A 125,439-nucleotide genomic window follows, 5' to 3' on the forward strand; every position below is an offset into this window, starting at 1 on the left:
AAAAAGTGCAGCGCAGAAGAGGATACGACTGAAGATTTCCCTAATAACCTAATTCAGCTGAAATGAGACATCGCCAGCAACTGTTAGATGTTTAATTTTCGTATCTTACCTTTTATCAGCAGCACAGAAGTCAACATTTCAACAAATACTGTATTTTACCATCTGAAATACGGCTTTAGATACAATTTCAGGGGAACGATGTTGTTTACTGCGTTCAGAGAGCAGATTTAGAACAACTGGTATTCCACAGAATCCTTGAAAGCATCTGGAATAAGTGGCTAATGACCATTTCAGCTCAAGGCTTTATAGAACATTTTAAAGCTTTCACATACTGCAGAGGAGAACTTGGACTCTGAAATGGACCGTGGTAGTATTTGTATATATCTGTGTAGGAGGGATTACCCTCTCTAAATATTTTCAATGAATTCTGAATGTCAACGCCTCTTAAATGCCAGCAGTCATCAGGTTCAGCTGATCAAAATTGAGTCCATTTATTTGCGAGATAAACAGCTAGAACAACCCTTCTTGTTTCAGATTGCTACTTTGATAAGAAAGCTGCCAACCTGCTCATACAACAAAAAAAATCTGCTCGTTTTCAGTATTTGCTCATTTTGTTGTCAGTCACTGAGGCTATTATCAGTGGCTTGTCACCCTGGCCTAGGATGGCAGGACAGTCAGTAAATTGACTCAGGGTCCTGTCTTTGTAATACGCTCATACCAAAGCAAACTTAAATGGGGGGAGGTCTGGTATGAAATGGTTACAGTATTTATGATAACTGAATGAAACGGCAGACTTCACAGTACCTTTTAAGAGGCCAAGGGTGGTGCCTTCTCCGCTTGTACGAGAACATTTTTACTTTCCGATCTGATAATTAAAAAAAAGACCAGCAGAATAAGATAGAGATCCGGGACCTAAGATTTTAAAGGATGGATCAGATAATCATAATAATTATTCTCTAGAACTAAACAATATGAAATATATTACTATAAACAGGTCTCTTTTTTTTTTTTTTTGCTTAACAGTAGAGATTAGAAACAAGTAAAAAAAAAAAAAGAAGAAAGGAAGAGAAGAAAGAGAAACCAAGAAGGGCAGCTAAGCACCAAAGTCCACTGACAGCCTGCAGGAGATAGACACCTCATTTTTCTTTGTATCCTTAAAAATTCCTCCTGCTGCCAAGGCTACAGGGCTGATCTGCCCAATTTACAGCCACTAGAAGCCAGAGATGAATACAATTGCAGTACTGCAAAATCTGGCATGCTAGGTGAAGGCTTTGCTTTATTAATGGCATTCCCATCCTTGAACCCTCAACAAAAGAAGAAAATCACCAATGGCAAGTAACTTTGAATAAACACAAAGCACATTCAAATGACCATGTGAAGCGCCCAAAGGAGACAGACATTAACCACCCTCACACTCATCCTCAGCACAGAGCTGAAACACCTTTGTGTCCAACATCCACCTTTGACACTTCTTCCCTTGAATGTTGTTTGTTTTGTTAAAAATCAGAAGCATAAAATGACAGTGCCTGGTGCAGTTACTGAACCTAAATATAGCCTTCTCACAATTGGTTAATTAATTTATTTCCCACTGCCATGCATGAATACTTTTATCTTAGGTCAGAACAAAAGAATTCCAGATTCGTGTCTGTGTTAGATACAGAGAGCTTTGGAAATGACGTAAGGACAGTAACTATTAATTATGTGTTGGAAGGTTATTTATGAAGAGCGGGGAGTTCAGAGGAGTGGGGCAGGGGGAGAGAAGTCAAATTGCTTTCCAAGAATAAAAAGGAAAACTTTTTTTAAAACAGTATACTTTGCCATTTTATCTTTGCTTCTCTCCCAAGACCAAAGGCCAAGATCTTGTATTGTGACTCTACCACAACAAAATTATTTTTATATCTATAAAATTAAAATGTAATTCTTCTCCAAAATAATAAAATCACAAAATCTAAAATAAAAAAAATGGCAAAGTCTCTGTCAATTCAACTGCAAGATACATAAAATGCTACCTGACCGCATCAGTTCAGTTGTTCTCCCAGGTTACGAAGGTTTGCAAACAAGAATGGCGTGCTTGAAAAATTCCTTTAATAGATTCACCACAGCTGAGAAGTTTAGCAGGACATGAGCAAGTACAGCAATCATCATTTCAGGAATCGGATAAAGAAACCAACTCCTTAAAAACTCCACATTACGGTTGCAATTAATTATCTACTAGAACAAGAAAATAAGGCAGATGTTTAAAAGAACCAGCACTGAGGTTTTCAGGGATGAGTCCTTTTACCTTCTATATGGGGTTGGAAATAATCATATATAAGTTTTTGTTGCTGTTGTTAAATTATAGTTCTAACTAATTTAGGAGCTTTAGATATTGTTTCATTACAAGCTATTTTTATTACATCTCTTCTACAATATAAAAACTGTTGTCTTTAAAATTAAGTTTAAAGCACTACTCCAATACAGAAGAAACTTTTTTTTAAAAGCACTTAATCCCCCAGAGCTCAAATAAGGTTTTGTAAACAAATATGCATTTGTTAGCCTACAAAAACTAGGAAGTCTTTTGTCTAGGTGCTTTTTTTTTTTTTAATAAAATGCTGACACATTTGTTAGGTACCAACAGGTTGAGCAACCTAAGAGTTCAGCTCTTTTTTCACTACCTATCATTACCTTCACGGTATCAAGACTGTCTTTTGTCAAAGACAAATGAGGCTATTCCATTTGACAACATGCTTTTCCCACTGCCTCCAACAGCTGCAGCCTGCTAACAGCAAAAAAATTTTAAAAATTAAATGTTAATTGCCAAGTCAACCCCACAAATTTTTATTCATTTAGAATTAAAAACAGCGACTGCACCGTATAATCTTGTTTCTTATGCTTTGCTATCTCTCCTTTTCTTGACAGTACAAAACACGTATCATGCATACTTAGAATCTAGTATATTCCTAGTTAAACTGTAGAATATGGCAGCATCCAAGCACCCATGGTTATCTGCATTGAGACATAAATGGATCATAATTTATCAGTCAGTTTGCTTATGCAAAGTAGGTATTACAAATCACACACATGGTAAGAGAGGAGCGTGTGCAGAAGGTATCTAGGAGATAAAAATCTATGTGAATCTAAAACAGAAAACATATGCTTTTAACCTGGGGGTGGGGGGAAAATCAAACCCACAGCTGTCTTCAAGAAACTACAGCCTGTCAAATTCAGCTTTGCTTCTGCTCAGATGATCTTTCTTGGAAGGGCTGTAGCTATTTTTTCTTTTTTTCCTTCCAGTTTAAGCTTTTTCTAAAGATGGGCTATAAAAGAACTAAGACTGCACATGTACATCTTTGACTAGCATTTCATAGAGAAAATAACTTCATCTGAGCAACTTGTGAGGAAGATATTCAAATCAGTGCCTTCTCTGCTACCCATGCTCTTTCTCCCCAGCGTGACTGCAGTTTGTTACTTGTATTAATGGCACAGATGAGAGCCAACCTAAGAAAAGGAATTTAAAAAGCTGTAATGTTTTATGTCCCATTACTCTAAGTGTCACATGCAAAACTAAGCTAGTATAAATAGCCTCCTACTACATGCTGGGCACTAAAATAAGATCTTGCATATTGGATGTCTAGTATGAGCGATCGTATTTGTGAAAACTACCATAAAATAGGTATTACATTACGAGCAGCAAAAATTCCTCCAAGGGGAGAATTCAGCAGAAATTCCTTCCAAGAGGAGAAGATTGCAGCAACTTGGATGAGGTTTTCAGGTACTGCGCGGTAAATTGGCCTCCGAACCAAGGGAAGAGCCCACGCAAGCAAGCGTAAGAGGAACCCCACATAAACACAGAAAATTTTCTATGTGACAAACACAAAGACAGAAGTCATTTGGGTATCTGAACTAGACAACTTTAGGTCTTGAATAAAATGCTTTAACAGTCAGATAACATCTAAAGCTGTATAGTTGTCTGTCTTGTCTGCTTATGTTTTTGGAATAGTAAAAAAAAAAAAAAAAGGCTCATTAACCAAGTCTTTAGCTGCCGCTGGGTACTGATTAGCTCAGCATTCCTTTAGCTGTATTTTGACATGTTTTGCGAAGCCGGTGATTGCGAGTGCGAAGGGGCTGCGTGGCAAACAGAACCTGACTCTGATTTTGTTCCTCTGCAGCTGTCTCAGCTGTGCTGCCAGGAGGGAGCGAACTGCAGACACCCTACACTTGATTAACTGCTAGTTAGCCATCTCTGTAACCCCAAAATCAGAAACCACAGACGTAAAAGTATATGCAAAGAGCTTGCATCGTAAAGAAAAAGACTCTTTTGAGCAATATTCTATTTCTTTTCTTAACAGGTAGGCTAAAGTGCTCAAAAGCAAGTGCTTAAAGACGTGCGTATGATTTGCAACATCTAAGCATGTAAACACATGGTCTGATTTGCGAAGGGACTCAGCGTTCAGCAGTGTATGCTCAGCAATAAAACAAAATTAGGCCTTTCATGGTTTTGGGGTTTGGTTTTTAGTTTTTTTTTGTTTGGGTTTTTGGGGGATTTTTAAGATGTATAGGGAAATTCTAGTGGCAAGCACTTTACATTATTAGAACAGACTAATTGTCTTATCACTGCATACAATGAAAAATTAATTTTATTTGGAATAAGAAAAGTTATTGGTGATTCAAGATGTGGCATTCTCTCTAAAGAACCAGGTTTTGAAATCACAATTACAGAAAGATCCCCGACTTTCAGCTGAAGTAAGAATACTAAAATTTTCTGTCTTTCAGTTGCAAGGAAAAAAAACACACCACCAAAAAATCTCAAAACCAATCCAAACCTGAAAGGCAGAAAATCTCATTTCAGCATTAAAAGTCTGCAACCCCATTGCATTAAGGTCTGATTAGTGGTTTCCTGCTACTTAGGTTTGTCAGTATTGAAGGAAAAGATAAGTTGTCTTCATGGAAGGCAAAATAATTCTTAATGAAGATAATTAAAATGTGGTTTAATCAACCTCCTACAAGATACACTTACGGAACTATACAAAGATGTAAAATCTTGACACAAAATAGATGAGGTTCTATGATCTCCTAATTTTTGTCTGACAACAAATGGCATATAACACATAACAGCACTAACACATACCATTTCTAAGGCTGACACTAACACAGTTAAGACATTTTTAGATGGCTAACAAACCTCCACTTACCCAATTCCTGCGGCTTGTGGAAATTTATCTTGACTGCAGTGGTAGAATTCACATCCTTTAACTGAGGTAAACAACTGAAGAGTGAAAATTCACTACCACAGTGATTCAAATACAGATTAGAGGCAGAAATTAAATAGTTAAAAATTAAACAGATTCTGCTGAACTATAAAGGATGGAAAGAAAGAAATAAAGAGGTTAACAGGAGCAAATGGGTTTAAAGCTTGATCTATCAAAGCTTATATCAAAGCTACTGTACAATGGTTTAATTTACCAGTCTTCACTCTCTTTTGCTATTGTCTTATACCACTAAGAGATTACCGATTTGTATTCCCATGATGCCTGTAAGACTACTTCCGTCAACATCAGTTTTCCAACACATCTGAGACACCGGTGTTACCAGGCTAGAATTATTTCATACTGACAGCCCAGAGTAGGGTGCAAGGAATATATCCTGACCTTCCTGATCTCTGTTGGAAAGAATCAGCACAGGTTCATGTGCTACTTATTTTCTTCTGTAACTACCATCTAGGCTGCAACAGACTTGCTCCACTAGCTTGCAAAGCTTAATAGGTCGTTAGCAAAGGACTGGAATAGTCAACACAACAAGCAGGTCTAAAGCGTATGGCATTTTTCTCTGGGGGTACTGTGGAGTTGTCTAGTATCTCCTCACAAGAGTTGAAACTAGACAGGGAGAGCACTAACTCCGCACATTTCATGGACTATGGTCTATCTACAAAATGACACCTTAATTTTCAGAATTTTGGTTTGGTTATTTGCAGAACAGTTATCTGTTTTCAATAATGAAAGCAACTGAGTCAGTCCTATTTCTCCCCCCACCCAATTACACTACAGCTTTGAGATTCTTGACAGACGTTCTTCTCTTGCCAAGAACAAATAGATAGAAGGAATGGCTAATTGGGCAATGATCTTTTCTGAACACCCAACTACCTACTGCACTTGCTAAAAAGCAAAGTGTCTTATCTTCAACCATGTACATGCCTTAGTAATACATATGGAAGTCAATGAAATATACACCAGTTAGAAGCGCAGACCCAAGAACCTACTACATCTACCAAAAAGAAAAACTATAATTAAAAGCTCATGAAATAGTACAGCATTCCATATTGCTGCTAGGCTAAAAAGCTAGTTTTAGAGGCTAAAACGCTAGTTTTAGAGGCTCGTTTCACTGTATGTTATTGAAAACGTACCACAGCAAATTTGCTTAACTCCCTCATGTACAGTTGTCATTACATGGCACCCAAAAGTGGTAACTATTTCATATCAAGGTCACTTTTCATTAACAGACTGCTGACTGGTTTATAAGCACCTGCATCTAGAACAGCTTCCTTTCTAGTCGTGTTCTGTGGCCTCGTACGCGATGCAGCATGCATCACATGTGGTTACATCTCCCCACTTGATCACTTCTTTTAAAATGCACTACACTGTGCCTTTCCACAGGAGGAAAATGCAGAGCATTCTTTACAAGTGTCATTCAGCGAGTGCTCAGCATATAGCCCATTTCCTGACTTGTCTTACGAGAACCGCAACAACATCAATAAAACTGGAGCCTTACAAAAGCAACATGCATGGACATTCAGGTGAAGAAACACCCCACAAATATTCTACTCATGAGAATGAAAGATAAGTTCAATATTTGCACACTTGTGCTTACAAAATCAAAAGAGCGCAAGACTAACTTTTAACTGATGATACTCCACATTCTTAAGCAAAAACCCAGAGTTATCGATGGACAGATTTAGTAGTGAGCATTCAAACAGAAAGTAAAGGCTTCACCTTTCTTCAGATAAGCACTGGAAACACCACATGTAATCTTTCAGTGAGTTTATTCTTTGGCAAGGGGGCTGCTCATTTCCCAAACATGCCACGTTCTGTTGTGTGATCACTGATGGGTGTCCTCAGCTACCTCCAAGCCTGGCAGCTGAGCAACGGGGTATCAGTTTTTGTCTTTGGGTAAGACAGCATTTTGAAAACAAATGCAAACAAGACTACGGAATATGAAATACCACAAAGCTAAATTCAGGGACTTGTCAGAAACAGCAGGTCAAGTTACTCAGCAGCACAAAGGGCCTCTGTGTTTAAGAGTCAGTCTTTTAAAGAGATACCGTATATATCTTCCCCGCAACTCAACTGCTGTTACTGTAGCTTGGAGTTTGCTACCAAAGCAAAGACGCTGCTTGCTACCAGATCGTCAAACAAACCTGGCAATTGGGCTGGAGCTGGAAGGAGGGATGAACAATTACTAATTTGCCTAGCAAATGAGAATTTAATTTAAGTAAAAGACTGCTTTTCCTCTGTGCCAAAACAGAGAGTAGTAGACAGGAGATTCAGAGATCCCTTTCTTCAGTATTTCTATTATCCAGTGCCTCCAGCTGTCTTAAATAGCTGGAAGGTGGGAGCGGAGTTCAGTTCCTCGGCACTACCTTTGCTAACTTGCATTAATTCTTAACCTCTCCCCTTCCCTTACCGTGCAAGGCTGCTTGCCAGTATCATCTGCGTTAGCTGCCCGGCCCCCTCCAGCTCAGTGGAGGAACTCACCGCTACGCTATGAGCGTTAACCACTTACCATTCAGTGGTCCTCAAGATGGTACGAGTTACTCTCTGCCGTGTGCACTAGCTTTCCAGTACTCCCTTTACTGTAGCCTTGTTAATCAAAATGGATGTTGGGAAACTGCAGTAAGCGCTAAGAAAATTTATTGGCTGTCTCCTAAGTCCTCTTGAAAAATGTGTACGCAGAAATTCAGGCATTTTACTCCACCGCACCGTGCAGCTGGCACTGCAGAGTAGTTTACAGAAAGGCAGAGGAAAATAAAATACAGAACCTTTTCCTGGCAGATATAGGTCACAACTAAACAGTTAAACAGATAAGACTTGGTTTAATGAAGTTCTATTGCACAAACCAGAGCGAAAGTTTCAGGACATCACCTTATGCCTGCAGTGGAGGAGGGGGATGAGGAAAGAGCGTATTAAAAATAAAAGCAGCGGAAGTGCTACAAATGCTTCCACTTTAGTTGACATCTCTGCCGGTTGGCTGGGAGAGCTGTTGCTAGACAAACTCTGCCTGCTCCTACCACGCATAATAAGCCCCGCTCTCTGTTATAACAGGCTTACTCAGCAGCATGGCAAGTTTTACTGGATTAGAATACCCAATGACCATCCCCCCTCAAGCTAAGAGGAAAAGCAACAAGTTTGCCCGAGAACGTACAACTCTCTGAAATTAAGCTGTGTACGGGCAGAAAGCCTGAGCCTATAGACGTTTCATGCAAAGCCATGCCAACTTCTGTTACGTTAGTTCTTGTTTCCGAAGCAACAGAACATGGTTCAAATTCCTGCTGGTGTATTGTCCGATAAAAATCTTTTAAAGCTGCGTGATCATTGTAAGAAGGAAAGCAGAGAGACCAAGGTGAGGCAATTTCAAAGGGTACTAAACTGAAAGCAGAAAGTAAATTAAACTCCTGCCTAAAAGAAAACGAGCCATGGGATTACAATTAAAATACCCTTAAAGGTTTTGGGGTTTTTTAAATTAAAAAACTTTTCCCTTTTTGTGTGACCTGTGTATTAAAATCAGCACTGACAAGACTGTACCTGAGGGTCTGAAAATCTCACCTGTCCCAGCATTAACTCTTTTTATTGGAAATCAAGGGTGTGCCCTAGCCCAGGGAAAAGTGATGCAAAAATACCTGCTGCTTAAGATATGAAATGGAAAAGCTAACATACTACCTCTTCAGCTCCTATACCATATGCAGAGCAATGTTGAATTTGGAACAAAACCCAGAAACTTAATAAAATGAATAACAATGTTCTGAGAACTGATATGCTTCAGCAAGCCCTGAGCGGGCCATGGGATTCAGTAGTACACTTTGATCATAAAAAAGTAATATTAAAGTGAATGATCCCAAGTAACTGGCCAAACTACTGAGAAAAGCTTCCATGTATAATTAAAGAGAATAAGTTAATAAGGTTGCCTGATTAATTTAGGTCCATCAATAGTATAATTGTTACAGCTTTAGGTGTCATCTTTAAAAACAGCATTAATGTGAAAGACCTTGCATGCAGATTTCAGCAGTAAGTGGGACTTAAATCTCCAACACTAAACCCTGATTCATTTGCAGTGAATGGGAAAATTCTTCTCCAATTACAAAAAGTAATTGACCAAGAAGTCACGAGCCCTTCGTCACGGGAGTCAGTTACACATGGAAATTATAAGATATGCACATTTGGGTTTTGCAACAATACCCATTAGGGCCATAAAATAAATAATCGCATGTACAAACACGTTACCAGTAAGCGGATTTCTGCAGTTCTGCCTAATGCAAAATATCCAACAGAATTTTATTTCCTTGGATGTTGTGTTGGTACATAAAGCGTGGTTTGAACTCCACCAATGCAAAAAAAAAAAAAAAATTTTAAAAAATCGGAAGGTGGTGACATACACAAACAGCAAATCGGTGAGGCAGGTACATCTAACCCTTCTGCTTCCTTACCGCACCCACGGGACAGCCAGAGAGAGGAATGCTGGCACATGCCTCAGCTGCTTCCACGTACAGTCAGGGGGCCGTGGCTGCGCAGGCAGGCGATTGCAGCGAACTCCCCTAGGACCGGGGAAATTCATGCACTTCTGAAGACGGAATCCAGTTATAAACATGCAACTGAACAACAGAGGCCAATGAGATCTTATTTCAACAATAATATAAAAAGTAATTTGTCCACCACCTAAAATGCAATGCTGCGATGACAGCGTTATTAATATTGTATTTAAACATATTAGCATTTCTTCAAATTATTTGTTTTGGATGAGAATTTTATATAAAGTTATTTGTTTTGACAGATGTACGAACGGTTATTTTCCTACTCTTTTGAACAAGTAACTTTACCTTGATTTCTTTGCAACAGGGGCTGTAGTATCTTAGCCCAGTATCTGCTTCTGTAAGGAGCACCGTGGATGAAGTCACAATTGTTTTCATGTCAATACCATCATTTAATTAAACAGCACAGTCACACCCTCTCATTTAAGCTGTGATTAAGAGCCCTGTGATTAGGGGTGGAGGTAGGATGAAATGTAAGAAGGAAGGGATATCTCCTCCAGGGAATGGGAGCCCAAGTTAACTTCACATATAAAAATTAAGCCTCAGCTGCCTTTAAAACCAAGAAAGTTGTCTTTAACTCAACAGGAACTTGTTTCCTTCGCAGAAGTATTTATGGGCTATTGCCTACTTTTGCCCAGAGGAGTATATCTCAGCAATAGGTATGTCCATCCCTTTATATACTGTCTAGGCAGTTAGTACAATGCTTAGCCTCATAAGAATTAGTTTTTGCAGAACAACCTTCATTCAGCTGCTTGCTGAGGTCTTTGCCTTGCTGCCGATTTTGAGCTTTCTAATGTAAAGTCTGTTTTAGCCTGTGACTCCTTATAGCTTACACTGAAAGGACTGGTTTATAACTTCTTAGTTCAAACTGCAAACAAAATAAATAGGCTACCTAATTAAACATTAACTTTAGGAAAGACTTACTTCAGTGTGTTCTGAACTGCCCTAATCAACAGTCATGTACCTTGCTTTAAAGCAATAGCCTACTAACCCACATTAACATCTTCACTGAAAATATACAGATTTTAAGTTAATTCAAATTATTTCATCTTACATGCCAGTTTCATCTCAAAGAAGCTAAAAAGTACTTCTAAGGGGAAAAATACTTTTAATTTATGTATAAGCAGAAATTAAAACAAATAGGGCATGAAAAACACTGTTAGATTTTATTTTTTTTAACTACATGGCATAACTGTCAGGGTTAAAAAGCCAAAGATTTAATCAGACAAACCCAAGCTCTAGACATGTATTCTAACATGGAGACCTCTTCAATCTTCTCATCAACCAATTCATGCACGTCTTAACATCATAATCCCTTTTTTTTTTAAGCATAAGAACATTTTCAAGCCTGCAACACCTTTGTTCTTCCTTCTTGAAACGAAACCACCCAAAAAAATGCCTTTGCTTTTTAAACTGACAATGTTCTTCAAGAACACTTACAAGGGACAGGCCCCAGTTTCTCCTTTTAAAGACTCATCATTTTCATGACGTTTTATACAATGAGGGAATAGATTATCTTCCACAGAAGATGAATACTATAGGATATCATTGCGGAAAGCAGCTGTATCATTCGGTTAGCTATATGGCATTTATATTTAACATAGCAAAGCATAAAATGAAAATAGTATTCTGAAAGTTAAATACAGTATGTTCTGGAGGTAGAAAAATAAAGACCGTAGGGGGTGTGTGCCCAGGTTTTCTTAAAGAGTATCATTTTGCAAAACCAAATTACATCAAAATAGGTGCATTTGAAATGAGCACTCAGGAGTGGAAAAGCAGAAATACTGTAATCACACATGTTCTAATAAAACTGATGTTGAAAAACTTGTAATTCCCAGTAGAGCTGTTTCAAACACTGTAAATACTGCTTCTAAAAACATGGGGAAAATTAAACTTCAATGGGAAAGATACTGACGAATATTGAGAAACTTCTCAAAGCATCAACTCATTCCTTTACAGAGATGAAAGCTGTGCATGAAACGTTTATTATCTGCCACTCCAGTTGCACTGGATCATAACTGCTAACAGAAAATGCCAGCCACACATATATGGAAGAGGAGAAGGCATGTAGTGCAGCTGGAAAGTTACAAAATTTTCCATGCCAAAGAACAGAGAGTCCTTTGAAGGCATCATTGGTTGGGAGAAATAAACCACTCCTTTGGCTTCTTTGCTTGGAAATCAATCGTTGGGTTCAAGCTACCCACTAGCAAGTTGCGCTTTCGGTTGTGCCAGCCTGGTTAACCTCGGCACAATTCTGCGCTCAACCCGACACTGGAGCTGGTTGAACACTGGGCAGTGCCAGCTGGGAGCCGGCACGGTGCGATCAGGCCCCGGGAGGGGACCCCAGCAGAGCCGGCTGGGCAAAAAGGAAGGGAATTCAGGAAGACAAACACAAGCGCGAAGCAGCGGGGCACGCAGTCACACTTCTTTGTTTATTTTTGTGGACACCGAGAAGTTGTAAATCATCGCTTCTCGCAGAGCCCAGTTTGTGTTTAGTTCCTTGGCGCTACTACAGGCAAACCGGAAGAGGGGGGAAATGAAATAAAAAAAGAAATCATCAGGGAGCTGGATCTTTGTCCCTCTGCCTGAATTCTAGCTGGCAAGCAGATTTTAAAACCAGCACAGGACACACCTGCCCCTCATGTAACTGCAACACTGGACCACAGATTAGCTGCTCCTCTTTCTCGCTACATAATACCCCTAAACTTTTAACACACTACAAAAGGCCCTTAGTTCCACAATTAGTTACATGCTTATTGCTTATCATCCATATTAGTTTTTAGTTTATGCTTTCATACATTTTCTCAAAACAAAACAACAAAAAAACCCCCCACCAATAGTGTTGGTCATATTAGCCAATGTGTCAAAATTTCCTGGATATAATGAGCAAATGCAGATTTAATATATTAACCTTGCCATAGTCGTCTCCCAGCTGATGCCATTTCCATGATCAGATGTTTAAAACAAGGACCTTCTACATGGCAATTACCTACACTGAGATTTTGGGCATGCTTGCATTCAGAAAGCACTTGATTGCTAGTGAAAATAAAGCCAAAGCCTCCTGGTAGGAATCTTTAGGAATTTGTATCAGACTGTGTTACATCTGAGTCTGAGACTACCATTCTCCAGGGCAAATGGGTCAAATACAAATCTGTTCATGCACAAGCAAACTGAACAAGAATGATGCTTCATTGTTGCTCAGCAATATCTTAAGTAAAACATGAAAACATAATGCCTGTAAGACAACTGCAAACGGCTTTTTCAGTGCAAGCTGCAGCACCAACAGTTTTTGCAGAGAGCAGACTGTTAACCACCATCCTAAGAAGTGTGTGCGTGTGTGTGGTTTGTTTTTTTTTTTTTTTTAAAGGTACTGCTCCACTCAAGTGTTTCAACACTTAACCCACCTTGGATGAAAACAAGGTCGCAAGTTATACAGAATTACCACTTCTCAGCTGAATCATGGAAACTGATGGTGCGATGTAAAATGAATTACCTTAAACCACTTTTGTGGTTAAGATTTACCACGTTATCTTGCCTTGGACCCAGGGTAACAACATGCATGTGCTCGCTACCATCTCTTCTGACAAGTGTCTGTTCTTTCAAATACAATAACGTTATCAGAAGCAGTTGGATAATACTTTTGTCTTTTCAAAGGTAATGTGCATACCAAGGGCTTGGACACAGGACAATATCACTACCATTAAAGTACAGCTACTTAACAGCTGCTCTGGATTAACAACAGCAAGTAGGCTGTTAGTCAGCAGCAAACATGGGCTAAAACCAAGTTCACGCTGCGGTCTTACACTAATGTATTTTACCCTTCTGTTTCCAAGGAAGTAATACTACATGCTGTTTCACTCAGTAACTACATTCAGCTACTGTGCTGAATACACAAATACACAAAAATTTAAGTAGCTCAGTTGCATGACCAAGCCCTCAAGAATTTATATCCTAATGATTTGAATGGTATTCTCACTCACCAGTCCCAGCAAAAAGTTACATTACTATGGGTCGGTGCAGTAAAACGACTGCAGCAGTCAGGCCAGGGCCAGCTATCACTGCTTCAAGTTTTAGAAGCCTCTTGGGAAGCCTGGCCGCTTGCTCAGCTAGCCAGCCCACACTGAACTCCGTGTTACTATTTGAGTCCTGTTGTACTGCGTCCAGCTGGGTTAAAGCTGACTAGTGATACGCCTTCTGAACACAGCACAGCCTCAGGCTCCTAGGACCTTTAGGGAGAATGTCCTCACACACAAGCTATTTTTGGATGATACAAAATGGATGTTAATACACCTGCGGTAACGAAACACTGGTTTAAAACAGCACCTGCCTTCAGCAAAGAGATGGCGAGTGATGGCTTCCACGGTTGTTCCTAAAACGCTGTGCTGTTCAAATCATTTTTCAAAGGTCCTTCATGCATCAAGCTGTCTGGAGAAGAGAAGGAGAGAGCATGCACATGGAAGAGTGACATTAGGTAGGGGAGGAGAAGAAAACAGTCAGCTGTTGCATAACAGAGAGCTGTTTTTTGCTTCTGGAAGCAACTGGTCTCTCCTTTTTCCTCCTTGTTTTGTCACCATCTTTTACACCCTACCCCCTACGCTGCAAGGTCTGAAGGCACACACAATATGCCATCAACGTAACAGCCGGAGCAAACAGTGGGGAAGGCAGCAGGAGTACCTCTTAGGCTCTGATGTATTTAGTATCAGACAGCTGACAGATACTGACTCAGGTTCAGAAAAACACAACCGTCGATCTAAACAAGTGAGTTCGTTGCCATGTGTGCATGCAGACCCAATGCCTACACAGTTTGCTGAAGGGCAGGCACATTGTTCCACCTACAAAATGGTGTGAGCAGACTGCAAGAGTGTAGAACTGGCTACCCTGAAATACACGCAGCAGAACCACCGGATGATGCAGAGGGGCTGCACCCCTTCTCTGGCTGCAACGCGGTGACACCCGGGCGGCTGGTGCCACCGTCAGGGAAAAACTGACCTGTCATTTACAGGACAGCTCGGGCAGAGAAACATGCTTTCAACTTACTGCATGCAATGTTGACATCTTGGTGCTGCTGACAGACCAAGTGTTTCCAGTGAAACGTTTCATATTTTCAATACATCAAGCCAGTAGCATAACTAGGTGTAATATTCCAAACATCTGACTTCAAACACCACAGGGGAAAGCATAGAATTGTAAGAAAAGAAAAGATACGTCAAAAGACAAAAGGTGATGAAAGGGAAGACTGAGTAAAGATACTAAACATTCATGTTTGCAATATCCTCAAATATGACAGATGAAACATTATTAGGAAAAAAAAACCCTACTAAATTTTAAGACATCAAAATGTGCCACCTTCATAATTTTGCAAATATGTAAAAATCTTTTAAAAAGCAGTCGGGTGTTCCTTTGGCCAGTCATGACAATTTAATAAAGTGATTTGATACACAAGTCTTTATTCTTAAAATATTCCAAGGACCTGAGTAATCAGAGTGATTAGATTCCAGGAAAGCACCGATTGTTAGCAAAACAAGCCAGCCATTTCGTGTAAGCATCAATGCTGATACAAGCATCAGTGCAGATTTACTAGAAAGAGGTTTTTCTAGGGTTGTGCTATGGCATAATATATTCTGTCCTGGCAAACTGGTACAAACATGTTCCTTGTTATGGTAAAAGTCAAAGAGAATTTAGCTTAGTGCTCCCTCACCTTCTTCAGCTATCCTACATGAAAAGCCGTGCAGGTTGAAATGTGCACCCGCACAAAGTCTAGTGGAGTCAGAAGGGCTGATCGCAGGTGCCCAGCACTTTTAGTCCTTTCTAATTTGGGGCTTTGATGTACCTGTTTCTTAGTTTAATGCCCATCAAAGTGGCTGGAAAAGATTAGTCTTGATTTAAACCATATAGTGCTGTAAATAATACATCGTTAGGTCTATTCATACGAGGATGCACTATGTCTGGCAGTTAACAGTTCTGAAGCTCTGGATCACAGGAAAGCAGCGCATTAGAACACCAATGCTACAGGAATTCTCAGGAGAAAATAAGAGCATGCAGAAGTAGTAAGGCAGTATACTGCAAAATGTGGCACTTAATACACCTAGCAGGACCTCCTAGACTCAGAAAGAGAAAAGATCATGCACCACAAAAACCAGTTCAAATGAAGATCTTCTCAAAGCAGCATGACACACCAACATATTTAAAAATTGAGCCTGATATCATGGCTTTCACAGATAAAGCCTGTTACCTGTAAACTTATCATTTCATGTTTGCCAAAGAATATGTGAAAGTAAGTAAAGAAATTTTTTTTATATTTGTTTTCAGTCTTCTATAATGCAAAATTAATTCTGACGACAGAAAAAAACCCAAACAGAATAAAATGACTTAGAGAAACTTCAGAAGGCATAAAGAAGCAACCAAAAAGAACAGAACTTCAGAAAAAAGGCAGTATTTAGTCTTCATCTACTAGGTAATTTGGCTATTTGCTTTTTGATGTTCTGTCCTCTAACTTGTCCCTCTCAAGACAAGACAGTATTCAGCTTTCTTGACTCAGCAGTGTTATTTCCCCAATCATTGACTTGTCATTAAAATGGTGGTTCACCTAAAATAAACAACAAGGGGTTATCAGTGGAAGAGACTTGCATAAGCCTCTCAATTGCTGACCATTCACAGTCACCTCCCAACAAACCTGAGCTTCCCATCCTTCTGCGAAGGAAAGATTCTGCAAAAGTCTAGGAAGGAGCAGGTAGGGTAGAGAATACTGAAACCTTCCCTTGCTAGCTGCCTTCTTGAAGGCCTACAAGGATGTCTCATGGAGAAAAAAAAACCCAGTGTGAGGGAAGGGTAGGGCAGAGGCCATTTACCCGCAAAAACTTACTGTACCTGGGCTAGCTACATGGCAGCCGAGGGAGCTGTTTCATCAGACCCTGGGGTCTTTGGCAATGGTGCTGCATTACAAGCTTTGATCCAGAGGCAGGAGGAGTCCCCGGGGTAAGGCAGCCCATGCTGCAGGCTCAGGTGAGCACCCAGGCAGCAGGGACATTTCCTCACCAAGCACCACTGAATCCACTACTGAACCTGCCAGGACAAAAACCAGACGGTATCTCAGGCGCCACTGGAGTAGGAAAAGAGGAATGCGAAATCCAGCATTGGAGAATCCAGGTCTGAAACGCAATTCAGGACTGAGAGAAACCTGAAAGCCCCAGAAGCCCTTCCACAATACTAGCTGGCCGACACTGCTGAGAGTGCCTAGAGGCTGCCCAGGCTGCCTCCTTCAGCTCCTGCTTTCAGAGTGTCCTCAGCCATCCTCTTCTACCAGCCACCTTGCAAGCCAAACTCTGCTGCTCAGGGTTTCCTTCTCAGCAGGCTTTCTGAGGTTTCGCTCGGCCTTCCTTTCGACGCCAGGGCGTTCCGTTCCAGAGCTCCGTTAGCGAGGTGCCCACAGAGGTGGCCGGTGCCAGGCAACAAGCACCTCCGTTCAGAGCGAGGCCGTGCGTGACCACAGCTCTTGGGCCAGCTCCATTCGAGCTCCGGTGCTCGGGAGTGCCTGGGAGCTCACGTCGCACTCCCCCTGAAGAGCCCTGCCTGTTCTGGCCGTGTCTAGACCTCACGTCTTCCCAATCACAGCAGTCAAGAACAGAAGGACAAAGTGCTGCCACCGAGTTCTCTTTGGGACCCTCGAGACCTCCTTTCCTTCCTCATTGCCTCTTTGCTGGCAGAAAAGCCCATCAGGTCTCCCAGGTTCCCCTGCCTTCCTCAGAGAGGACAGCTGCTGCCTCATGTAACGAATCCCCTTTCATGCTGCATTAAGGCCTGTCAGGAAGGCACACACCTTAAGACCACCTGTAGTTTGCCTGACGAGCAGAGGGTTGTTCAAATCTGCACGGCCACCCCACGGGATTTCCTTCGCGCTTTGCTCACCGGGATTCTATGCTTCAGCCTTCTAGCTCTCCGCCAACGCCACAGAGCCCTTCAGCAGTCACTCTGCAAGCGAATCTTTTCTCCTTCCTGCACTGGAAAGGTACTTGCTGGTCTCCAACAGGAGGGAAATCCTTTCGGATGACTGACATTTCCCAGGCCCCCCATTACCCTTCTGTAGAGCGCATGGGATGTTCTTGCTCTCAAGGGCGTACGAGGGGACTCAAGGCCTCAGTAGCAGGTACCGCTCTGACCCTCCTGAACTCTGTGGAGGAAATTCCTTACCAGGTGTTTGCAATGTCTGTGAAAAAAGGTTTTCTTGGCTTACACTGCAAGAAGGAAGCCTTCAGCTGTTCCAGCAGCAATCCTGTTGGGGAACAGGACCCGGCCCTGGGGAACGGGCAATGCCCTTTGGCTCCTGTAGAAACACAACCTGCAGAGATCTTCATGTCGCCAATACAGACATGACACTGAAGGGAACTTTTAAAGAAAAGCAGCTTTGCCACTTTGCCACAATTCTCACTACCCTAGGCAAGGAGGCTAGGAAATGGGGTGTAGCCTTGTCCAGAACGCAACGGAGTTGAAGCGTGTCAAAAGTCGCTGGGGCCGGGGCGTGTGATTTTGGGGGGGTGAGCCGCGAGGGCCATGCCGGGTGGGCGGGCGCGGCCCACATTGCCGGGAGCCAGGCGGCCAGCCCCGGTCCCGGGGGTGGGTGTGAACTTCCCGCGGGGAAACTGAGCAGGCTGCGGGGCCAGCGAGGCCCGAAGCACGCGGCCATGGCGCTGGGCAGCCGGCCAAGGCCAGCCCGCAAGGAGGGAGGTCTAGGGAAGGTGCTGCCAAGCCCCGGGGAGAGGACAACCCTCCGGGCCCTGCCCCTAACGCTGCCCCTCGAGAAAGGGAGAGGAGGAGGAAGCTGACAAATGAGCGTGGAATCTCCCAGTGCAGAGGTTAACGGCCAACTTTATTGTGCCGGTGGAGGGGGAGGAGGGCCAGCACTCGGGGATGGTGCACGGCTGGTCCTGTGGCGGCGCCCGGGCCGGCTGTATGGATTTTGGGCCCGACGCCGCAAGCGGGAGCGGTCTCGTGTCCGCACGGGCCCAGGGGGGCTGGAGCAGCTGCCGCTCTCGAGCGCTGGGAAGGCAGAGGAGGACCCCGATGGCAGCTGGCTGGCGGTGCTGGGGCTGCCGATGTCGGGTGCTGGGGAGCCGTGGGACGGCCCCAGTGCAGCCTGGCGAGGGGTCCTGCTCTCAGCGCTTGGTGCCGGGGCATGTCTGCTCTCACGGCGTCTTCTGGGCCGGCTGTAGGGAGTTTGGGCCCGACGTCGCAAGTGGGAGCGGTCTCGCACCCGCTCTGGCCCAGGAGGGCTGGAGCGGAGGCTGTCCTGAAGTGGCGGGGAGCCACAGGACGACCCCGATGGCGCCTGGCTGGCAATGCTGGGGCTGCTGGTCTCTGGTGCCGGAGATCCGAGAGATTGCCCCGATGCCACCTGGCTGCTGATGCTGGGGCTGCTGGTCACGGATGCCGGAGGGGCGTGGGAAGGCTCCGATCCTGACTGGCTGGCAGTGCTGGGGCTGGTGAGCTCCGAGCTGGCACTGGAGTCTGTAAGGGAAAGCGGGGAGGTCAAGGGCACGGCCCCCCAGGCCCAGGGCAGGATAGGCCAGTGCGGTGCGCCCAGCCGTCCGGGAGCAAAGAGGCTCTTCCAAGCCCACCCTGGGCACCCGCCGCCAGGCCTTGCCTGGCCCCTGGCCCCAGCCCAGGGGCACGCGGGTGCTTTGCCTCTTACCGGTGCCCAGGCCAGCACAGCTGTTGCACTCCCAGCTGGCCGTGCTGTTCCCCGAGTAGGCGCAGCGTCTGTGGGTGCCCTCGGCAGCACAGGAGCAGCACAGGAGCAGTTGCCAGGGCCTGGGGAAGCAAACAGGTTCGTGGCTGTGAGGACAGAGTGGCCGCAGCACAGGATTCTCCGGCAGAGCTCTTGTTCTTAGTCCTGCTTCGAGCCCTTTGCGAGACAGAGATCCCGTGCAGAGCCCCGGGGTGCAGCTTTGGCAACTTACCCCTCTTCCTCTGCCTGCTCCCTGCCTCCTGGACAAAGGCACTCGCTGGCATCGCAGCGGCCGTGCCTCTCATATAGCTCTTCGTACCCATGGCTGTTCTCCCATGATGGCACACTGATGAAGAAAGGAAACTTGATGAGCCCCTGCTGCCCCGGCATCAGGCAGATGCAGGACGTCCCTGCTCTTCCCCCCTGCCCTGTTTCCAAATCCTCCGTGAAGCTGACGCCCAGACTCACGGGACAGCGCAGGGCCAGGACTGCAGGGGCAGCCCCTGGCACGGCACAGCGCTTGCACCCTCGTGTCCTGTGAGCCAGGCAGGGCGACACCAACCTGAAGGGGATTCGGATCCCCATGGTGACCATTTCCGAGAGAAATACATCGCTATCTCTACAGAGCGGGCACTGGAAGCAAGAAATGCCAGCGCGCACAGCCTGTCCCTGCAGGAGAAACATAAGGAGCACGAGTGAGGCCCTGGTGCTGCTGAGCGCCTGCCGTGGCCCGGGGCCAAGGGAAGGGCTCCTACCTGGATGCAGCCCCTGTGGAACCAGGCGTGTTTGCACGCTGGGCACACCATGGTGCCGTAGGACTTTCTGTCCCCCACAGGGTCCAGGCAGATGAGGCAGGTGGTGTTCTCCTCCGGAGCCGCCTCCACTGCCTGCTCTGGGCGGTGCTCCCAGCAGAAGGACCTGGGGGAAGAGGAAAGGGATGGGCGAGGTGAGAACTGCTGGGTCCTTCCCCGGTGGTGGCGAGGAGGGGAGAGGAGGTACCTGTACTGAAAAAGGAACTGGGTGACACATCCACCCTCCACGGCACAGGGGAGATGGAAGCTGCGCTTGCAGCCCGTCTTGTGGCAGGTGATGGCGGCCCCGTTCTCGCCACAGACGAAGCAGTCCTGGAAAGGGCAGAGCAGCCCCCATCAGCGGCAGCCTCAGGGCCTCCACCGCCAGCCCCACACCTCCGGGCAGGGCACAGGATGCGGCCGCTGCTGGGACACAGCCCGCAGACGTGCCTGGTGGCCGAGGCACCTGTGCTGGGGCCTCTGTGGAGCTGCTGGAAGCAAGACTTTTGTCCCAGAGCTGGTTGGAAGGGCTGGGATTTCTTTCTCGGGGTCTGGGCTAAGCTGCCACAACCCTCTCCTGGCACAAATCTCCCTGTTCTTGTTGGGTCCTCACCTTCCGCGCTGCCTGCTTCATTGCACGTCTAATATCCTCAGGGAGAAATCCCGTGAGTCCTACTTTCCCGACCCGTTGCTGAAAACGCTTGCTGGCGAAAAACTGCAGAAGAGGAAAGACGAGGAGCCGATGAGGCGAGTGTGGCAGGGACTGCCTGTGGGAGAGCTGGAGGGAGCCCCGGAGAAACTCACCAAGCAATACTCATGGGCCCAGAGCCCTTCCTTCTCCAGTTTGCGCCCACAGATGTTCGGGTCAGCCTCTGCCCGGCGACACAGCATGCACGCTGGAGGGGAGAGAGCAAATGGCAGCGGGAATGAGCACCTCTGCGGGGCCGGGGGCAGCGTCCCTGCGGGATTGCCCCCGAGGGCCTGCTCTGTCCCTGCCTAGCTGGCTGATGGGCAGGGCCGGAGGCCTTGGAGAGGAAGGGGGCATTGCAGGCCCGGGTGTCCCAGCAGGCGCCCACTGCCCAGCCTGGGCCGGGCTTGCTGAGGCAAGGAGGGGCCCTGCCCCGGGGCGCTTGGGGAGCTCCTGCCTCCCTCGCCCTGCCACCGCTCTCGGCCCCACGCTGACCGCCCCGACAACCCCTCTGCCAGGCTGCGGGAGGGGTACGTTGCTCTCACCCTGCTCCGTCGAGGCGGGGGCCCTCTCCATCCTTGCGGACATGGCACACATCAACAGTGAGCGTTTGGAGAGTCTCTGTCCCAGCAGCGCCGGGGTGTCTCCTCCAGATGCTCCTCTGCTGACTCTGAGGGAGAAGCGAGGCGCGGGTGAGCTTGCAGCACAGGCCCAGAGCCCCGAGACGTGGGGCCCCCCTGCTCCCTCGGCAGCCCCGCGCAAGCCCCGTCCCTCCCCTCACCTCACCAGGTCGCACTGGCGCACGGCCTGAGCCCAGCGCTCCTTTTTGTGGGCTTGGCCCCGCGGGTCACAGTGCCCGCTGTGACATCAGCACCGCTGGCCTGCCTGCGCCCCAAATACGGGCAGGGACGGGCTCGGCCACCTGCCACCCGCTCCGAGACGGCCGCCGCCTCACAGGGGTGGCTGTGAAGTGCCCAGGCGGGGGCCCGAGCCCTCGGCACCCGCGTAACCGGGGCGGCTGCTCCTGCAGTACTGCCTCTGGTTCTGGGCTCCCCGGCAGAGGGGCCAGAAGCCACCGTTGAGCCGTGCCCACGCTCACACGTCCCATCCGCTCAGACGCGGTGGGTGGCCGGGGCACAGCACAGGGCCTCGGGACGGCACCTAAGTGTCGCAGGTGGCCCAACGTCTTTCCCCTGAGCTCCTCAGCGCTTTGGTGATGTGCTGCCTCCAGAACAAAAAGCAGCGGGTCCGCAAGCTGGGGAGTCACGGCGGAAATGGCCTTTTTCCATGGCAATAAACTGCCTTTCAGAGTCAGTGTGCGCCTTTCCTGGGTGGGGTAGGAAACTGCAAGCGGCTGTGGGGCAGCTGTGGAGGCGGTGGGTGGGAGCGTTGATCTGTTTGAGGGTAGAATGGCTCTACAGAGGGATCTGGACAGGCTGGATCGCTGGGCCGAGGGTTTGCAAGCGTTTCAGCAACAGGCTGCCCAGGGAAGTGGTTGAGTCACCTTCCCTGGAGGTATTTAAAAGACATGCAGACGGGGCGCTTAGGGACATGGTTTGGTGGTGGACTTGGCAGGGTTAGGTTAACGGTTGGACTCGATGCTTTTAAGGGTCTTTTCCAACCTGAATGACCCTATGATTCTAATTGCCATTCAATTATTGCTTAATCGCCATTTGATTACCATTTGATTGTCATTCCATCATCGATTACTTACCATTTGATCACCGCTTGATCATTAATAAAAGCCTTCTAGTTAACCCCACAACGAGGACTGCTCTGAATAATTCACCTGCGACACCAGGACAAAGACCAGACGGTGTCTCAGGCGCCACCGGAGTAGGAAAAGAGGAATGCGAAATCCAGCATTGGAGAATCCAGGTCTGAAACGCAATTCAGGACTGAGAGAAACCTGAAAGCCCCAGAAGCCCTTCCACAATACTAGCTGGCCGACACTGCTGAGAGTGCCTAGAGGCTGCCCAGGCTGCCTCCTTCAGCTCCTGCTTTCAGAGTGTCCTCAGCCATCCTCTTCTACCAGCCACCTTGCAAGCCAAACTCTGCTGCTCAGGGTTTCCTTCTCAGCAGGCTTTCTGAGGTTTCGCTCGGCCTTCCTTTCGACGCCAGGGCGTTCCAGAGCTCCGTTAGCGAGGTGCCCACAGAGGTGGCCGGTGCCAGGCAACAAGCACCTCCGTTCAGAGCGAGGCCGTGCGTGACCACAGCTCTTGGGCCAGCTCCATTCGAGCTCCGGTGCTCGGGAGTGCCTGGGAGCTCACGTCGCACTCCCCCTGAAGAGCCCTGCCTGTTCTGGCCGTGTCTAGACCTCACGTCTTCCCAATCACAGCAGTCAAGAACAGAAGGACAAAGTGCTGCCACCGAGTTCTCTTTGGGACCCTCGAGACCTCCTTTCCTTCCTCATTGCCTCTTTGCTGGCAGAAAAGCCCATCAGGTCTCCCAGGTTCCCCTGCCTTCCTCAGAGAGGACAGCTGCTGCCTCATGTAACGAATCCCCTTTCATGCTGCATTAAGGCCTGTCAGGAAGGCACACACCTTAAGACCACCTGTAGTTTGCCTGACGAGCAGAGGGTTGTTCAAATCTGCACGGCCACCCCACGGGATTTCCTTCGCGCTTTGCTCACCGGGATTCTATGCTTCAGCCTTCTAGCTCTCCGCCAACTCCACAGAGCCCTTCAGCAGTCACTCTGCAAGCGAATCTTTTCTCCTTCCTGCACTGGAAAGGTACTTGCTGGTCTCCAACAGGAGGGAAATCCTTTCGGATGACTGACATTTCCCAGGCCCCCCATTACCCTTCCGTAGAGCGTATGGGATGTTCTTGCTCTCAAGGGCGTACGAGGGGACTCAAGGCCTCAGTAGCAGGTACCGCTCTGACCCTCCTGAACTCTGTGGAGGAAATTCCTTACCAGGTGTTTGCAATGTCTGTGAAAAAAGGTTTTCTTGGCTTACACTGCAAGAAGGAAGCCTTCAGCTGTTCCAGCAGCAATCCTGTTGGGGAACAGGACCCGGCCCTGGGGAACGGGCAATGCCCTTTGGCTCCTGTAGAAACACAACCTGCAGAGATCTTCATGTCGCCAATACAGACGTGACACTGAAGGGAACTTTTAAAGAAAAGCAGCTTTGCCACTTTGCCACAATTCTCACTACCCTAGGCAAGGAGGCTAGGAAATGGGGTGTAGCCTTGTCCAGAACGCAACGGAGTTGAAGCGTGTCAAAAGTCGCTGGGGCCGGGGCGTGTGATTTTGGGGGGGTGAGCCGCGAGGGCCATGCCGGGTGGGCGGGCGCGGCCCACATTGCCGGGAGCCAGGCGGCCAGCCCCGGTCCCGGGGGTGGGTGTGAACTTCCCGCGGGGAAACTGAGCAGGGTGCGGGGCCAGCGAGGCCCGAAGCACGCGGCCATGGCGCTGGGCAGCCGGCCAAGGCCAGCCCGCAAGGAGGGAGGTCTAGGGAAGGTGCTGCCAAGCCCCGGGGAGAGGACAACCCTCCGGGCCCTGCCCCTAACGCTGCCCCTCGAGAAAGGGAGAGGAGGAGGAAGCTGACAAATGAGCGTGGAATCTCCCAGTGCAGAGGTTAACGGCCAACTTTATTGTGCCGGTGGAGGGGGAGGAGGGCCAGCACTCGGGGATGGTGCACGGCTGGTCCTGTGGCGGCGCCCGGGCCGGCTGTATGGATTTTGGGCCCGACGCCGCAAGCGGGAGCGGTCTCGTGTCCGCACGGGCCCAGGGGGGCTGGAGCAGCTGCCGCTCTCGAGCGCTGGGAAGGCAGAGGAGGACCCCGATGGCAGCTGGCTGGCGGTGCTGGGGCTGCTGATGTCGGGTGCTGGGGAGCCGTGGGACGGCCCCAGTGCAGCCTGGCGAGGGGTCCTGCTCTCAGCGCTTGGTGCCGGGGCATGTCTGCTCTCACGGCGTCTTCTGGGCCGGCTGTAGGGAGTTTGGGCCCGACGTCGCAAGTGGGAGCGGTCTCGCACCCGCTCTGGCCCAGGAGGGCTGGAGCGGAGGCTGTCCTGAAGTGGCGGGGAGCCACAGGACGACCCCGATGGCGCCTGGCTGGCAATGCTGGGGCTGCTGGTCTCTGGTGCCGGAGATCCGAGAGATTGCCCCGATGCCACCTGGCTGCTGATGCTGGGGCTGCTGGTCACGGATGCTGGAGGGGCGTGGGAAGGCTCCGATCCTGACTGGCTGGCAGTGCTGGGGCTGGTGAGCTCCGAGCTGGCACTGGAGTCTGTAAGGGAAAGCGGGGAGGTCAAGGGCACGGCCCCCCAGGCCCAGGGCAGGATAGGCCAGTGCGGTGCGCCCAGCCGTCCGGGAGCAAAGAGGCTCTTCCAAGCCCACCCTGGGCACCCGCCGCCAGGCCTTGCCTGGCCCCTGGCCCCAGCCCAGGGGCACGCGGGTGCTTTGCCTCTTACCGGTGCCCAGGCCAGCACAGCTGTTGCACTCCCAGCTGGCCGTGCTGTTCCCCGAGTAGGCGCAGCGTCTGTGGGTGCCCTCGGCAGCACAGGAGCAGCACAGGAGCAGTTGCCAGGGCCTGGGGAAGCAAACAGGTTCGTGGCTGTGAGGACAGAGTGGCCGCAGCACAGGATTCTCCGGCAGAGCTCTTGTTCTTAGTCCTGCTTCGAGCCCTTTGCGAGACAGAGATCCCGTGCAGAGCCCCGGGGTGCAGCTTTGGCAACTTACCCCTCTTCCTCTGCCTGCTCCCTGCCTCCTGGACAAAGGCACTCGCTGGCATCGCAGCGGCCGTGCCTCTCATATAGCTCTTCGTACCCATGGCTGTTCTCCCATGATGGCACACTGATGAAGAAAGGAAACTTGATGAGCCCCTGCTGCCCCGGCATCAGGCAGATGCAGGACGTCCCTGCTCTTCCCCCCTGCCCTGTTTCCAAATCCTCCGTGAAGCTGACGCCCAGACTCACGGGACAGCGCAGGGCCAGGACTGCAGGGGCAGCCCCTGGCACGGCACAGCGCTTGCACCCTCGTGTCCTGTGAGCCAGGCAGGGCGACACCAACCTGAAGGGGATTCGGATCCCCATGGTGACCATTTCCGAGAGAAATACATCGCTATCTCTACAGAGCGGGCACTGGAAGCAAGAAATGCCAGCGCGCACAGCCTGTCCCTGCAGGAGAAACATAAGGAGCACGAGTGAGGCCCTGGTGCTGCTGAGCGCCTGCCGTGGCCCGGGGCCAAGGGAAGGGCTCCTACCTGGATGCAGCCCCTGTGGAACCAGGCGTGTTTGCACGCTGGGCACACCATGGTGCCGTAGGACTTTCTGTCCCCCACAGGGTCCAGGCAGATGAGGCAGGTGGTGTTCTCCTCCGGAGCCGCCTCCACTGCCTGCTCTGGGCGGTGCTCCCAGCAGAAGGACCTGGGGGAAGAGGAAAGGGATGGGCGAGGTGAGAACTGCTGGGTCCTTCCCCGGTGGTGGCGAGGAGGGGAGAGGAGGTACCTGTACTGAAAAAGGAACTGGGTGACACATCCACCCTCCACGGCACAGGGGAGATGGAAGCTGCGCTTGCAGCCCGTCTTGTGGCAGGTGATGGCGGCCCCGTTCTCGCCACAGACGAAGCAGTCCTGGAAAGGGCAGAGCAGCCCCCATCAGCGGCAGCCTCAGGGCCTCCACCGCCAGCCCCACACCTCCGGGCAGGGCACAGGATGCGGCCGCTGCTGGGACACAGCCCGCAGACGTGCCTGGTGGCCGAGGCACCTGTGCTGGGGCCTCTGTGGAGCTGCTGGAAGCAAGACTTTTGTCCCAGAGCTGGTTGGAAGGGCTGGGATTTCTTTCTCGGGGTCTGGGCTAAGCTGCCACAACCCTCTCCTGGCACAAATCTCCCTGTTCTTGTTGGGTCCTCACCTTCCGCGCTGCCTGCTTCATTGCACGTCTAATATCCTCAGGGAGAAATCCCGTGAGTCCTACTTTCCCGACCCGTTGCTGAAAACGCTTGCTGGCGAAAAACTGCAGAAGAGGAAAGACGAGGAGCCGATGAGGCGAGTGTGGCAGGGACTGCCTGTGGGAGAGCTGGAGGGAGCCCCGGAGAAACTCACCAAGCAATACTCATGGGCCCAGAGCCCTTCCTTCTCCAGTTTGCGCCCACAGATGTTCGGGTCAGCCTCTGCCCGGCGACACAGCATGCACGCTGGAGGGGAGAGAGCAAATGGCAGCGGGAATGAGCACCTCTGCGGGGCCGGGGGCAGCGTCCCTGCGGGATTGCCCCCGAGGGCCTGCTCTGTCCCTGCCTAGCTGGCTGATGGGCAGGGCCGGAGGCCTTGGAGAGGAAGGGGGCATTGCAGGCCCGGGTGTCCCAGCAGGCGCCCACTGCCCAGCCTGGGCCGGGCTTGCTGAGGCAAGGAGGGGCCCTGCCCCGGGGCGCTTGGGGAGCTCCTGCCTCCCTCGCCCTGCCACCGCTCTCGGCCCCACGCTGACCGCCCCGACAACCCCTCTGCCAGGCTGCGGGAGGGGTACGTTGCTCTCACCCTGCTCCGTCGAGGCGGGGGCCCTCTCCATCCTTGCGGACATGGCACACATCAACAGTGAGCGTTTGGAGAGTCTCTGTCCCAGCAGCGCCGGGGTGTCTCCTCCAGATGCTCCTCTGCTGACTCTGAAGGAGAAGCGAGGCGCAGGTGAGCTTGCAGCACAGGCCCAGAGCCCCGAGACATGGGGCCCCCCTGCTCCCTCGGCAGCCCCGCGCAAGCCCCGTCCCTCCCCTCACCTCACCAGGTCGCACTGGCGCACGGCCTGAGCCCAGCGCTCCTTTTTGTGGGCTTGGCCCCGCGGGTCACAGTGCCCGCTGTGACATCAGCACCGCTGGCCTGCCTGCGCCCCAAATACGGGCAGGGACGGGCTCGGCCACCTGCCACCCGCTCCGAGACGGCCGCCGCCTCACAGGGGTGGCTGTGAAGTGCCCAGGCGGGGGCCCGAGCCCTCGGCACCCGCGTAACCGGGGCGGCTGCTCCTGCAGTACTGCCTCTGGTTCTGGGCTCCCCGGCAGAGGGGCCAGAAGCCACCGTTGAGCCGTGCCCACGCTCACACGTCCCATCCGCTCAGACGCGGTGGGTGGCCGGGGCACAGCACAGGGCCTCGGGACGGCACCTAAGTGTCGCAGGTGGCCCAACGTCTTTCCCCTGAGCTCCTCAGCGCTTTGGTGATGTGCTGCCTCCAGAACAAAAAGCAGCTGGTCCGCAAGCTGGGGAGTCACGGCGGAAATGGCCTTTTTCCATGGCAATAAACTGCCTTTCAGAAGCACTGTGCGCCTTTCCTGGGTGGGGTAGGAAACTGCAAGCGGCTGTGGGGCAGCTGTGGAGGCAGTGGGTGGGAGCGTTGATCTGTTTGAGGGTAGAATGGCTCTACAGAGGGATCTGGACAGGCTGGATCGCTGGGCTGTCAAGGGTGAAATGCAACAGGCTGCCCAGGGAAGTGGTTGAGTCACCTTCCCTGGAGGTATTTAAAAGACATGCAGACGGGGCGCTTAGGGACATGGTTTGGTGGTGGACTTGGCAGGGTTAGGTTAACGGTTGGACTCGATGCTTTTAAGGGTCTTTTCCAACCTGAATGACCCTATGATTCTAATTGCCATTCAATTATTGCTTAATCGCCATTTGATTACCATTTGATTGTCATTCCATCATCGATTACTTACCATTTGATCACCGCTTGATCATTAATAAAAGCCTTCTAGTTAACCCCACAACGAGGACCGCTCTGAATAATTCACCTGCGACACCAGGACAAAAGCCAGACAGTGTCTCAGGCGCCACCGGAGTAGGAAAAGAGGAATGCGAAATCCAGCATTGGAGAATCCAGGTCTGAAACGCAATTCAGGACTGAGAGAAACCTGAAAGCCCCAGAAGCCCTTCCACAATACTAGCTGGCCGACACTGCTGAGAGTGCCTAGAGGCTGCCCAGGCTGCCTCCTTCAGCTCCTGCTTTCAGAGTGTCCTCAGCCATCCTCTTCTACCAGCCACCTTGCAAGCCAAACTCTGCTGCTCAGGGTTTCCTTCTCAGCAGGCTTTCTGAGGTTTCGCTCGGCCTTCCTTTCGACGCCAGGGCGTTCCAGAGCTCCGTTAGCGAGGTGCCCACAGAGGTGGCCGGTGCCAGGCAACAAGCACCTCCGTTCAGAGCGAGGCCGTGCATGACCACAGCTCTTGGGCCAGCTCCATTCGAGCTCCGGTGCTCGGGAGTGCCTGGGAGCTCACGTCGCACTCCCCCTGAAGAGCCCTGCCTGTTCTGGCCGTGTCTAGACCTCACGTCTTCCCAATCACAGCAGTCAAGAACAGAAGGACAAAGTGCTGCCACCGAGTTCTCTTTGGGACCCTCGAGACCTCCTTTCCTTCCTCATTGCCTCTTTGCTGGCAGAAAAGCCCATCAGGTCTCCCAGGTTCCCCTGCCTTCCTCAGAGAGGACAGCTGCTGCCTCATGTAACGAATCCCCTTTCATGCTGCATTAAGGCCTGTCAGGAAGGCACACACCTTAAGACCACCTGTAGTTTGCCTGACGAGCAGAGGGTTGTTCAAATCTGCACGGCCACCCCACGGGATTTCCTTCGCGCTTTGCTCACCGGGATTCTATGCTTCAGCCTTCTAGCTCTCCGCCAACGCCACAGAGCCCTTCAGCAGTCACTCTGCAAGCGAATCTTTTCTCCTTCCTGCACTGGAAAGGTACTTGCTGGTCTCCAACAGGAGGGAAATCCTTTCGGATGACTGACATTTCCCAGGCCTCCCGTTACCCTTCCGTAGAGCGTATGGGATGTTCTTGCTCTCAAGGGCGTACGAGGGGACTCAAGGCCTCAGTAGCAGGTACCGCTCTGACCCTCCTGAACTCTGTGGAGGAAATTCCTTACCAGGTGTTTGCAATGTCTGTGAAAAAAGGATTTCTTGGCTTATACTGCCAGAAGGAAGCCTTCAGCTGGTCCAGCAGCAATCCTGTTGGGGAACAGGACCCGGCCCTGGGGAACGGGCGATGCCTTTTGGCTCTTGTAGAAACACAACCTGCAGAGATCTTCATGTCGCCAATACAGACGTGACACTGAAGGGAACTTTTAAAGAAAAGCAGCTTTGCCACTTTGCCACAATTCTCACTACCCTAGGCAAGGAGGCTAGGAAATGGGGTGTAGCCTTGTCCAGAACGCAACGGAGTTGAAGCGTGTCAAAAGTCGCTGGGGCCGGGGCGTGTGATTTTGGGGGGGTGAGCCGCGAGGGCCATGCCGGGTGGGCGGGCGCGGCCCACATTGCCGGGAGCCAGGCGGCCAGCCCCGGTCCCGGGGGTGGGTGTGAACTTCCCGCGGGGAAACTGAGCAGGCTGCGGGGCCAGCGAGGCCCGAAGCACGCGGCCATGGCGCTGGGCAGCCGGCCAAGGCCAGCCCGCAAGGAGGGAGGTCTAGGGAAGGTGCTGCCAAGCCCCGGGGAGAGGACAACCCTCCGGGCCCTGCCCCTAACGCTGCCCCTCGGGAAAGGGAGAGGAGGAGGAAGCCGACAAATGAGCGTGGAATCTCCCAGTGCAGAGGTTAACGGCCAACTTTATTGTGCCGGTGGAGGGGGAGGAGGGCCAGCACTCGGAGACGGCGTACGGCTGTATGGATTTTGGGCCCGACGCCGCAAGCGGGAGCGGTCTCGCGTCCGCACAGGCCCAGGGAGGCTGGAGCAGCTGCCGCTGTCGAGCGCTGGGAAGGCAGAGGACCCCGATGGCAGCTGGCTGGCGGTGCTGGGGCTGCCGATGTCGGGTGCCGGGGAGCCGTGGGACGGCCCCAGCGCAGCCTGGCGGGGGCTCCTGCTCTCAGCGCTTGGTGCTGGGGCGCGGCTGCTCTCAGGGCGTCTTCTGGGCCAGCTGTAGGGAGTTTGGGCCCGACGTCGCAAGCGGGAGCGGTCTCGCACCCGCTTGGGCCCAGGTGGGCTGGAGCGGCTGCTGCCCTCAAGCACTGGGGAGCCGTGGGATGGCCCTGGTGCCGCGCTGCCGGGGCTGCTGGTCTCTGGTGCCAGGGAGCCATGGGACGGCCTGAGTGCTGCGTGGCTACCGGCGCTGGAGCTGCTGGTGTCCAGTGCTGGGGAGCCGCAGGAGGACCCCGACGCTTCGTGGCTGCTGGTGCTGGGGCTGCTGGTCTCTGGTACCAGCGAGCTGTGGGACAGCCCCAGCACCGCCTGGCTGGGAGTGCTGCTCTCAGCACTCGGTGCTGGCGCACGGCTCCTGCCACCGTGTCTGCTGGGCCGGCTGTATGGTGTTTGGGCCCGACGTTGCAAGCGGGAGCATTCTCGCACCCGCTCGGGCCCAGGGGGGCTGGAGCGGAGGCTGTCCTGAAGTGGCGGGGAGCCGCAGGAGGACCCCGATGGCGCCTGGCTGGCGGTGCTGGGGCTGCTGATCTCGGGCACCACAGATGCGAGAGATTGCCCCGATGCCGCCTGGCTGCTGGTGCTGGGGCTGCTGGTCTCGGGTGCCGGAGAGTCGTGGGAAGGCCCCGATCCTGACTGGCTGGCAGTGCTGGGGCCGGCGAGCTCCGAGGCGGTACTGGAGTCTGTAAGGGGAAGCGGGAAGGTCAAGGGCACGGCCCCCCAGGCCCAGGGCAGGATAGGCCAGTGCGGTGCGCCCGGCCGTCCGGGAGCAAAGAGGCTCTTCCAAGCCCACCCTGGGCACCCGCCGCCAGGCCTTGCCTGGCCCCTGGCCCCAGCCCAGGGGCACGCGGGTGCTTTGCCTCTTACCGGTGCCCAGGCCAGCACAGCTGTTGCACTCCCAGCTGGCCGTGCTGTTCCCCGAGTAGGCACAGCGTCTGTGGGTGCCCTCGGCAGCACAGGAGCAGCACAGGAGCAGTTGCCAGGGCCTGGGGAAGCAAACGGGTTCATGGCTGTGAGGACAGAGTGGCCGCAGCTCAGGACTGTCCGGCAGAGCTCTTGTTCTTAGTCCTTCCGCTTCGAGCCCTTGGCGAGACAGAGATCCCGTGCAGAGCTCCGGGGTGCAGCTTTGGCAACTTACCCCTCTTCCTCTGCCTGCTCCCTGCCTCCTGGACAAAGGCACTCGCTGGCATCGCAGCGGCCGTGCCTCTCATATAGTGCTGCATATCCATGGCTGTTCTCCCATGATGGCAGCCTGATGGAGAAAGGAAACTTGATGAGCCCCTGCTGCCCCGGCATCAGGCAGATGCAGGACGTCCCTGCTCTTCCCCCCTGCCCTGTTTCCAACTCCTCCATGAAGCTGACGCCCAGACTCACGGGACAGCGCAGGGCCAGGACTGCAGGGGCAGCCCCTGGCACGGCACAGCGCTTGCACCCTCGTGTCCTGTGAGCCAGGCAGGACGACACCAACCTGAAGGGGATTCGGATCCCCATGGTGAGCATTTCCAGGAGAAACTCTTCCTTATCTCTACAGAGCGGGCACTGGAAGCAAGAAATGCCAGCGCGCGCAGCCTGTCCCTGCAGGAGAAACATAAGGAGCACGAGTGAGGCCCTGGTGCTGCTGAGCGCCTGCCGTGGCCCGGGGCCAAGGGAAGGGCTCCTACCTGGATGCAGCCCCTGTGGAACCAGGCGTGTTTGCACGCTGGGCACACCATGGTGCCGAAGGACTTTCTGTCCCCCACAGGGTCCAGGCAGATGAGGCAGGTGGTGTTCTCCTCCGGAGCCGCCTCCACTGCCTGCTCTGGGCGGTGCTCCCAGCAGAAGGACCTGGGGGAAGAGGAAAGGGATGGGTGAGGTGAGAACTGCTGGGTCCTTCCCCGGTGGTGGCGAGGAGGGGAGAGGAGGTACCTGTACTGAGGAAGGAATTGGGTGACGCATCCACCCTCCACGGCACAGGGGAGATGGAAGCTGCGGTCGCAGTCTGTCTCATGGCAGGTGATGGCGGCCCCATTCTCGCCACAGACGAAGCAGTCCTGGAAAGGGCAGAGCAGCCCCCATCAGTGGCAGCCTCAGGGTCTCCACCGCCAGCCCCACACCTCCGGGCAGGGCGCAGGATGCGGCCGCTGCTGGGACACAGCCCGCAGACATGCCTGGCGGCCGAGGCACCTGTGCTGGGGCCTCTGTGGAGCTGCTGGGAGCAAGACTTTTGTCCCAGAGCTGGTTGGAAGGGCTGGGATTTCTTTCTTGGGGCCTGGGCTAAGCTGCTGCAACCCTCTCCTGGCACAAATCTCCCTGTTCTTGTCGGGTCCTCACCTTCCGCGCTGCCCGCTGGATGGTGCGTCGAATATCCTCAGGGAGAAATCCCATGAGTCCTAATTCCTTGAGCCGTTGCTGGTAAAGCTCGTTGGCGAAAAACTGCAGAAGAGGAAAGACGAGGGAGGAGCTGATGAGGCGAGTGTGGCAGGGACTGCCTGTGGAAAAGCTGGAAGGAGCCCCGGAGAAACTCACCAGGCAAAACACGTGGGCACAGAGCCCTTCCTTCTCCAGTTTGCGCCCACAGATGTCCGGGTCAGCCTCTGCCCGGCGACACAGCATGCACGCTGGAGGGGAGAGAGCAAATGGCAGCGGGAATGAGCACCTCTGCGGGGCCGGGGGCAGCGTCCCTGCGGGATTGCCCCCGAGGGCCTGCTCTGTCCCTGCCTAGCTGGCTGATGGGCAGGGCCGGAGGCCTTGGAGAGGAAGGGGGCATTGCAGGCCCGGGTGTCCCAGCAGGCGCCCACTGCCCAGCCTGGGCCGGGCTTGCTGAGGCAAGGAGGGGCCCTGCCCCGGGGCGCTTGGGGAGCTCCTGCCTCCCTCGCCCTGCCACCGCTCTCGGCCCCACGCTGACCGCCCCGACAACCCCTCTGCCAGGCTGCGGGAGGGGTACGTTGCTCTCACCCTGCTCCGTCGAGGCGGGGGCCCTCTCCATCCTTGCGGACATGGCACACATCAACAGTGAGCGTTTGGAGAGTCTCTGTCCCAGCAGCGCTGGGGTGTCTCCTCCAGATGCTCCTCTGCTGACTCTGAAGGAGAAGCGAGGCGCAGGTGAGCTTGCAGCACAGGCCCAGAGCCCCGAGACATGGGGCCCCCCTGCTCCCTCGGCAGCCCCGCGCAAGCCCCGTCCCTCCCCTCACCTCACCAGGTCGCACTGGCGCACGGCCTGAGCCCAGCGCTCCTTTTTGTGGGCTTGGCCCCGCGGGTCACAGTGCCCGCTGTGACATCAGCACCGCTGGCCTGCCTGCGCCCCAAATACGGGCAGGGACGGGCTCGGCCACCTGCCACCCGCTCCGAGACGGCCGCCGCCTCACAGGGGTGGCTGTGAAGTGCCCAGGCGGGGGCCCGAGCCCTCGGCACCCGCGTAACCGGGGCGGCTGCTCCTGCAGTACTGCCTCTGGTTCTGGGCTCCCCGGCAGAGGGGCCAGAAGCCACCGTTGAGCCGTGCCCACGCTCACACGTCCCATCCGCTCAGACGCGGTGGGTGGCCGGGGCACAGCACAGGGCCTCGGGACGGCACCTAAGTGTCGCAGGTGGCCCAACGTCTTTCCCCTGAGCTCCTCAGTGCTTTGGTGATGTGCTGCCTCCAGAACAAAAAGCAGCTGGTCCGCAAGCTGGGGAGTCACGGCGGAAATGGCCTTTTTCCATGGCAATAAACTGCCTTTCAGAAGCACTGTGCGCCTTTCCTGGGTGGGGTAGGAAACTGCAAGCGGCTGTGGGGCAGCTGTGGAGGCGGTGGGTGGGAGCGTTGATCTGTTTGAGGGTAGAATGGCTCTACAGAGGGATCTGGACAGGCTGGATCGCTGGGCCGAGGGTTTGCAAGCGTTTCAGCAACAGGCTGCCCAGGGAAGTGGTTGAGTCACCTTCCCTGGAGGTATTTAAAAGACATGCAGACGGGGCGCTTAGGGACATGGTTTGGTGGTGGACTTGGCAGGGTTAGGTTAACGGTTGGACTCGATGATCTTAAGGGTCTTTTCCAACCTGAATGACCCTATGATTCTAATTGCCATTCAATTATTGCTTAATCGCCATTTGATTACCATTTGATTGTCATTCCATCATTGATTACTTACCATTTGATCACCGCTTGATCATTAATAAAAGCCTTCTAGTTAACCCCACAACGAGGACTGCTCTGAATAATTCACCTGCGACACCAGGACAAAAGCCAGACAGTGTCTCAGGCGCCACCGGAGTAGGAAAAGAGGAATGCGAAATCCAGCATTGGAGAATCCAGGTCTGAAACGCAATTCAGGACTGAGAGAAACCTGAAAGCCCCAGAAGCCCTTCCACAATACTAGCTGGCCGACACTGCTGAGAGTGCCTAGAGGCTGCCCAGGCTGCCTCCTTCAGCTCCTGCTTTCAGAGTGTCCTCAGCCATCCTCTTCTACCAGCCACCTTGCAAGCCAAACTCTGCTGCTCAGGGTTTCCTTCTCAGCAGGCTTTCTGAGGTTTCGCTCGGCCTTCCTTTCGACGCCAGGGCGTTCCAGAGCTCCGTTAGCGAGGTGCCCACAGAGGTGGCCGGTGCCAGGCAACAAGCACCTCCGTTCAGAGCGAGGCCGTGCGTGACCACAGCTCTTGGGCCAGCTCCATTCGAGCTCCGGTGCTCGGGAGTGCCTGGGAGCTCACGTCGCACTCCCCCTGAAGAGCCCTGCCTGTTCTGGCCGTGTCTAGACCTCACGTCTTCCCAATCACAGCAGTCAAGAACAGAAGGACAAAGTGCTGCCACCGAGTTCTCTTTGGGACCCTCGAGACCTCCTTTCCTTCCTCATTGCCTCTTTGCTGGCAGAAAAGCCCATCAGGTCTCCCAGGTTCCCCTGCCTTCCTCAGAGAGGACAGCTGCTGCCTCATGTAACGAATCCCCTTTCATGCTGCATTAAGGCCTGTCAGGAAGGCACACACCTTAAGACCACCTGTAGTTTGCCTGACGAGCAGAGGGTTGTTCAAATCTGCACGGCCACCCCACGGGATTTCCTTCGCGCTTGGATTTCCGTCGCGCTTTGCTCACCGGGATTCTATGCTTCAGCCTTCTAGCTCTCCGCCAACGCCACAGAGCCCTTCAGCAGTCACTCTGCAAGCGAATCTTTTCTCCTTCCTGCACTGGAAAGGTACTTGCTGGTCTCCAACAGGAGGGAAATCCTTTCGGATGACTGACATTTCCCAGGCCTCCGTTACCCTTCCGTAGAGCGTATGGGATGTTCTTGCTCTCAAGGGCGTACGAGGGGACTCAAGGCCTCAGTAGCAGGTACCGCTCTGACCCTCCTGAACTCTGTGGAGGAAATTCCTTACCAGGTGTTTGCAATGTCTGTGAAAAAAAGGATTTCTTGGCTTATACTGCCAGAAGGAAGCCTTCAGCTGGTCCAGCAGCAATCCTGTTGGGGAACAGGACCCGGCCCTGGGGAACGGGCGATGCCCTTTGGCTCCTGTAGAAACACAACCTGCAGAGATCTTCATGTCGCCAATACAGACGTGACACTGAAGGGAACTTTTAAAGAAAAGCAGCTTTGCCACTTTGCCACAATTCTCACTACCCTAGGCAAGGAGGCTAGGAAATGGGGTGTAGCCTTGTCCAGAACGCAACGGAGTTGAAGCGTGTCAAAAGTCGCTGGGCCGGGGCGTGTGATTTTGGGGGGGTGAGCCGCGAGGGCCATGCCGGGTGGGCGGGCGCGGCCCACATTGCCGGGAGCCAGGCGGCCAGCCCCGGTCCCGGGGGTGGGTGTGAACTTCCCGCGGGGAAACTGAGCAGGCTGCGGGGCCATCGAGGCCCGAAGCACGCGGCCATGGCGCTGGGCAGCCGCCAAGGCCAGCCCGCAAGGAGGGAGGTCTAGGGAAGGTGCTGCCAAGCCCCGGGAGAGGACAACCCTCCGGGCCCTGCCCCTAACGCTGCCCCTCGGAAAGGGAGAGGAGGAGGAAGCCGACAAATGAGCGTGGAATCTCCCAGTGCAGAGGTTAACGGCCAACTTTATTGTGCCGGTGGAGGGGGAGGAGGGCCAGCACTCGGAGACGGCGCACGGCTGTATGGATTTGGGCCCGACGCCGCAAGCGGGAGCGGTCTCGCGTCCGCACAGGCCCAGGGAGGCTGGAGCAGCTGCCGCTGTCGAGCGCTGGGAAGGCAGAGGACCCCGATGGCAGCTGGCTGGCGGTGCTGGGGCTGCCGATGTCGGGTGCCGGGGAGCCGTGGACGGCCCAGCGCAGCCTGGCGGGGGCTCCTGCTCTCAGCGCTTGGTGCTGGGGCGCGGCTGCTCTCAGGGCGTCTTCTGGGCCAGCTGTAGGGAGTTTGGGCCCGACGTCGCAAGCGGGAGCGGTCTCGCACCCGCTTGGGCCCAGGTGGGCTGGAGCGGCTGCTGCCCTCAAGCACTGGGGAGCCGTGGGATGGCCCTGTGCCGCGCTGCCGGGGCTGCTGGTCTCTGGTGCCAGGGAGCCATGGGACGGCCTGAGTGCTGCGTGGCTACCGGCGCTGGAGCTGCTGGTGTCCAGTGCTGGGGAGCCGCAGGAGGACCCCGACGCTTCGTGGCTGCTGGTGCTGGGGCTGCTGGTCTCTGGTACCAGCGAGCTGTGGGACAGCCCCAGCACCGCCTGGCTGGGAGTGCTGCTCTCAGCACTCGGTGCTGGCGCACGGCTCCTGCCACCGTGTCTGCTGGGCCGGCTGTATGGTGTTTGGGCCCGACGTTGCAAGCGGGAGCATTCTCGCACCCGCTCGGGCCCAGGGGGCTGGAGCGGAGGCTGTCCTGAAGTGGCGGGGAGCCGCAGGAGGACCCCGATGGCGCCTGGCTGGCGGTGCTGGGGCTGCTGATCTCGGGCACCACAGATGCGAGAGATTGCCCCGATGCCGCCTGGCTGCTGGTGCTGGGGCTGCTGGTCTCGGGTGCCGGAGAGTCGTGGGAAGGCCCCGATCCTGACTGGCTGGCAGTGCTGGGGCGGCGAGCTCCGAGGCGGTACTGGAGTCTGTAAGGGGAAGCGGGAAGGTCAAGGGCACGGCCCCCCAGGCCCAGGGCAGGATAGGCCAGTGCGGTGCGCCCGGCCGTCCGGGAGCAAAGAGGCTCTTCCAAGCCCACCCTGGGCACCCGCCGCCAGGCCTTGCCTGGCCCCTGGCCCCAGCCCAGGGGCACGCGGGTGCTTTGCCTCTTACCGGTGCCCAGGCCAGCACAGCTGTTGCACTCCCAGCTGGCCGTGCTGTTCCCCGAGTAGGCACAGCGTCTGTGGGTGCCCTCGGCAGCACAGGAGCAGCACAGGAGCAGTTGCCAGGGCCTGGGGAAGCAAACGGGTTCATGGCTGTGAGGACAGAGTGGCCGCAGCTCAGGACTGTCCGGCAGAGCTCTTGTTCTTAGTCCTTCCGCTTCGAGCCCTTGGCGAGACAGAGATCCCGTGCAGAGCTCCGGGGTGCAGCTTTGGCAACTTACCCCTCTTCCTCTTCCTGCTCCCTGCCTCCTGGACAAAGCACTCGCTGGCATCGCAGCGGCCGTGCTCTCATATAGTGCTGCATATCCATGGCTGTTCTCCCATGATGGCAGCCTGATGGAGAAAGGAAACTTGATGAGCCCTGCTGCCCCGGCATCAGGCAGATGCAGACGTCCCTGCTCTTCCCCCCTGCCCTGTTTCCAACTCCTCCATGAAGCTGACGCCCAGACTCACGGGACAGCGCAGGGCCAGGACTGCAGGGGCAGCCCCTGGCACGGCACAGCGCTTGCACCCTCGTGTCCTGTGAGCCAGGCAGGACGACACCAACCTGAAGGGGATTCGGATCCCCATGGTGAGCATTTCCAGGAGAAACTCTTCCTTATCTCTACAGAGCGGGCACTGGAAGCAAGAAATGCCAGCGCGCGCAGCCTGTCCCTGCAGGAGAAACATAAGGAGCACGAGTGAGGCCCTGGTGCTGCTGAGCGCCTGCCGTGGCCCGGGGCCAAGGGAAGGGCTCCTACCTGGATGCAGCCCCTGTGGAACCAGCGTGTTTGCACGCTGGGCACACCATGGTGCGAAGGACTTTCTGTCCCCCACAGGGTCCAGGCAGATGAGGCAGGTGGTGTTCTCCTCCGGAGCCGCCTCCACTGCCTGCTCTGGGCGGTGCTCCCAGCAGAAGGACCTGGGGGAAGAGGAAAGGGATGGGTGAGGTGAGAACTGCTGGGTCCTTCCCCGGTGGTGGCGAGGAGGGGAGAGGAGGTACCTGTACTGAGGAAGGAATTGGGTGACGCATCCACCCTCCACGGCACAGGGGAGATGGAAGCTGCGGTCGCAGTCTGTCTCGTGGCAGGTGATGGCGGCCCCATTCTCGCCACAGACGAAGCAGTCCTGGAAAGGGCAGAGCAGCCCCCATCAGCGGCAGCCTCAGGGTCTCCACCGCCAGCCCCACACCTCCGGGCAGGGCGCAGGATGCGGCCGCTGCTGGGACACAGCCCGCAGACATGCCTGGCGGCCGAGGCACCTGTGCTGGGGCCTCTGTGGAGCTGCTGGGAGCAAGACTTTTGTCCCAGAGCTGGTTGGAAGGGCTGGGATTTCTTTCTTGGGGCCTGGGCTAAGCTGCTGCAACCCTCTCCTGGCACAAATCTCCCTGTTCTTGTCGGGTCCTCACCTTCCGCGCTGCCCGCTGGATGGTGCGTCGAATATCCTCAGGGAGAAATCCCATGAGTCCTAATTCCTTGAGCCGTTGCTGGTAAAGCTCGTTGGCGAAAAACTGCAGAAGAGGAAAGACGAGGGAGGAGCTGATGAGGCGAGTGTGGCAGGGACTGCCTGTGGAAAAGCTGGAAGGAGCCCCGGAGAAACTCACCAGGCAAAACACGTGGGCACAGAGCCCTTCCTTCTCCAGTTTGCGCCCACAGATGTCCGGGTCAGCCTCTGCCCGGCGACACAGCATGCACGCTGGAGGGGAGAGAGCAAATGGCAGCGGGAATGAGCACCTCTGCGGGGCCGGGGGCAGCGTCCCTGCGGGATTGCCCCCGAGGGCCTGCTCTGTCCCTGCCTAGCTGGCTGATGGGCAGGGCCGGAGGCCTTGGAGAGGAAGGGGGCATTGCAGGCCCGGGTGTCCCAGCAGGCGCCCACTGCCCAGCCTGGGCCGGGCTTGCTGAGGCAAGGAGGGGCCCTGGCCCGGGGCGGTTGGGGAGCTCCTGCCTCCCTCGCCCTGCCACCGCTCTCGGCCCCACGCTGACCGCCCCGACAACCCCTCTGCCAGGCTGCGGGAGGGGTACGTTGCTCTCACCCTGCTCCGTCGAGGCGGGGGCCCTCTCCATCCTTGCGGACATGGCACACATCAACAGTGAGCGTTTGGAGAGTCTCTGTCCCAGCAGCGCTGGGGTGTCTCCTCCAGATGCTCCTCTGCTGACTCTGAAGGAGAAGCGAGGCGCAGGTGAGCTTGCAGCACAGGCCCAGAGCCCCGAGACGTGGGGCCCCCCTGCTCCCTCGGCAGCCCCGCGCAAGCCCCGTCCCTCCCCTCACCTCACCAGGTCGCACTGGCGCACGGCCTGAGCCCAGCGCTCCTTTTTGTGGGCTTGGCCCCGCGGGTCACAGTGCCCGCTGTGACATCAGCACCGCTGGCCTGCCTGCGCCCCAAATACGGGCAGGGACGGGCTCGGCCACCTGCCACCCGCTCCGAGACGGCCGCCGCCTCACAGGGGTGGCTGTGAAGTGCCCAGGCGGGGGCCCGAGCCCTCGGCACCTGCGTAACCGGGGCGGCTGCTCCTGCAGTACTGCCTCTGGTTCTGGGCTCCCCGGCAGAGGGGCCAGAAGCCACCGTTGAGCCGTGCCCACGCTCACACGTCCCATCCGCTCAGACGCGGTGGGTGGCCGGGGCACAGCACAGGGCCTCGGGACGGCACCTAAGTGTCGCAGGTGGCCCAACGTCTTTCCCCTGAGCTCCTCAGCGCTTTGGTGATGTGCTGCCTCCAGAACAAAAAGCAGCTGGTCCGCAAGCTGGGGAGTCACGGCGGAAATGGCCTTTTTCCATGGCAATAAACTGCCTTTCAGAAGCACTGTGCGCCTTTCCTGGGTGGGGTAGGAAACTGCAAGCGGCTGTGGGGCAGCTGTGGAGGCGGTGGGTGGGAGCGTTGATCTGTTTGAGGGTAGAATGGCTCTACAGAGGGATCTGGACAGGCTGGATCGCTGGGCCGAGGGTTTGCAAGCGTTTCAGCAACAGGCTGCCCAGGGAAGTGGTTGAGTCACCTTCCCTGGAGGTATTTAAAAGACATGCAGATGGGGCGCTTAGGGACATGGTTTGGTGGTGGACTTGGCAGGGTTAGGTTAACGGTTGGACTCGATGCTTTTAAGGGTCTTTTCCAACCTGAATGACCCTATGATTCTAATTGCCATTCAATTATTGCTTAATCACCATTTGATTACCATTTGATTGTCATTCCATCATCGATTACTTACCATTTGATCACCGCTTGATCATTAATAAAAGCCTTCTAGTTAACCCCACAACGAGGACTGCTCTGAATAATTCACCTGCGACACCAGGACAAAAGCCAGACAGTGTCTCAGGCGCCACCGGAGTAGGAAAAGAGGAATGCGAAATCCAGCATTGGAGAATCCAGGTCTGAAACGCAATTCAGGACTGAGAGAAACCTGAAAGCCCCAGAAGCCCTTCCACAATACTAGCTGGCCGACACTGCTGAGAGTGCCTAGAGGCTGCCCAGGCTGCCTCCTTCAGCTCCTGCTTTCAGAGTGTCCTCAGCCATCCTCTTCTACCAGCCACCTTGCAAGCCAAACTCTGCTGCTCAGGGTTTCCTTCTCAGCAGGCTTTCTGAGGTTTCGCTCGGCCTTCCTTTCGACGCCAGGGCGTTCCAGAGCTCCGTTAGCGAGGTGCCCACAGAGGTGGCCGGTGCCAGGCAACAAGCACCTCCGTTCAGAGCGAGGCCGTGCGTGACCACAGCTCTTGGGCCAGCTCCATTCGAGCTCCGGTGCTCGGGAGTGCCTGGGAGCTCACGTCGCACTCCCCCTGAAGAGCCCTGCCTGTTCTGGCCGTGTCTAGACCTCACGTCTTCCCAATCACAGCAGTCAAGAACAGAAGGACAAAGTGCTGCCACCGAGTTCTCTTTGGGACCCTCGAGACCTCCTTTCCTTCCTCATTGCCTCTTTGCTGGCAGAAAAGCCCATCAGGTCTCCCAGGTTCCCCTGCCTTCCTCAGAGAGGACAGCTGCTGCCTCATGTAACGAATCCCCTTTCATGCTGCATTAAGGCCTGTCAGGAAGGCACACACCTTAAGACCACCTGTAGTTTGCCTGACGAGCAGAGGGTTGTTCAAATCTGCACGGCCACCCCACGGGATTTCCTTCGCGCTTTGCTCACCGGGATTCTATGCTTCAGCCTTCTAGCTCTCCGCCAACGCCACAGAGCCCTTCAGCAGTCACTCTGCAAGCGAATCTTTTCTCCTTCCTGCACTGGAAAGGTACTTGCTGGTCTCCAACAGGAGGGAAATCCTTTCGGATGACTGACATTTCCCAGGCCTCCCGTTACCCTTCCGTAGAGCGTATGGGATGTTCTTGCTCTCAAGGGCGTACGAGGGGACTCAAGGCCTCAGTAGCAGGTACCGCTCTGACCCTCCTGAACTCTGTGGAGGAAATTCCTTACCAGGTGTTTGCAATGTCTGTGAAAAAAGGATTTCTTGGCTTATACTGCCAGAAGGAAGCCTTCAGCTGGTCCAGCAGCAATCCTGTTGGGGAACAGGACCCGGCCCTGGGGAACGGGCGATGCCCTTTGGCTCCTGTAGAAACACAACCTGCAGAGATCTTCATGTCGCCAATACAGACGTGACACTGAAGGGAACTTTTAAAGAAAAGCAGCTTTGCCACTTTGCCACAATTCTCACTACCCTAGGCAAGGAGGCTAGGAAATGGGGTGTAGCCTTGTCCAGAACGCAACGGAGTTGAAGCGTGTCAAAAGTCGCTGGGGCCGGGGCGTGTGATTTTGGGGGGGTGAGCCGCGAGGGCCATGCCGGGTGGGCGGGCGCGGCCCACATTGCCGGGAGCCAGGCGGCCAGCCCCGGTCCCGGGGGTGGGTGTGAACTTCCCGCGGGGAAACTGAGCAGGCTGCGGGGCCAGCGAGGCCCGAAGCACGCAGCCATGGCGCTGGGCAGCCGGCCAAGGCCAGCCCGCAAGGAGGGAGGTCTAGGGAAGGTGCTGCCAAGCCCCGGGGAGAGGACAACCCTCCGGGCCCTGCCCCTAACGCTGCCCCTCGGGAAAGGGAGAGGAGGAGGAAGCCGACAAATGAGCGTGGAATCTCCCAGTGCAGAGGTTAACGGCCAACTTTATTGTGCCGGTGGAGGGGGAGGAGGGCCAGCACTCGGAGACGGCGCACGGCTGTATGGATTTTGGGCCCGACGCCGCAAGCGGGAGCGGTCTCGCGTCCGCACAGGCCCAGGGAGGCTGGAGCAGCTGCCGCTGTCGAGCGCTGGGAAGGCAGAGGACCCCGATGGCAGCTGGCTGGCGGTGCTGGGGCTGCCGATGTCGGGTGCCGGGGAGCCGTGGGACGGCCCCAGCGCAGCCTGGCGGGGGCTCCTGCTCTCAGCGCTTGGTGCTGGGGCGCGGCTGCTCTCAGGGCGTCTTCTGGGCCAGCTGTAGGGAGTTTGGGCCCGACGTCGCAAGCGGGAGCGGTCTCGCACCCGCTTGGGCCCAGGTGGGCTGGAGCGGCTGCTGCCCTCAAGCACTGGGGAGCCGTGGGATGGCCCTGGTGCCGCGCTGCCGGGGCTGCTGGTCTCTGGTGCCAGGGAGCCATGGGACGGCCTGAGTGCTGCGTGGCTACCGGCGCTGGAGCTGCTGGTGTCCAGTGCTGGGGAGCCGCAGGAGGACCCCGACGCTTCGTGGCTGCTGGTGCTGGGGCTGCTGGTCTCTGGTACCAGCGAGCTGTGGGACAGCCCCAGCACCGCCTGGCTGGGAGTGCTGCTCTCAGCACTCGGTGCTGGCGCACGGCTCCTGCCACCGTGTCTGCTGGGCCGGCTGTATGGTGTTTGGGCCCGACGTTGCAAGCGGGAGCATTCTCGCACCCGCTCGGGCCCAGGGGGGCTGGAGCGGAGGCTGTCCTGAAGTGGCGGGGAGCCGCAGGAGGACCCCGATGGCGCCTGGCTGGCGGTGCTGGGGCTGCTGATCTCGGGCACCACAGATGCGAGAGATTGCCCCGATGCCGCCTGGCTGCTGGTGCTGGGGCTGCTGGTCTCGGGTGCCGGAGAGTCGTGGGAAGGCCCCGATCCTGACTGGCTGGCAGTGCTGGGGCCGGCGAGCTCCGAGGCGGTACTGGAGTCTGTAAGGGGAAGCGGGAAGGTCAAGGGCACGGCCCCCCAGGCCCAGGGCAGGATAGGCCAGTGCGGTGCGCCCGGCCGTCCGGGAGCAAAGAGGCTCTTCCAAGCCCACCCTGGGCACCCGCCGCCAGGCCTTGCCTGGCCCCTGGCCCCAGCCCAGGGGCACGCGGGTGCTTTGCCTCTTACCGGTGCCCAGGCCAGCACAGCTGTTGCACTCCCAGCTGGCCGTGCTGTTCCCCGAGTAGGCACAGCGTCTGTGGGTGCCCTCGGCAGCACAGGAGCAGCACAGGAGCAGTTGCCAGGGCCTGGGGAAGCAAACGGGTTCATGGCTGTGAGGACAGAGTGGCCGCAGCTCAGGACTGTCCGGCAGAGCTCTTGTTCTTAGTCCTTCCGCTTCGAGCCCTTGGCGAGACAGAGATCCCGTGCAGAGCTCCGGGGTGCAGCTTTGGCAACTTACCCCTCTTCCTCTGCCTGCTCCCTGCCTCCTGGACAAAGGCACTCGCTGGCATCGCAGCGGCCGTGCCTCTCATATAGTGCTGCATATCCATGGCTGTTCTCCCATGATGGCAGCCTGATGGAGAAAGGAAACTTGATGAGCCCCTGCTGCCCCGGCATCAGGCAGATGCAGGACGTCCCTGCTCTTCCCCCCTGCCCTGTTTCCAACTCCTCCATGAAGCTGACGCCCAGACTCACGGGACAGCGCAGGGCCAGGACTGCAGGGGCAGCCCCTGGCACGGCACAGCGCTTGCACCCTCGTGTCCTGTGAGCCAGGCAGGACGACACCAACCTGAAGGGGATTCGGATCCCCATGGTGAGCATTTCCAGGAGAAACTCTTCCTTATCTCTACAGAGCGGGCACTGGAAGCAAGAAATGCCAGCGCGCGCAGCCTGTCCCTGCAGGAGAAACATAAGGAGCACGAGTGAGGCCCTGGTGCTGCTGAGCGCCTGCCGTGGCCCGGGGCCAAGGGAAGGGCTCCTACCTGGATGCAGCCCCTGTGGAACCAGGCGTGTTTGCACGCTGGGCACACCATGGTGCCGAAGGACTTTCTGTCCCCCACAGGGTCCAGGCAGATGAGGCAGGTGGTGTTCTCCTCCGGAGCCGCCTCCACTGCCTGCTCTGGGCGGTGCTCCCAGCAGAAGGACCTGGGGGAAGAGGAAAGGGATGGGTGAGGTGAGAACTGCTGGGTCCTTCCCCGGTGGTGGCGAGGAGGGGAGAGGAGGTACCTGTACTGAGGAAGGAATTGGGTGACGCATCCACCCTCCACGGCACAGGGGAGATGGAAGCTGCGGTCGCAGTCTGTCTCGTGGCAGGTGATGGCGGCCCCATTCTCGCCACAGACGAAGCAGTCCTGGAAAGGGCAGAGCAGCCCCCATCAGTGGCAGCCTCAGGGTCTCCACCGCCAGCCCCACACCTCCGGGCAGGGCGCAGGATGCGGCCGCTGCTGGGACACAGCCCGCAGACATGCCTGGCGGCCGAGGCACCTGTGCTGGGGCCTCTGTGGAGCTGCTGGGAGCAAGACTTTTGTCCCAGAGCTGGTTGGAAGGGCTGGGATTTCTTTCTTGGGGCCTGGGCTAAGCTGCTGCAACCCTCTCCTGGCACAAATCTCCCTGTTCTTGTCGGGTCCTCACCTTCCGCGCTGCCCGCTGGATGGTGCGTCGAATATCCTCAGGGAGAAATCCCATGAGTCCTAATTCCTTGAGCCGTTGCTGGTAAAGCTCGTTGGCGAAAAACTGCAGAAGAGGAAAGACGAGGGAGGAGCTGATGAGGCGAGTGTGGCAGGGACTGCCTGTGGAAAAGCTGGAAGGAGCCCCGGAGAAACTCACCAGGCAAAACACGTGGGCACAGAGCCCTTCCTTCTCCAGTTTGCGCCCACAGATGTCCGGGTCAGCCTCTGCCCAGCGACACAGCATGCACGCTGGAGGGGAGAGAGCAAATGGCAGCGGGAATGAGCACCTCTGCGGGGCCGGGGGCAGCGTCCCTGCGGGATTGCCCCCGAGGGCCTGCTCTGTCCCTGCCTAGCTGGCTGATGGGCAGGGCCGGAGGCCTTGGAGAGGAAGGGGGCATTGCAGGCCCGGGTGTCCCAGCAGGCGCCCACTGCCCAGCCTGGGCCAGGCTTGCTGAGGCAAGGAGGGGCCCTGCCCCGGGGCGGTTGGGGAGCTCCTGCCTCCCTCGCCCTGCCACCGCTCTCGGCCCCACGCTGACCGCCCCGACAACCCCTCTGCCAGGCTGCGGGAGGGGTACGTTGCTCTCACCCTGCTCCGTCGAGGCGGGGGCCCTCTCCATCCTTGCGGACATGGCACACATCAACAGTGAGCGTTTGGAGAGTCTCTGTCCCAGCAGCGCTGGGGTGTCTCCTCCAGATGCTCCTCTGCTGACTCTGAAGGAGAAGCGAGGCGCAGGTGAGCTTGCAGCACAGGCCCAGAGCCCCGAGACGTGGGGCCCCCCTCCTCCCTCGGCAGCCCCGCGCAAGCCCCGTCCCTCCCCTCACCTCACCAGGTCGCACTGGCGCACGGCCTGAGCCCAGCGCTCCTTTTTGTGGGCTTGGCCCCGCGGGTCACAGTGCCCGCTGTGACATCAGCACCGCTGGCCTGCCTGCGCCCCAAATACGGGCAGGGACGGGCTCGGCCACCTGCCACCCGCTCCGAGACGGCCGCCGCCTCACAGGGGTGGCTGTGAAGTGCCCAGGCGGGGGCCCGAGCCCTCGGCACCCGCGTAACCGGGGCGGCTGCTCCTGCAGTACTGCCTCTGGTTCTGGGCTCCCCGGCAGAGGGGCCAGAAGCCACCGTTGAGCCGTGCCCACGCTCACACGTCCCATCCGCTCAGACGCGGTGGGTGGCCGGGGCACAGCACAGGGCCTCGGGACGGCACCTAAGTGTCGCAGGTGGCCCAACGTCTTTCCCCTGAGCTCCTCAGCGCTTTGGTGATGTGCTGCCTCCAGAACAAAAAGCAGCTGGTCCGCAAGCTGGGGAGTCACGGCGGAAATGGCCTTTTTCCATGGCAATAAACTGCCTTTCAGAAGCACTGTGCGCCTTTCCTGGGTGGGGTAGGAAACTGCAAGCGGCTGTGGGGCAGCTGTGGAGGCGGTGGGTGGGAGCGTTGATCTGTTTGAGGGTAGAATGGCTCTACAGAGGGATCTGGACAGGCTGGATCGCTGGGCCGAGGGTTTGCAAGCGTTTCAGCAACAGGCTGCCCAGGGAAGTGGTTGAGTCACCTTCCCTGGAGGTATTTAAAAGACATGCAGATGGGGCGCTTAGGGACATGGTTTGGTGGTGGACTTGGCAGGGTTAGGTTAACGGTTGGACTCGATGCTTTTAAGGGTCTTTTCCAACCTGAATGACCCTATGATTCTAATTGCCATTCAATTATTGCTTAATCACCATTTGATTACCATTTGATTGTCATTCCATCATCGATTACTTACCATTTGATCACCGCTTGATCATTAATAAAAGCCTTCTAGTTAACCCCACAACGAGGACTGCTCTGAATAATTCACCTGCGACACCAGGACAAAAGCCAGACAGTGTCTCAGGCGCCACCGGAGTAGGAAAAGAGGAATGCGAAATCCAGCATTGGAGAATCCAGGTCTGAAACGCAATTCAGGACTGAGAGAAACCTGAAAGCCCCAGAAGCCCTTCCACAATACTAGCTGGCCGACACTGCTGAGAGTGCCTAGAGGCTGCCCAGGCTGCCTCCTTCAGCTCCTGCTTTCAGAGTGTCCTCAGCCATCCTCTTCTACCAGCCACCTTGCAAGCCAAACTCTGCTGCTCAGGGTTTCCTTCTCAGCAGGCTTTCTGAGGTTTCGCTCGGCCTTCCTTTCGACGCCAGGGCGTTCCAGAGCTCCGTTAGCGAGGTGCCCACAGAGGTGGCCGGTGCCAGGCAACAAGCACCTCCGTTCAGAGCGAGGCCGTGCGTGACCACAGCTCTTGGGCCAGCTCCATTCGAGCTCCGGTGCTCGGGAGTGCCTGGGAGCTCACGTCGCACTCCCCCTGAAGAGCCCTGCCTGTTCTGGCCGTGTCTAGACCTCACGTCTTCCCAATCACAGCAGTCAAGAACAGAAGGACAAAGTGCTGCCACCGAGTTCTCTTTGGGACCCTCGAGACCTCCTTTCCTTCCTCATTGCCTCTTTGCTGGCAGAAAAGCCCATCAGGTCTCCCAGGTTCCCCTGCCTTCCTCAGAGAGGACAGCTGCTGCCTCATGTAACGAATCCCCTTTCATGCTGCATTAAGGCCTGTCAGGAAGGCACACACCTTAAAACCACCTGTAGTTTGCCTGACGAGCAGAGGGTTGTTCAAATCTGCACGGCCACCCCACGGGATTTCCTTCGCGCTTTGCTCACCGGGATTCTATGCTTCAGCCTTCTAGCTCTCCGCCAACGCCACAGAGCCCTTCAGCAGTCACTCTGCAAGCGAATCTTTTCTCCTTCCTGCACTGGAAAGGTACTTGCTGGTCTCCAACAGGAGGGAAATCCTTTCGGATGACTGACATTTCCCAGGCCTCCCGTTACCCTTCCGTAGAGCGTATGGGATGTTCTTGCTCTCAAGGGCGTACGAGGGGACTCAAGGCCTCAGTAGCAGGTACCGCTCTGACCCTCCTGAACTCTGTGGAGGAAATTCCTTACCAGGTGTTTGCAATGTCTGTGAAAAAAGGATTTCTTGGCTTATACTGCCAGAAGGAAGCCTTCAGCTGGTCCAGCAGCAATCCTGTTGGGGAACAGGACCCGGCCCTGGGGAACGGGCGATGCCCTTTGGCTCCTGTAGAAACACAACCTGCAGAGATCTTCATGTCGCCAATACAGACGTGACACTGAAGGGAACTTTTAAAGAAAAGCAGCTTTGCCACTTTGCCACAATTCTCACTACCCTAGGCAAGGAGGCTAGGAAATGGGGTGTAGCCTTGTCCAGAACGCAACGGAGTTGAAGCGTGTCAAAAGTCGCTGGGGCCGGGGCGTGTGATTTTGGGGGGGTGAGCCGCGAGGGCCATGCCGGGTGGGCGGGCGCGGCCCACATTGCCGGGAGCCAGGCGGCCAGCCCCGGTCCCGGGGGTGGGTGTGAACTTCCCGCGGGGAAACTGAGCAGGCTGCGGGGCCAGCGAGGCCCGAAGCACGCGGCCATGGCGCTGGGCAGCCGGCCAAGGCCAGCCCGCAAGGAGGGAGGTCTAGGGAAGGTGCTGCCAAGCCCCGGGGAGAGGACAACCCTCCGGGCCCTGCCCCTAACGCTGCCCCTCGGGAAAGGGAGAGGAGGAGGAAGCCGACAAATGAGCGTGGAATCTCCCAGTGCAGAGGTTAACGGCCAACTTTATTGTGCCGGTGGAGGGGGAGGAGGGCCAGCACTCGGAGACGGCGCACGGCTGTATGGATTTTGGGCCCGACGCCGCAAGCGGGAGCGGTCTCGCGTCCGCACAGGCCCAGGGAGGCTGGAGCAGCTGCCGCTGTCGAGCGCTGGGAAGGCAGAGGACCCCGATGGCAGCTGGCTGGCGGTGCTGGGGCTGCCGATGTCGGGTGCCGGGGAGCCGTGGGACGTCCCCAGCGCAGCCTGGCGGGGGCTCCTGCTCTCAGCGCTTGGTGCTGGGGCGCGGCTGCTCTCAGGGCGTCTTCTGGGCCAGCTGTAGGGAGTTTGGGCCCGACGTCGCAAGCGGGAGCGGTCTCGCACCCGCTTGGGCCCAGGTGGGCTGGAGCGGCTGCTGCCCTCAAGCACTGGGGAGCCGTGGGATGGCCCTGGTGCCGCGCTGCCGGGGCTGCTGGTCTCTGGTGCCAGGGAGCCATGGGACGGCCCGAATGCTGCGTGGCTACCGGCGCTGGAGCTGCTGGTGTCCAGTGCTGGGGAGCCGCAGGAGGACCCCGACGCTTCGTGGCTGCTGGTGCTGGGGCTGCTGGTCTCCGGTACCAGCGAGCTGTGGGACAGCCCCAGCACCGCCTGGCTGGGAGTGCTGCTCTCAGCACTCGGTGCTGGCGCACGGCTCCTGCCACCGTGTCTGCTGGGCCGGCTGTATGGTGTTTGGGCCCGACGTTGCAAGCGGGAGCATTCTCGCACCCGCTCGGGCCCAGGGGGGCTGGAGCGGAGGCTGTCCTGAAGTGGCGGGGAGCCGCAGGAGGACCCCGATGGCGCCTGGCTGGCGGTGCTGGGGCTGCTGATCTCGGGCACCACAGATGCGAGAGATTGCCCCGATGCCGCCTGGCTGCTGGTGCTGGGGCTGCTGGTCTCGGGTGCCGGAGAGTCGTGGGAAGGCCCCGATCCTGACTGGCTGGCAGTGCTGGGGCCGGCGAGCTCCGAGGCGGTACTGGAGTCTGCAAGGGGAAGCGGGAAGGTCAAGGGCACGGCCCCCCAGGCCCAGGGCAGGATAGGCCAGTGCGGTGCGCCCGGCCGTCCGGGAGCAAAGAGGCTCTTCCAAGCCCACCCTGGGCACCCACCACCAGGCCTTGCCTGGCCCCTGGCCCCAGCCCAGGGGCACGTGGGTGCTTTGCCTCTTACCGGTGCCCAGGCCAGCACAGCTGTTGCACTCCCAGCTGGCCGTGCTGTTCCCCGAGTAGGCGCAGCGTCTGTGGGTGCCCTCGGCAGCACAGGAGCAGCACAGGAGCAGTTGCCAGGGCCTGGGGAAGCAAACGGGTTCATGGCTGTGAGGACAGAGTGGCCGCAGCTCAGGACTGTCCGGCAGAGCTCTTGTTCTTAGTCCTTCCGCTTCGAGCCCTTGGCGAGACAGAGATCCCGTGCAGAGCTCCGGGGTGCAGCTTTGGCAACTTACCCCTCTTCCTCTGCCTGCTCCCTGCCTCCTGGACAAAGGCACTCGCTGGCATCGCAGCGGCCGTGCCTCTCATATAGTGCTGCATATCCATGGCTGTTCTCCCATGATGGCAGCCTGATGGAGAAAGGAAACTTGATGAGCCCCTGCTGCCCCGGCATCAGGCAGATGCAGGACGTCCCTGCTCTTCCCCCCTGCCCTGTTTCCAACTCCTCCATGAAGCTGACGCCCAGACTCACGGGACAGCGCAGGGCCAGGACTGCAGGGGCAGCCCCTGGCACGGCACAGCGCTTGCACCCTCGTGTCCTGTGAGCCAGGCAGGACGACACCAACCTGAAGGGGATTCGGATCCCCATGGTGAGCATTTCCAGGAGAAACTCTTCCTTATCTCTACAGAGCGGGCACTGGAAGCAAGAAATGCCAGCGCGCGCAGCCTGTCCCTGCAGGAGAAACATAAGGAGCACGAGTGAGGCCCTGGTGCTGCTGAGCGCCTGCCGTGGCCCGGGGCCAAGGGAAGGGCTCCTACCTGGATGCAGCCCCTGTGGAACCAGGCGTGTTTGCACGCTGGGCACACCATGGTGCCGTAGGACTTTCTGTCCCCCACAGGGTCCAGGCAGATGAGGCAGGTGGTGTTCTCCTCCGGAGCCGCCTCCACTGCCTGCTCTGGGCGGTGCTCCCAGCAGAAGGACCTGGGGGAAGAGGAAAGGGATGGGCGAGGTGAGAACTGCTGGGTCCTTCCCCGGTGGTGGCGAGGAGGGGAGAGGAGGTACCTGTACTGAGGAAGGAACTGGGTGACGCATCCACCCTCCACGGCACAGGGGAGATGGAAGCTGCGGTCACAGTCCGTCTCGTGGCAGGTGATGGCGGCCCCATTCTCGCCACAGACGAAGCAGTCCTGGAAAGGGCAGAGCAGCCCCCATCAGCGGCAGCCTCAGGGTCTCCACCGCCAGCCCCACACCTCCGGGCAGGGCGCAGGATGCAGCCGCTGCTGGGACACAGCCCGCAGACGTGCCTGGCGGCCGAGGCACCTGTGCTGGGGCCTCTGTGGAGCTGCTGGGAGCAAGACTTTTGTCCCAGAGCTGGTTGGAAGGGCTGGGATTTCTTTCTTGGGGCCTGGGCTAAGCTGCTGCAACCCTCTCCTGGCACAAATCTCCCTGTTCTTGTCGGGTCCTCACCTTCTGCGCTGCCCGCTGGATGGTGCGTCGAATATCCTCAGGGAGAAATCCCATGAGTCCTAATTCCTTGAGCCGTTGCTGGTAAAGCTCGTTGGCGAAAAACTGCAGAAGAGGAAAGACGAGGAGCTGATGAGGCGAGTGTGGCAGGGACTGCCTGTGGAAAAGCTGGAAGGAGCCCCGGAGAAACTCACCAGGCAAAACACGTGGGCACAGAGCCCTTCCTTCTCCAGTTTGCGCCCACAGATGTCCGGGTCAGCCTCTGCCCGGCGACACAGCATGCACGCTGGAGGGGAGAGAGCAAATGGCAGCGGGAATGAGCACCTCTGCGGGGCCGGGGGCAGCGTCCCTGCGGGATTGCCCCCGAGGGCCTGCTCTGTCCCTGCCTAGCTGGCTGATGGGCAGGGCCGGAGGCCTTGGAGAGGAAGGGGGCATTGCAGGCCCGGGTGTCCCAGCAGGCGCCCACTGCCCAGCCTGGGCCGGGCTTGCTGAGGCAAGGAGGGGCCCTGCCCCGGGGCGCTTGGGGAGCTCCTGCCTCCCTCGCCCTGCCACCGCTCTCGGCCCCACGCTGACCGCCCCGACAACCCCTCTGCCAGGCTGCGGGAGGGGTACGTTGCTCTCACCCTGCTCCGTCGAGGCGGGGGCCCTCTCCATCCTTGCGGACATGGCACACATCAACAGTGAGCGTTTGGAGAGTCTCTGTCCCAGCAGCGCCGGGGTGTCTCCTCCAGATGCTCCTCTGCTGACTCTGAGGGAGAAGCGAGGTGCAGGTGAGCTTGCAGCACAGGCCCAGAGCCCCGAGACGTGGGGCCCCCCTCCTCCCTCGGCAGCCCCGCGCAAGCCCCGTCCCTCCCCTCACCTCACCAGGTCGCACTGGCGCACGGCCTGAGCCCAGCGCTCCTTTTTGTGGGCTTGGCCCCGCGGGTCACAGTGCCCGCTGTGACATCAGCACCGCTGGCCTGCCTGCGCCCCAAATACGGGCAGGGACGGGCTCGGCCACCTGCCACCCGCTCCGAGACGGCCGCCGCCTCACAGGGGTGGCTGTGAAGTGCCCAGGCGGGGGCCCGAGCCCTCGGCACCTGCGTAACCGGGGCGGCTGCTCCTGCAGTACTGCCTCTGGTTCTGGGCTCCCCGGCAGAGGGGCCAGAAGCCACCGTTGAGCCGTGCCCACGCTCACACGTCCCATCCGCTCAGACGCGGTGGGTGGCCGGGGCACAGCACAGGGCCTCGGGACGGCACCTAAGTGTCGCAGGTGGCCCAACGTCTTTCCCCTGAGCTCCTCAGCGCTTTGGTGATGTGCTGCCTCCAGAACAAAAAGCAGCTGGTCCGCAAGCTGGGGAGTCACGGCGGAAATGGCCTTTTTCCATGGCAATAAACTGCCTTTCAGAAGCACTGTGCGCCTTTCCTGGGTGGGGTAGGAAACTGCAAGCGGCTGTGGGGCAGCTGTGGAGGCGGTGGGTGGGAGCGTTGATCTGTTTGAGGGTAGAATGGCTCTACAGAGGGATCTGGACAGGCTGGATCGCTGGGCCGAGGGTTTGCAAGCGTTTCAGCAACAGGCTGCCCAGGGAAGTGGTTGAGTCACCTTCCCTGGAGGTATTTAAAAGACATGCAGATGGGGCGCTTAGGGACATGGTTTGGTGGTGGACTTGGCAGGGTTAGGTTAACGGTTGGACTCGATGCTTTTAAGGGTCTTTTCCAACCTGAATGACCCTATGATTCTAATTGCCATTCAATTATTGCTTAATCACCATTTGATTACCATTTGATTGTCATTCCATCATCGATTACTTACCATTTGATCACCGCTTGATCATTAATAAAAGCCTTCTAGTTAACCCCACAACGAGGACTGCTCTGAATAATTCACCTGCGACACCAGGACAAAAGCCAGACAGTGTCTCAGGCGCCACCGGAGTAGGAAAAGAGGAATGCGAAATCCAGCATTGGAGAATCCAGGTCTGAAACGCAATTCAGGACTGAGAGAAACCTGAAAGCCCCAGAAGCCCTTCCACAATACTAGCTGGCCGACACTGCTGAGAGTGCCTAGAGGCTGCCCAGGCTGCCTCCTTCAGCTCCTGCTTTCAGAGTGTCCTCAGCCATCCTCTTCTACCAGCCACCTTGCAAGCCAAACTCTGCTGCTCAGGGTTTCCTTCTCAGCAGGCTTTCTGAGGTTTCGCTCGGCCTTCCTTTCGACGCCAGGGCGTTCCAGAGCTCCGTTAGCGAGGTGCCCACAGAGGTGGCCGGTGCCAGGCAACAAGCACCTCCGTTCAGAGCGAGGCCGTGCGTGACCACAGCTCTTGGGCCAGCTCCATTCGAGCTCCGGTGCTCGGGAGTGCCTGGGAGCTCACGTCGCACTCCCCCTGAAGAGCCCTGCCTGTTCTGGCCGTGTCTAGACCTCACGTCTTCCCAATCACAGCAGTCAAGAACAGAAGGACAAAGTGCTGCCACCGAGTTCTCTTTGGGACCCTCGAGACCTCCTTTCCTTCCTCATTGCCTCTTTGCTGGCAGAAAAGCCCATCAGGTCTCCCAGGTTCCCCTGCCTTCCTCAGAGAGGACAGCTGCTGCCTCATGTAACGAATCCCCTTTCATGCTGCATTAAGGCCTGTCAGGAAGGCACACACCTTAAAACCACCTGTAGTTTGCCTGACGAGCAGAGGGTTGTTCAAATCTGCACGGCCACCCCACGGGATTTCCTTCGCGCTTTGCTCACCGGGATTCTATGCTTCAGCCTTCTAGCTCTCCGCCAACGCCACAGAGCCCTTCAGCAGTCACTCTGCAAGCGAATCTTTTCTCCTTCCTGCACTGGAAAGGTACTTGCTGGTCTCCAACAGGAGGGAAATCCTTTCGGATGACTGACATTTCCCAGGCCTCCCGTTACCCTTCCGTAGAGCGTATGGGATGTTCTTGCTCTCAAGGGCGTACGAGGGGACTCAAGGCCTCAGTAGCAGGTACCGCTCTGACCCTCCTGAACTCTGTGGAGGAAATTCCTTACCAGGTGTTTGCAATGTCTGTGAAAAAAGGATTTCTTGGCTTATACTGCCAGAAGGAAGCCTTCAGCTGGTCCAGCAGCAATCCTGTTGGGGAACAGGACCCGGCCCTGGGGAACGGGCGATGCCCTTTGGCTCCTGTAGAAACACAACCTGCAGAGATCTTCATGTCGCCAATACAGACGTGACACTGAAGGGAACTTTTAAAGAAAAGCAGCTTTGCCACTTTGCCACAATTCTCACTAACCTAGGCAAGGAGGCTAGGAAATGGGGTGTAGCCTTGTCCAGAACGCAACGGAGTTGAAGCGTGTCAAAAGTCGCTGGGGCCGGGGCGTGTGATTTTGGGGGGGTGAGCCGCGAGGGCCATGCCGGGTGGGCGGGCGCGGCCCACATTGCCGGGAGCCAGGCGGCCAGCCCCGGTCCCGGGGGTGGGTGTGAACTTCCCGCGGGGAAACTGAGCAGGGTGCGGGGCCAGCGAGGCCCGAAGCACGCGGCCATGGCGCTGGGCAGCCGGCCAAGGCCAGCCCGCAAGGAGGGAGGTCTAGGGAAGGTGCTGCCAAGCCCCGGGGAGAGGACAACCCTCCGGGCCCTGCCCCTAACGCTGCCCCTCGGGAAAGGGAGAGGAGGAGGAAGCCGACAAATGAGCGTGGAATCTCCCAGTGCAGAGGTTAACGGCCAACTTTATTGTGCCGGTGGAGGGGGAGGAGGGCCAGCACTCGGAGACGGCGCACGGCTGTATGGATTTTGGGCCCGACGCCGCAAGCGGGAGCGGTCTCGCGTCCGCACAGGCCCAGGGAGGCTGGAGCAGCTGCCGCTGTCGAGCGCTGGGAAGGCAGAGGACCCCGATGGCAGCTGGCTGGCGGTGCTGGGGCTGCCGATGTCGGGTGCCGGGGAGCCGTGGGACGGCCCCAGCGCAGCCTGGCGGGGGCTCCTGCTCTCAGCGCTTGGTGCTGGGGCGCGGCTGCTCTCAGGGCGTCTTCTGGGCCAGCTGTAGGGAGTTTGGGCCCGACGTCGCAAGCGGGAGCGGTCTCGCACCCGCTTGGGCCCAGGTGGGCTGGAGCGGCTGCTGCCCTCAAGCACTGGGGAGCCGTGGGATGGCCCTGGTGCCGCGCTGCCGGGGCTGCTGGTCTCTGGTGCCAGGGAGCCATGGGACGGCCCGAATGCTGCGTGGCTACCGGCGCTGGAGCTGCTGGTGTCCAGTGCTGGGGAGCCGCAGGAGGACCCCGACGCTTCGTGGCTGCTGGTGCTGGGGCTGCTGGTCTCCGGTACCAGCGAGCTGTGGGACAGCCCCAGCACCGCCTGGCTGGGAGTGCTGCTCTCAGCACTCGGTGCTGGCGCACGGCTCCTGCCACCGTGTCTGCTGGGCCGGCTGTATGGTGTTTGGGCCCGACGTTGCAAGCGGGAGCATTCTCGCACCCGCTCGGGCCCAGGGGGGCTGGAGCGGAGGCTGTCCTGAAGTGGCGGGGAGCCGCAGGAGGACCCCGATGGCGCCTGGCTGGCGGTGCTGGGGCTGCTGATCTCGGGCACCACAGATGCGAGAGATTGCCCCGATGCCGCCTGGCTGCTGGTGCTGGGGCTGCTGGTCTCGGGTGCCGGAGAGTCGTGGGAAGGCCCCGATCCTGACTGGCTGGCAGTGCTGGGGCCGGCGAGCTCCGAGGCGGTACTGGAGTCTGCAAGGGGAAGCGGGAAGGTCAAGGGCACGGCCCCCCAGGCCCAGGGCAGGATAGGCCAGTGCGGTGCGCCCGGCCGTCCGGGAGCAAAGAGGCTCTTCCAAGCCCACCCTGGGCACCCGCTGCCAGGCCTTGCCTGGCCCCTGGCCCCAGCCCAGGGGCACGTGGGTGCTTTGCCTCTTACCGGTGCCCAGGCCAGCACAGCTGTTGCACTCCCAGCTGGCCGTGCTGTTCCCCGAGTAGGCGCAGCGTCTGTGGGTGCCCTCGGCAGCACAGGAGCAGCACAGGAGCAGTTGCCAGGGCCTGGGGAAGCAAACGGGTTCATGGCTGTGAGGACAGAGTGGCCGCAGCTCAGGACTGTCCGGCAGAGCTCTTGTTCTTAGTCCTTCCGCTTCGAGCCCTTGGCGAGACAGAGATCCCGTGCAGAGCTCCGGGGTGCAGCTTTGGCAACTTACCCCTCTTCCTCTGCCTGCTCCCTGCCTCCTGGACAAAGGCACTCGCTGGCATCGCAGCGGCCGTGCCTCTCATATAGTGCTGCATATCCATGGCTGTTCTCCCATGATGGCAGCCTGATGGAGAAAGGAAACTTGATGAGCCCCTGCTGCCCCGGCATCAGGCAGATGCAGGACGTCCCTGCTCTTCCCCCCTGCCCTGTTTCCAACTCCTCCATGAAGCTGACGCCCAGACTCACGGGACAGCGCAGGGCCAGGACTGCAGGGGCAGCCCCTGGCACGGCACAGCGCTTGCACCCTCGTGTCCTGTGAGCCAGGCAGGACGACACCAACCTGAAGGGGATTCGGATCCCCATGGTGAGCATTTCCAGGAGAAACTCTTCCTTATCTCTACAGAGCGGGCACTGGAAGCAAGAAATGCCAGCGCGCGCAGCCTGTCCCTGCAGGAGAAACATAAGGAGCACGAGTGAGGCCCTGGTGCTGCTGAGCGCCTGCCGTGGCCCGGGGCCAAGGGAAGGGCTCCTACCTGGATGCAGCCCCTGTGGAACCAGGCGTGTTTGCACGCTGGGCACACCATGGTGCCGTAGGACTTTCTGTCCCCCACAGGGTCCAGGCAGATGAGGCAGGTGGTGTTCTCCTCCGGAGCCGCCTCCACTGCCTGCTCTGGGCGGTGCTCCCAGCAGAAGGACCTGGGGGAAGAGGAAAGGGATGGGCGAGGTGAGAACTGCTGGGTCCTTCCCCGGTGGTGGCGAGGAGGGGAGAGGAGGTACCTGTACTGAGGAAGGAACTGGGTGACGCATCCACCCTCCACGGCACAGGGGAGATGGAAGCTGCGGTCACAGTCCGTCTCGTGGCAGGTGATGGCGGCCCCATTCTCGCCACAGACGAAGCAGTCCTGGAAAGGGCAGAGCAGCCCCCATCAGCGGCAGCCTCAGGGTCTCCACCGCCAGCCCCACACCTCCGGGCAGGGCGCAGGATGCAGCCGCTGCTGGGACACAGCCCGCAGACATGCCTGGCGGCCGAGGCACCTGTGCTGGGGCCTCTGTGGAGCTGCTGGGAGCAAGACTTTTGTCCCAGAGCTGGTTGGAAGGGCTGGGATTTCTTTCTTGGGGCCTGGGCTAAGCTGCTGCAACCCTCTCCTGGCACAAATCTCCCTGTTCTTGTCGGGTCCTCACCTTCTGCGCTGCCCGCTGGATGGTGCGTCGAATATCCTCAGGGAGAAATCCCATGAGTCCTAATTCCTTGAGCCGTTGCTGGTAAAGCTCGTTGGCGAAAAACTGCAGAAGAGGAAAGACGAGGGAGGAGCTGATGAGGCGAGTGTGGCAGGGACTGCCTGTGGAAAAGCTGGAAGGAGCCCCGGAGAAACTCACCAGGCAAAACACGTGGGCACAGAGCCCTTCCTTCTCCAGTTTGCGCCCACAGATGTCCGGGTCAGCCTCTGCCCGGCGACACAGCATGCACGCTGGAGGGGAGAGAGCAAATGGCAGCGGGAATGAGCACCTCTGCGGGGCCGGGGGCAGCGTCCCTGCGGGATTGCCCCCGAGGGCCTGCTCTGTCCCTGCCTAGCTGGCTGATGGGCAGGGCCGGAGGCCTTGGAGAGGAAGGGGGCATTGCAGGCCCGGGTGTCCCAGCAGGCGCCCACTGCCCAGCCTGGGCCGGGCTTGCTGAGGCAAGGAGGGGCCCTGCCCCGGGGCGCTTGGGGAGCTCCTGCCTCCCTCGCCCTGCCACCGCTCTCGGCCCCACGCTGACCGCCCCGACAACCCCTCTGCCAGGCTGCGGGAGGGGTACGTTGCTCTCACCCTGCTCCGTCGAGGCGGGGGCCCTCTCCATCCTTGCGGACATGGCACACATCAACAGTGAGCGTTTGGAGAGTCTCTGTCCCAGCAGCGCCGGGGTGTCTCCTCCAGATGCTCCTCTGCTGACTCTGAGGGAGAAGCGAGGTGCAGGTGAGCTTGCAGCACAGGCCCAGAGCCCCGAGACGTGGGGCCCCCCTCCTCCCTCGGCAGCCCCGCGCAAGCCCCGTCCCTCCCCTCACCTCACCAGGTCGCACTGGCGCACGGCCTGAGCCCAGCGCTCCTTTTTGTGGGCTTGGCCCCGCGGGTCACAGTGCCCGCTGTGACATCAGCACCGCTGGCCTGCCTGCGCCCCAAATACGGGCAGGGACGGGCTCGGCCACCTGCCACCCGCTCCGAGACGGCCGCCGCCTCACAGGGGTGGCTGTGAAGTGCCCAGGCGGGGGCCCGAGCCCTCGGCACCCGCGTAACCGGGGCGGCTGCTCCTGCAGTACTGCCTCTGGTTCTGGGCTCCCCGGCAGAGGGGCCAGAAGCCACCGTTGAGCCGTGCCCACGCTCACACGTCCCATCCGCTCAGACGCGGTGGGTGGCCGGGGCACAGCACAGGGCCTCGGGACGGCACCTAAGTGTCGCAGGTGGCCCAACGTCTTTCCCCTGAGCTCCTCAGCGCTTTGGTGATGTGCTGCCTCCAGAACAAAAAGCAGCTGGTCCGCAAGCTGGGGAGTCACGGCGGAAATGGCCTTTTTCCATGGCAATAAACTGCCTTTCAGAAGCACTGTGCGCCTTTCCTGGGTGGGGTAGGAAACTGCAAGCGGCTGTGGGGCAGCTGTGGAGGCGGTGGGTGGGAGCGTTGATCTGTTTGAGGGTAGAATGGCTCTACAGAGGGATCTGGACAGGCTGGATCGCTGGGCCGAGGGTTTGCAAGCGTTTCAGCAACAGGCTGCCCAGGGAAGTGGTTGAGTCACCTTCCCTGGAGGTATTTAAAAGACATGCAGATGGGGCGCTTAGGGACATGGTTTGGTGGTGGACTTGGCAGGGTTAGGTTAACGGTTGGACTCGATGCTTTTAAGGGTCTTTTCCAACCTGAATGACCCTATGATTCTAATTGCCATTCAATTATTGCTTAATCACCATTTGATTACCATTTGATTGTCATTCCATCATCGATTACTTACCATTTGATCACCGCTTGATCATTAATAAAAGCCTTCTAGTTAACCCCACAACGAGGACTGCTCTGAATAATTCACCTGCGACACCAGGACAAAAGCCAGACAGTGTCTCAGGCGCCACCGGAGTAGGAAAAGAGGAATGCGAAATCCAGCATTGGAGAATCCAGGTCTGAAACGCAATTCAGGACTGAGAGAAACCTGAAAGCCCCAGAAGCCCTTCCACAATACTAGCTGGCCGACACTGCTGAGAGTGCCTAGAGGCTGCCCAGGCTGCCTCCTTCAGCTCCTGCTTTCAGAGTGTCCTCAGCCATCCTCTTCTACCAGCCACCTTGCAAGCCAAACTCTGCTGCTCAGGGTTTCCTTCTCAGCAGGCTTTCTGAGGTTTCGCTCGGCCTTCCTTTCGACGCCAGGGCGTTCCAGAGCTCCGTTAGCGAGGTGCCCACAGAGGTGGCCGGTGCCAGGCAACAAGCACCTCCGTTCAGAGCGAGGCCGTGCATGACCACAGCTCTTGGGCCAGCTCCATTCGAGCTCCGGTGCTCGGGAGTGCCTGGGAGCTCACGTCGCACTCCCCCTGAAGAGCCCTGCCTGTTCTGGCCGTGTCTAGACCTCACGTCTTCCCAATCACAGCAGTCAAGAACAGAAGGACAAAGTGCTGCCACCGAGTTCTCTTTGGGACCCTCGAGACCTCCTTTCCTTCCTCATTGCCTCTTTGCTGGCAGAAAAGCCCATCAGGTCTCCCAGGTTCCCCTGCCTTCCTCAGAGAGGACAGCTGCTGCCTCATGTAACGAATCCCCTTTCATGCTGCATTAAGGCCTGTCAGGAAGGCACACACCTTAAGACCACCTGTAGTTTGCCTGACGAGCAGAGGGTTGTTCAAATCTGCACGGCCACCCCACGGGATTTCCTTCGCGCTTTGCTCACCGGGATTCTATGCTTCAGCCTTCTAGCTCTCCGCCAACGCCACAGAGCCCTTCAGCAGTCACTCTGCAAGCGAATCTTTTCTCCTTCCTGCACTGGAAAGGTACTTGCTGGTCTCCAACAGGAGGGAAATCCTTTCGGATGACTGACATTTCCCAGGCCTCCCGTTACCCTTCCGTAGAGCGTATGGGATGTTCTTGCTCTCAAGGGCGTACGAGGGGACTCAAGGCCTCAGTAGCAGGTACCGCTCTGACCCTCCTGAACTCTGTGGAGGAAATTCCTTACCAGGTGTTTGCAATGTCTGTGAAAAAAGGATTTCTTGGCTTATACTGCCAGAAGGAAGCCTTCAGCTGGTCCAGCAGCAATCCTGTTGGGGAACAGGACCCGGCCCTGGGGAACGGGCGATGCCCTTTGGCTCCTGTAGAAACACAACCTGCAGAGATCTTCATGTCGCCAATACAGACGTGACACTGAAGGGAACTTTTAAAGAAAAGCAGCTTTGCCACTTTGCCACAATTCTCACTACCCTAGGCAAGGAGGCTAGGAAATGGGGTGTAGCCTTGTCCAGAACGCAACGGAGTTGAAGCGTGTCAAAAGTCGCTGGGGCCGGGGCGTGTGATTTTGGGGGGGTGAGCCGCGAGGGCCATGCCGGGTGGGCGGGCGCGGCCCACATTGCCGGGAGCCAGGCGGCCAGCCCCGGTCCCGGGGGTGGGTGTGAACTTCCCGCGGGGAAACTGAGCAGGCTGCGGGGCCAGCGAGGCCCGAAGCACGCAGCCATGGCGCTGGGCAGCCGGCCAAGGCCAGCCCGCAAGGAGGGAGGTCTAGGGAAGGTGCTGCCAAGCCCCGGGGAGAGGACAACCCTCCGGGCCCTGCCCCTAACGCTGCCCCTCGAGAAAGGGAGAGGAGGAGGAAGCCGACAAATGAGCGTGGAATCTCCCAGTGCAGAGGTTAACGGCCAACTTTATTGTGCCGGTGGAGGGGGAGGAGGGCCAGCACTCGGGGACGGCGCACGGCTGTATGGATTTTGGGCCCGACGCCGCAAGCGGGAGCGGTCTCGCGTCCGCACAGGCCCAGGGAGGCTGGAGCAGCTGCCGCTGTCGAGCGCTGGGAAGGCAGAGGACCCCGATGGCAGCTGGCTGGCGGTGCTGGGGCTGCCGATGTCGGGTGCCGGGGAGCCGTGGGACGGCCCCAGCGCAGCCTGGCGGGGGCTCCTGCTCTCAGCGCTTGGTGCTGGGGCGCGGCTGCTCTCAGGGCGTCTTCTGGGCCAGCGGTAGGGAGTTTGGGCCCGACGTCGCAAGCGGGAGCGGTCTCGCACCCGCTTGGGCCCAGGTGGGCTGGAGCGGCTGCTGCCCTCAAGCACTGGGGAGCCGTGGGATGGCCCTGGTGCCGCGCTGCCGGGGCTGCTGGTCTCTGGTGCCAGGGAGCCATGGGACGGCCCGAATGCTGCGTGGCTACCGGCGCTGGAGCTGCTGGTGTCCAGTGCTGGGGAGCCGCAGGAGGACCCCGACGCTTCGTGGCTGCTGGTGCTGGGGCTGCTGGTCTCCGGTACCAGCGAGCTGTGGGACAGCCCCAGCACCGCCTGGCTGGGAGTGCTGCTCTCAGCACTCGGTGCTGGCGCACGGCTCCTGCCACCGTGTCTGCTGGGCCGGCTGTATGGTGTTTGGGCCCGACGTTGCAAGCGGGAGCATTCTCGCACCCGCTCGGGCCCAGGGGGGCTGGAGCGGAGGCTGTCCTGAAGTGGCGGGGAGCCGCAGGAGGACCCCGATGGCGCCTGGCTGGCGGTGCTGGGGCTGCTGATCTCGGGCACCACAGATGCGAGAGATTGCCCCGATGCCGCCTGGCTGCTGGTGCTGGGGCTGCTGGTCTCGGGTGCCGGAGAGTCGTGGGAAGGCCCCGATCCTGACTGGCTGGCAGTGCTGGGGCCGGCGAGCTCCGAGGCGGTACTGGAGTCTGTAAGGGGAAGCGGGAAGGTCAAGGGCACGGCCCCCCAGGCCCAGGGCAGGATAGGCCAGTGCGGTGCGCCCGGCCGTCCGGGAGCAAAGAGGCTCTTCCAAGCCCACCCTGGGCACCCGCCGCCAGGCCTTGCCTGGCCCCTGGCCCCAGCCCAGGGGCACGTGGGTGCTTTGCCTCTTACCGGTGCCCAGGCCAGCACAGCTGTTGCACTCCCAGCTGGCCGTGCTGTTCCCCGAGTAGGCGCAGCGTCTGTGGGTGCCCTCGGCAGCACAGGAGCAGCACAGGAGCAGTTGCCAGGGCCTGGGGAAGCAAACGGGTTCATGGCTGTGAGGACAGAGTGGCCGCAGCTCAGGACTGTCCGGCAGAGCTCTTGTTCTTAGTCCTTCCGCTTCGAGCCCTTGGCGAGACAGAGATCCCGTGCAGAGCTCCGGGGTGCAGCTTTGGCAACTTACCCCTCTTCCTCTGCCTGCTCCCTGCCTCCTGGACAAAGGCACTCGCTGGCATCGCAGCGGCCGTGCCTCTCATATAGTGCTGCATATCCATGGCTGTTCTCCCATGATGGCAGCCTGATGGAGAAAGGAAACTTGATGAGCCCCTGCTGCCCCGGCATCAGGCAGATGCAGGACGTCCCTGCTCTTCCCCCCTGCCCTGTTTCCAACTCCTCCATGAAGCTGACGCCCAGACTCACGGGACAGCGCAGGGCCAGGACTGCAGGGGCAGCCCCTGGCACGGCACAGCGCTTGCACCCTCGTGTCCTGTGAGCCAGGCAGGGCGACACCAACCTGAAGGGGATTCGGATCCCCACGGTGAGCATTTCCAGGACAAACTCTTCCTTATCTCTACAGAGCGGGCACTGGAAGCAAGAAATGCCAGCGCGCGCAGCCTGTCCCTGCAGGAGAAACATAAGGAGCACGAGTGAGGCCCTGGTGCTGCTGAGCGCCTGCCGTGGCCCGGGGCCAAGGGAAGGGCTCCTACCTGGATGCAGCCCCTGTGGAACCAGGCGTGTTTGCACGCTGGGCACACCATGGTGCCGTAGGACTTTCTGTCCCCCACAGGGTCCAGGCAGATGAGGCAGGTGGTGTTCTCCTCCGGAGCCGCCTCCACTGCCTGCTCTGGGCGGTGCTCCCAGCAGAAGGACCTGGGGGAAGAGGAAAGGGATGGGCGAGGTGAGAACTGCTGGGTCCTTCCCCGGTGGTGGCGAGGAGGGGAGAGGAGGTACCTGTACTGAGGAAGGAACTGGGTGACGCATCCACCCTCCACGGCACAGGGGAGATGGAAGCTGCGGTCACAGTCCGTCTCGTGGCAGGTGATGGCGGCCCCATTCTCGCCACAGACGAAGCAGTCCTGGAAAGGGCAGAGCAGCCCCCATCAGCGGCAGCCTCAGGGTCTCCACCGCCAGCCCCACACCTCCGGGCAGGGCGCAGGATGCAGCCGCTGCTGGGACACAGCCCGCAGACATGCCTGGCGGCCGAGGCACCTGTGCTGGGGCCTCTGTGGAGCTGCTGGGAGCAAGACTTTTGTCCCAGAGCTGGTTGGAAGGGCTGGGATTTCTTTCTTGGGGCCTGGGCTAAGCTGCTGCAACCCTCTCCTGGCACAAATCTCCCTGTTCTTGTCGGGTCCTCACCTTCTGCGCTGCCCGCTGGATGGTGCGTCGAATATCCTCAGGGAGAAATCCCATGAGTCCTAATTCCTTGAGCCGTTGCTGGTAAAGCTCGTTGGCGAAAAACTGCAGAAGAGGAAAGACGAGGGAGGAGCTGATGAGGCGAGTGTGGCAGGGACTGCCTGTGGAAAAGCTGGAAGGAGCCCCGGAGAAACTCACCAGGCAAAACACGTGGGCACAGAGCCCTTCCTTCTCCAGTTTGCGCCCACAGATGTCCGGGTCAGCCTCTGCCCGGCGACACAGCATGCACGCTGGAGGGGAGAGAGCAAATGGCAGCGGGAATGAGCACCTCTGCGGGGCCGGGGGCAGCGTCCCTGCGGGATTGCCCCCGAGGGCCTGCTCTGTCCCTGCCTAGCTGGCTGATGGGCAGGGCCGGAGGCCTTGGAGAGGAAGGGGGCATTGCAGGCCCGGGTGTCCCAGCAGGCGCCCACTGCCCAGCCTGGGCCGGGCTTGCTGAGGCAAGGAGGGGCCCTGCCCCGGGGCGCTTGGGGAGCTCCTGCCTCCCTCGCCCTGCCACCGCTCTCGGCCCCACGCTGACCGCCCCGACAACCCCTCTGCCAGGCTGCGGGAGGGGTACGTTGCTCTCACCCTGCTCCGTCGAGGCGGGGGCCCTCTCCATCCTTGCGGACATGGCACACATCAACAGTGAGCGTTTGGAGAGTCTCTGTCCCAGCAGCGCCGGGGTGTCTCCTCCAGATGCTCCTCTGCTGACTCTGAAGGAGAAGCGAGGCGCAGGTGAGCTTGCAGCACAGGCCCAGAGCCCCGAGACGTGGGGCCCCCCTCCTCCCTCGGCAGCCCCGCGCAAGCCCCGTCCCTCCCCTCACCTCACCAGGTCGCACTGGCGCACGGCCTGAGCCCAGCGCTCCTTTTTGTGGGCTTGGCCCCGCGGGTCACAGTGCCCGCTGTGACATCAGCACCGCTGGCCTGCCTGCGCCCCAAATACGGGCAGGGACGGGCTCGGCCACCTGCCACCCGCTCCGAGACGGCCGCCGCCTCACAGGGGTGGCTGTGAAGTGCCCAGGCGGGGGCCCGAGCCCTCGGCACCCGCGTAACCGGGGCGGCTGCTCCTGCAGTACTGCCTCTGGTTCTGGGCTCCCCGGCAGAGGGGCCAGAAGCCACCGTTGAGCCGTGCCCACGCTCACACGTCCCATCCGCTCAGACGCGGTGGGTGGCCGGGGCACAGCACAGGGCCTCGGGACGGCACCTAAGTGTCGCAGGTGGCCCAACGTCTTTCCCCTGAGCTCCTCAGCGCTTTGGTGATGTGCTGCCTCCAGAACAAAAAGCAGCTGGTCCGCAAGCTGGGGAGTCACGGCGGAAATGGCCTTTTTCCATGGCAATAAACTGCCTTTCAGAAGCACTGTGCGCCTTTCCTGGGTGGGGTAGGAAACTGCAAGCGGCTGTGGGGCAGCTGTGGAGGCGGTGGGTGGGAGCGTTGATCTGTTTGAGGGTAGAATGGCTCTACAGAGGGATCTGGACAGGCTGGATCGCTGGGCCGAGGGTTTGCAAGCGTTTCAGCAACAGGCTGCCCAGGGAAGTGGTTGAGTCACCTTCCCTGGAGGTATTTAAAAGACATGCAGATGGGGCGCTTAGGGACATGGTTTGGTGGTGGACTTGGCAGGGTTAGGTTAACGGTTGGACTCGATGCTTTTAAGGGTCTTTTCCAACCTGAATGACCCTATGATTCTAATTGCCATTCAATTATTGCTTAATCGCCATTTGATTACCATTTGATTGTCATTCCATCATCGATTACTTACCATTTGATCACCGCTTGATCATTAATAAAAGCCTTCTAGTTAACCCCACAACGAGGACTGCTCTGAATAATTCACCTGCGACACCAGGACAAAAGCCAGACAGTGTCTCAGGCGCCACCGGAGTAGGAAAAGAGGAATGCGAAATCCAGCATTGGAGAATCCAGGTCTGAAACGCAATTCAGGACTGAGAGAAACCTGAAAGCCCCAGAAGCCCTTCCACAATACTAGCTGGCCGACACTGCTGAGAGTGCCTAGAGGCTGCCCAGGCTGCCTCCTTCAGCTCCTGCTTTCAGAGTGTCCTCAGCCATCCTCTTCTACCAGCCACCTTGCAAGCCAAACTCTGCTGCTCAGGGTTTCCTTCTCAGCAGGCTTTCTGAGGTTTCGCTCGGCCTTCCTTTCGACGCCAGGGCGTTCCGTTCCAGAGCTCCGTTAGCGAGGTGCCCACAGAGGTGGCTGGTGCCAGGCAACAAGCACCTCCGTTCAGAGCGAGGCCGTGCATGACCACAGCTCTTGGGCCAGCTCCATTCGAGCTCCGGTGCTCGGGAGTGCCTGGGAGCTCACGTCGCACTCCCCCTGAAGAGCCCTGCCTGTTCTGGCCGTGTCTAGACCTCACGTCTTCCCAATCACAGCAGTCAAGAACAGAAGGACAAAGTGCTGCCACCGAGTTCTCTTTGGGACCCTCGAGACCTCCTTTCCTTCCTCATTGCCTCTTTGCTGGCAGAAAAGCCCATCAGGTCTCCCAGGTTCCCCTGCCTTCCTCAGAGAGGACAGCTGCTGCCTCATGTAACGAATCCCCTTTCATGCTGCATTAAGGCCTGTCAGGAAGGCACACACCTTAAGACCACCTGTAGTTTGCCTGACGAGCAGAGGGTTGTTCAAATCTGCACGGCCACCCCACGGGATTTCCTTCGCGCTTTGCTCACCGGGATTCTATGCTTCAGCCTTCTAGCTCTCCGCCAACGCCACAGAGCCCTTCAGCAGTCACTCTGCAAGCGAATCTTTTCTCCTTCCTGCACTGGAAAGGTACTTGCTGGTCTCCAACAGGAGGGAAATCCTTTCGGATGACTGACATTTCCCAGGCCTCCCGTTACCCTTCCGTAGAGCGTATGGGATGTTCTTGCTCTCAAGGGCGTACGAGGGGACTCAAGGCCTCAGTAGCAGGTACCGCTCTGACCCTCCTGAACTCTGTGGAGGAAATTCCTTACCAGGTGTTTGCAATGTCTGTGAAAAAAGGATTTCTTGGCTTATACTGCCAGAAGGAAGCCTTCAGCTGGTCCAGCAGCAATCCTGTTGGGGAACAGGACCCGGCCCTGGGGAACGGGCGATGCCCTTTGGCTCCTGTAGAAACACAACCTGCAGAGATCTTCATGTCGCCAATACAGACGTGACACTGAAGGGAACTTTTAAAGAAAAGCAGCTTTGCCACTTTGCCACAATTCTCACTACCCTAGGCAAGGAGGCTAGGAAATGGGGTGTAGCCTTGTCCAGAACGCAACGGAGTTGAAGCGTGTCAAAAGTCGCTGGGGCCGGGGCGTGTGATTTTGGGGGGGTGAGCCGCGAGGGCCATGCCGGGTGGGCGGGCGCGGCCCACATTGCCGGGAGCCAGGCGGCCAGCCCCGGTCCCGGGGGTGGGTGTGAACTTCCCGCGGGGAAACTGAGCAGGCTGCGGGGCCAGCGAGGCCCGAAGCACGCGGCCATGGCGCTGGGCAGCCGGCCAAGGCCAGCCCGCAAGGAGGGAGGTCTAGGGAAGGTGCTGCCAAGCCCCGGGGAGAGGACAACCCTCCGGGCCCTGCCCCTAACGCTGCCCCTCGGGAAAGGGAGAGGAGGAGGAAGCCGACAAATGAGCGTGGAATCTCCCAGTGCAGAGGTTAACGGCCAACTTTATTGTGCCGGTGGAGGGGGAGGAGGGCCAGCACTCGGAGACGGCGCACGGCTGTATGGATTTTGGGCCCGACGCCGCAAGCGGGAGCGGTCTCGCGTCCGCACAGGCCCAGGGAGGCTGGAGCAGCTGCCGCTGTCGAGCGCTGGGAAGGCAGAGGACCCCGATGGCAGCTGGCTGGCGGTGCTGGGGCTGCCGATGTCGGGTGCCGGGGAGCCGTGGGACGGCCCCAGCGCAGCCTGGCGGGGGCTCCTGCTCTCAGCGCTTGGTGCTGGGGCGCGGCTGCTCTCAGGGCGTCTTCTGGGCCAGCTGTAGGGAGTTTGGGCCCGACGTCGCAAGCGGGAGCGGTCTCGCACCCGCTTGGGCCCAGGTGGGCTGGAGCGGCTGCTGCCCTCAAGCACTGGGGAGCCGTGGGATGGCCCTGGTGCCGCGCTGCCGGGGCTGCTGGTCTCTGGTGCCAGGGAGCCATGGGACGGCCCGAATGCTGCGTGGCTACCGGCGCTGGAGCTGCTGGTGTCCAGTGCTGGGGAGCCGCAGGAGGACCCCGACGCTTCGTGGCTGCTGGTGCTGGGGCTGCTGGTCTCCGGTACCAGCGAGCTGTGGGACAGCCCCAGCACCGCCTGGCTGGGAGTGCTGCTCTCAGCACTCGGTGCTGGCGCACGGCTCCTGCCACCGTGTCTGCTGGGCCGGCTGTATGGTGTTTGGGCCCGACGTTGCAAGCGGGAGCATTCTCGCACCCGCTCGGGCCCAGGGGGGCTGGAGCGGAGGCTGTCCTGAAGTGGCGGGGAGCCGCAGGAGGACCCCGATGGCGCCTGGCTGGCGGTGCTGGGGCTGCTGATCTCGGGCACCACAGATGCGAGAGATTGCCCCGATGCCGCCTGGCTGCTGGTGCTGGGGCTGCTGGTCTCGGGTGCCGGAGAGTCGTGGGAAGGCCCCGATCCTGACTGGCTGGCAGTGCTGGGGCCGGCGAGCTCTGAGGCGGTACTGGAGTCTGCAAGGGGAAGCGGGAAGGTCAAGGGCACGGCCCCCCAGGCCCAGGGCAGGATAGGCCAGTGCGGTGCGCCCGGCTGTCCGGGAGCAAAGAGGCTCTTCCAAGCCCACCCTGGGCACCCACCACCAGGCCTTGCCTGGCCCCTGGCCCCAGCCCAGGGGCACGTGGGTGCTTTGCCTCTTACCGGTGCCCAGGCCAGCACAGCTGTTGCACTCCCAGCTGGCCGTGCTGTTCCCCGAGTAGGCGCAGCGTCTGTGGGTGCCCTCGGCAGCACAGGAGCAGCACAGGAGCAGTTGCCAGGGCCTGGGGAAGCAAACGGGTTCATGGCTGTGAGGACAGAGTGGCCGCAGCTCAGGACTGTCCGGCAGAGCTCTTGTTCTTAGTCCTTCCGCTTCGAGCCCTTGGCGAGACAGAGATCCCGTGCAGAGCTCCGGGGTGCAGCTTTGGCAACTTACCCCTCTTCCTCTGCCTGCTCCCTGCCTCCTGGACAAAGGCACTCGCTGGCATCGCAGCGGCCGTGCCTCTCATATAGTGCTGCGTATGCACGGCTGTTCTCCCATGATGGCAGCCTGATGGAGAAAGGAAACTTGATGAGCCCCTGCTGCCCCGGCATCAGGCAGATGCAGGACATCCCTGCTCTTCCCCCCTGCCCTGTTTCCAACTCCTCCATGAAGCTGACGCCCAGACTCACGGGACAGCGCAGGGCCAGGACTGCAGGGGCAGCCCCTGGCACAGCACAGCGCTTGCACCCTCGTGTCCTGTGAGCCAGGCAGGACGACACCAACCTGAAGGGGATTCGGATCCCCACGGTGAGCATTTCCAGGACAAACTCTTCCTTATCTCTACAGAGCGGGCACTGGAAGCAAGAAATGCCAGCGCGCGCAGCCTGTCCCTGCAGGAGAAACATAAGGAGCACGAGTGAGGCCCTGGTGCTGCTGAGCGCCTGCCGTGGCCCGGGGCCAAGGGAAGGGCTCCTACCTGGATGCAGCCCCTGTGGAACCAGGCGTGTTTGCACGCTGGGCACACCATGGTGCCGTAGGACTTTCTGTCCCCCACAGGGTCCAGGCAGATGAGGCAGGTGGTGTTCTCCTCCGGAGCCGCCTCCACTGCCTGCTCTGGGCGGTGCTCCCAGCAGAAGGACCTGGGGGAAGAGGAAAGGGATGGGCGAGGTGAGAACTGCTGGGTCCTTCCCCGGTGGTGGCGAGGAGGGGAGAGGAGGTACCTGTACTGAGGAAGGAATTGGGTGACGCATCCACCCTCCACGGCACAGGGGAGATGGAAGCTGCGGTCACAGTCCGTCTCGTGGCAGGTGATGGCGGCCCCATTCTCGCCACAGACGAAGCAGTCCTGGAAAGGGCAGAGCAGCCCCCATCAGCGGCAGCCTCAGGGTCTCCACCGCCAGCCCCACACCTCCGGGCAGGGCGCAGGATGCAGCCGCTGCTGGGACACAGCCCGCAGACATGCCTGGCGGCCGAGGCACCTGTGCTGGGGCCTCTGTGGAGCTGCTGGGAGCAAGGCTTTTGTCCCAGAGCTGGTTGGAAGGGCTGGGATTTCTTTCTTGGGGCCTGGGCTAAGCTGCTGCAACCCTCTCCTGGCACAAATCTCCCTGTTCTTGTCGGGTCCTCACCTTCTGCGCTGCCCGCTGGATGGTGCGTCGAATATCCTCAGGGAGAAATCCCATGAGTCCTAATTCCTTGAGCCGTTGCTGGTAAAGCTCGTTGGCGAAAAACTGCAGAAGAGGAAAGACGAGGGAGGAGCTGATGAGGCGAGTGTGGCAGGGACTGCCTGTGGAAAAGCTGGAAGGAGCCCCGGAGAAACTCACCAGGCAAAACACGTGGGCACAGAGCCCTTCCTTCTCCAGTTTGCGCCCACAGATGTCCGGGTCAGCCTCTGCCCGGCGACACAGCATGCACACTGGAGGGGAGAGAGCAAATGGCAGCGGGAATGAGCACCTCTGCGGGGCCGGGGGCAGCGTCCCTGCGGGATTGCCCCCGAGGGCCTGCTCTGTCCCTGCCTAGCTGGCTGATGGGCAGGGCCGGAGGCCTTGGAGAGGAAGGGGGCATTGCAGGCCCGGGTGTCCCAGCAGGCGCCCACTGCCCAGCCTGGGCCGGGCTTGCTGAGGCAAGGAGGGGCCCTGCCCCGGGGCGGTTGGGGAGCTCCTGCCTCCCTCGCCCTGCCACCGCTCTCGGCCCCACGCTGACCGCCCCGACAACCCCTCTGCCAGGCTGCGGGAGGGGTACGTTGCTCTCACCCTGCTCCGTCGAGGCGGGGGCCCTCTCCATCCTTGCGGACATGGCACACATCAACAGTGAGCGTTTGGAGAGTCTCTGTCCCAGCAGCGCCGGGGTGTCTCCTCCAGATGCTCCTCTGCTGACTCTGAGGGAGAAGCGAGGCGCGGGTGAGCTTGCAGCACAGGCCCAGAGCCCCGAGACGTGGGGCCCCCCTCCTCCCTCGGCAGCCCCGCGCAAGCCCCGTCCCTCCCCTCACCTCACCAGGTCGCACTGGCGCACGGCCTGAGCCCAGCGCTCCTTTTTGTGGGCTTGGCCCCGCGGGTCACAGTGCCCGCTGTGACATCAGCACCGCTGGCCTGCCTGCGCCCCAAATACGGGCAGGGACGGGCTCGGCCACCTGCCACCCGCTCCGAGACGGCCGCCGCCTCACAGGGGTGGCTGTGAAGTGCCCAGGCGGGGGCCCGAGCCCTCGGCACCCGCGTAACCGGGGCGGCTGCTCCTGCAGTACTGCCTCTGGTTCTGGGCTCCCCGGCAGAGGGGCCAGAAGCCACCGTTGAGCCGTGCCCACGCTCACACGTCCCATCCGCTCAGACGCGGTGGGTGGCCGGGGCACAGCACAGGGCCTCGGGACGGCACCTAAGTGTCGCAGGTGGCCCAACGTCTTTCCCCTGAGCTCCTCAGCGCTTTGGTGATGTGCTGCCTCCAGAACAAAAAGCAGCTGGTCCGCAAGCTGGGGAGTCACGGCGGAAATGGCCTTTTTCCATGGCAATAAACTGCCTTTCAGAAGCACTGTGCGCCTTTCCTGGGTGGGGTAGGAAACTGCAAGCGGCTGTGGGGCAGCTGTGGAGGCGGTGGGTGGGAGCGTTGATCTGTTTGAGGGTAGAATGGCTCTACAGAGGGATCTGGACAGGCTGGATCGCTGGGCCGAGGGTTTGCAAGCGTTTCAGCAACAGGCTGCCCAGGGAAGTGGTTGAGTCACCTTCCCTGGAGGTATTTAAAAGACATGCAGATGGGGCGCTTAGGGACATGGTTTGGTGGTGGACTTGGCAGGGTTAGGTTAACGGTTGGACTCGATGCTTTTAAGGGTCTTTTCCAACCTGAATGACCCTATGATTCTAATTGCCATTCAATTATTGCTTAATCGCCATTTGATTACCATTTGATTGTCATTCCATCATCGATTACTTACCATTTGATCACCGCTTGATCATTAATAAAAGCCTTCTAGTTAACCCCACAACGAGGACTGCTCTGAATAATTCACCTGCGACACCAGGACAAAAACCAGACAGTGTCTCAGGCGCCACCGGAGTAGGAAAAGAGGAATGCGAAATCCAGCATTGGAGAATCCAGGTCTGAAACGCAATTCAGGACTGAGAGAAACCTGAAAGCCCCAGAAGCCCTTCCACAATACTAGCTGGCCGACACTGCTGAGAGTGCCTAGAGGCTGCCCAGGCTGCCTCCTTCAGCTCCTGCTTTCAGAGTGTCCTCAGCCATCCTCTTCTACCAGCCACCTTGCAAGCCAAACTCTGCTGCTCAGGGTTTCCTTCTCAGCAGGCTTTCTGAGGTTTCGCTCGGCCTTCCTTTCGACGCCAGGGCGTTCCAGAGCTCCGTTAGCGAGGTGCCCACAGAGGTGGCCGGTGCCAGGCAACAAGCACCTCCGTTCAGAGCGAGGCCGTGCGTGACCACAGCTCTTGGGCCAGCTCCATTCGAGCTCCGGTGCTCGGGAGTGCCTGGGAGCTCACGTCGCACTCCCCCTGAAGAGCCCTGCCTGTTCTGGCCGTGTCTAGACCTCACGTCTTCCCAATCACAGCAGTCAAGAACAGAAGGACAAAGTGCTGCCACCGAGTTCTCTTTGGGACCCTCGAGACCTCCTTTCCTTCCTCATTGCCTCTTTGCTGGCAGAAAAGCCCATCAGGTCTCCCAGGTTCCCCTGCCTTCCTCAGAGAGGACAGCTGCTGCCTCATGTAACGAATCCCCTTTCATGCTGCATTAAGGCCTGTCAGGAAGGCACACACCTTAAGACCACCTGTAGTTTGCCTGACGAGCAGAGGGTTGTTCAAATCTGCACGGCCACCCCACGGGATTTCCTTCGCGCTTTGCTCACCGGGATTCTATGCTTCAGCCTTCTAGCTCTCCGCCAACGCCACAGAGCCCTTCAGCAGTCACTCTGCAAGCGAATCTTTTCTCCTTCCTGCACTGGAAAGGTACTTGCTGGTCTCCAACAGGAGGGAAATCCTTTCGGATGACTGACATTTCCCAGGCCTCCCGTTACCCTTCCGTAGAGCGTATGGGATGTTCTTGCTCTCAAGGGCGTACGAGGGGACTCAAGGCCTCAGTAGCAGGTACCGCTCTGACCCTCCTGAACTCTGTGGAGGAAATTCCTTACCAGGTGTTTGCAATGTCTGTGAAAAAAGGATTTCTTGGCTTATACTGCCAGAAGGAAGCCTTCAGCTGGTCCAGCAGCAATCCTGTTGGGGAACAGGACCCGGCCCTGGGGAACGGGCGATGCCCTTTGGCTCCTGTAGAAACACAACCTGCAGAGATCTTCATGTCGCCAATACAGACGTGACACTGAAGGGAACTTTTAAAGAAAAGCAGCTTTGCCACTTTGCCACAATTCTCACTACCCTAGGCAAGGAGGCTAGGAAATGGGGTGTAGCCTTGTCCAGAACGCAACGGAGTTGAAGCGTGTCAAAAGTCGCTGGGGCCGGGGCGTGTGATTTTGGGGGGGTGAGCCGCGAGGGCCATGCCGGGTGGGCGGGCGCGGCCCACATTGCCGGGAGCCAGGCGGCCAGCCCCGGTCCCGGGGGTGGGTGTGAACTTCCCGCGGGGAAACTGAGCAGGGTGCGGGGCCAGCGAGGCCCGAAGCACGCGGCCATGGCGCTGGGCAGCCGGCCAAGGCCAGCCCGCAAGGAGGGAGGTCTAGGGAAGGTGCTGCCAAGCCCCGGGGAGAGGACAACCCTCCGGGCCCTGCCCCTAACGCTGCCCCTCGGGAAAGGGAGAGGAGGAGGAAGCCGACAAATGAGCGTGGAATCTCCCAGTGCAGAGGTTAACGGCCAACTTTATTGTGCCGGTGGAGGGGGAGGAGGGCCAGCACTCGGAGACGGCGCACGGCTGTATGGATTTTGGGCCCGACGCCGCAAGCGGGAGCGGTCTCGCGTCCGCACAGGCCCAGGGAGGCTGGAGCAGCTGCCGCTGTCGAGCGCTGGGAAGGCAGAGGACCCCGATGGCAGCTGGCTGGCGGTGCTGGGGCTGCCGATGTCGGGTGCCGGGGAGCCGTGGGACGGCCCCAGCGCAGCCTGGCGGGGGCTCCTGCTCTCAGCGCTTGGTGCTGGGGCGCGGCTGCTCTCAGGGCGTCTTCTGGGCCAGCTGTAGGGAGTTTGGGCCCGACGTCGCAAGCGGGAGCGGTCTCGCACCCGCTTGGGCCCAGGTGGGCTGGAGCGGCTGCTGCCCTCAAGCACTGGGGAGCCGTGGGATGGCCCTGGTGCCGCGCTGCCGGGGCTGCTGGTCTCTGGTGCCAGGGAGCCATGGGACGGCCCGAATGCTGCGTGGCTACCGGCGCTGGAGCTGCTGGTGTCCAGTGCTGGGGAGCCGCAGGAGGACCCCGACGCTTCGTGGCTGCTGGTGCTGGGGCTGCTGGTCTCCGGTACCAGCGAGCTGTGGGACAGCCCCAGCACCGCCTGGCTGGGAGTGCTGCTCTCAGCACTCGGTGCTGGCGCACGGCTCCTGCCACCGTGTCTGCTGGGCCGGCTGTATGGTGTTTGGGCCCGACGTTGCAAGCGGGAGCATTCTCGCACCCGCTCGGGCCCAGGGGGGCTGGAGCGGAGGCTGTCCTGAAGTGGCGGGGAGCCGCAGGAGGACCCCGATGGCGCCTGGCTGGCGGTGCTGGGGCTGCTGATCTCGGGCACCACAGATGCGAGAGATTGCCCCGATGCCGCCTGGCTGCTGGTGCTGGGGCTGCTGGTCTCGGGTGCCGGAGAGTCGTGGGAAGGCCCCGATCCTGACTGGCTGGCAGTGCTGGGGCTGGCGAGCTCCGAGGCGGTACTGGAGTCTGCAAGGGGAAGCGGGAAGGTCAAGGGCACGGCCCCCCAGGCCCAGGGCAGGATAGGCCAGTGCGGTGCGCCCGGCTGTCCGGGAGCAAAGAGGCTCTTCCAAGCCCACCCTGGGCACCCACCACCAGGCCTTGCCTGGCCCCTGGCCCCAGCCCAGGGGCACGCGGGTGCTTTGCCTCTTACCGGTGCCCAGGCCAGCACAGCTGTTGCACTCCCAGCTGGCCGTGCTGTTCCCCGAGTAGGCGCAGCGTCTGTGGGTGCCCTCGGCAGCACAGGAGCAGCACAGGAGCAGTTGCCAGGGCCTGGGGAAGCAAACAGGTTCATGGCTGTGAGGACAGAGTGGCCGCAGCTCAGGACTGTCCGGCAGAGCTCTTGTTCTTAGTCCTTCCGCTTCGAGCCCTTGGCGAGACAGAGATCCCGTGCAGAGCTCCGGGGTGCAGCTTTGGCAACTTACCCCTCTTCCTCTGCCTGCTCCCTGCCTCCTGGACAAAGGCACTCGCTGGCATCGCAGCGGCCGTGCCTCTCATATAGTGCTGCGTATGCACGGCTGTTCTCCCATGATGGCAGCCTGATGGAGAAAGGAAACTTGATGAGCCCCTGCTGCCCCGGCATCAGGCAGATGCAGGACATCCCTGCTCTTCCCCCCTGCCCTGTTTCCAACTCCTCCATGAAGCTGACGCCCAGACTCACGGGACAGCGCAGGGCCAGGACTGCAGGGGCAGCCCCTGGCACAGCACAGCGCTTGCACCCTCGTGTCCTGTGAGCCAGGCAGGGCGACACCAACCTGAAGGGGATTCGGATCCCCACGGTGAGCATTTCCAGGACAAACTCTTCCTTATCTCTACAGAGCGGGCACTGGAAGCAAGAAATGCCAGCGCGCGCAGCCTGTCCCTGCAGGAGAAACATAAGGAGCACAAGTGAGGCCCTGGTGCTGCTGAGCGCCTGCCGTGGCCCGGGGCCAAGGGAAGGGCTCCTACCTGGATGCAGCCCCTGTGGAACCAGGCGTGTTTGCACGCTGGGCACACCATGGTGCCGTAGGACTTTCTGTCCCCCACAGGGTCCAGGCAGATGAGGCAGGTGGTGTTCTCCTCCGGAGCCGCCTCCACTGCCTGCTCTGGGCGGTGCTCCCAGCAGAAGGACCTGGGGGAAGAGGAAAGGGATGGGCGAGGTGAGAACTGCTGGGTCCTTCCCCGGTGGTGGCGAGGAGGGGAGAGGAGGTACCTGTACTGAGGAAGGAACTGGGTGACGCATCCACCCTCCACGGCACAGGGGAGATGGAAGCTGCGGTCACAGTCCGTCTCGTGGCAGGTGATGGCGGCCCCATTCTCGCCACAGACGAAGCAGTCCTGGAAAGGGCAGAGCAGCCCCCATCAGCGGCAGCCTCAGGGTCTCCACCGCCAGCCCCACACCTCCGGGCAGGGCGCAGGATGCAGCCGCTGCTGGGACACAGCCCGCAGACGTGCCTGGCGGCCGAGGCACCTGTGCTGGGGCCTCTGTGGAGCTGCTGGGAGCAAGACTTTTGTCCCAGAGCTGGTTGGAAGGGCTGGGATTTCTTTCTTGGGGCCTGGGCTAAGCTGCTGCAACCCTCTCCTGGCACAAATCTCCCTGTTCTTGTCGGGTCCTCACCTTCTGCGCTGCCCGCTGGATGGTGCGTCGAATATCCTCAGGGAGAAATCCCATGAGTCCTAATTCCTTGAGCCGTTGCTGGTAAAGCTCGTTGGCGAAAAACTGCAGAAGAGGAAAGACGAGGGAGGAGCTGATGAGGCGAGTGTGGCAGGGACTGCCTGTGGAAAAGCTGGAAGGAGCCCCGGAGAAACTCACCAGGCAAAACACGTGGGCACAGAGCCCTTCCTTCTCCAGTTTGCGCCCACAGATGTCCGGGTCAGCCTCTGCCCGGCGACACAGCATGCACGCTGGAGGGGAGAGAGCAAATGGCAGCGGGAATGAGCACCTCTGCGGGGCCGGGGGCAGCGTCCCTGCGGGATTGCCCCCGAGGGCCTGCTCTGTCCCTGCCTAGCTGGCTGATGGGCAGGGCCGGAGGCCTTGGAGAGGAAGGGGGCATTGCAGGCCCGGGTGTCCCAGCAGGCGCCCACTGCCCAGCCTGGGCCGGGCTTGCTGAGGCAAGGAGGGGCCCTGCCCCGGGGCGCTTGGGGAGCTCCTGCCTCCCTCGCCCTGCCACCGCTCTCGGCCCCACGCTGACCGCCCCGACAACCCCTCTGCCAGGCTGCGGGAGGGGTACGTTGCTCTCACCCTGCTCCGTCGAGGCGGGGGCCCTCTCCATCCTTGCGGACATGGCACACATCAACAGTGAGCGTTTGGAGAGTCTCTGTCCCAGCAGCGCCGGGGTGTCTCCTCCAGATGCTCCTCTGCTGACTCTGAGGGAGAAGCGAGGCGCGGGTGAGCTTGCAGCACAGGCCCAGAGCCCCTAGACGTGGGGCCCCCCTCCTCCCTCGGCAGCCCCGCGCAAGCCCCGTCCCTCCCCTCACCTCACCAGGTCGCACTGGCGCACGGCCTGAGCCCAGCGCTCCTTTTTGTGGGCTTGGCCCCGCGGGTCACAGTGCCCGCTGTGACATCAGCACCGCTGGCCTGCCTGCGCCCCAAATACGGGCAGGGACGGGCTCGGCCACCTGCCACCCGCTCCGAGACGGCCGCCGCCTCACAGGGGTGGCTGTGAAGTGCCCAGGCGGGGGCCCGAGCCCTCGGCACCCGCGTAACTGGGGCGGCTGCTCCTGCAGTACTGCCTCTGGTTCTGGGCTCCCCGGCAGAGGGGCCAGAAGCCACCGTTGAGCCGTGCCCACGCTCACACGTCCCATCCGCTCAGACGCGGTGGGTGGCCGGGGCACAGCACAGGGCCTCGGGACAGCACCTAAGTGTCGCAGGTGGCCCAACGTCTTTCCCCTGAGCTCCTCAGCGCTTTGGTGATGTGCTGCCTCCAGAACAAAAAGCAGCTGGTCCGCAAGCTGGGGAGTCACGGCGGAAATGGCCTTTTTCCATGGCAATAAACTGCCTTTCAGAAGCACTGTGCGCCTTTCCTGGGTGGGGTAGGAAACTGCAAGCAGCTGTGGGGCAGCTGTGGAGGCGGTGGGTGGGAGCGTTGATCTGTTTGAGGGTAGAATGGCTCTACAGAGGGATCTGGACAGGCTGGATCGCTGGGCCGAGGGTTTGCAAGCGTTTCAGCAACAGGCTGCCCAGGGAAGTGGTTGAGTCACCTTCCCTGGAGGTATTTAAAAGACATGCAGATGGGGCGCTTAGGGACATGGTTTGGTGGTGGACTTGGCAGGGTTAGGTTAACGGTTGGACTCGATGCTTTTAAGGGTCTTTTCCAACCTGAATGACCCTATGATTCTAATTGCCATTCAATTATTGCTTAATCGCCATTTGATTACCATTTGATTGTCATTCCATCATCGATTACTTACCATTTGATCACCGCTTGATCATTAATAAAAGCCTTCTAGTTAACCCCACAACGAGGACTGCTCTGAATAATTCACCTGCGACACCAGGACAAAAACCCCAGAAGCCCTTCCACAATACTAGCTGGCCGACACTGCTGAGAGTGCCTAGAGGCTGCCCAGGCTGCCTCCTTCAGCTCCTGCTTTCAGAGTGTCCTCAGCCATCCTCTTCTACCAGCCACCTTGCAAGCCAAACTCTGCTGCTCAGGGTTTCCTTCTCAGCAGGCTTTCTGAGGTTTCGCTCGGCCTTCCTTTCGACGCCAGGGCGTTCCGTTCCAGAGCTCCGTTAGCGAGGTGCCCACAGAGGTGGCCGGTGCCAGGCAACAAGCACCTCCGTTCAGAGCGAGGCCGTGCATGACCACAGCTCTTGGGCCAGCTCCATTCGAGCTCCGGTGCTCGGGAGTGCCTGGGAGCTCACGTCGCACTCCCCCTGAAGAGCTCTGCCTGTTCTGGCCGTGTCTAGACCTCACGTCTTCCCAATCACAGCAGTCAAGAACAGAAGGACAAAGTGCTGCCACCGAGTTCTCTTTGGGACCCTCGAGACCTCCTTTCCTTCCTCATTGCCTCTTTGCTGGCAGAAAAGCCCATCAGGTCTCCCAGGTTCCCCTGCCTTCCTCAGAGAGGACAGCTGCTGCCTCATGTAACGAATCCCCTTTCATGCTGCATTAAGGCCTGTCAGGAAGGCACACACCTTAAGACCACCTGTAGTTTGCCTGACGAGCAGAGGGTTGTTCAAATCTGCACGGCCACCCCACGGGATTTCCTTCGCGCTTTGCTCACCGGGATTCTATGCTTCAGCCTTCTAGCTCTCCGCCAACGCCACAGAGCCCTTCAGCAGTCACTCTGCAAGCGAATCTTTTCTCCTTCCTGCACTGGAAAGGTACTTGCTGGTCTCCAACAGGAGGGAAATCCTTTCGGATGACTGACATTTCCCAGGCCTCCCGTTACCCTTCCGTAGAGCGTATGGGATGTTCTTGCTCTCAAGGGCGTACGAGGGGACTCAAGGCCTCAGTAGCAGGTACCGCTCTGACCCTCCTGAACTCTGTGGAGGAAATTCCTTACCAGGTGTTTGCAATGTCTGTGAAAAAAGGATTTCTTGGCTTATACTGCCAGAAGGAAGCCTTCAGCTGGTCCAGCAGCAATCCTGTTGGGGAACAGGACCCGGCCCTGGGGAACGGGCGATGCCCTTTGGCTCCTGTAGAAACACAACCTGCAGAGATCTTCATGTCGCCAATACAGACGTGACACTGAAGGGAACTATTAAAGAAAAGCAGCTTTGCCACTTTGCCACAATTCTCACTACCCTAGGCAAGGAGGCTAGGAAATGGGGTGTAGCCTTGTCCAGAACGCAACGGAGTTGAAGCGTGTCAAAAGTCGCTGGGGCCGGGGCGTGTGATTTTGGGGGGGTGAGCCGCGAGGGCCATGCCGGGTGGGCGGGCGCGGCCCACATTGCCGGGAGCCAGGCGGCCAGCCCCGGTCCCGGGGGTGGGTGTGAACTTCCCGCGGGGAAACTGAGCAGGCTGCGGGACCAGCGAGGCCCGAAGCACGCGGCCATGGCGCTGGGCAGCTGGCCAAGGCCAGCCCGCAAGGAGGGAGGTCTAGGGAAGGTGCTGCCAAGCCCCGGGGAGAGGACAACCCTCCGGGCCCTGCCCCTAACGCTGCCCCTCGGGAAAGGGAGAGGAGGAGGAAGCCGACAAATGAGCGTGGAATCTCCCAGTGCAGAGGTTAACGGCCAACTTTATTGTGCCGGTGGAGGGGGAGGAGGGCCAGCACTCGGGGACGGCGCACGGCTGTATGGATTTTGGGCCCGACGCCGCAAGCGGGAGCGGTCTCGCGTCCGCACAGGCCCAGGGAGGCTGGAGCAGCTGCCGCTGTCGAGCGCTGGGAAGGCAGAGGACCCCGATGGCAGCTGGCTGGCGGTGCTGGGGCTGCCGATGTCGGGTGCCGGGGAGCCGTGGGACGGCCCCAGCGCAGCCTGGCGGGGGCTCCTGCTCTCAGCGCTTGGTGCTGGGGCGCGGCTGCTCTCAGGGCGTCTTCTGGGCCAGCTGTAGGGAGTTTGGGCCCGACGTCGCAAGCGGGAGCGGTCTCGCACCCGCTTGGGCCCAGGTGGGCTGGAGCGGCTGCTGCCCTCAAGCACTGGGGAGCCGTGGGATGGCCCTGGTGCCGCGCTGCCGGGGCTGCTGGTCTCTGGTGCCAGGGAGCCATGGGACGGCCCGAATGCTGCGTGGCTACCGGCGCTGGAGCTGCTGGTGTCCAGTGCTGGGGAGCCGCAGGAGGACCCCGACGCTTCGTGGCTGCTGGTGCTGGGGCTGCTGGTCTCCGGTACCAGCGAGCTGTGGGACAGCCCCAGCACCGCCTGGCTGGGAGTGCTGCTCTCAGCACTCGGTGCTGGCGCACGGCTCCTGCCACCGTGTCTGCTGGGCCGGCTGTATGGTGTTTGGGCCCGACGTTGCAAGCGGGAGCATTCTCGCACCCGCTCGGGCCCAGGGGGGCTGGAGCGGAGGCTGTCCTGAAGTGGCGGGGAGCCGCAGGAGGACCCCGATGGCGCCTGGCTGGCGGTGCTGGGGCTGCTGATCTCGGGCACCACAGATGCGAGAGATTGCCCCGATGCCGCCTGGCTGCTGGTGCTGGGGCTGCTGGTCTCGGGTGCCGGAGAGTCGTGGGAAGGCCCCGATCCTGACTGGCTGGCAGTGCTGGGGCCGGCGAGCTCCGAGGCGGTACTGGAGTCTGCAAGGGGAAGCGGGAAGGTCAAGGGCACGGCCCCCCAGGCCCAGGGCAGGATAGGCCAGTGCGGTGCGCCCGGCTGTCCGGGAGCAAAGAGGCTCTTCCAAGCCCACCCTGGGCACCCACCACCAGGCCTTGCCTGGCCCCTGGCCCCAGCCCAGGGGCACGTGGGTGCTTTGCCTCTTACCGGTGCCCAGGCCAGCACAGCTGTTGCACTCCCAGCTGGCCGTGCTGTTCCCCGAGTAGGCGCAGCGTCTGTGGGTGCCCTCGGCAGCACAGGAGCAGCACAGGAGCAGTTGCCAGGGCCTGGGGAAGCAAACGGGTTCATGGCTGTGAGGACAGAGTGGCCGCAGCTCAGGACTGTCCGGCAGAGCTCTTGTTCTTAGTCCTTCCGCTTCGAGCCCTTGGCGAGACAGAGATCCCGTGCAGAGCTCCGGGGTGCAGCTTTGGCAACTTACCCCTCTTCCTCTGCCTGCTCCCTGCCTCCTGGACAAAGGCACTCGCTGGCATCGCAGCGGCCGTGCCTCTCATATAGTGCTGCGTATGCACGGCTGTTCTCCCATGATGGCAGCCTGATGGAGAAAGGAAACTTGATGAGCCCCTGCTGCCCCGGCATCAGGCAGATGCAGGACATCCCTGCTCTTCCCCCCTGCCCTGTTTCCAACTCCTCCATGAAGCTGACGCCCAGACTCACGGGACAGCGCAGGGCCAGGACTGCAGGGGCAGCCCCTGGCACAGCACAGCGCTTGCACCCTCGTGTCCTGTGAGCCAGGCAGGGCGACACCAACCTGAAGGGGATTCGGATCCCCACGGTGAGCATTTCTAGGACAAACTCTTCCTTATCTCTACAGAGCGGGCACTGGAAGCAAGAAATGCCAGCGCGCGCAGCCTGTCCCTGCAGGAGAAACATAAGGAGCACGAGTGAGGCCCTGGTGCTGCTGAGCGCCTGCCGTGGCCCGGGGCCAAGGGAAGGGCTCCTACCTGGATGCAGCCCCTGTGGAACCAGGCGTGTTTGCACGCTGGGCACACCATGGTGCCGTAGGACTTTCTGTCCCCCACAGGGTCCAGGCAGATGAGGCAGGTGGTGTTCTCCTCCGGAGCCGCCTCCACTGCCTGCTCTGGGCGGTGCTCCCAGCAGAAGGACCTGGGGGAAGAGGAAAGGGATGGGCGAGGTGAGAACTGCTGGGTCCTTCCCCGGTGGTGGCGAGGAGGGGAGAGGAGGTACCTGTACTGAGGAAGGAACTGGGTGACGCATCCACCCTCCACGGCACAGGGGAGATGGAAGCTGCGGTCACAGTCCGTCTCGTGGCAGGTGATGGCGGCCCCATTCTCGCCACAGACGAAGCAGTCCTGGAAAGGGCAGAGCAGCCCCCATCAGCGGCAGCCTCAGGGTCTCCACCGCCAGCCCCACACCTCCGGGCAGGGCGCAGGATGCAGCCGCTGCTGGGACACAGCCCGCAGACATGCCTGGCGGCCGAGGCACCTGTGCTGGGGCCTCTGTGGAGCTGCTGGGAGCAAGACTTTTGTCCCAGAGCTGGTTGGAAGGGCTGGGATTTCTTTCTTGGGGCCTGGGCTAAGCTGCTGCAACCCTCTCCTGGCACAAATCTCCCTGTTCTTGTCGGGTCCTCACCTTCTGCGCTGCCCGCTGGATGGTGCGTCGAATATCCTCAGGGAGAAATCCCATGAGTCCTAATTCCTTGAGCCGTTGCTGGTAAAGCTCGTTGGCGAAAAACTGCAGAAGAGGAAAGACGAGGGAGGAGCTGATGAGGCGAGTGTGGCAGGGACTGCCTGTGGAAAAGCTGGAAGGAGCCCCGGAGAAACTCACCAGGCAAAACACGTGGGCACAGAGCCCTTCCTTCTCCAGTTTGCGCCCACAGATGTCCGGGTCAGCCTCTGCCCGGCGACACAGCATGCACGCTGGAGGGGAGAGAGCAAATGGCAGCGGGAATGAGCACCTCTGCGGGGCCGGGGGCAGCGTCCCTGCGGGATTGCCCCCGAGGGCCTGCTCCGTCCCTGCCTAGCTGGCTGTTGGGCAGGGCCGGAGGCCTTGGAGAGGAAGGGGGCATTGCAGGCCCGGGTGTCCCAGCAGGCGCCCACTGCCCAGCCTGGGCCGGGCTTGCTGAGGCAAGGAGGGGCCCTGCCCCGGGGCGGTTGGGGAGCTCCTGCCTCCCTCGCCCTGCCACCGCTCTCGGCCCCACGCTGACCGCCCCGACAACCCCTCTGTCAGGCTGCGGGAGGGGTACGTTGCTCTCACCCTGCTCCGTCGAGGCGGGGGCCCTCTCCATCCTTGCGGACATGGCACACATCAACAGTGAGCGTTTGGAGAGTCTCTGTCCCAGCAGCGCCGGGGTGTCTCCTCCAGATGCTCCTCTGCTGACTCTGAGGGAGAAGCGAGGCGCGGGTGAGCTTGCAGCACAGGCCCAGAGCCCCGAGACGTGGGGCCCCCCTCCTCCCTCGGCAGCCCCGCGCAAGCCCCGTCCCTCCCCTCACCTCACCAGGTCGCACTGGCGCACGGCCTGAGCCCAGCGCTCCTTTTTGTGGGCTTGGCCCCGCGGGTCACAGTGCCCGCTGTGACATCAGCACCGCTGGCCTGCCTGCGCCCCAAATACGGGCAGGGACGGGCTCGGCCACCTGCCACCCGCTCCGAGACGGCCGCCGCCTCACAGGGGTGGGTGTGAAGTGCCCAGGCGGGGGCCCGAGCCCTCGGCACCCGCGTAACCGGGGCGGCTGCTCCTGCAGTACTGCCTCTGGTTCTGGGCTCCCCGGCAGAGGGGCCAGAAGCCACCGTTGAGCCGTGCCCACGCTCACACGTCCCATCCGCTCAGACGCGGTGGGTGGCCGGGGCACAGCACAGGGCCTCGGGACGGCACCTAAGTGTCGCAGGTGGCCCAACGTCTTTCCCCTGAGCTCCTCAGCGCTTTGGTGATGTGCTGCCTCCAGAACAAAAAGCAGCTGGTCCGCAAGCTGGGGAGTCACGGCGGAAATGGCCTTTTTCCATGGCAATAAACTGCCTTTCAGAAGCACTGTGCGCCTTTCCTGGGTGGGGTAGGAAACTGCAAGCGGCTGTGGGGCAGCTGTGGAGGCGGTGGGTGGGAGCGTTGATCTGTTTGAGGGTAGAATGGCTCTACAGAGGGATCTGGACAGGCTGGATCGCTGGGCCGAGGGTTTGCAAGCGTTTCAGCAACAGGCTGCCCAGGGAAGTGGTTGAGTCACCTTCCCTGGAGGTATTTAAAAGACATGCAGATGGGGCGCTTAGGGACATGGTTTGGTGGTGGACTTGGCAGGGTTAGGTTAACGGTTGGACTCGATGCTTTTAAGGGTCTTTTCCAACCTGAATGACCCTATGATTCTAATTGCCATTCAATTATTGCTTAATCGCCATTTGATTACCATTTGATTGTCATTCCATCATCGATTACTTACCATTTGATCACCGCTTGATCATTAATAAAAGCCTTCTAGTTAACCCCACAACGAGGACTGCTCTGAATAATTCACCTGCGACACCAGGACAAAAGCCAGACAGTGTCTCAGGCGCCACCGGAGTAGGAAAAGAGGAATGCGAAATCCAGCATTGGAGAATCCAGGTCTGAAACGCAATTCAGGACTGAGAGAAACCTGAAAGCCCCAGAAGCCCTTCCACAATACTAGCTGGCCGACACTGCTGAGAGTGCCTAGAGGCTGCCCAGGCTGCCTCCTTCAGCTCCTGCTTTCAGAGTGTCCTCAGCCATCCTCTTCTACCAGCCACCTTGCAAGCCAAACTCTGCTGCTCAGGGTTTCCTTCTCAGCAGGCTTTCTGAGGTTTCGCTCGGCCTTCCTTTCGACGCCAGGGCGTTCCAGAGCTCCGTTAGCGAGGTGCCCACAGAGGTGGCCGGTGCCAGGCAACAAGCACCTCCGTTCAGAGCGAGGCCGTGCATGACCACAGCTCTTGGGCCAGCTCCATTCGAGCTCCGGTGCTCGGGAGTGCCTGGGAGCTCACGTCGCACTCCCCCTGAAGAGCCCTGCCTGTTCTGGCCGTGTCTAGACCTCACGTCTTCCCAATCACAGCAGTCAAGAACAGAAGGACAAAGTGCTGCCACCGAGTTCTCTTTGGGACCCTCGAGACCTCCTTTCCTTCCTCATTGCCTCTTTGCTGGCAGAAAAGCCCATCAGGTCTCCCAGGTTCCCCTGCCTTCCTCAGAGAGGACAGCTGCTGCCTCATGTAACGAATCCCCTTTCATGCTGCATTAAGGCCTGTCAGGAAGGCACACACCTTAAGACCACCTGTAGTTTGCCTGACGAGCAGAGGGTTGTTCAAATCTGCACGGCCACCCCACGGGATTTCCTTCGCGCTTTGCTCACCGGGATTCTATGCTTCAGCCTTCTAGCTCTCCGCCAACGCCACAGAGCCCTTCAGCAGTCACTCTGCAAGCGAATCTTTTCTCCTTCCTGCACTGGAAAGGTACTTGCTGGTCTCCAACAGGAGGGAAATCCTTTCGGATGACTGACATTTCCCAGGCCTCCCGTTACCCTTCCGTAGAGCGTATGGGATGTTCTTGCTCTCAAGGGCGTACGAGGGGACTCAAGGCCTCAGTAGCAGGTACCGCTCTGACCCTCCTGAACTCTGTGGAGGAAATTCCTCACCAGGTGTTTGCAATGTCTGTGAAAAAAGGATTTCTTGGCTTACACTGCAAGAAGGAAGCCTTCAGCTGGTCCAGCAGCAATCCTGTTGGGGAACAGGACCCGGCCCTGGGGAACGGGCGATGCCCTTTGGCTCCTGTAGAAACACAACCTGCAGAGATCTTCATGTCGCCAATACAGACGTGACACTGAAGGGAACTTTTAAAGAAAAGCAGCTTTGCCACTTTGCCACAATTCTCACTACCCTAGGCAAGGAGGCTAGGAAATGGGGTGTAGCCTTGTCCAGAACGCAACGGAGTTGAAGCGTGTCAAAAGTCGCTGGGGCCGGGGCGTGTGATTTTGGGGGGGTGAGCCGCGAGGGCCATGCCGGGTGGGCGGGCGCGGCCCACATTGCCGGGAGCCAGGCGGCCAGCCCCGGTCCCGGGGGTGGGTGTGAACTTCCCGCGGGGAAACTGAGCAGGCTGCGGGGCCATCGAGGCCCGAAGCACGCGGCCATGGCGCTGGGCAGCCGGCCAAGGCCAGCCCGCAAGGAGGGAGGTCTAGGGAAGGTGCTGCCAAGCCCCGGGGAGAGGACAACCCTCCGGGCCCTGCCCCTAACGCTGCCCCTCGGGAAAGGGAGAGGAGGAGGAAGCCGACAAATGAGCGTGGAATCTCCCAGTGCAGAGGTTAACGGCCAACTTTATTGTGCCGGTGGAGGGGGAGGAGGGCCAGCACTCGGAGACGGCGCACGGCTGTATGGATTTTGGGCCCGACGCCGCAAGCGGGAGCGGTCTCGCGTCCGCACAGGCCCAGGGAGGCTGGAGCAGCTGCCGCTGTCGAGCGCTGGGAAGGCAGAGGACCCCGATGGCAGCTGGCTGGCGGTGCTGGGGCTGCCGATGTCGGGTGCCGGGGAGCCGTGGGACGGCCCCAGCGCAGCCTGGCGGGGGCTCCTGCTCTCAGCGCTTGGTGCTGGGGCGCGGCTGCTCTCAGGGCGTCTTCTGGGCCAGCTGTAGGGAGTTTGGGCCCGACGTCGCAAGCGGGAGCGGTCTCGCACCCGCTTGGGCCCAGGTGGGCTGGAGCGGCTGCTGCCCTCAAGCACTGGGGAGCCGTGGGATGGCCCTGGTGCCGCGCTGCCGGGGCTGCTGGTCTCTGGTGCCAGGGAGCCATGGGACGGCCCGAATGCTGCGTGGCTACCGGCGCTGGAGCTGCTGGTGTCCAGTGCTGGGGAGCCGCAGGAGGACCCCGACGCTTCGTGGCTGCTGGTGCTGGGGCTGCTGGTCTCCGGTACCAGCGAGCTGTGGGACAGCCCCAGCACCGCCTGGCTGGGAGTGCTGCTCTCAGCACTCGGTGCTGGCGCACGGCTCCTGCCACCGTGTCTGCTGGGCCGGCTGTATGGTGTTTGGGCCCGACGTTGCAAGCGGGAGCATTCTCGCACCCGCTCGGGCCCAGGGGGGCTGGAGCGGAGGCTGTCCTGAAGTGGCGGGGAGCCGCAGGAGGACCCCGATGGCGCCTGGCTGGCGGTGCTGGGGCTGCTGATCTCGGGCACCACAGATGCGAGAGATTGCCCCGATGCCGCCTGGCTGCTGGTGCTGGGGCTGCTGGTCTCGGGTGCCGGAGAGTCGTGGGAAGGCCCCGATCCTGACTGGCTGGCAGTGCTGGGGCCGGCGAGCTCCGAGGCGGTACTGGAGTCTGCAAGGGGAAGCGGGAAGGTCAAGGGCACGGCCCCCCAGGCCCAGGGCAGGATAGGCCAGTGCGGTGCGCCCGGCCGTCCGGGAGCAAAGAGGCTCTTCCAAGCCCACCCTGGGCACCCACCACCAGGCCTTGCCTGGCCCCTGGCCCCAGCCCAGGGGCACGCGGGTGCTTTGCCTCTTACCGGTGCCCAGGCCAGCACAGCTGTTGCACTCCCAGCTGGCCGTGCTGTTCCCCGAGTAGGCGCAGCGTCTGTGGGTGCCCTCGGCAGCACAGGAGCAGCACAGGAGCAGTTGCCAGGGCCTGGGGAAGCAAACGGGTTCATGGCTGTGAGGACAGAGTGGCCGCAGCTCAGGACTGTCCGGCAGAGCTCTTGTTCTTAGTCCTTCCGCTTCGAGCCCTTGGCGAGACAGAGATCCCGTGCAGAGCTCCGGGGTGCAGCTTTGGCAACTTACCCCTCTTCCTCTGCCTGCTCCCTGCCTCCTGGACAAAGGCACTCGCTGGCATCGCAGCGGCCGTGCCTCTCATATAGTGCTGCATATCCATGGCTGTTCTCCCATGATGGCAGCCTGATGGAGAAAGGAAACTTGATGAGCCCCTGCTGCCCCGGCATCAGGCAGATGCAGGACGTCCCTGCTCTTCCCCCCTGCCCTGTTTCCAACTCCTCCATGAAGCTGACGCCCAGACTCACGGGACAGCGCAGGGCCAGGACTGCAGGGGCAGCCCCTGGCACGGCACAGCGCTTGCACCCTCGTGTCCTGTGAGCCAGGCAGGGCGACACCAACCTGAAGGGGATTCGGATCCCCACGGTGAGCATTTCCAGGACAAACTCTTCCTTATCTCTACAGAGCGGGCACTGGAAGCAAGAAATGCCAGCGCGCGCAGCCTGTCCCTGCAGGAGAAACATAAGGAGCACGAGTGAGGCCCTGGTGCTGCTGAGCGCCTGCCGTGGCCCGGGGCCAAGGGAAGGGCTCCTACCTGGATGCAGCCCCTGTGGAACCAGGCGTGTTTGCACGCTGGGCACACCATGGTGCCGTAGGACTTTCTGTCCCCCACAGGGTCCAGGCAGATGAGGCAGGTGGTGTTCTCCTCCAGAGCCGCCTCCACTGCCTGCTCTGGGCGGTGCTCCCAGCAGAAGGACCTGGGGGAAGAGGAAAGGGATGGGCGAGGTGAGAACTGCTGGGTCCTTCCCCGGTGGTGGCGAGGAGGGGAGAGGAGGTACCTGTACTGAGGAAGGAACTGGGTGACGCATCCACCCTCCACGGCACAGGGGAGATGGAAGCTGCGGTCGCAGTCTGTCTCGTGGCAGGTGATGGCGGCCCCATTCTCGCCACAGACGAAGCAGTCCTGGAAAGGGCAGAGCAGCCCCCATCAGCGGCAGCCTCAGGGCCTCCACCGCCAGCCCCACACCTCCGGGCAGGGAGCAGGATGCGGCCGCTGCTGGGACACAGCCCGCAGACGTGCCTGGCGGCCGAGGCACCTGTGCTGGGGCCTCTGTGGAGCTGCTGGGAGCAAGACTTTTGTCCCAGAGCTGGTTGGAAGGGCTGGGATTTCTTTCTCAGGGCCTGGGCTAAGCTGCTGCAAGCCTCTCCTGGCACAAATCTCCCTGTTCTTGTCGGGTCCTCACCTTCCGCGCTGCCCGCTGGATGGTGCGTCGAATATCCTCAGGGAGAAATCCCATGAGTCCTAATTCCTTGAGCCATTGCTGGTAAAGCTCGTTGGCGAAAAACTGCAGAAGAGGAAAGACGAGGAGCTGATGAGGCGAGTGTGGCAGGGACTGCCTGTGGAAAAGCTGGAAGGAGCCCCGGAGAAACTCACCAGGCAAAACACGTGGGCACAGAGCCCTTCCTTCTCCAGTTTGCGCCCACAGATGTCCGGGTCAGCCTCTGCCCGGCGACACAGCATGCACGCTGGAGGGGAGAGAGCAAATGGCAGCGGGAATGAGCACCTCTGCGGGGCCGGGGGCAGCGTCCCTGCGGGATTGCCCCCGAGGGCCTGCTCTGTCCCTGCCTAGCTGGCTGATGGGCAGGGCCGGAGGCCTTGGAGAGGAAGGGGGCATTGCAGGCCCGGGTGTCCCAGCAGGCGCCCACTGCCCAGCCTGGGCCGGGCTTGCTGAGGCAAGGAGGGGCCCTGCCCCGGGGCGGTTGGGGAGCTCCTGCCTCCCTCGCCCTGCCACCGCTCTCGGCCCCACGCTGACCGCCCCGACAACCCCTCTGCCAGGCTGCGGGAGGGGTACGTTGCTCTCACCCTGCTCCGTCGAGGCGGGGGCCCTCTCCATCCTTGCGGACATGGCACACATCAACAGTGAGCGTTTGGAGAGTCTCTGTCCCAGCAGCGCCGGGGTGTCTCCTCCAGATGCTCCTCTGCTGACTCTGAGGGAGAAGCGAGGCGCGGGTGAGCTTGCAGCACAGGCCCAGAGCCCCGAGACGTGGGGCCCCCCTCCTCCCTCGGCAGCCCCGCGCAAGCCCCGTCCCTCCCCTCACCTCACCAGGTCGCACTGGCGCACGGCCTGAGCCCAGCGCTCCTTTTTGTGGGCTTGGCCCCGCGGGTCACAGTGCCCGCTGTGACATCAGCACCGCTGGCCTGCCTGCGCCCCAAATACGGGCAGGGACGGGCTCGGCCACCTGCCACCCGCTCCGAGACGGCCGCCGCCTCACAGGGGTGGCTGTGAAGTGCCCAGGCGGGGGCCCGAGCCCTCGGCACCCGCGTAACCGGGGCGGCTGCTCCTGCAGTACTGCCTCTGGTTCTGGGCTCCCCGGCAGAGGGGCCAGAAGCCACCGTTGAGCCGTGCCCACGCTCACACGTCCCATCCGCTCAGACGCGGTGGGTGGCCGGGGCACAGCACAGGGCCTCGGGACGGCACCTAAGTGTCGCAGGTGGCCCAACGTCTTTCCCCTGAGCTCCTCAGCGCTTTGGTGATGTGCTGCCTCCAGAACAAAAAGCAGCTGGTCCGCAAGCTGGGGAGTCACGGCGGAAATGGCCTTTTTCCATGGCAATAAACTGCCTTTCAGAAGCACTGTGCGCCTTTCCTGGGTGGGGTAGGAAACTGCAAGCGGCTGTGGGGCAGCTGTGGAGGCGGTGGGTGGGAGCGTTGATCTGTTTGAGGGTAGAATGGCTCTACAGAGGGATCTGGACAGGCTGGATCGCTGGGCCGAGGGTTTGCAAGCGTTTCAGCAACAGGCTGCCCAGGGAAGTGGTTGAGTCACCTTCCCTGGAGGTATTTAAAAGACATGCAGATGGGGCGCTTAGGGACATGGTTTGGTGGTGGACTTGGCAGGGTTAGGTTAACGGTTGGACTCGATGCTTTTAAGGGTCTTTTCCAACCTGAATGACCCTATGATTCTAATTGCCATTCAATTATTGCTTAATCGCCATTTGATTACCATTTGATTGTCATTCCATCATCGATTACTTACCATTTGATCACCGCTTGATCATTAATAAAAGCCTTCTAGTTAACCCCACAACGAGGACTGCTCTGAATAATTCACCTGCGACACCAGGACAAAAGCCAGACAGTGTCTCAGGCGCCACCGGAGTAGGAAAAGAGGAATGCGAAATCCAGCATTGGAGAATCCAGGTCTGAAACGCAATTCAGGACTGAGAGAAACCTGAAAGCCCCAGAAGCCCTTCCACAATACTAGCTGGCCGACACTGCTGAGAGTGCCTAGAGGCTGCCCAGGCTGCCTCCTTCAGCTCCTGCTTTCAGAGTGTCCTCAGCCATCCTCTTCTACCAGCCACCTTGCAAGCCAAACTCTGCTGCTCAGGGTTTCCTTCTCAGCAGGCTTTCTGAGGTTTCGCTCGGCCTTCCTTTCGACGCCAGGGCGTTCCAGAGCTCCGTTAGCGAGGTGCCCACAGAGGTGGCCGGTGCCAGGCAACAAGCACCTCCGTTCAGAGCGAGGCCGTGCATGACCACAGCTCTTGGGCCAGCTCCATTCGAGCTCCGGTGCTCGGGAGTGCCTGGGAGCTCACGTCGCACTCCCCCTGAAGAGCCCTGCCTGTTCTGGCCGTGTCTAGACCTCACGTCTTCCCAATCACAGCAGTCAAGAACAGAAGGACAAAGTGCTGCCACCGAGTTCTCTTTGGGACCCTCGAGACCTCCTTTCCTTCCTCATTGCCTCTTTGCTGGCAGAAAAGCCCATCAGGTCTCCCAGGTTCCCCTGCCTTCCTCAGAGAGGACAGCTGCTGCCTCATGTAACGAATCCCCTTTCATGCTGCATTAAGGCCTGTCAGGAAGGCACACACCTTAAGACCACCTGTAGTTTGCCTGACGAGCAGAGGGTTGTTCAAATCTGCACGGCCACCCCACGGGATTTCCTTCGCGCTTTGCTCACCGGGATTCTATGCTTCAGCCTTCTAGCTCTCCGCCAACGCCACAGAGCCCTTCAGCAGTCACTCTGCAAGCGAATCTTTTCTCCTTCCTGCACTGGAAAGGTACTTGCTGGTCTCCAACAGGAGGGAAATCCTTTCGGATGACTGACATTTCCCAGGCCTCCCGTTACCCTTCCGTAGAGCGTATGGGATGTTCTTGCTCTCAAGGGCGTACGAGGGGACTCAAGGCCTCAGTAGCAGGTACCGCTCTGACCCTCCTGAACTCTGTGGAGGAAATTCCTTACCAGGTGTTTGCAATGTCTGTGAAAAAAGGATTTCTTGGCTTATACTGCCAGAAGGAAGCCTTCAGCTGGTCCAGCAGCAATCCTGTTGGGGAACAGGACCCGGCCCTGGGGAACGGGCGATGCCCTTTGGCTCCTGTAGAAACACAACCTGCAGAGATCTTCATGTCGCCAATACAGACGTGACACTGAAGGGAACTTTTAAAGAAAAGCAGCTTTGCCACTTTGCCACAATTCTCACTACCCTAGGCAAGGAGGCTAGGAAATGGGGTGTAGCCTTGTCCAGAACGCAACGGAGTTGAAGCGTGTCAAAAGTCGCTGGGGCCGGGGTGTGTGATTTTGGGGGGGTGAGCCGCGAGGGCCATGCCGGGTGGGCGGGCGCGGCCCACATTGCCGGGAGCCAGGCGGCCAGCCCCGGTCCCGGGGGTGGGTGTGAACTTCCCGCGGGGAAACTGAGCAGGCTGCGGGGCCAGCGAGGCCCGAAGCACGCGGCCATGGCGCTGGGCAGCCGGCCAAGGCCAGCCCGCAAGGAGGGAGGTCTAGGGAAGGTGCTGCCAAGCCCCGGGGAGAGGACAACCCTCCGGGCCCTGCCCCTAACGCTGCCCCTCGGGAAAGGGAGAGGAGGAGGAAGCCGACAAATGAGCGTGGAATCTCCCAGTGCAGAGGTTAACGGCCAACTTTATTGTGCCGGTGGAGGGGGAGGAGGGCCAGCACTCGGGGACGGCGCACGGCTGTATGGATTTTGGGCCCGACGCCGCAAGCGGGAGCGGTCTCGCGTCCGCACAGGCCCAGGGAGGCTGGAGCAGCTGCCGCTGTCGAGCGCTGGGAAGGCAGAGGACCCCGATGGCAGCTGGCTGGCGGTGCTGGGGCTGCCGATGTCGGGTGCCGGGGAGCCGTGGGACGGCCCCAGCGCAGCCTGGCGGGGGCTCCTGCTCTCAGCGCTTGGTGCTGGGGCGCGGCTGCTCTCAGGGTGTCTTCTGGGCCAGCTGTAGGGAGTTTGGGCCCGACGTCGCAAGCGGGAGCGGTCTCGCACCCGCTTGGGCCCAGGTGGGCTGGAGCGGCTGCTGCCCTCAAGCACTGGGGAGCCGTGGGATGGCCCTGGTGCCGCGCTGCCGGGGCTGCTGGTCTCTGGTGCCAGGGAGCCATGGGACGGCCCGAATGCTGCGTGGCTACCGGCGCTGGAGCTGCTGGTGTCCAGTGCTGGGGAGCCGCAGGAGGACCCCGACGCTTCGTGGCTGCTGGTGCTGGGGCTGCTGGTCTCCGGTACCAGCGAGCTGTGGGACAGCCCCAGCACCGCCTGGCTGGGAGTGCTGCTCTCAGCACTCGGTGCTGGCGCACGGCTCCTGCCACCGTGTCTGCTGGGCCGGCTGTATGGTGTTTGGGCCCGACGTTGCAAGCGGGAGCATTCTCGCACCCGCTCGGGCCCAGGGGGGCTGGAGCGGAGGCTGTCCTGAAGTGGCGGGGAGCCGCAGGAGGACCCCGATGGCGCCTGGCTGGCGGTGCTGGGGCTGCTGATCTCGGGCACCACAGATGCGAGAGATTGCCCCGATGCCGCCTGGCTGCTGGTGCTGGGGCTGCTGGTCTCGGGTGCCGGAGAGTCGTGGGAAGGCCCCGATCCTGACTGGCTGGCAGTGCTGGGGCCGGCGAGCTCCGAGGCGGTACTGGAGTCTGCAAGGGGAAGCGGGAAGGTCAAGGGCACGGCCCCCCAGGCCCAGGGCAGGATAGGCCAGTGCGGTGCGCCCGGCTGTCCGGGAGCAAAGAGGCTCTTCCAAGCCCACCCTGGGCACCCACCACCAGGCCTTGCCTGGCCCCTGGCCCCAGCCCAGGGGCACGCGGGTGCTTTGCCTCTTACCGGTGCCCAGGCCAGCACAGCTGTTGCACTCCCAGCTGGCCGTGCTGTTCCCCGAGTAGGCGCAGCGTCTGTGGGTGCCCTCGGCAGCACAGGAGCAGCACAGGAGCAGTTGCCAGGGCCTGGGGAAGCAAACGGGTTCATGGCTGTGAGGACAGAGTGGCCGCAGCTCAGGACTGTCCGGCAGAGCTCTTGTTCTTAGTCCTTCCGCTTCGAGCCCTTGGCGAGACAGAGATCCCGTGCAGAGCTCCGGGGTGCAGCTTTGGCAACTTACCCCTCTTCCTCTGCCTGCTCCCTGCCTCCTGGACAAAGGCACTCGCTGGCATCGCAGCGGCCGTGCCTCTCATATAGTGCTGCGTATGCACGGCTGTTCTCCCATGATGGCAGCCTGATGGAGAAAGGAAACTTGATGAGCCCCTGCTGCCCCGGCATCAGGCAGATGCAGGACGTCCCTGCTCTTCCCCCCTGCCCTGTTTCCAACTCCTCCATGAAGCTGACGCCCAGACTCACGGGACAGCGCAGGGCCAGGACTGCAGGGGCAGCCCCTGGCACGGCACAGCGCTTGCACCCTCGTGTCCTGTGAGCCAGGCAGGGCGACACCAACCTGAAGGGGATTCGGATCCCCATGGTGAGCATTTCCAGGAGAAACTCTTCCTTATCTCTACAGAGCGGGCACTGGAAGCAAGAAATGCCAGCGCGCGCAGCCTGTCCCTGCAGGAGAAACATAAGGAGCACGAGTGAGGCCCTGGTGCTGCTGAGCGCCTGCCGTGGCCCGGGGCCAAGGGAAGGGCTCCTACCTGGATGCAGCCCCTGTGGAACCAGGCGTGTTTGCACGCTGGGCACACCATGGTGCCGTAGGACTTTCTGTCCCCCACAGGGTCCAGGCAGATGAGGCAGGTGGTGTTCTCCTCCGGAGCCGCCTCCACTGCCTGCTCTGGGCGGTGCTCCCAGCAGAAGGACCTGGGGGAAGAGGAAAGGGATGGGCGAGGTGAGAACTGCTGGGTCCTTCCCCGGTGGTGGCGAGGAGGGGAGAGGAGGTACCTGTACTGAGGAAGGAACTGGGTGACGCATCCACCCTCCACGGCACAGGGGAGATGGAAGCTGCGGTCGCAGTCTGTCTCGTGGCAGGTGATGGCGGCCCCATTCTCGCCACAGACGAAGCAGTCCTGGAAAGGGCAGAGCAGCCCCCATCAGCGGCAGCCTCAGGGCCTCCACCGCCAGCCCCACACCTCCGGGCAGGGAGCAGGATGCGGCCGCTGCTGGGACACAGCCCGCAGACGTGCCTGGCGGCCGAGGCACCTGTGCTGCGGCCTCTGTGGAGCTGCTGGGAGCAAGACTTTTGTCCCAGAGCTGGTTGGAAGGGCTGGGATTTCTTTCTCAGGGCCTGGGCTAAGCTGCTGCAAGCCTCTCCTGGCACAAATCTCCCTGTTCTTGTCGGGTCCTCACCTTCCGCGCTGCCCGCTGGATGGTGCGTCGAATATCCTCAGGGAGAAATCCCATGAGTCCTAATTCCTTGAGCCGTTGCTGGTAAAGCTCGTTGGCGAAAAACTGCAGAAGAGGAAAGACGAGGGAGGAGCTGATGAGGCGAGTGTGGCAGGGACTGCCTGTGGAAAAGCTGGAAGGAGCCCCGGAGAAACTCACCAGGCAAAACACGTGGGCACAGAGCCCTTCCTTCTCCAGTTTGCGCCCACAGATGTCCGGGTCAGCCTCTGCCCGGCGACACAGCATGCACGCTGGAGGGGAGAGAGCAAATGGCAGCGGGAATGAGCACCTCTGCGGGGCCGGGGGCAGCGTCCCTGCGGGATTGCCCCCGAGGGCCTGCTCTGTCCCTGCCTAGCTGGCTGATGGGCAGGGCCGGAGGCCTTGGAGAGGAAGGGGGCATTGCAGGCCCGGGTGTCCCAGCAGGCGCCCACTGCCCAGCCTGGGCCGGGCTTGCTGAGGCAAGGAGGGGCCCTGCCCCGGGGCGGTTGGGGAGCTCCTGCCTCCCTCGCCCTGCCACCGCTCTCGGCCCCACGCTGACCGCCCCGACAACCCCTCTGCCAGGCTGCGGGAGGGGTACGTTGCTCTCACCCTGCTCCGTCGAGGCGGGGGCCCTCTCCATCCTTGCGGACATGGCACACATCAACAGTGAGCGTTTGGAGAGTCTCTGTCCCAGTAGCGCCGGGGTGTCTCCTCCAGATGCTCCTCTGCTGACTCTGAGGGAGAAGCGAGGCGCGGGTGAGCTTGCAGCACAGGCCCAGAGCCCCGAGACGTGGGGCCCCCCTCCTCCCTCGGCAGCCCCGCGCAAGCCCCGTCCCTCCCCTCACCTCACCAGGTCGCACTGGCGCACGGCCTGAGCCCAGCGCTCCTTTTTGTGGGCTTGGCCCCGCGGGTCACAGTGCCCGCTGTGACATCAGCACCGCTGGCCTGCCTGCGCCCCAAATACGGGCAGGGACGGGCTCGGCCACCTGCCACCCGCTCCGAGACGGCCGCCGCCTCACAGGGGTGGCTGTGAAGTGCCCAGGCGGGGGCCCGAGCCCTCGGCACCCGCGTAACCGGGGCGGCTGCTCCTGCAGTACTGCCTCTGGTTCTGGGCTCCCCGGCAGAGGGGCCAGAAGCCACCGTTGAGCCGTGCCCACGCTCACACGTCCCATCCGCTCAGACGCGGTGGGTGGCCGGGGCACAGCACAGGGCCTCGGGACGGCACCTAAGTGTCGCAGGTGGCCCAACGTCTTTCCCCTGAGCTCCTCAGCGCTTTGGTGATGTGCTGCCTCCAGAACAAAAAGCAGCTGGTCCGCAAGCTGGGGAGTCACGGCGGAAATGGCCTTTTTCCATGGCAATAAACTGCCTTTCAGAAGCACTGTGCGCCTTTCCTGGGTGGGGTAGGAAACTGCAAGCGGCTGTGGGGCAGCTGTGGAGGCGGTGGGTGGGAGCGTTGATCTGTTTGAGGGTAGAATGGCTCTACAGAGGGATCTGGACAGGCTGGATCGCTGGGCCGAGGGTTTGCAAGCGTTTCAGCAACAGGCTGCCCAGGGAAGTGGTTGAGTCACCTTCCCTGGAGGTATTTAAAAGACATGCAGATGGGGCGCTTAGGGACATGGTTTGGTGATGGACTTGGCAGGGTTAGGTTAACGGTTGGACTCGATGCTTTTAAGGGTCTTTTCCAACCTGAATGACCCTATGATTCTAATTGCCATTCAATTATTGCTTAATCGCCATTTGATTACCATTTGATTGTCATTCCATCATCGATTACTTACCATTTGATCACCGCTTGATCATTAATAAAAGCCTTCTAGTTAACCCCACAACGAGGACTGCTCTGAATAATTCACCTGCGACACCAGGACAAAAGCCAGACAGTGTCTCAGGCGCCACCGGAGTAGGAAAAGAGGAATGCGAAATCCAGCATTGGAGAATCCAGGTCTGAAACGCAATTCAGGACTGAGAGAAACCTGAAAGCCCCAGAAGCCCTTCCACAATACTAGCTGGCCGACACTGCTGAGAGTGCCTAGAGGCTGCCCAGGCTGCCTCCTTCAGCTCCTGCTTTCAGAGTGTCCTCAGCCATCCTCTTCTACCAGCCACCTTGCAAGCCAAACTCTGCTGCTCAGGGTTTCCTTCTCAGCAGGCTTTCTGAGGTTTCGCTCGGCCTTCCTTTCGACGCCAGGGCGTTCCAGAGCTCCGTTAGCGAGGTGCCCACAGAGGTGGCCGGTGCCAGGCAACAAGCACCTCCGTTCAGAGCGAGGCCGCGCATGACCACAGCTCTTGGGCCAGCTCCATTCGAGCTCCGGTGCTCGGGAGTGCCTGGGAGCTCACGTCGCACTCCCCCTGAAGAGCCCTGCCTGTTCTGGCCGTGTCTAGACCTCACGTCTTCCCAATCACAGCAGTCAAGAACAGAAGGACAAAGTGCTGCCACCGAGTTCTCTTTGGGACCCTCGAGACCTCCTTTCCTTCCTCATTGCCTCTTTGCTGGCAGAAAAGCCCATCAGGTCTCCCAGGTTCCCCTGCCTTCCTCAGAGAGGACAGCTGCTGCCTCATGTAACGAATCCCCTTTCATGCTGCATTAAGGCCTGTCAGGAAGGCACACACCTTAAGACCACCTGTAGTTTGCCTGACGAGCAGAGGGTTGTTCAAATCTGCACGGCCACCCCACGGGATTTCCTTCGCGCTTTGCTCACCGGGATTCTATGCTTCAGCCTTCTAGCTCTCCGCCAACGCCACAGAGCCCTTCAGCAGTCACTCTGCAAGCGAATCTTTTCTCCTTCCTGCACTGGAAAGGTACTTGCTGGTCTCCAACAGGAGGGAAATCCTTTCGGATGACTGACATTTCCCAGGCCTCCCGTTACCCTTCCGTAGAGCGTATGGGATGTTCTTGCTCTCAAGGGCGTACGAGGGGACTCAAGGCCTCAGTAGCAGGTACCGCTCTGACCCTCCTGAACTCTGTGGAGGAAATTCCTTACCAGGTGTTTGCAATGTCTGTGAAAAAAGGATTTCTTGGCTTATACTGCCAGAAGGAAGCCTTCAGCTGGTCCAGCAGCAATCCTGTTGGGGAACAGGACCCGGCCCTGGGGAACGGGTGATGCCCTTTGGCTCTTGTAGAAACACAACCTGCAGAGATCTTCATGTCGCCAATACAGACGTGACACTGAAGGGAACTATTAAAGAAAAGCAGCTTTGCCACTTTGCCACAATTCTCACTACCCTAGGCAAGGAGGCTAGGAAATGGGGTGTAGCCTTGTCCAGAACGCAACGGAGTTGAAGCGTGTCAAAAGTCGCTGGGGCCGGGGCGTGTGATTTTGGGGGGGTGAGCCGCGAGGGCCATGCCGGGTGGGCGGGCGCGGCCCACATTGCCGGGAGCCAGGCGGCCAGCCCCGGTCCCGGGGGTGGGTGTGAACTTCCCGCGGGGAAACTGAGCAGGCTGCGGGACCAGCGAGGCCCGAAGCACGCGGCCATGGCGCTGGGCAGCTGGCCAAGGCCAGCCCGCAAGGAGGGAGGTCTAGGGAAGGTGCTGCCAAGCCCCGGGGAGAGGACAACCCTCCGGGCCCTGCCCCTAACGCTGCCCCTCGGGAAAGGGAGAGGAGGAGGAAGCCGACAAATGAGCGTGGAATCTCCCAGTGCAGAGGTTAACGGCCAACTTTATTGTGCCGGTGGAGGGGGAGGAGGGCCAGCACTCGGGGACGGCGCACGGCTGTATGGATTTTGGGCCCGACGCCGCAAGCGGGAGCGGTCTCGCGTCCGCACAGGCCCAGGGAGGCTGGAGCAGCTGCCGCTGTCGAGCGCTGGGAAGGCAGAGGACCCCGATGGCAGCTGGCTGGCGGTGCTGGGGCTGCCGATGTCGGGTGCCGGGGAGCCGTGGGACGGCCCCAGCGCAGCCTGGCGGGGGCTCCTGCTCTCAGCGCTTGGTGCTGGGGCGCGGCTGCTCTCAGGGCGTCTTCTGGGCCAGCTGTAGGGAGTTTGGGCCCGACGTCGCAAGCGGGAGCGGTCTCGCACCCGCTTGGGCCCAGGTGGGCTGGAGCGGCTGCTGCCCTCAAGCACTGGGGAGCCGTGGGATGGCCCTGGTGCCGCGCTGCCGGGGCTGCTGGTCTCTGGTGCCAGGGAGCCATGGGACGGCCCGAATGCTGCGTGGCTACCGGCGCTGGAGCTGCTGGTGTCCAGTGCTGGGGAGCCGCAGGAGGACCCCGACGCTTCGTGGCTGCTGGTGCTGGGGCTGCTGGTCTCCGGTACCAGCGAGCTGTGGGACAGCCCCAGCACCGCCTGGCTGGGAGTGCTGCTCTCAGCACTCAGTGCTGGCGCACGGCTCCTGCCACCGTGTCTGCTGGGCCGGCTGTATGGTGTTTGGGCCCGACGTTGCAAGCGGGAGCATTCTCGCACCCGCTCGGGCCCAGGGGGGCTGGAGCGGAGGCTGTCCTGAAGTGGCGGGGAGCCGCAGGAGGACCCCGATGGCGCCTGGCTGGCGGTGCTGGGGCTGCTGATCTCGGGCACCACAGATGCGAGAGATTGCCCCGATGCCGCCTGGCTGCTGGTGCTGGGGCTGCTGGTCTCGGGTGCCGGAGAGTCGTGGGAAGGCCCCGATCCTGACTGGCTGGCAGTGCTGGGGCCGGCGAGCTCCGAGGCGGTACTGGAGTCTGCAAGGGGAAGCGGGAAGGTCAAGGGCACGGCCCCCCAGGCCCAGGGCAGGATAGGCCAGTGCGGTGCGCCCGGCTGTCCGGGAGCAAAGAGGCTCTTCCAAGCCCACCCTGGGCACCCACCACCAGGCCTTGCCTGGCCCCTGGCCCCAGCCCAGGGGCACGCGGGTGCTTTGCCTCTTACCGGTGCCCAGGCCAGCACAGCTGTTGCACTCCCAGCTGGCCGTGCTGTTCCCCGAGTAGGCGCAGCGTCTGTGGGTGCCCTCGGCAGCACAGGAGCAGCACAGGAGCAGTTGCCAGGGCCTGGGGAAGCAAACGGGTTCATGGCTGTGAGGACAGAGTGGCCGCAGCTCAGGACTGTCCGGCAGAGCTCTTGTTCTTAGTCCTTCCGCTTCGAGCCCTTGGCGAGACAGAGATCCCGTGCAGAGCTCCGGGGTGCAGCTTTGGCAACTTACCCCTCTTCCTCTGCCTGCTCCCTGCCTCCTGGACAAAGGCACTCGCTGGCATCGCAGCGGCCGTGCCTCTCATATAGTGCTGCGTATGCACGGCTGTTCTCCCATGATGGCAGCCTGATGGAGAAAGGAAACTTGATGAGCCCCTGCTGCCCCGGCATCAGGCAGATGCAGGACATCCCTGCTCTTCCCCCCTGCCCTGTTTCCAACTCCTCCATGAAGCTGACGCCCAGACTCACGGGACAGCGCAGGGCCAGGACTGCAGGGGCAGCCCCTGGCACAGCACAGCGCTTGCACCCTCGTGTCCTGTGAGCCAGGCAGGGCGACACCAACCTGAAGGGGATTCGGATCCCCACGGTGAGCATTTCCAGGACAAACTCTTCCTTATCTCTACAGAGCGGGCACTGGAAGCAAGAAATGCCAGCGCGCGCAGCCTGTCCCTGCAGGAGAAACATAAGGAGCACGAGTGAGGCCCTGGTGCTGCTGAGCGCCTGCCGTGGCCCGGGGCCAAGGGAAGGGCTCCTACCTGGATGCAGCCCCTGTGGAACCAGGCGTGTTTGCACGCTGGGCACACCATGGTGCCGTAGGACTTTCTGTCCCCCACAGGGTCCAGGCAGATGAGGCAGGTGGTGTTCTCCTCCGGAGCCGCCTCCACTGCCTGCTCTGGGCGGTGCTCCCAGCAGAAGGACCTGGGGGAAGAGGAAAGGGATGGGTGAGGTGAGAACTGCTGGGTCCTTCCCCGGTGGTGGCGAGGAGGGGAGAGGAGGTACCTGTACTGAGGAAGGAATTGGGTGACGCATCCACCCTCCACGGCACAGGGGAGATGGAAGCTGCGGTCGCAGTCTGTCTCGTGGCAGGTGATGGCGGCCCCATTCTCGCCACAGACGAAGCAGTCCTGGAAAGGGCAGAGCAGCCCCCATCAGCGGCAGCCTCAGGGCCTCCACCGCCAGCCCCACACCTCCGGGCAGGGAGCAGGATGCGGCCGCTGCTGGGACACAGCCCGCAGACATGCCTGGCGGCCGAGGCACCTGTGCTGGGGCCTCTGTGGAGCTGCTGGGAGCAAGACTTTTGTCCCAGAGCTGGTTGGAAGGGCTGGGATTTCTTTCTTGGGGCCTGGGCTAAGCTGCTGCAACCCTCTCCTGGCACAAATCTCCCTGTTCTTGTCGGGTCCTCACCTTCCGCGCTGCCCGCTGGATGGTGCGTCGAATATCCTCAGGGAGAAATCCCATGAGTCCTAATTCCTTGAGCCGTTGCTGGTAAAGCTCGTTGGCGAAAAACTGCAGAAGAGGAAAGACGAGGGAGGAGCTGATGAGGCGAGTGTGGCAGGGACTGCCTGTGGAAAAGCTGGAAGGAGCCCCGGAGAAACTCACCAGGCAAAACACGTGGGCACAGAGCCCTTCCTTCTCCAGTTTGCGCCCACAGATGTCCGGGTCAGCCTCTGCCCGGCGACACAGCATGCACGCTGGAGGGGAGAGAGCAAATGGCAGCGGGAATGAGCACCTCTGCGGGGCCGGGGGCAGCGTCCCTGCGGGATTGCCCCCGAGGGCCTGCTCTGTCCCTGCCTAGCTGGCTGATGGGCAGGGCCGGAGGCCTTGGAGAGGAAGGGGGCATTGCAGGCCCGGGTGTCCCAGCAGGCGCCCACTGCCCAGCCTGGGCCGGGCTTGCTGAGGCAAGGAGGGGCCCTGCCCCGGGGCGGTTGGGGAGCTCCTGCCTCCCTCGCCCTGCCACCGCTCTCGGCCCCACGCTGACCGCCCCGACAACCCCTCTGCCAGGCTGCGGGAGGGGTACGTTGCTCTCACCCTGCTCCGTCGAGGCGGGGGCCCTCTCCATCCTTGCGGACATGGCACACATCAACAGTGAGCGTTTGGAGAGTCTCTGTCCCAGCAGCGCCGGGGTGTCTCCTCCAGATGCTCCTCTGCTGACTCTGAGGGAGAAGCGAGGCGCGGGTGAGCTTGCAGCACAGGCCCAGAGCCCCGAGACGTGGGGCCCCCCTCCTCCCTCGGCAGCCCCGCGCAAGCCCCGTCCCTCCCCTCACCTCACCAGGTCGCACTGGCGCATGGCCTGAGCCCAGCGCTCCTTTTTGTGGGCTTGGCCCCGCGGGTCACAGTGCCCGCTGTGACATCAGCACCGCTGGCCTGCCTGCGCCCCAAATACGGGCAGGGACGGGCTCGGCCACCTGCCACCCGCTCCGAGACGGCCGCCGCCTCACAGGGGTGGCTGTGAAGTGCCCAGGCGGGGGCCCGAGCCCTCGGCACCCGCGTAACCGGGGCGGCTGCTCCTGCAGTACTGCCTCTGGTTCTGGGCTCCCCGGCAGAGGGGCCAGAAGCCACCGTTGAGCCGTGCCCACGCTCACACGTCCCATCCGCTCAGACGCGGTGGGTGGCCGGGGCACAGCACAGGGCCTCGGGACGGCACCTAAGTGTCGCAGGTGGCCCAACGTCTTTCCCCTGAGCTCCTCAGCGCTTTGGTGATGTGCTGCCTCCAGAACAAAAAGCAGCTGGTCCGCAAGCTGGGGAGTCACGGCGGAAATGGCCTTTTTCCATGGCAATAAACTGCCTTTCAGAGTCAGTGTGCGCCTTTCCTGGGTGGGGTAGGAAACTGCAAGCGGCTGTGGGGCAGCTGTGGAGGCGGTGGGTGGGAGCGTTGATCTGTTTGAGGGTAGAATGGCTCTACAGAGGGATCTGGACAGGCTGGATCGCTGGGCCGAGGGTTTGCAAGCGTTTCAGCAACAGGCTGCCCAGGGAAGTGGTTGAGTCACCTTCCCTGGAGGTATTTAAAAGACATGCAGATGGGGCGCTTAGGGACATGGTTTGGTGGTGGACTTGGCAGGGTTAGGTTAACGGTTGGACTCGATGCTTTTAAGGGTCTTTTCCAACCTGAATGACCCTATGATTCTAATTGCCATTCAATTATTGCTTAATCGCCATTTGATTACCATTTGATTGTCATTCCATCATCGATTACTTACCATTTGATCACCGCTTGATCATTAATAAAAGCCTTCTAGTTAACCCCACAACGAGGACTGCTCTGAATAATTCACCTGCGACACCAGGACAAAAACCAGACAGTGTCTCAGGCGCCACCGGAGTAGGAAAAGAGGAATGCGAAATCCAGCATTGGAGAATCCAGGTCTGAAACGCAATTCAGGACTGAGAGAAACCTGAAAGCCCCAGAAGCCCTTCCACAATACTAGCTGGCCGACACTGCTGAGAGTGCCTAGAGGCTGCCCAGGCTGCCTCCTTCAGCTCCTGCTTTCAGAGTGTCCTCAGCCATCCTCTTCTACCAGCCACCTTGCAAGCCAAACTCTGCTGCTCAGGGTTTCCTTCTCAGCAGGCTTTCTGAGGTTTCGCTCGGCCTTCCTTTCGACGCCAGGGCGTTCCGTTCCAGAGCTCCGTTAGCGAGGTGCCCACAGAGGTGGCCGGTGCCAGGCAACAAGCACCTCCGTTCAGAGCGAGGCCGTGCATGACCACAGCTCTTGGGCCAGCTCCATTCGAGCTCCGGTGCTCGGGAGTGCCTGGGAGCTCACGTCGCACTCCCCCTGAAGAGCCCTGCCTGTTCTGGCCGTGTCTAGACCTCACGTCTTCCCAATCACAGCAGTCAAGAACAGAAGGACAAAGTGCTGCCACCGAGTTCTCTTTGGGACCCTCGAGACCTCCTTTCCTTCCTCATTGCCTCTTTGCTGGCAGAAAAGCCCATCAGGTCTCCCAGGTTCCCCTGCCTTCCTCAGAGAGGACAGCTGCTGCCTCATGTAACGAATCCCCTTTCATGCTGCATTAAGGCCTGTCAGGAAGGCACACACCTTAAGACCACCTGTAGTTTGCCTGACGAGCAGAGGGTTGTTCAAATCTGCACGGCCACCCCACGGGATTTCCTTCGCGCTTTGCTCACCGGGATTCTATGCTTCAGCCTTCTAGCTCTCCGCCAACGCCACAGAGCCCTTCAGCAGTCACTCTGCAAGCGAATCTTTTCTCCTTCCTGCACTGGAAAGGTACTTGCTGGTCTCCAACAGGAGGGAAATCCTTTCGGATGACTGACATTTCCCAGGCCTCCCGTTACCCTTCCGTAGAGCGTATGGGATGTTCTTGCTCTCAAGGGCGTACGAGGGGACTCAAGGCCTCAGTAGCAGGTACCGCTCTGACCCTCCTGAACTCTGTGGAGGAAATTCCTTACCAGGTGTTTGCAATGTCTGTGAAAAAAGGATTTCTTGGCTTATACTGCCAGAAGGAAGCCTTCAGCTGGTCCAGCAGCAATCCTGTTGGGGAACAGGACCCGGCCCTGGGGAACGGGCGATGCCCTTTGGCTCCTGTAGAAACACAACCTGCAGAGATCTTCATGTCGCCAATACAGACGTGACACTGAAGGGAACTTTTAAAGAAAAGCAGCTTTGCCACTTTGCCACAATTCTCACTACCCTAGGCAAGGAGGCTAGGAAATGGGGTGTAGCCTTGTCCAGAACGCAACGGAGTTGAAGCGTGTCAAAAGTCGCTGGGGCCGGGGCGTGTGATTTTGGGGGGGTGAGCCGCGAGGGCCATGCCGGGTGGGCGGGCGCGGCCCACATTGCCGGGAGCCAGGCGGCCAGCCCCGGTCCCGGGGGTGGGTGTGAACTTCCCGCGGGGAAACTGAGCAGGCTGCGGGGCCATCGAGGCCCGAAGCACGCGGCCATGGCGCTGGGCAGCCGGCCAAGGCCAGCCCGCAAGGAGGGAGGTCTAGGGAAGGTGCTGCCAAGCCCCGGGGAGAGGACAACCCTCCGGGCCCTGCCCCTAACGCTGCCCCTCGAGAAAGGGAGAGGAGGAGGAAGCTGACAAATGAGCGTGGAATCTCCCAGTGCAGAGGTTAACGGCCAACTTTATTGTGCCGGTGGAGGGGGAGGAGGGCCAGCACTCGGGGACGGCGCACGGCTGTATGGATTTTGGGCCCGACGCCGCAAGCGGGAGCGGTCTCGTATCCGCACGGGCCCAGGGGGGCTGGAGCAGCTGCCGCTGTCGAGCGCTGGGAAGGCAGAGGACCCCGATGGCAGCTGGCTGGCGGTGCTGGGGCTGCCGATGTCGGGTGCCGGGGAGCTGTGGGACGGCCCCAGCGCAGCCTGGCGGGGGCTCCTGCTCTCAGCGCTTGGTGCTGGGGCGCGGCTGCTCTCAGGGCGTCTTCTGGGCCAGCTGTAGGGAGTTTGGGCCCGACGTCGCAAGCGGGAGCGGTCTCGCACCCGCTTGGGCCCAGGTGGGCTGGAGCGGCTGCTGCCCTCAAGCACTGGGGAGCCGTGGGATGGCCCTGGTGCCGCGCTGCCGGGGCTGCTGGTCTCTGGTGCCAGGGAGCCATGGGACGGCCCGAATGCTGCGTGGCTACCGGCGCTGGAGCTGCTGGTGTCCAGTGCTGGGGAGCCGCAGGAGGACCCCGACGCTTCGTGGCTGCTGGTGCTGGGGCTGCTGGTCTCCGGTACCAGCGAGCTGTGGGACAGCCCCAGCACCGCCTGGCTGGGAGTGCTGCTCTCAGCACTCGGTGCTGGCGCACGGCTCCTGCCACCGTGTCTGCTGGGCCGGCTGTATGGTGTTTGGGCCCGACGTTGCAAGCGGGAGCATTCTTGCACCCGCTCGGGCCCAGGGGGGCTGGAGCGGAGGCTGTCCTGAAGTGGCGGGGAGCCGCAGGAGGACCCCGATGGCGCCTGGCTGGCGGTGCTGGGGCTGCTGATCTCGGGCACCACAGATGCGAGAGATTGCCCCGATGCCGCCTGGCTGCTGGTGCTGGGGCTGCTGGTCTCGGGTGCCGGAGAGTCGTGGGAAGGCCCCGATCCTGACTGGCTGGCAGTGCTGGGGCCGGCGAGCTCCGAGGCGGTACTGGAGTCTGCAAGGGGAAGCGGGAAGGTCAAGGGCACGGCCCCCCAGGCCCAGGGCAGGATAGGCCAGTGCGGTGCGCCCGGCTGTCCGGGAGCAAAGAGGCTCTTCCAAGCCCACCCTGGGCACCCACCACCAGGCCTTGCCTGGCCCCTGGCCCCAGCCCAGGGGCACGCGGGTGCTTTGCCTCTTACCGGTGCCCAGGCCAGCACAGCTGTTGCACTCCCAGCTGGCCGTGCTGTTCCCCGAGTAGGCGCAGCGTCTGTGGGTGCCCTCGGCAGCACAGGAGCAGCACAGGAGCAGTTGCCAGGGCCTGGGGAAGCAAACGGGTTCATGGCTGTGAGGACAGAGTGGCCGCAGCTCAGGACTGTCCGGCAGAGCTCTTGTTCTTAGTCCTTCCGCTTCGAGCCCTTGGCGAGACAGAGATCCCGTGCAGAGCTCCGGGGTGCAGCTTTGGCAACTTACCCCTCTTCCTCTGCCTGCTCCCTGCCTCCTGGACAAAGGCACTCGCTGGCATCGCAGCGGCCGTGCCTCTCATATAGTGCTGCATATCCATGGCTGTTCTCCCATGATGGCAGCCTGATGGAGAAAGGAAACTTGATGAGCCCCTGCTGCCCCGGCATCAGGCAGGACATCCCTGCTCTTCCCCCCTGCCCTGTTTCCAACTCCTCCATGAAGCTGACGCCCAGACTCACGGGACAGCGCAGGGCCAGGACTGCAGGGGCAGCCCCTGGCACAGCACAGCGCTTGCACCCTCGTGTCCTGTGAGCCAGGCAGGGCGACACCAACCTGAAGGGGATTCGGATCCCCACGGTGAGCATTTCCAGGACAAACTCTTCCTTATCTCTACAGAGCGGGCACTGGAAGCAAGAAATGCCAGCGCGCGCAGCCTGTCCCTGCAGGAGAAACATAAGGAGCACGAGTGAGGCCCTGGTGCTGCTGAGCGCCTGCCGTGGCCCGGGGCCAAGGGAAGGGCTCCTACCTGGATGCAGCCCCTGTGGAACCAGGCGTGTTTGCACGCTGGGCACACCATGGTGCCGTAGGACTTTCTGTCCCCCACAGGGTCCAGGCAGATGAGGCAGGTGGTGTTCTCGTCCGGAGCCGCCTCCACTGCCTGCTCTGGGCGGTGCTCCCAGCAGAAGGACCTGGGGGAAGAGGAAAGGGATGGGCGAGGTGAGAACTGCTGGGTCCTTCCCCGGTGGTGGCGAGGAGGGGAGAGGAGGTACCTGTACTGAGGAAGGAACTGGGTGACGCATCCACCCTCCACGGCACAGGGGAGATGGAAGCTGCGGTCACAGTCCGTCTCGTGGCAGGTGATGGCGGCCCCATTCTCGCCACAGACGAAGCAGTCCTGGAAAGGGCAGAGCAGCCCCCATCAGCGGCAGCCTCAGGGTCTCCACCGCCAGCCCCACACCTCCGGGCAGGGCGCAGGATGCAGCCGCTGCTGGGACACAGCCCGCAGACATGCCTGGCGGCCGAGGCACCTGTGCTGGGGCCTCTGTGGAGCTGCTGGGAGCAAGACTTTTGTCCCAGAGCTGGTTGGAAGGGCTGGGATTTCTTTCTTGGGGCCTGGGCTACGCTGCTGCAACCCTCTCCTGGCACAAATCTCCCTGTTCTTGTCGGGTCCTCACCTTCCGCGCTGCCCGCTGGATGGTGCGTCGAATATCCTCAGGGAGAAATCCCATGAGTCCTAATTCCTTGAGCCGTTGCTGGTAAAGCTCGTTGGCGAAAAACTGCAGAAGAGGAAAGACGAGGGAGGAGCTGATGAGGCGAGTGTGGCAGGGACTGCCTGTGGAAAAGCTGGAAGGAGCCCCGGAGAAACTCACCAGGCAAAACACGTGGGCACAGAGCCCTTCCTTCTCCAGTTTGCGCCCACAGATGTCCGGGTCAGCCTCTGCCCGGCGACACAGCATGCACGCTGGAGGGGAGAGAGCAAATGGCAGCGGGAATGAGCACCTCTGCGGGGCCGGGGGCAGCGTCCCTGCGGGATTGCCCCCGAGGGCCTGCTCTGTCCCTGCCTAGCTGGCTGATGGGCAGGGCCGGAGGCCTTGGAGAGGAAGGGGGCATTGCAGGCCCGGGTGTCCCAGCAGGCGCCCACTGCCCAGCCTGGGCCGGGCTTGCTGAGGCAAGGAGGGGCCCTGCCCCGGGGCGCTTGGGGAGCTCCTGCCTCCCTCGCCCTGCCACCGCTCTCGGCCCCACGCTGACCGCCCCGACAACCCCTCTGCCAGGCTGCGGGAGGGGTACGTTGCTCTCACCCTGCTCCGTCGAGGCGGGGGCCCTCTCCATCCTTGCGGACATGGCACACATCAACAGTGAGCGTTTGGAGAGTCTCTGTCCCAGCAGCGCCGGGGTGTCTCCTCCAGATGCTCCTCTGCTGACTCTGAGGGAGAAGCGAGGCGCGGGTGAGCTTGCAGCACAGGCCCAGAGCCCCGAGACGTGGGGCCCCCCTCCTCCCTCGGCAGCCCCGCGCAAGCCCCGTCCCTCCCCTCACCTCACCAGGTCGCACTGGCGCACGGCCTGAGCCCAGCGCTCCTTTTTGTGGGCTTGGCCCCGCGGGTCACAGTGCCCGCTGTGACATCAGCACCGCTGGCCTGCCTGCGCCCCAAATACGGGCAGGGACGGGCTCGGCCACCTGCCACCCGCTCCGAGACGGCCGCCGCCTCACAGGGGTGGCTGTGAAGTGCCCAGGCGGGGGCCCGAGCCCTCGGCACCCGCGTAACCGGGGCGGCTGCTCCTGCAGTACTGCCTCTGGTTCTGGGCTCCCCGGCAGAGGGGCCAGAAGCCACCGTTGAGCCGTGCCCACGCTCACACGTCCCATCCGCTCAGACGCGGTGGGTGGCCGGGGCACAGCACAGGGCCTCGGGACGGCACCTAAGTGTCGCAGGTGGCCCAACGTCTTTCCCCTGAGCTCCTCAGCGCTTTGGTGATGTGCTGCCTCCAGAACAAAAAGCAGCTGGTCCGCAAGCTGGGGAGTCACGGCGGAAATGGCCTTTTTCCATGGCAATAAACTGCCTTTCAGAGTCAGTGTGCGCCTTTCCTGGGTGGGGTAGGAAACTGCAAGCGGCTGTGGGGCAGCTGTGGAGGCGGTGGGTGGGAGCGTTGATCTGTTTGAGGGTAGAATGGCTCTACAGAGGGATCTGGACAGGCTGGATCGCTGGGCCGAGGGTTTGCAAGCGTTTCAGCAACAGGCTGCCCAGGGAAGTGGTTGAGTCACCTTCCCTGGAGGTATTTAAAAGACATGCAGATGGGGCGCTTAGGGACATGGTTTGGTGGTGGACTTGGCAGGGTTAGGTTAACGGTTGGACTCGATGCTTTTAAGGGTCTTTTCCAACCTGAATGACCCTATGATTCTAATTGCCATTCAATTATTGCTTAATCGCCATTTGATTACCATTTGATTGTCATTCCATCATCGATTACTTACCATTTGATCACCGCTTGATCATTAATAAAAGCCTTCTAGTTAACCCCACAACGAGGACTGCTCTGAATAATTCACCTGCGACACCAGGACAAAAACCAGACAGTGTCTCAGGCGCCACCGGAGTAGGAAAAGAGGAATGCGAAATCCAGCATTGGAGAATCCAGGTCTGAAACGCAATTCAGGACTGAGAGAAACCTGAAAGCCCCAGAAGCCCTTCCACAATACTAGCTGGCCGACACTGCTGAGAGTGCCTAGAGGCTGCCCAGGCTGCCTCCTTCAGCTCCTGCTTTCAGAGTGTCCTCAGCCATCCTCTTCTACCAGCCACCTTGCAAGCCAAACTCTGCTGCTCAGGGTTTCCTTCTCAGCAGGCTTTCTGAGGTTTCGCTCGGCCTTCCTTTCGACGCCAGGGCGTTCCGTTCCAGAGCTCCGTTAGCGAGGTGCCCACAGAGGTGGCCGGTGCCAGGCAACAAGCACCTCCGTTCAGAGCGAGGCCGTGCATGACCACAGCTCTTGGGCCAGCTCCATTCGAGCTCCGGTGCTCGGGAGTGCCTGGGAGCTCACGTCGCACTCCCCCTGAAGAGCCCTGCCTGTTCTGGCCGTGTCTAGACCTCACGTCTTCCCAATCACAGCAGTCAAGAACAGAAGGACAAAGTGCTGCCACCGAGTTCTCTTTGGGACCCTCGAGACCTCCTTTCCTTCCTCATTGCCTCTTTGCTGGCAGAAAAGCCCATCAGGTCTCCCAGGTTCCCCTGCCTTCCTCAGAGAGGACAGCTGCTGCCTCATGTAACGAATCCCCTTTCATGCTGCATTAAGGCCTGTCAGGAAGGCACACACCTTAAGACCACCTGTAGTTTGCCTGACGAGCAGAGGGTTGTTCAAATCTGCACGGCCACCCCACGGGATTTCCTTCGCGCTTTGCTCACCGGGATTCTATGCTTCAGCCTTCTAGCTCTCCGCCAACGCCACAGAGCCCTTCAGCAGTCACTCTGCAAGCGAATCTTTTCTCCTTCCTGCACTGGAAAGGTACTTGCTGGTCTCCAACAGGAGGGAAATCCTTTCGGATGACTGACATTTCCCAGGCCTCCCGTTACCCTTCCATAGAGCGTATGGGATGTTCTTGCTCTCAAGGGCGTACAAGGGGACTCAAGGCCTCAGTAGCAGGTACCGCTCTGACCCTCCTGAACTCTGTGGAGGAAATTCCTTACCAGGTGTTTGCAATGTCTGTGAAAAAAGGATTTCTTGGCTTATACTGCCAGAAGGAAGCCTTCAGCTGGTCCAGCAGCAATCCTGTTGGGGAACAGGACCCGGCCCTGGGGAACGGGCGATGCCCTTTGGCTCCTGTAGAAACACAACCTGCAGAGATCTTCATGTCGCCAATACAGACGTGACACTGAAGGGAACTTTTAAAGAAAAGCAGCTTTGCCACTTTGCCACAATTCTCACTACCCTAGGCAAGGAGGCTAGGAAATGGGGTGTAGCCTTGTCCAGAACGCAACGGAGTTGAAGCGTGTCAAAAGTCGCTGGGGCCGGGGCGTGTGATTTTGGGGGGGTGAGCCGCGAGGGCCATGCCGGGTGGGCGGGCGCGGCCCACATTGCCGGGAGCCAGGCGGCCAGCCCCGGTCCCGGGGGTGGGTGTGAACTTCCCGCGGGGAAACTGAGCAGGCTGCGGGGCCAGCGAGGCCCGAAGCACGCGGCCATGGCGCTGGGCAGCCGGCCAAGGCCAGCCCGCAAGGAGGGAGGTCTAGGGAAGGTGCTGCCAAGCCCCGGGGAGAGGACAACCCTCCGGGCCCTGCCCCTAACGCTGCCCCTCGGGAAAGGGAGAGGAGGAGGAAGCCGACAAATGAGCGTGGAATCTCCCAGTGCAGAGGTTAACGGCCAACTTTATTGTGCCGGTGGAGGGGGAGGAGGGCCAGCACTCGGGGACGGCGCACGGCTGTATGGATTTTGGGCCCGACGCCGCAAGCGGGAGCGGTCTCGCGTCCGCACAGGCCCAGGGAGGCTGGAGCAGCTGCCGCTGTCGAGCGCTGGGAAGGCAGAGGACCCCGATGGCAGCTGGCTGGCGGTGCTGGGGCTGCTGATGTCGGGTGCCGGGGAGCCGTGGGACGGCCCCAGCGCAGCCTGGCGGGGGCTCCTGCTCTCAGCGCTTGGTGCTGGGGCGCGGCTGCTCTCAGGGCGTCTTCTGGGCCAGCTGTAGGGAGTTTGGGCCCGACGTCGCAAGCGGGAGCGGTCTCGCACCCGCTTGGGCCCAGGTGGGCTGGAGCGGCTGCTGCCCTCAAGCACTGGGGAGCCGTGGGATGGCCCTGGTGCCGCGCTGCCGGGGCTGCTGGTCTCTGGTGCCAGGGAGCCATGGGACGGCCCGAATGCTGCGTGGCTACCGGCGCTGGAGCTGCTGGTGTCCAGTGCTGGGGAGCCGCAGGAGGACCCCGACGCTTCGTGGCTGCTGGTGCTGGGGCTGCTGGTCTCCGGTACCAGCGAGCTGTGGGACAGCCCCAGCACCGCCTGGCTGGGAGTGCTGCTCTCAGCACTCGGTGCTGGCGCACGGCTCCTGCCACCGTGTCTGCTGGGCCGGCTGTATGGTGTTTGGGCCCGACGTTGCAAGCGGGAGCATTCTCGCACCCGCTCGGGCCCAGGGGGGCTGGAGCGGAGGCTGTCCTGAAGTGGCGGGGAGCCGCAGGAGGACCCCGATGGCGCCTGGCTGGCGGTGCTGGGGCTGCTGATCTCGGGCACCACAGATGCGAGAGATTGCCCCGATGCCGCCTGGCTGCTGGTGCTGGGGCTGCTGGTCTCGGGTGCCGGAGAGTCGTGGGAAGGCCCCGATCCTGACTGGCTGGCAGTGCTGGGGCCGGCGAGCTCCGAGGCGGTACTGGAGTCTGCAAGGGGAAGCGGGAAGGTCAAGGGCACGGCCCCCCAGGCCCAGGGCAGGATAGGCCAGTGCGGTGCGCCCGGCTGTCCGGGAGCAAAGAGGCTCTTCCAAGCCCACCCTGGGCACCCACCACCAGGCCTTGCCTGGCCCCTGGCCCCAGCCCAGGGGCACGCGGGTGCTTTGCCTCTTACCGGTGCCCAGGCCAGCACAGCTGTTGCACTCCCAGCTGGCCGTGCTGTTCCCCGAGTAGGCGCAGCGTCTGTGGGTGCCCTCGGCAGCACAGGAGCAGCACAGGAGCAGTTGCCAGGGCCTGGGGAAGCAAACGGGTTCATGGCTGTGAGGACAGAGTGGCCGCAGCTCAGGACTGTCCGGCAGAGCTCTTGTTCTTAGTCCTTCCGCTTCGAGCCCTTGGCGAGACAGAGATCCCGTGCAGAGCTCCGGGGTGCAGCTTTGGCAACTTACCCCTCTTCCTCTGCCTGCTCCCTGCCTCCTGGACAAAGGCACTCGCTGGCATCGCAGCGGCCGTGCCTCTCATATAGTGCTGCATATCCATGGCTGTTCTCCCATGATGGCAGCCTGATGGAGAAAGGAAACTTGATGAGCCCCTGCTGCCCCGGCATCAGGCAGATGCAGGACGTCCCTGCTCTTCCCCCCTGCCCTGTTTCCAACTCCTCCATGAAGCTGACGCCCAGACTCACGGGACAGCGCAGGGCCAGGACTGCAGGGGCAGCCCCTGGCAACGGCACAGCGCTTGCACCCTCGTGTCCTGTGAGCCAGGCAGGGCGACACCAACCTGAAGGGGATTCGGATCCCCACGGTGAGCATTTCCAGGACAAACTCTTCCTTATCTCTACAGAGCGGGCACTGGAAGCAAGAAATGCCAGCGCGCGCAGCCTGTCCCTGCAGGAGAAACATAAGGAGCACGAGTGAGGCCCTGGTGCTGCTGAGCGCCTGCCGTGGCCCGGGGCCAAGGGAAGGGCTCCTACCTGGATGCAGCCCCTGTGGAACCAGGCGTGTTTGCACGCTGGGCACACCATGGTGCCGTAGGACTTTCTGTCCCCCACAGGGTCCAGGCAGATGAGGCAGGTGGTGTTCTCCTCCGGAGCCGCCTCCACTGCCTGCTCTGGGCGGTGCTCCCAGCAGAAGGACCTGGGGGAAGAGGAAAGGGATGGGCGAGGTGAGAACTGCTGGGTCCTTCCCCGGTGGTGGCGAGGAGGGGAGAGGAGGTACCTGTACTGAGGAAGGAACTGGGTGACGCATCCACCCTCCACGGCACAGGGGAGATGGAAGCTGCGGTCACAGTCCGTCTCGTGGCAGGTGATGGCGGCCCCATTCTCGCCACAGACGAAGCAGTCCTGGAAAGGGCAGAGCAGCCCCCATCAGCGGCAGCCTCAGGGTCTCCACCGCCAGCCCCACACCTCCGGGCAGGGCGCAGGATGCAGCCGCTGCTGGGACACAGCCCGCAGACATGCCTGGCGGCCGAGGCACCTGTGCTGGGGCCTCTGTGGAGCTGCTGGGAGCAAGACTTTTGTCCCAGAGCTGGTTGGAAGGGCTGGGATTTCTTTCTTGGGGCCTGGGCTAAGCTGCTGCAACCCTCTCCTGGCACAAATCTCCCTGTTCTTGTCGGGTCCTCACCTTCTGCGCTGCCCGCTGGATGGTGCGTCGAATATCCTCAGGGAGAAATCCCATGAGTCCTAATTCCTTGAGCCGTTGCTGGTAAAGCTCGTTGGCGAAAAACTGCAGAAGAGGAAAGACGAGGGAGGAGCTGATGAGGCGAGTGTGGCAGGGACTGCCTGTGGAAAAGCTGGAAGGAGCCCCGGAGAAACTCACCAGGCAAAACACGTGGGCACAGAGCCCTTCCTTCTCCAGTTTGCGCCCACAGATGTCCGGGTCAGCCTCTGCCCGGCGACACAGCATGCACGCTGGAGGGGAGAGAGCAAATGGCAGCGGGAATGAGCACCTCTGCGGGGCCGGGGGCAGCGTCCCTGCGGGATTGCCCCCGAGGGCCTGCTCTGTCCCTGCCTAGCTGGCTGATGGGCAGGGCCGGAGGCCTTGGAGAGGAAGGGGGCATTGCAGGCCCGGGTGTCCCAGCAGGCGCCCACTGCCCAGCCTGGGCCGGGCTTGCTGAGGCAAGGAGGGGCCCTGCCCCGGGGCGCTTGGGGAGCTCCTGCCTCCCTCGCCCTGCCACCGCTCTCGGCCCCACGCTGACCGCCCCGACAACCCCTCTGCCAGGCTGCGGGAGGGGTACGTTGCTCTCACCCTGCTCCGTCGAGGCGGGGGCCCTCTCCATCCTTGCGGACATGGCACACATCAACAGTGAGCGTTTGGAGAGTCTCTGTCCCAGCAGCGCCGGGGTGTCTCCTCCAGATGCTCCTCTGCTGACTCTGAGGGAGAAGCGAGGCGCAGGTGAGCTTGCAGCACAGACCCAGAGCCCCGAGACGTGGGGCCCCCCTCCTCCCTCGGCAGCCCCGCGCAAGCCCCGTCCCTCCCCTCACCTCACCAGGTCGCACTGGCGCACGGCCTGAGCCCAGCGCTCCTTTTTGTGGGCTTGGCCCCGCGGGTCACAGTGCCCGCTGTGACATCAGCACCGCTGGCCTGCCTGCGCCCCAAATACGGGCAGGGACGGGCTCGGCCACCTGCCACCCGCTCCGAGACGGCCGCCGCCTCACAGGGGTGGGTGTGAAGTGCCCAGGCGGGGGCCCGAGCCCTCGGCACCCGCGTAACCGGGGCGGCTGCTCCTGCAGTACTGCCTCTGGTTCTGGGCTCCCCGGCAGAGGGGCCAGAAGCCACCGTTGAGCCGTGCCCACGCTCACACGTCCCATCCGCTCAGACGCGGTGGGTGGCCGGGGCACAGCACAGGGCCTCGGGACGGCACCTAAGTGTCGCAGGTGGCCCAACGTCTTTCCCCTGAGCTCCTCAGCGCTTTGGTGATGTGCTGCCTCCAGAACAAAAAGCAGCTGGTCCGCAAGCTGGGGAGTCACGGCGGAAATGGCCTTTTTCCATGGCAATAAACTGCCTTTCAGAAGCACTGTGCGCCTTTCCTGGGTGGGGTAGGAAACTGCAAGCGGCTGTGGGGCAGCTGTGGAGGCGGTGGGTGGGAGCGTTGATCTGTTTGAGGGTAGAATGGCTCTACAGAGGGATCTGGACAGGCTGGATCGCTGGGCCGAGGGTTTGCAAGCGTTTCAGCAACAGGCTGCCCAGGGAAGTGGTTGAGTCACCTTCCCTGGAGGTATTTAAAAGACATGCAGATGGGGCGCTTAGGGACATGGTTTGGTGGTGGACTTGGCAGGGTTAGGTTAACGGTTGGACTCGATGCTTTTAAGGGTCTTTTCCAACCTGAATGACCCTATGATTCTAATTGCCATTCAATTATTGCTTAATCGCCATTTGATTACCATTTGATTGTCATTCCATCATCGATTACTTACCATTTGATCACCGCTTGATCATTAATAAAAGCCTTCTAGTTAACCCCACAACGAGGACTGCTCTGAATAATTCACCTGCGACACCAGGACAAAAACCAGACAGTGTCTCAGGCGCCACCGGAGTAGGAAAAGAGGAATGCGAAATCCAGCATTGGAGAATCCAGGTCTGAAACGCAATTCAGGACTGAGAGAAACCTGAAAGCCCCAGAAGCCCTTCCACAATACTAGCTGGCCGACACTGCTGAGAGTGCCTAGAGGCTGCCCAGGCTGCCTCCTTCAGCTCCTGCTTTCAGAGTGTCCTCAGCCATCCTCTTCTACCAGCCACCTTGCAAGCCAAACTCTGCTGCTCAGGGTTTCCTTCTCAGCAGGCTTTCTGAGGTTTCGCTCGGCCTTCCTTTCGACGCCAGGGCGTTCCGTTCCAGAGCTCCGTTAGCGAGGTGCCCACAGAGGTGGCCGGTGCCAGGCAACAAGCACCTCCGTTCAGAGCGAGGCCGTGCGTGACCACAGCTCTTGGGCCAGCTCCATTCGAGCTCCGGTGCTCGGGAGTGCCTGGGAGCTCACGTCGCACTCCCCCTGAAGAGCCCTGCCTGTTCTGGCCGTGTCTAGACCTCACGTCTTCCCAATCACAGCAGTCAAGAACAGAAGGACAAAGTGCTGCCACCGAGTTCTCTTTGGGACCCTCGAGACCTCCTTTCCTTCCTCATTGCCTCTTTGCTGGCAGAAAAGCCCATCAGGTCTCCCAGGTTCCCCTGCCTTCCTCAGAGAGGACAGCTGCTGCCTCATGTAACGAATCCCCTTTCATGCTGCATTAAGGCCTGTCAGGAAGGCACACACCTTAAGACCACCTGTAGTTTGCCTGACGAGCAGAGGGTTGTTCAAATCTGCACGGCCACCCCACGGGATTTCCTTCGCGCTTTGCTCACCGGGATTCTATGCTTCAGCCTTCTAGCTCTCTGCCAACGCCACAGAGCCCTTCAGCAGTCACTCTGCAAGCGAATCTTTTCTCCTTCCTGCACTGGAAAGGTACTTGCTGGTCTCCAACAGGAGGGAAATCCTTTCGGATGACTGACATTTCCCAGGCCTCCCGTTACCCTTCCGTAGAGCGTATGGGATGTTCTTGCTCTCAAGGGCGTACGAGGGGACTCAAGGCCTCAGTAGCAGGTACCGCTCTGACCCTCCTGAACCCTGTGGAGGAAATTCCTCACCAGGTGTTTGCAATGTCTGTGAAAAAAGGATTTCTTGGCTTATACTGCCAGAAGGAAGCCTTCAGCTGGTCCAGCAGCAATCCTGTTGGGGAACAGGACCCGGCCCTGGGGAACGGGCGATGCCCTTTGGCTCCTGTAGAAACACAACCTGCAGAGATCTTCATGTCGCCAATACAGACGTGACACTGAAGGGAACTTTTAAAGAAAAGCAGCTTTGCCACTTTGCCACAATTCTCACTACCCTAGGCAAGGAGGCTAGGAAATGGGGTGTAGCCTTGTCCAGAACGCAACGGAGTTGAAGCGTGTCAAAAGTCGCTGGGGCCGGGGCGTGTGATTTTGGGGGGGTGAGCCGCGAGGGCCATGCCGGGTGGGCGGGCGCGGCCCACATTGCCGGGAGCCAGGCGGCCAGCCCTGGTCCCGGGGGTGGGTGTGAACTTCCCGCGGGGAAACTGAGCAGGCTGCGGGGCCAGCGAGGCCCGAAGCACGCGGCCATGGCGCTGGGCAGCCGGCCAAGGCCAGCCCGCAAGGAGGGAGGTCTAGGGAAGGTGCTGCCAAGCCCCGGGGAGAGGACAACCCTCCAGGCCCTGCCTCTAACGCTGCCCCTCGGGAAAGGGAGAGGAGGAGGAAGCCGACAAATGAGCGTGGAATCTCCCAGTGCAGAGGTTAACGGCCAACTTTATTGTGCCGGTGGAGGGGGAGGAGGGCCAGCACTCGGGGACGGCGCACGGCTGTATGGATTTTGGGCCCGACGCAGCAAGCGGGAGCGGTCTCGCGTCCGCACAGGCCCAGGGAGGCTGGAGCAGCTGCCGCTGTCGAGCGCTGGGAAGGCAGAGGACCCCGATGGCAGCTGGCTGGCGGTGCTGGGGCTGCCGATGTCGGGTGCCGGGGAGCCGTGGGACGGCCCCAGCGCAGCCTGGCGGGGGCTCCTGCTCTCAGCGCTTGGTGCTGGGGCGCGTCTGCTCTCAGGGCGTCTTCTGGGCCAGCTGTAGGGAGTTTGGGCCCGACGTCGCAAGCGGGAGCGGTCTCGCACCCGCTTGGGCCCAGGTGGGCTGGAGCGGCTGCTGCCCTCAAGCACTGGGGAGCCGTGGGATGGCCCTGGTGCCGCGCTGCCGGGGCTGCTGGTCTCTGGTGCCAGGGAGCCATGGGACGGCCCGAATGCTGCGTGGCTACCGGCGCTGGAGCTGCTGGTGTCCAGTGCTGGGGAGCCGCAGGAGGACCCCGACGCTTCGTGGCTGCTGGTGCTGGGGCTGCTGGTCTCCGGTACCAGCGAGCTGTGGGACAGCCCCAGCACCGCCTGGCTGGGAGTGCTGCTCTCAGCACTCAGTGCTGGTGCACGGCTCCTGCCACCGTGTCTGCTGGGCCGGCTGTATGGTGTTTGGGCCCGACGTTGCAAGCGGGAGCATTCTCGCACCCGCTCGGGCCCAGGGGGGCTGGAGCGGAGGCTGTCCTGAAGTGGCGGGGAGCCGCAGGAGGACCCCGATGGCGCCTGGCTGGCGGTGCTGGGGCTGCTGATCTCGGGCACCACAGATGCGAGAGATTGCCCCGATGCCGCCTGGCTGCTGGTGCTGGGGCTGCTGGTCTCGGGTGCCGGAGAGTCGTGGGAAGGCCCCGATCCTGACTGGCTGGCAGTGCTGGGGCCGGCGAGCTCCGAGGCGGTACTGGAGTCTGCAAGGGGAAGCGGGAAGGTCAAGGGCACGGCCCCCCAGGCCCAGGGCAGGATAGGCCAGTGCGGTGCGCCCGGCTGTCCGGGAGCAAAGAGGCTCTTCCAAGCCCACCCTGGGCACCCACCACCAGGCCTTGCCTGGCCCCTGGCCCCAGCCCAGGGGCACGCGGGTGCTTTGCCTCTTACCGGTGCCCAGGCCAGCACAGCTGTTGCACTCCCAGCTGGCCGTGCTGTTCCCCGAGTAGGCGCAGCGTCTGTGGGTGCCCTCGGCAGCACAGGAGCAGCACAGGAGCAGTTGCCAGGGCCTGGGGAAGCAAACGGGTTCATGGCTGTGAGGACAGAGTGGCCGCAGCTCAGGACTGTCCGGCAGAGCTCTTGTTCTTAGTCCTTCCGCTTCGAGCCCTTGGCGAGACAGAGATCCCGTGCAGAGCTCCGGGGTGCAGCTTTGGCAACTTACCCCTCTTCCTCTGCCTGCTCCCTGCCTCCTGGACAAAGGCACTCGCTGGCATCGCAGCGGCCGTGCCTCTCATATAGTGCTGCATATCCATGGCTGTTCTCCCATGATGGCAGCCTGATGGAGAAAGGAAACTTGATGAGCCCCTGCTGCCCCGGCATCAGGCAGATGCAGGACGTCCCTGCTCTTCCCCCCTGCCCTGTTTCCAACTCCTCCATGAAGCTGACGCCCAGACTCACGGGACAGCGCAGGGCCAGGACTGCAGGGGCAGCCCCTGGCAACGGCACAGCGCTTGCACCCTCGTGTCCTGTGAGCCAGGCAGGGCGACACCAACCTGAAGGGGATTCGGATCCCCACGGTGAGCATTTCCAGGACAAACTCTTCCTTATCTCTACAGAGCGGGCACTGGAAGCAAGAAATGCCAGCGCGCGCAGCCTGTCCCTGCAGGAGAAACATAAGGAGCACGAGTGAGGCCCTGGTGCTGCTGAGCGCCTGCCGTGGCCCGGGGCCAAGGGAAGGGCTCCTACCTGGATGCAGCCCCTGTGGAACCAGGCGTGTTTGCACGCTGGGCACACCATGGTGCCGTAGGACTTTCTGTCCCCCACAGGGTCCAGGCAGATGAGGCAGGTGGTGTTCTCCTCCGGAGCCGCCTCCACTGCCTGCTCTGGGCGGTGCTCCCAGCAGAAGGACCTGGGGGAAGAGGAAAGGGATGGGCGAGGTGAGAACTGCTGGGTCCTTCCCCGGTGGTGGCGAGGAGGGGAGAGGAGGTACCTGTACTGAGGAAGGAACTGGGTGACGCATCCACCCTCCACGGCACAGGGGAGATGGAAGCTGCGGTCACAGTCCGTCTCGTGGCAGGTGATGGCGGCCCCATTCTCGCCACAGACGAAGCAGTCCTGGAAAGGGCAGAGCAGCCCCCATCAGCGGCAGCCTCAGGGTCTCCACCGCCAGCCCCACACCTCCGGGCAGGGCGCAGGATGCAGCCGCTGCTGGGACACAGCCCGCAGACATGCCTGGCGGCCGAGGCACCTGTGCTGGGGCCTCTGTGGAGCTGCTGGGAGCAAGACTTTTGTCCCAGAGCTGGTTGGAAGGGCTGGGATTTCTTTCTTGGGGCCTGGGCTAAGCTGCTGCAACCCTCTCCTGGCACAAATCTCCCTGTTCTTGTCGGGTCCTCACCTTCTGCGCTGCCCGCTGGATGGTGCGTCGAATATCCTCAGGGAGAAATCCCATGAGTCCTAATTCCTTGAGCCGTTGCTGGTAAAGCTCGTTGGCGAAAAACTGCAGAAGAGGAAAGACGAGGGAGGAGCTGATGAGGCGAGTGTGGCAGGGACTGCCTGTGGAAAAGCTGGAAGGAGCCCCGGAGAAACTCACCAGGCAAAACACGTGGGCACAGAGCCCTTCCTTCTCCAGTTTGCGCCCACAGATGTCCGGGTCAGCCTCTGCCCGGCGACACAGCATGCACGCTGGAGGGGAGAGAGCAAATGGCAGCGGGAATGAGCACCTCTGCGGGGCCGGGGGCAGCGTCCCTGCGGGATTGCCCCCGAGGGCCTGCTCTGTCCCTGCCTAGCTGGCTGATGGGCAGGGCCGGAGGCCTTGGAGAGGAAGGGGGCATTGCAGGCCCGGGTGTCCCAGCAGGCGCCCACTGCCCAGCCTGGGCCGGGCTTGCTGAGGCAAGGAGGGGCCCTGCCCCGGGGCGCTTGGGGAGCTCCTGCCTCCCTCGCCCTGCCACCGCTCTCGGCCCCACGCTGACCGCCCCGACAACCCCTCTGCCAGGCTGCGGGAGGGGTACGTTGCTCTCACCCTGCTCCGTCGAGGCGGGGGCCCTCTCCATCCTTGCGGACATGGCACACATCAACAGTGAGCGTTTGGAGAGTCTCTGTCCCAGCAGCGCCGGGGTGTCTCCTCCAGATGCTCCTCTGCTGACTCTGAGGGAGAAGCGAGGCGCAGGTGAGCTTGCAGCACAGACCCAGAGCCCCGAGACGTGGGGCCCCCCTCCTCCCTCGGCAGCCCCGCGCAAGCCCCGTCCCTCCCCTCACCTCACCAGGTCGCACTGGCGCACGGCCTGAGCCCAGCGCTCCTTTTTGTGGGCTTGGCCCCGCGGGTCACAGTGCCCGCTGTGACATCAGCACCGCTGGCCTGCCTGCGCCCCAAATACGGGCAGGGACGGGCTCGGCCACCTGCCACCCGCTCCGAGACGGCCGCCGCCTCACAGGGGTGGGTGTGAAGTGCCCAGGCGGGGGCCCGAGCCCTCGGCACCCGCGTAACCGGGGCGGCTGCTCCTGCAGTACTGCCTCTGGTTCTGGGCTCCCCGGCAGAGGGGCCAGAAGCCACCGTTGAGCCGTGCCCACGCTCACACGTCCCATCCGCTCAGACGCGGTGGGTGGCCGGGGCACAGCACAGGGCCTCGGGACGGCACCTAAGTGTCGCAGGTGGCCCAACGTCTTTCCCCTGAGCTCCTCAGCGCTTTGGTGATGTGCTGCCTCCAGAACAAAAAGCAGCTGGTCCGCAAGCTGGGGAGTCACGGCGGAAATGGCCTTTTTCCATGGCAATAAACTGCCTTTCAGAAGCACTGTGCGCCTTTCCTGGGTGGGGTAGGAAACTGCAAGCGGCTGTGGGGCAGCTGTGGAGGCGGTGGGTGGGAGCGTTGATCTGTTTGAGGGTAGAATGGCTCTACAGAGGGATCTGGACAGGCTGGATCGCTGGGCCGAGGGTTTGCAAGCGTTTCAGCAACAGGCTGCCCAGGGAAGTGGTTGAGTCACCTTCCCTGGAGGTATTTAAAAGACATGCAGATGGGGCGCTTAGGGACATGGTTTGGTGGTGGACTTGGCAGGGTTAGGTTAACGGTTGGACTCGATGCTTTTAAGGGTCTTTTCCAACCTGAATGACCCTATGATTCTAATTGCCATTCAATTATTGCTTAATCGCCATTTGATTACCATTTGATTGTCATTCCATCATCGATTACTTACCATTTGATCACCGCTTGATCATTAATAAAAGCCTTCTAGTTAACCCCACAACGAGGACTGCTCTGAATAATTCACCTGCGACACCAGGACAAAAACCAGACAGTGTCTCAGGCGCCACCGGAGTAGGAAAAGAGGAATGCGAAATCCAGCATTGGAGAATCCAGGTCTGAAACGCAATTCAGGACTGAGAGAAACCTGAAAGCCCCAGAAGCCCTTCCACAATACTAGCTGGCCGACACTGCTGAGAGTGCCTAGAGGCTGCCCAGGCTGCCTCCTTCAGCTCCTGCTTTCAGAGTGTCCTCAGCCATCCTCTTCTACCAGCCACCTTGCAAGCCAAACTCTGCTGCTCAGGGTTTCCTTCTCAGCAGGCTTTCTGAGGTTTCGCTCGGCCTTCCTTTCGACGCCAGGGCGTTCCGTTCCAGAGCTCCGTTAGCGAGGTGCCCACAGAGGTGGCCGGTGCCAGGCAACAAGCACCTCCGTTCAGAGCGAGGCCGTGCGTGACCACAGCTCTTGGGCCAGCTCCATTCGAGCTCCGGTGCTCGGGAGTGCCTGGGAGCTCACGTCGCACTCCCCCTGAAGAGCCCTGCCTGTTCTGGCCGTGTCTAGACCTCACGTCTTCCCAATCACAGCAGTCAAGAACAGAAGGACAAAGTGCTGCCACCGAGTTCTCTTTGGGACCCTCGAGACCTCCTTTCCTTCCTCATTGCCTCTTTGCTGGCAGAAAAGCCCATCAGGTCTCCCAGGTTCCCCTGCCTTCCTCAGAGAGGACAGCTGCTGCCTCATGTAACGAATCCCCTTTCATGCTGCATTAAGGCCTGTCAGGAAGGCACACACCTTAAGACCACCTGTAGTTTGCCTGACGAGCAGAGGGTTGTTCAAATCTGCACGGCCACCCCACGGGATTTCCTTCGCGCTTTGCTCACCGGGATTCTATGCTTCAGCCTTCTAGCTCTCTGCCAACGCCACAGAGCCCTTCAGCAGTCACTCTGCAAGCGAATCTTTTCTCCTTCCTGCACTGGAAAGGTACTTGCTGGTCTCCAACAGGAGGGAAATCCTTTCGGATGACTGACATTTCCCAGGCCTCCCGTTACCCTTCCGTAGAGCGTATGGGATGTTCTTGCTCTCAAGGGCGTACGAGGGGACTCAAGGCCTCAGTAGCAGGTACCGCTCTGACCCTCCTGAACCCTGTGGAGGAAATTCCTCACCAGGTGTTTGCAATGTCTGTGAAAAAAGGATTTCTTGGCTTATACTGCCAGAAGGAAGCCTTCAGCTGGTCCAGCAGCAATCCTGTTGGGGAACAGGACCCGGCCCTGGGGAACGGGCGATGCCCTTTGGCTCCTGTAGAAACACAACCTGCAGAGATCTTCATGTCGCCAATACAGACGTGACACTGAAGGGAACTTTTAAAGAAAAGCAGCTTTGCCACTTTGCCACAATTCTCACTAACCTAGGCAAGGAGGCTAGGAAATGGGGTGTAGCCTTGTCCAGAACGCAACGGAGTTGAAGCGTGTCAAAAGTCGCTGGGGCCGGGGCGTGTGATTTTGGGGGGGTGAGCCGCGAGGGCCATGCCGGGTGGGCGGGCGCGGCCCACATTGCCGGGAGCCAGGCGGCCAGCCCTGGTCCCGGGGGTGGGTGTGAACTTCCCGCGGGGAAACTGAGCAGGCTGCGGGGCCAGCGAGGCCCGAAGCACGCGGCCATGGCGCTGGGCAGCCGGCCAAGGCCAGCCCGCAAGGAGGGAGGTCTAGGGAAGGTGCTGCCAAGCCCCGGGGAGAGGACAACCCTCCAGGCCCTGCCCCTAACGCTGCCCCTCGGGAAAGGGAGAGGAGGAGGAAGCCGACAAATGAGCGTGGAATCTCCCAGTGCAGAGGTTAACGGCCAACTTTATTGTGCCGGTGGAGGGGGAGGAGGGCCAGCACTCGGGGACGGCGCACGGCTGTATGGATTTTGGGCCCGACGCAGCAAGCGGGAGCGGTCTCGCGTCCGCACAGGCCCAGGGAGGCTGGAGCAGCTGCCGCTGTCGAGCGCTGGGAAGGCAGAGGACCCCGATGGCAGCTGGCTGGCGGTGCTGGGGCTGCCGATGTCGGGTGCCGGGGAGCCGTGGGACGGCCCCAGCGCAGCCTGGCGGGGGCTCCTGCTCTCAGCGCTTGGTGCTGGGGCGCGTCTGCTCTCAGGGCGTCTTCTGGGCCAGCTGTAGGGAGTTTGGGCCCGACGTCGCAAGCGGGAGCGGTCTCGCACCCGCTTGGGCCCAGGTGGGCTGGAGCGGCTGCTGCCCTCAAGCACTGGGGAGCCGTGGGATGGCCCTGGTGCCGCGCTGCCGGGGCTGCTGGTCTCTGGTGCCAGGGAGCCATGGGACGGCCCGAATGCTGCGTGGCTACCGGCGCTGGAGCTGCTGGTGTCCAGTGCTGGGGAGCCGCAGGAGGACCCCGACGCTTCGTGGCTGCTGGTGCTGGGGCTGCTGGTCTCCGGTACCAGCGAGCTGTGGGACAGCCCCAGCACCGCCTGGCTGGGAGTGCTGCTCTCAGCACTCAGTGCTGGTGCACGGCTCCTGCCACCGTGTCTGCTGGGCCGGCTGTATGGTGTTTGGGCCCGACGTTGCAAGCGGGAGCATTCTCGCACCCGCTCGGGCCCAGGGGGGCTGGAGCGGAGG

The 125,439-nt window shown here is 60.0% G+C and overlaps 9 protein-coding genes across 9 annotated transcripts; all 9 read right to left on the reverse strand.

Moving 5' to 3' along the window:
- Positions 1–18,638: 18,638 nt before the first annotated feature.
- LOC132317907 (PHD finger protein 7-like) lies at positions 18,639–21,551 on the reverse strand. The gene is made up of 10 exons (XM_059823419.1): positions 21,521–21,551; positions 21,092–21,183; positions 20,901–21,002; positions 20,496–20,620; positions 20,252–20,414; positions 20,059–20,165; positions 19,729–19,842; positions 19,461–19,579; positions 19,231–19,276; positions 18,639–19,101 (listed from the first exon to the last, which is right to left on the reverse strand). The coding sequence occupies exons 1-10, from the start codon at positions 21,549–21,551 to the stop codon at positions 18,639–18,641; spliced, it is 1,362 nt and encodes a 453-aa protein (XP_059679402.1).
- A 3,014-nt stretch (positions 21,552–24,565) lies between these two features.
- On the reverse strand, positions 24,566–27,478 carry LOC132317908 (PHD finger protein 7-like). The gene is made up of 10 exons (XM_059823420.1): positions 27,448–27,478; positions 27,019–27,110; positions 26,828–26,929; positions 26,423–26,547; positions 26,179–26,341; positions 25,986–26,092; positions 25,656–25,769; positions 25,388–25,506; positions 25,158–25,203; positions 24,566–25,028 (listed from the first exon to the last, which is right to left on the reverse strand). The coding sequence occupies exons 1-10, from the start codon at positions 27,476–27,478 to the stop codon at positions 24,566–24,568; spliced, it is 1,362 nt and encodes a 453-aa protein (XP_059679403.1).
- Positions 27,479–41,288: 13,810 nt separating this feature from the next.
- Positions 41,289–46,328, reverse strand: LOC132317909 (PHD finger protein 7-like). The gene is given in 10 exon segments (XM_059823422.1): positions 41,289–41,347; positions 43,234–44,046; positions 44,231–44,349; positions 44,502–44,615; positions 44,832–44,967; positions 44,970–45,187; positions 45,269–45,393; positions 45,674–45,775; positions 45,869–45,960; positions 46,298–46,328. Coding segments are annotated over 10 exon segments (1,809 nt in total).
- Positions 46,329–47,573: 1,245 nt separating this feature from the next.
- LOC132317910 (PHD finger protein 7-like) lies at positions 47,574–52,609 on the reverse strand. The gene is given in 10 exon segments (XM_059823423.1): positions 47,574–47,632; positions 49,519–50,331; positions 50,516–50,634; positions 50,787–50,900; positions 51,117–51,252; positions 51,255–51,472; positions 51,554–51,678; positions 51,959–52,060; positions 52,150–52,241; positions 52,579–52,609. Coding segments are annotated over 10 exon segments (1,809 nt in total).
- A 1,245-nt stretch (positions 52,610–53,854) lies between these two features.
- LOC132317911 (PHD finger protein 7-like) lies at positions 53,855–58,894 on the reverse strand. The gene is given in 10 exon segments (XM_059823424.1): positions 53,855–53,913; positions 55,800–56,612; positions 56,797–56,915; positions 57,068–57,181; positions 57,398–57,533; positions 57,536–57,753; positions 57,835–57,959; positions 58,240–58,341; positions 58,435–58,526; positions 58,864–58,894. Coding segments are annotated over 10 exon segments (1,809 nt in total).
- Positions 58,895–60,139: 1,245 nt separating this feature from the next.
- LOC132317912 (PHD finger protein 7-like) lies at positions 60,140–65,179 on the reverse strand. Its single transcript, XM_059823425.1, is given in 11 exon segments — positions 60,140–60,198; positions 62,085–62,897; positions 63,082–63,200; positions 63,353–63,466; positions 63,683–63,820; positions 63,822–63,869; positions 63,871–64,038; positions 64,120–64,244; positions 64,525–64,626; positions 64,720–64,811; positions 65,149–65,179. Coding segments are annotated over 11 exon segments (1,809 nt in total).
- Positions 65,180–66,424: 1,245 nt separating this feature from the next.
- Positions 66,425–71,469, reverse strand: LOC132317913 (PHD finger protein 7-like). The gene is made up of 10 exons (XM_059823426.1): positions 71,439–71,469; positions 71,010–71,101; positions 70,815–70,916; positions 70,410–70,534; positions 70,166–70,328; positions 69,973–70,079; positions 69,643–69,756; positions 69,390–69,490; positions 68,375–69,187; positions 66,425–66,483 (listed from the first exon to the last, which is right to left on the reverse strand). The coding sequence occupies exons 1-10, from the start codon at positions 71,467–71,469 to the stop codon at positions 66,425–66,427; spliced, it is 1,707 nt and encodes a 568-aa protein (XP_059679409.1).
- A 13,713-nt stretch (positions 71,470–85,182) lies between these two features.
- Positions 85,183–90,218, reverse strand: LOC132317914 (PHD finger protein 7-like). Its single transcript, XM_059823427.1, has 11 exons — positions 90,188–90,218; positions 89,759–89,850; positions 89,568–89,669; positions 89,163–89,287; positions 88,919–89,081; positions 88,726–88,832; positions 88,396–88,509; positions 88,105–88,243; positions 87,482–87,788; positions 87,002–87,094; positions 85,183–85,241 (listed from the first exon to the last, which is right to left on the reverse strand). The coding sequence occupies exons 1-11, from the start codon at positions 90,216–90,218 to the stop codon at positions 85,183–85,185; spliced, it is 1,332 nt and encodes a 443-aa protein (XP_059679410.1).
- A 1,245-nt stretch (positions 90,219–91,463) lies between these two features.
- LOC132317915 (PHD finger protein 7-like) lies at positions 91,464–96,503 on the reverse strand. Its single transcript, XM_059823428.1, is given in 10 exon segments — positions 91,464–91,522; positions 93,562–94,221; positions 94,406–94,524; positions 94,677–94,790; positions 95,007–95,142; positions 95,145–95,362; positions 95,444–95,568; positions 95,849–95,950; positions 96,044–96,135; positions 96,473–96,503. Coding segments are annotated over 10 exon segments (1,656 nt in total).
- Positions 96,504–125,439: the final 28,936 nt, after the last annotated feature.

This window comes from Gavia stellata, chromosome 12 (genome assembly GCF_030936135.1).
Source record: "Gavia stellata isolate bGavSte3 chromosome 12, bGavSte3.hap2, whole genome shotgun sequence".
NCBI classification, from domain to species: domain Eukaryota; kingdom Metazoa; phylum Chordata; class Aves; order Gaviiformes; family Gaviidae; genus Gavia; species Gavia stellata.

Bases quoted from the DNA above. Each gene is read 5' to 3' on its own strand.
- LOC132317908 (XM_059823420.1), bottom strand. From the start codon at position 27,478: ATGGAGAGGGCCCCCGCCTCGACGGAGCAGG. The intron at 26,548-26,827 runs GTGAGGACCCAA...TGCCCTTTCCAG, and splicing joins TGAAGCAGGCAGCGCGGAAG to GACTGCTTCGTCTGTGGCGA. The intron at 25,204-25,387 runs GTAAGAGGCAAA...TTTCCCTTACAG, and splicing joins CTGTGCTGGCCTGGGCACCG to ACTCCAGTGCCAGCTCGGAG.
- LOC132317907 (XM_059823419.1), bottom strand. From the start codon at position 21,551: ATGGAGAGGGCCCCCGCCTCGACGGAGCAGG. The intron at 21,003-21,091 runs GTGAGTTTCTCC...CCTCTTCTGCAG, and splicing joins GGGCCCATGAGTATTGCTTG to TTTTTCGCCAGCAAGCGTTT. The intron at 19,580-19,728 runs GTAAGTTGCCAA...TTGCTTCCCCAG, and splicing joins GAGCAGGCAGAGGAAGAGGG to GCCCTGGCAACTGCTCCTGT.
- LOC132317913 (XM_059823426.1), bottom strand. From the start codon at position 71,469: ATGGAGAGGGCCCCCGCCTCGACGGAGCAGG. The intron at 70,917-71,009 runs GTGAGTTTCTCC...CCTCTTCTGCAG, and splicing joins GTGCCCACGTGTTTTGCCTG to TTTTTCGCCAACGAGCTTTA. The intron at 66,484-68,374 runs GCCAGCTGCCAT...ATTGCGTTTCAG, and splicing joins CGGCAGCCCCAGCACCGCCA to ACCTGGATTCTCCAATGCTG.
- LOC132317914 (XM_059823427.1), bottom strand. From the start codon at position 90,218: ATGGAGAGGGCCCCCGCCTCGACGGAGCAGG. The intron at 89,288-89,567 runs GTGAGGACCCGA...TGCCCTTTCCAG, and splicing joins TCCAGCGGGCAGCGCGGAAG to GACTGCTTCGTCTGTGGCGA. The intron at 85,242-87,001 runs GTGCGCCGTCTC...ATTGCGTTTCAG, and splicing joins GGCCCAAAATCCATACAGCC to ACCTGGATTCTCCAATGCTG.